This window comes from Coturnix japonica, chromosome 4 (assembly GCF_001577835.2).
Source record: "Coturnix japonica isolate 7356 chromosome 4, Coturnix japonica 2.1, whole genome shotgun sequence".
Lineage (NCBI taxonomy): Eukaryota > Metazoa > Chordata > Aves > Galliformes > Phasianidae > Coturnix > Coturnix japonica.
The window spans coordinates 45,856,712-46,000,890 of record NC_029519.1 but is presented as its reverse complement, the minus strand read 5'-3'; the positions used below and the strand labels follow the sequence as shown (position 1 = coordinate 46,000,890).

The 144,179-nt window shown below is 42.0% G+C and overlaps 2 long non-coding RNA genes across 4 annotated transcripts; one reads left to right on the top strand and one right to left on the bottom strand.

Moving 5' to 3' along the window:
- The first annotated feature begins 39,179 nt into the window (after positions 1-39,179).
- Positions 39,180-125,710, top strand: LOC107313522. 3 transcript variants are annotated; one of them, XR_001555023.2, is made up of 6 exons: positions 39,180-39,233; positions 80,000-80,047; positions 81,298-81,368; positions 122,600-122,720; positions 124,053-124,132; positions 125,253-125,710. It is a non-coding gene; the product is annotated as an uncharacterized LOC107313522 (long non-coding RNA). The 3 variants fall into 3 exon arrangements; XR_001555026.2 differs by lacking the exon at positions 125,253-125,710 and adding an exon at positions 124,412-124,524; XR_001555025.2 differs by lacking the exon at positions 122,600-122,720.
- Positions 120,688-130,279, bottom strand: LOC107313523. Its single transcript, XR_004307144.1, has 7 exons — positions 129,908-130,279; positions 129,543-129,642; positions 128,398-128,706; positions 127,642-127,746; positions 126,354-126,443; positions 123,757-124,918; positions 120,688-121,648 (listed from the first exon to the last, which is right to left on the bottom strand). It is a non-coding gene; the product is annotated as an uncharacterized LOC107313523 (long non-coding RNA).
- Positions 130,280-144,179: the final 13,900 nt, after the last annotated feature.

The window sequence follows — 144,179 nt, the reverse complement described above, 5'->3', positions numbered from 1 at the left end:
CTGAATTTTCAGACATTTCCATTGTTGTTTGGGGAACTTTGGGAGGAACTTTGTTTTGCAGGCAGTAGAAATCATGTGATTGGTTGCAGTCCTCATCCTGCCTGTGACAAATCATGGTGCAAGTAGCCACAGCTTTGCCTTTTCCTGCTGGCTTTTCCCCATGCAGTGCACTAGCATGGTGCTTGATACAGACTGGAGACGTTTGTTTGGCCAGAAAACCTTTGGTGTGTTTGTGGGGTGTATGGGAAATCACAGCTTGAACCTCTGATTAATCAGCTGAGGTAAATGTTGGGTCAGCTGTGGGAGCACAGGTGAGAGTAATTTAGCTGTGCTCCCGGAAGGGGTGGAGCTCGACTCCACCTCCTCTATGACCTCATATAAGGGCTGACCACCACTGAGGCAGCATCTCTTGGAGATTGCTCCCCAGTTGAGACTGCCTCAGCTTTCTGGTCAAGGCATCGACATTGGTGAGTTTTCCTTTGCTAATAACTTTTGAATATCTGCCATTGTCCTTGTTAACATGTTTATATTAGCTACCCTTACAACATCTTTATATTAGCCATCCTTACAGTGGGGTTAGTGTATCTTGAGCTTCATTTGTCCTCAGACAGGAGTCTTTTAGCTCGTGGAAACTGTGTGGCAATTTGCACTTTTCAGGATCAGGCATTACAGTTACAAGGGTGCTGTGGTTCTTTGTACCTCCTGCAGTTTGCCCCAAATCCATGGGTTGCAGCACTGGCCAGCAGAGCTCTGTTGTCACATCCCCTCCCTGTGGCTTCTTGTTGGGAGCCAGTGAGGTTTACAGTTTGTGCTTGCAGATGCTTTTGCTGAGCCCCACCTTTTCTTGGGGATCAAGCTCTCTGCTGCTCTTTCATCTCCACTCCTTTCATCTTCTGCCTCATTTTTGGATGGCGAGGGAAGTACATGGCAGGAGGAGGCTGTGAGGATCAAAGATGCCTTGGAGACCTTGAAGTTGAGGAGCACCAACTAATGCATGAGGCCAGAGGGGTGACGGAGGGTACAGTAGGAAGGTCATGGCCCAAAGGGGAAAAGAGACAAGGTTTTGTTTTTAAGAGGGAGGAGCAATATTGGAGGGATGCATTTTCCTTTTCCTGGGGTTCAAGGGTGTAAGCCCTCTGACCTTCAGCTTTGCTGCATACCAAGTGCTTTCCCTGCTCTAGAAGTGCTGCAAACAAAAAGGAAAACAAAGTGCAAGAGAAGCGAATGGGAATAATTTCAAACATGTAATGTCTGCATTCTCATTATTAAAAGAAAAATAAAACAAATCCTTAAAAAGTTAAAAGAGGTCCCTAGGGGAGCATTGCTAGGAGAGTTAGGCAGGCATCTCCAAGCACAGATTTATTTTTCCTGGTTTCTTGTCAGCACTCCTGGGCTTGAATCTCAGCCCACAGCCAGCTGAGCCCTGGCTGAAGCCTCACCCATACTTTTGGTCCATCAGGGCACTGCTGGAAAGGAGAAAGAGCTCTGGTGATGATTAAAAGGTGGAATTACCATTTTAATAAATATTAGCACCTGCTAGGGGTAGAATACATCTGACATCTGGGTTTTCTTCCCAATACTCTGATAAAATTGTTACGTATTGGGGGAATAGGGCATGGATTGACTCCCACAATTGCATACAACTCCCATACAATTTTTTTTATACGTATATCAAATTCCTTCTTAAAACTCATGAGCTACTCACTCCTGGTCTTGCACAAAGCTTAGAGGCACCCAGGTTTGTAGCACCATTTGCCAGTGTCACTGCACCTGCTGTCAAGGCTCAAATGTGAGCTATCTCCCTCATGCTTGGCCTAAAAACACCAGAAGTTTTTGTCCTCGTATCAAATCCAGACCTGATTAGAGATGGAAATTTTCTAGAGGAGCTATTGATGTTTACCTCACTGACTGTACCCAGCAATTTGCAAGTCACACAGCCATCATTTATTTCTGGAGTTTGGCAGCAAGATAGCAGTCTCTGTAGGAAGACTGATGTATTAACTATTGGCTTGGTGATGGATCACGTTAATAAGAGCCTTACATTCACCACAGCCAAATCCTGACCATCTGTCCCAGCTGTAGTATTTTAGCTCTTGAGATGGGAAAGCATATGTGCAAGTTGCTAGAACCTTCTTTGTTTTAGTTGAAAGCTGAGACAAGAGATCTTGATTTCTTCTCCAGGATTAAAAATAAGGAAGGCTGCTTTTTTTTCTGAATGATCATCTTTCCCGGAGTTCTTTAACAGTCCAACACAAAGACCATGAGTTTAACAGTGTTATGAAGCTGCATGGGTTCTCCTACCTGATGGTCTACATCATCCATTTGGATAGAGATCACCTTGCCTTAGGAGGAAAAGGTAGATGTGTTGGGCTTGCAGTGTTCCATCTAGCTTCTTTCCTTTTGGTTTTGTGACCTTATTAAGTTTTCACAAAAACCTACTTACACTGTTTGAGACCATCTACCGAGCGCTGTCACTTCTTAAAAACAGAGCTCCCATTCTGGATGTGGGAAGTAGCTGACTGGAAAAATGTGTTCTTGAAGAAACAGCATCACTGCAAGTGAGTAGCTAAAAACCCGGCTGGCATTTCTGCTCCAGTCTGTGGGGGCAAAAGGTAGAAGTGAGCAGGAGCTGTGCTCCTCACCTGTGGCTGAACAGTTTTCACATCCCTTATGAGAGTTTTGTAGCTTTGTCCTAGAGCTACCATGTGAGGCTGAAGGTTCAAGAGCTGTGCATAGGAGGCATTGAGAGGCACTCCAAAGTTATAAAATTTGTAGAAATGACAGGAAAAATGTGCTCCCTCTTTCTCTGAGGCTTGTGCAAGTGGTCTCTGCCAAATTACTGATCTGAGGGTTTTGGGGGCTGACTGGCTCTGTTAATAGTAGCAACAAACAGATCTCCTTTCTGTACCAAAACAGTGTTATTCCAAAAACACACAGGCTGTGCAAGTCAAAACCAGCTTAGTGTTGGAGGTTTGGAATGATGCCTGTTGCATTTGGGTGAAAGCAGCCGAGGTCCTTCCCTGCTGTGTGCTGGGCTCTTGCAGGACAAGAGGGCAACAAATAGACAAATTCTGCCTGCCCAGCAATGTGGAAAGGCCCAGACAAGCTGTTTATTTCCCAACACCCAGGGCAGGAGAGAAGAATCTGGCACTTGCCTTAACACCCCACTCCAGGCGTCTCAGCACAAGGCTTTTCCCACAGTTTTCCAGCTCTGTCAAATATATCGTCCTCCCGATGTCCTGTGGAGAAACGCTGCAACTCTCTTTGCATGCAAATTGTTAATGCATTGTGCATGAGAGCCCTAATTAATACTCTGCTGCAGATAACGATTTTACATTATAGCCATTAACCTTGGCATATTTGAAACTAAATGCTGGCTCATTGGGGAGGATTTTGCGTATGTTGCGTAGTGAAATAATGAATTAAGGTTTTGCATACTTTATATATAGATTTTCTTTATTAATTGTATGAGTAATGTTAGGGAAAAGAGGCAAGCAGTAGGCTAGTGGCTACTCCGTTGGTTATAGTGTTAGCCAGGGATTTTGGAGCCTTGCTTTATTTTTGCTTTACCCCAGCTGCCTGCAGGTCATCTATTCACGTGTGTGCAATGGAGGCAGGAGTGCTGCCATCATCACAGGGACGGAGTTGTAAGACCAGATTACATGAAGCAATGATGTTGAAAGCCTGGCTTGTCCAAATGACACAGCTGTGGGGTGGAGACCTTGTTCAGTTGGGAACAGTGAGACCTGGAGGCCAGGTGCCATTTGCTGATGGGTGCGAGTTGACGAGTGCATCTCCTGCTGTGGGGGGAATGTCCAAGGGCTTTGCAGTTCCTCTCAGCTCACCCATTGTCCTGCACACAGTCCTTGAACAGTTTTGAAATGCAGTGGTATCCCAGAGTCCTCAGTTCTGGAAACCTGGCCCTCTCTTACCCAGCAGTTGCTGTGATGTGTAGTGGAAAAAGAATGCTTACAAGGCCGCTTTCTTGAGGAAGAGTTTTGTTTCTGATCCAACTGGCAATAACTCTAACTCTGTGTAAACTATTTTATGGATCTGTATAGTCAACAGATCAATTTTATTATACTTGGCCACTGCAGAAAAACTGTAAACTCCTGCTGTTAGTTGATGTCTGGGAAATATGTTTACAACTTTATTCCTTTCTTTTGGTGGCACCAATTCATTTATTTATTTTTTATCTGATAAAAACTGTGCTGTACTCTCTCCCATGATATTCTATCTTGCAGAACTTTTCCACATGGCCAGCTCCAGCACAACATATTGCACTAATGAGAAAGCATTCACAATTCTAATTAATGACAGGTCTCTTGATTTTCCTGAGCTGGTAAAGGCTCAATTTTCCTTTGTCTTTCCGCTGTTAGGTTTTACCGATTCTAAAGGTATTTTATGTAGTGTTCTTGGAAATATCAGCTTCCAGTGAAGCCTCCAAAGTGACTAAGAAAGCAAGATTTGCTTCAAAATGAGTTAACCCCTTTTAAAATTATACGGGGTGAATTGGAAGGGATAGGAGCAGGTTACTGTTATTAGCAGCCATTGTGGCTGATAGTCTGGCGTGATTCCCTTTGCTGTCTCAGCTTCACCCTGTGATGGAATTCGTGCTGGTAGCTTCCCAAAACATGTCCCTCCTGCTATTTAACTGTGCAAGTATTGGATTAGAGACGGTTTTGGATTATGCAGGGAGTTGGGCTGTGGCAATGAGCTACCCGGGATCTGAATGCTACTTGGCTGGGAGTGAGGGCTTCTCTATGGGACATCAAGCTGTTATCTTTTTGCAAGCTGACACGGACTCTCTGGTAGGGTATATTTGAAGGGAATGCTGAATCAATTTACTTTAAAAGTCCTTTAAAAATAAGCAAGTTTGGAAACATGTTTTTGTGTGATCTAAGCTTCATGTTCCATCAGTGCTAGATGTTTCTAAACCAGATATGAAACTCCCACAGTAATAGATATGGAATAATTTGCCCAAAACAAAAGTCTCACCCCAAACTGGCATACAGAGCAGTGTTGAGGCAGATGTTTTACTGTGAGTACCTGGGGGACAAAGAATGCTCTGGAAACACTCATTATTTACTGGATTATGTTAAAACATACAGCCTCCTGACACATGTCAGCTCTTCCATCTTTTAAGGCATGCTGAACTGACATTTTCCCCCAAAAAACCTAACTGCAGAGCCACAGGCTAGATGAGGTGGAAAGGGACCTCTCCAGTGAGCTTTAGACATGGGCTGCATTTGGGAGCCTTCAAATTGGCAATGGAGGAAAAATGCAAATCATCTTTACCTGAGCAGGAATCAGAGAGGAGCACTCCAGTGGGCCTTGGAGTTGCAAAGTCACTTTTTGGTGTGGATTCTCACCTCAGCTATTGCTGTACCATTTAGGTAACTCTATTATTATCTAGTTTCTCTTGGTTCCTATGCATTTTGCACATTCAGGGTCAAGCCTTCGCTAATGACAGCTCCTTGCATTTCAAGGTGGCCGAATCAGCAGGATGTATGGCACGTATCCACAGAGCTTTAAAAATATCTCTCTGCATGACATATGCTGTTTGTCCCTGAACACTGGGTAGGTTAATTGTTAAAGAAACATTAATAACGTTAACTGATGGTATGGCTTCCCACTGCCTCTGCCCTGGCAATCTCACACTGGCAAATGGATTAATAATCCTATCGGAAATGAATGTCGTTGCTATGCAAGTAACTCCAAACTAGATAATTTAAGAATAGTTTGGATGATTACTAATTAGATCCACTGACACAGGGGAATTTGAATTATTCATGACTGGCTGAAAACAGCGGGTAATTCATTTGTGCACTTCTCTGCAACTAATGTGAAAGTTGTTTATTCCCCCCCCTTACACACACCCAGTTGATCTGCTGAAGATGATCCTTCCTTTCAGTGTTGATCATTTCACCACGGAGGAACACCATGGTGGCAGAGTCAGGAGAAAAAGACTTGAAAGGTTGGCTAGAGGATCTGTTAGTGGACAAGCTGCACTCTGAGAAGTGAGGCTTATTCTTTATTCACTGATTTTATGAGGACTGTCTCACAGCTTCTTCTGTCCCAGCACTGAGCTAAGAGCCCCAGTGAGCAACGATGACTGAGCAAACCAATTTTAGGACCCCTCCTTTTTACCTTATTCCCTAAAAGGACTCTGATTAGTTTAAATGGGGGAAGTGGGGGGTGGGAAGTGATGCTAGAACTGGAGGATAGATAACCTCACACATAAAATTAGCCAGCTTGTTCAGTACCAGGCTCTGCAGACATTATTGCCTTTATTAATTTGTGAGTTTTATTATCTTGATTTTTCATTAAAGTACAATAAGTCAGCCTAACTCATAAAGCAGATAAAGCTAAGCATAATAGTTCACTTAAAATTGATCCATATATGTATCTCACATAAGAAGGCAGCTTCTGCTGGCACACGTGAAGCTATACCCAATTCAAAAATGCTCCACAACCAATGAACAGTTAAAGCAGGGAGCTGTGTTCAGTCTTTCCATCCTGGCTCACCAGTTCATTTCTTGCTCTCATATCTACCAGTTTCCAGCATGGGTCATGTTGGTGTCTTAGATGTGTCTGACAGATGAATTTCTTAGCATTTTCCTCTTACAAAGTCAAAGCCACATTAGAAAGGAGAGATGCTTCAATAGCACATAGTCCCTAGAGGAGCAATGTTAGTGATACAGCAAAGTCATGTCTGAAATGGTACTGGTTTCACACCTGTTGCTGTGGTTGTGCCAGCTTCCCACTCCTCAGCAGGCTCCATGGACCGTCAGCTTCACCCATCTCATGCCAGAGTTTAACCCTGGCAGCCACTGGCTTGGATCACTGTGAGAGGTGATGGCACTGGCAGCAAAAAACAGCATGAAAACAAAAGGAAAAATTCACAAGGAAAAAATTACTACATGGCTTGTGCTTAATGCATGTTTCTATTTCTTCCTCCTGGCAAGGGGAAAGGCTTAATTGGCTATTTCATGCTTCTGTCCCTTTCTCCTTGACCTCAGACCTTGACTGCTGGCATCTCCCCCACATCATTCCACAAATGACAGTAAAAACACCTGATGTGGCAAGTGGGTGCTTTATGAGGAGTGATATGGCATCAATCATAATTAACCCCCATGTCCCTGTAACGGGCTGGGGCAGGCCCCATTGCATCTGGTTTCCTGCTTGAAAATACTTTGGTTTATGTAGGTTTAGCAGAAAACAAGCATAAGACTGATCTCTAGGCAATGGGAGCTGGAAAAAGATGAATTGTCTGTCACTCAGAGAGATGCCCTGGCTGCGGAAACCATCAAGCGCATTCTCAGGGTTTGATTAGTACTGTTTTCCCCCCACCCCACTCTTGGTGTGTTTGGTTTTCAAATCATTTAACAGTCCAGCATCTGCTCTCTCAGCCTTTTGGAGAACACTCTAGAGATGCGCAGCACCTGAGTCCTGCAACCACGCGATTTTACAGCTATTTGTAAAAGCGGGGCTGTTCTCTTAATATTTCTCAAATTAAATGCTACACACTGAGCATTTCTGACTTGGCATCCATATATATATCTTTATACATCTGTGAGCACAAATAAATATTTGCCAAATCAGTGCCAATGGGTTGACACACCACACTAGCACAAGAGGTGCAGTGATTTTGTATCACTGGGCTGTAAAGAACAGGAGATTTGGTGGTGTTTATTGGACCTGGAGGTGGAAGTGGCTTCCTGAGCCACTGGGAAACTGGGATTGGGACTGTTCTTCATGCTGCCGGGATAGTGCTGAGTGATTTTGGTTTCCTTTTCTCCCTGTTTTCCAGCTACACAGCAGTTCCTGCTGGTAGCAGAGATCAGAATCTGTGGTCATGGTGTGGTGCCTGCCACACCATCAAGCACAACTCTTCTGGTTAGCACTTTTGGTGGTACCTGGTGTGTGCCACTTACACCTGGGCCTTTTGGGGCTGTATTTTCCTCCTTCTGTTCCTTAAGCGTTAAATCAGCCCCTCCACCTCCTAATTTTCAGCTGTTGTCTGTTGTTTAATGATTTTTTTAGCCAGCCTTGTCCCTTACAGAATCCCTGTGTTACTATGGTGATGTGAGGACCTGTCAGAGCACTCACTGGTGCTGTGAGGTATACAAAAAAATGAGCTACAGAACCCTACTTAATAACTTGCAGAACAACAAGGAAACTCTTTGTTTCCTCTTCCCTAGTTCCTGAGATGGACATGGAGTCAAGCTGTGGTGGTGAGCAGACCATGCTTCTGGGCATTACGTGATACTCCATAAATGATTAGTGTTCAGTCTATGAAAATGGTGGAGTGAGTACTGCCCAGGAAGTTATACATTTTGGACTCTGGACCTTATTTAAACATAACCAGTCAGAGCACAGATAAGGGAATACAGCGCACTTAGGGATTTAATTCATATTAAATTCAGAGCCTGAGCAACCTTTGAAAACAGCGTACAACTTCAAATCACCTAGGGACCTAAATAATTTCGCTTGTTTTTAAGTCAGAAGCAGAAGCTGTAACCTTATTCTGTTCTCTGGATAGTAACCTTGCTGTGCATAACATATGCAGGTCTCTAAACTGGAATGATATTTTCTAACCTTGCATATCCCTCCGAACTATTGAGATAATTGTGTTCTTCTAATGTGCTGTACTGGCTCAGTGCAGATGGAATTGTTCAGGCATTTTAACAAAATTTCTGCCCACTACAATTGTGTGCTCTCTCTTCCTCCTTCCAAATTGCACTTTGGCTGTATTAAGAGTTAAACTAGTAGCTCTCTTGGACTTGCCATGATAATAAATCTAATAACGTTCTGCTAACAGAGCTAAATACCTCATTTGAGGAAAAATGAAGCAATGTTTTTCCCTGAGCTGTAAAATATGTTGAGTGATTTCATTTCCTTTGTATGGAACATTAGGGCTTGGCATAATCCTTGCTCGCTCCGAAAGAGCATGAAAGTTGTCTCCTGCTCCAGTTGCCTTTCTGCCAGTTACCTGCTGCACACTTGGTGCTGCTTGGCCTATTTCCAGCAATAGCATGTGTAGTTTTCCCTCTTACTAAGGAGAAAAGAAAACAGGTCTGTTCTGGCATTCAGTTGCAGGCTGTAAAATTGAAATTAGCATTCAAGACACAGCCGTCTCTACCTACAAAGGCCACCTGTGCCATTGATGCTTTGCTTTTCAGCCATGTCCCCCAGTCTGCCAAATGGGAGACATGTTATCTGGCCAGGTTCTAAAATGAGGGATGAATGGAATTTGAGTTGAGACTACGAGGTGCCAAAAGATCAGTTTTTTAAAATCTGAATGACTGTCCTTATATCTCTCTCTGGGAGTCTTTACTGTTGATGTAGATAAGCTTTCAGCAGTGTGGAGAAGAGAGAACTTATTTGGGAAGATTGTCAGTTGTTTCTGAATATACCATGCCTAAAGTCCCATAAAAGGAAACATTTTTTTGTGTTGTGGTTTTTTTTTTTCTTTTTTTTGTGAGCTAATGGGGGAGGATGCAAGCAGCATTTTGCATTCCTCAAATATCTTCATCTATGATTTAATTTGTCTTTTTTAAAAAAAAAGGAGAGAAAAGAAAAAAAGCAATTATGAGTTTTTTAGGATTCATCTTCTAGGGTTCACTGTGTAGAACACCCCAAACGAATGCTGGCTTTCATTTCTGCTGCATACAATTCTGTTAGATTGAGCAAACAACTGACCATAAATTTTTTACGTTGTTCATATAAATATACAGATAAAAACAATAGAGAATATAATATTATATGTATCATATAAATAAATATATCTGTATTATTTCATCCTTCTGCTCATGATTTGCAAATCTGTTCTTCACATAACAAATCCTCTTTATCTCTTGGATGCTTTGCAATCTTAAATGGATACCTGTTTATGTATGGATACTGTTTATATTTTCTAGTCCTTAGTTTGGTAGCTTTCATCTGATTCCTGCAAAATCAATTCTAGTTTCATATACTGGACTGCATTCTTTCACTTCTATTGCAAATTGTTATAAGGATAAATATATCCAGACCTCGGCATCTGTGGGTACTCATGCATCTGTTAAAGTTCTCCTAAACTGCTATTTTCACTTCATCCCTCACACTTCAAATACAACTATATCTTTGAGTCAAACAACTTCTGTGCTTCCTGGTTATAATTTACTTTGTTATTTCCTACACATCATGAACTTTTTTTATTTCTCCAAGATGCGTAGAACTTTGTGCATCTATGAGTCTTTTATACTGGTTATAAATGGATTGCCTAAATCTGAAGGACCTAAAATAACAATCTTTAAGCACTGCTAGGCTTTAGCACAGAATGCCTGTAACATGTCCATGGGCAGGTCGGCATTAAGGTGTGACACAGGAGCTGAGAGGTTGAGGTTGTGGTTTTACTATGTGAGGTACTATGTGTTGTATGTTTCCTTAGAAAAGGTGTGGCTGAGTGGCAGGAAGGAAAGCTTCCAATTTGTGCTGATTATAGCAATTGATAATAATAATAAATTGATTCTAATTAGTGTGGGTGCAATCATTTCCTACTTGTAATGAGAGAAGATGCCTAGTTACTTGGATAAACATACTAGAAGCCAAGTGGAAGACCTGTTTGGTTTGCATGTTCACGTCTTGCTGCCTGAAGCAAGGAGATCTGGAAGGTGCTGGCAGGTGACTGAATATGTTACGAGCATTTTGCACTTATTCTTTACCCAAAAGTCTATTGATAAATGTATCTCACCTTAAAATACAGAATACTTGAAATTCATTATTCCCTTGGAAAGAAAATATAATAACATATGCTTTTAAAAAATTTGAATAGTTTCCATAATCAGGAAAGGAATCTGCTGCATTTTCCCTTATCTCTTAGCATTGTTTATAACTCTGTGATACTCTTTTTATCACCTTACCATGATCAAACTATTTAATTTGGAGTAATTCCATAGAAAGCACTGCAGCAAAGATAAAAGCAAGGAGATATAATTTTTTTTTGTAAGAGAAAATACATCTCAAAAAAGATTTTATTTTAATTTTAATTTTCCCAAAGCACAGGATAAGTAATGAAGCTGTTGATAGGTTTTTTTTTTTTTCAGAAGATGGATCTCAATAATAACCTCCCCCCAATGTTTATTATTGCAATAGTCATTAATATTTGTAAGATATGCAGATATTGGTTAAATTATCCCAAATTCTCAGGATACCTTATTTTCAATATGAACTGAAATAAGATAAATGTATAGGTTGCTCCAAAAGCAATACCTCCAGATTCAAAGAGCACAATAACACTATTTGATATGTCCAGTTCTCAGTTACACGACAATTAAAGTCACTATTCAGCTCTGTACAATTTCCTGGTTGTAATCTGCTGGTTGTTGTGGATGAGCTGATGAAGACAGTCTTCATTTCATGGTGACAGCTGTGCACAGCCATCTAGAGCATGGCTTGTCTTTTAGATTGCTGTCATCGGCTGAAACACACTGCCCACTACCTCACTGTGCTCACATCTACTGGTTGGTCTCCATCAATGTTCAGCAAGCATCAGTGAATGTCAGTGGGTGCCGCTGACGTTTCTGTTTTCTCATGGAGGAATTCAGTGCCACCCCTTTGTTCCATACACACTCCCATGCCAGACTGCCCCTCTGCTGCCATCTGTCACACAGCAACAACATATAACAGAATACTGATAGGACAGTTCAGCCTCTACTGCCATATCACCAACATCCGCCTCTGACATTGTGAGCCAACGGATTAGAACAGGAGGTATTACTTCTGGAGCAGCCCTTGCATATATTGAAATATAAGAATTTGCACAAAGCTTATCTCAGTAAGAGCTTTCCAACTTCCTACTTCTTATGTCGGTACTCTTTAGAGAGCAGGTCCTCTACTGTACCCCATAGGACACTATATTTTTTCTTCCCCTGCTACCTGATTGTCCTGTAGCACCATCAGTGGCTTCTCAGCACTGACTGCTCTTATGCAGTTTGTTCCAGCGCAGAAGGTAGTGCCATACCCTAGCTCCCTGTTTTTCTTTATGACACTTTTGGAGTGTCCTGGCCTACCAGGCAATGTCGCAATGGATATAAGAGGGACAAATCTGTTCTGAGGTATTCCTGCAGCTCCTTGTTTCACTTTGTATTTGTCATCCTGATGGGAGCCTGTTTCACAGGGATGAGAAAACACTGATCCACACAATATTTAGGGGTCTCTGATTCCCATTTGAAGTCACTTGGGAGTTAGTTCAGTTCAAGGCCAAAGCAATTTTCCCCCAGAATGTGTGGCAAACCAGGTTGCTGTTAATTTCTTTAAACCTGTTGAAGGGGACTCTGACCTTGCATGAATATCACCTCTTGCTCCTCAGCTGCAGGTTTAAAGAACAGGGGTTTACAGGTTGGAAGAGCTGGGATGTTGCTCATGTATAGACTGCCGAGTTCTGCTGATGGGAATAGGCTCCAATTGACAGTGAATTTTCACACTGTGCAAAAAACAAAACAAAACAAAAAAAACTATCTGAGATTATTTCCCTCAAAATGTGGAGATGAGGAAGCACAGAAAAACTCAGTAATTGCCGAACCCTTCCCTCCCCCCTCTCCTCTCCCCGGAAAAAAACAATATTTCTTGACTCTCTGGTGTCATTCATTTTACATTTTAAACATTGCTTTGCCGTAATAAGCACTGGCAATTTAAAAGCAAACTGGCTCTGCTAGTATCAGTATTTTTATATAACTGCATGAACAAAGAGTTCAGGGCTTGTCTTGTGGCGTTGTACACCCCTTTTCCCTTGTATGCCCTCCAAATGCTGCAAAGCTCTGCTGTACTGCATGTGTCTAAGTCCTGCAGTGATGTTAGCAGCATTCATCAGAAACCACAGTGCTGATATACGTTGCCATTTATGTTTTTTTCTGGGTAGATCACTAAAGTTCAGGCCCATTGATTTTGGCTGGGAGGGTGCAGCGCACCACCTACATTCCCATATTAAACCATCTTGGCTACATCCCACTGCTGTATGTTGCTACAATGTCTTATCTTAGGGCTTTTGCTTCTGTTGACAAGCTGTAATTTAGGTTGACATGCCATAATTCTGTTGTGAGTCCTTTGGTGACGAAGTTATTTTTAAGAGTAATAAGAATCTTTACAAAATATTACAAAAAAGGGGCTTTACAGAAGCTTTGTTACCATGTTCTCAAAATCTTGCCCATTCCTGTCCACTCTGCTCAGTGTGTTTGGACTTCAGCTTCTTGACCTCGTGATGAACCTGAAAGGTTCCGAGACTCCTTCATTATGATGTTCTTCACTGCAGACCTCAAAATGATCGATTTGTCAAAACAACCTTGGTTTGTTTTTCGAAATAATGGTTATCTTTGGACCTACTTTTAGTTGTTGCTGTTACTGTTGTGCTTCTATTTGAATTTTGATATTTTGTTCCAGAATCCTAAGAATCTTAAAAAAGCTGAGATTCTGATGTCTGTTTTCGGGGCCATAAAAAAGAACCCATAACATTTACTTCTGGGAAAATTAAAGATTGACAGCATATCCTCTCCACTGATTGATGTTTCCATGACACATATCATATTCCTCTTTTACCAACACTCTTCTTTAATACAGTCTGTGGATGATACACTGCTTTAAATTATTTATATCGCATACTTCATTCCCCAACACTTGTTAGTTCACTTTGAGGTAGAACCCAGTGAAAGGTCTGGTAAGCTTTTGTGAAAAATCAATAGCTCTGCGATCCAAACTGTAATAATTAAACAAGGGTAATTAAATGATCAAGCAGCTGCTAACAGTCCTTACAAAGTTCCCTTTTGTCTTATGGAGGTGAGGTCATTAATGTGTGCAGTGCTTAAAAGTTGTAGTGAGGTGGCTCTCCCTGGAAAGTGCCCTATGGGGCTGCTGGTGGCTGCAGCCATCTCTGCACAACACGTGGCCTTGCCTAATCTGGATTTGGGCCATTTGACTCATGTGTGCTCTCCTTTGCTGAGCTGATGCAAATTTGTCTGGTTTAAATTAAAAATTTCTATGAATCCACTGTGGCATATAACCACTTACTTTATGAAGACTCTGCAGTGTGCAGGGCTGTGCCCCTTTCCTACAGGCTGCTTTTCTCCATGTGACACTGCTGTCACATCCTTGACACTCATGGCTGTGACACAGGGCACACTGCTGACCAAGTAGCACACACGGACAGGCAATGGGGAAGTGTGGGGGATGCATTACCAGGAGGGATGGCAGCAGAACCGAGAAGTGTATTTCAGGGCTGTTGTGCAGGATCCAACCCTCACTGGGGGCTTGTTGCTGGCTTCAGCTGCTCTCTCTAATTGGGATCACACTGATGGATTGCTAAAATGATGCTCCCAATGGGCCAGAAGGAGTTTTCCTAAGAAAAGCCGGAATCACATCTCTCAGCATGGTAGTCAGGCTGATGCGAAATAAAAGGTATGTTTGTCAGTTTGTGTCACGCTTCCTCCCTCACCTCCTGCTGGGGACCAGGGCTGATATGATTAGAAGCAGCTCAGGCATGCCCTTTGGATCGCCCGCAGCACTATTCGTAGCTTTTTGGTTTCCATTTTTAAAGCTGGGCTTGGTTCCTTCCAGTTCTCCCCTACCGTCACTCTTCTGAAGGTTGCTCAGCCTGCTGAATGCATACGGCTCATGGAGAAATGCTTAAAATAACCCCTGATTTCTGTCTTAGGTCACAAACTGTGGATTGAAAATGTTTAGTGGGAAGTACTTTGGATGTTTAAGCAGCAGATAGCAGTGTTTGCAAATAGTGCATCTAGAAAGCAAAAAACGAAGGTTTCTGTGGGTTTGGGAGCCTGAGAGTTGATGAATAGTTGTGATTACACCAATGGCCAGGAGAGGTGCAAGTCAGAAAGACAAGCACCACAGTGATATTTGCAAATGCGATGCAGTGCCTTGGGCCTGCACATGCTGTTTATGCTGCCCACACCTTCAGTATATGGCATGGCAGGTGGGGAAAATGATGCAATACTTCCTAGACAGATAATGTTTCTGTCCGTGCAATATGTTTAAAATGCCAGGGCAGGCAAAAGGCTCAGTATCTTGGGGTTCAATGGAAATGGTACTCAAGGGCCCTGCTTCTCTGCTCTCCTGTTGGGAATGTGTTTTCCACAAAAAATTATGCTCTTCTTTTCTGCTTTGAAGATGAGAAATTGGAATTTTTTACTGAAAATGGACTTTTATGTGTGTGGGTGTGACCTGTGGTGAGTCCAATTTTCCTCAAGGAATATCTTAGTAGGACATTTTCAACTACCTCCGTTGCCTTGTTTGGGAAACCCAAGCTCTTAGCTCTTTTTCTTTTTCTTTTTTTTTTTCTGGTAGTGAGCACTGCACATATTCTGTTATGAAGCCTTGGCTGGGAAAAACATTTCAGATCCAATTGTGTGTGTGTGATCAACAGTCATTCTGGACTGTGCCACAAGCACTTTGCCATGTTTTACCACCAGTGCTGCATCCAAACTTATTCTGCATTAATTCAAATGCCTTTCTTAAGGCTTTGTGCAGACTGCTCTGGAAATCTCCACAGCATCTGGACCACCATTAACTTTCTTCAGTAGAGTCTATGGCAAAGAGGGAGAATTTGGTCGCCCTATTTCCCTTCAGAAGTTTACTACTTTTGCTGGCAAAGTGTCTGGCTGTGCAGAGTGCCAGCTTTCTTTGGCCTGCAGTAAACTGCTGCGAGCTCATGGTGCAGTGGGCATCTAGTTTAATGCTACTGGGATTATGATAAATGTTGTGTGATACTAAATTAGGTCTGCCAAGGATTGATATGACTTTTATCCCGTTTTTTAAATACACATAAAAGTGTCTTTGCTGTAGAGCTGCTTCCTTTGACAGATTTATGGGTGCATTTGGGAATAATGGTGCCGTATGATGATTATAAAACTATATAAAGCATTCTTTATTGTTCATTACCATTTCTCTATATTAACTCACGATTATCTCCTGATGCATTGCAGTTGCAAAATCCCAGCCATACCATATGAGAGCCTGAACAATCTGATCTCATTTGAACACCAGGCAGTTTGGGAGGCGATAGGCTGTCACTTGTTTTCATGCAGAGACAATGGAGTATCTTCTAACACCAGCTTCCTCAAACACTAGAAATGAGTGGTAGGAAGTTTTTCTGTTGTGGGTGACTTGTATGCAATCCATATTTCAGATATGCTGATGTACCCTCAGACCAGTCAGCTTGGCAGTGGGTACCCTGCTCTGCCCAAACTCCCTCAGGGACCTGAACACTTGCCATAGTCAAAATAATACCCATCCTGCAAGTAGGCTGCATTGGCTCTTGTAAACCCAGCATGCTTCAACAACAAACATGACTGCTAAGTAATCGGTGCTTTTTAGCATGTTGCATTTTGATATAAAGTCTCATCTATCAGAACTGCTTTAGATGGAGCTGAGCTGTTTTGGATACTTAGCCTCAGTGGTGAGAATTAAACAGGTATAAAATCCAGCATCTTCATTTTTTCACGAGACAAGTCCTAGAGATACACAAATAGGTGTCATTGCCTTCAGGAGTCTTGGGATATGGTATAAAGCCACTAGTAGCCTAACTGCTCTTCCTCCAGTTGGTGAGCACATACATGGGAACTGCCCACTGAACATCCAACTCCCATCAGTTAAATATGACAATGTACTGGAATTACCCTTTTGCTGCTCCTGCCTTTTGTTTGCCTATCAGACATCTGGCTCTGAATGCAGTATCAGTTTGATTTTTAGCTGTTTATTTCTCTTTGAGTGACATAACCCCCATCTCAAATGCCTTTCCCCAAAGTGCACGTCTGAGCCTTGTAGCCATGCATGCAATGGCAGTCCGATTGCATTGCGTGTGGCTAGTCGATGATAACATTTTATTGAATTGGTGCATAGATTAAATCCCTCAGCCATGACAATTAAATAGGAAAAAAATGTGTATGCCATTTATAGGGATAATATTTAATCAGAAATAGACAAGAACATGAGTCACCAGCTCAGAAACAAACCCAGTCTTGATATAAATTCAATTGAACTTGTTCCAGCTGTTTGCAGCAAAAAAGTAGCATTTTTCACAGATGCGACAACAGCAAATGAGCCTACTTTAATTTGTCCAAAAGCTGAGCCCTCGGGGCATTTTAAGGACCCTATGTCACCATTTATTGAAGGCTGCTAGGAAAAATGAATTGGCAGCAAAGGCCTGTTACTGACTGCAGAGGTGCTGAGCAATGTGGGGCTTGTAAATAGGCACACAGCAGTTACATCTCGCTGAGACTTGGGCTCACAGATGTGCCTGAAGGACAGCAATAGCTGCCACACTCTGGTCCTGCAGTCTTGGCCGTGGCTGTGCACCCCACCGCGTGGAACTGGAACCGCTGCAGGGGTCTGGTTCTTCAGGTGGAGGCAAAGCTGGAGCTCGTTGCAACAAACCCATTTTCATACAGCACATTCCCATTAGGGACAGCAGAGAGAGCACTGGGCACTCAGCTGCATTTTTGACAGTCAATTAGTATTAATCAAAGCCAAGATAAATTATTAAGAATGGTCAGAACTGAATATTGGAAGGATGTCTGCTGGGACACCAGGAGTCTGGAGATATTCCAGTTGTTTTGAAGTTTGCCATAACTTCTTTGGCAGAGAAAACAAGCTGGATGTTTCATGCTGACAGGTTTAGTTGCACAGTACGACACTCCAGCCTAGCTGGAGACAAAAGCAGGAGGAAGTTTCTCATTGAATCTTTGCTTTTCTCTTCAAGAATTGCAAATGAGCAAGTGCTGGGACCCAATTAGCAGCATCCTTCAGTCCCCAAGATTTCCCCAAAAAAATCAAAGTACATAAATTAATTACTTTTAGATCTGTTCTCTGTGCTCTGCTGCTTCCAAACTTTTGTGATTAAAGTGCCTTGTGGTCCCAAGTACAAAAGTCTAAGTAGAAGGCAATCTTTGTGGTAGCAACCTTAGGACTTTTCCAGTATTAGTATTACGTTAACTTGACAGGGTCATTTGCCCTCATAATCCCATGTTAAGTGAGGTTAATTATCTCATCCTTTCATTCTTCACTAACCTATTTCCTCTCACCTGCCCAAACTGATTTTGGCTGACAGGCCTGTACGTGCTATTCCATTTCACCATTTTAAGACTTGGGTACTATATTCATCTTATTCTGGCCCCATGAGACCTGGCTATATTCCAGGCAGTGCTGAAAAATCAATGCTGATTTTGCTGAGTGCCCCTTGGCCACCTCTTTTTAAAATTCTTGGCTATAAAGTAAGTATGCTACTGTTCTTAATGTGTCTGACTTGAGTAGATGAGCTGGTTCATCCTGGATGGGAAAGAGAAACATTAGTTTCACCTGCCTAGACATTTACCTCAATGAATGGCTCAAGGAAGTTCCAGTGTGGATCAGCTAATGACACCAAAATCAACCACCCTGTTAGAAATGATTTTACATCCTCAAGGAGACCTTGTGCATTCATGTATGCCTCAGTAAAGAAGATACTTACACATTTACTCAGAGGAAATACTCAATCACTGTGTTATACAAGCCAAAGCATGAATGACAATGAACAAACAAGTGATATGTGTGAGTGTATTGAATACAGCAGCACCATTTCTGGGGCAGCAACAAAAATGTGCTATTACTTACCAGCCCTTTCAGTCTTCTACTTGGCAGAGATGCCTTTTCAAAAAGTGCAAGAGGAAAAAGACTAGGGCAATCTAATTTTGTTTTGCATCGAAAAAGGGGGGTTGGGGAAGAAAAAACCTAAGCATTCTTTTAGGAGAGGAAGAAAGAAAAATAATCATCTTGCAAGTGGAGAAGGACCTTAGCTGATTCTCTTTCTGAGGGTAAATCTGCACCCCAAGGTGGGAATGCAGTCTGGGTGAATGTGCCTGAGATCCTTCTGCAGGTGTAGTTCAGGTACTGATGGAATCAATGCAGCAGCAGCAGCATAGAGTGAAGTGCTAAGTAATCTGTTAGACAACAGTATTTAAAGTCATGGGATTTCTAAGCCTTACTGCCATTGTTATATTTTGAAAGAATTAAATCTGAATGTATTATTTGTAATGTTAAGCATGTACATCAAAATATAAATGGTCCTTTTTCAGCTTGGACTGTTTGCATGCCAGCTAGACTTGTGTCCTGACCTTGAAACCCAGGGAAAATGGGTTTCTGTTGTCATCAATCATTCTTCTGCAAATGAACAGGCCCTCCTGAGTGCTAGGACAACAGCAGAAGGGGCAATATTCTCCAGGCTATAAGAGTAGTGACCTGACTTGACAAGCTAACATGTCTGTTGTGGGGGGACAAAATGGAGGACAGATCAGCAGCTGAATGATGCCTCCAATAAGCAAAATAAACCATGGACATACTTTGATAATGCTGGCTCTGGTGAAGATGGAGTTACAAAGTACCCTGGTAACCTGATGTGCAGCAATGAGCTGCCAGTGCTGTTCTTGCGAGGATGTGCAGAGCACTAAACAGGGAACTATCTTTTTCCCTCAGCCTCATAGGTTGCAGCTTAAGGCAAGGTTTTAAGTGATGTCAGCTGTTTGGCATCATGTTGCCTTCTCTGCATCCTTACCATTGGAGTCCCTTGGCCCATGCTCAGAGTCCGTTGCTATGCTCAAAGTGGCAATGGTCTGGAAGGTGACAAACAGGGGAAGGCAATTGTGCACTTTTTATTTTGGCCAGGAAGGCCATAGGGATATACCTTTTCTCAATGACTTTTCTTGATGGCTAGCATGTTTTGTAGTTAACCCAAAACGCAGTAAGGTCTAATCTAAAGGTAATGCTGGAAAACTGAAATCGTATCCCTTCTATGTAAGAAATTTCATTACAGGCTCAATCTTAGCCCAGCTACAGCTTTTCTGCAGCTACTCAAACTGTAAGTATAGCTGTTGTGAAAGAGCAGCTCTGGGCCTTGTTTGAGGGTGAACAATTCATTATTTTCTTCCATAAGGCTAGTAGCAGATTTCAGGGAGTAGAGATGCTTTCTCTAGAAAAAAAGGGAAAAAAGCAACACAAAGCAAAGCAGCAGACAGAGCAACGTAGCTTCCCGACTGAGGGCAGATAGGTCACAGTTAAGACGTCAAAGCAACTTCAGAGATTTATGTTCAAGCCTTTCTACAAGCAACTTTGTGTGTGTCCATGAACAGGTCCTTTAACCTTCTTGTGTTTCAGTGACCTGTTTGTAAACTGTGGATATGCTTGCTTAATTTGGGCTTGCCAGTGGATTTCTCAGTAGGCACTGCTCACGCCCTCAGGCTGTGGGATCTTCAGGAAGTATTAGAGATATATATCCTTTACTTACATGTATCCTGTAAGAGTTTGTACCATACCCTGGACAACGCAGTCCCAGTGCTATCTGTGGGCTCTTTTAAGTGCTGCTGAAGTACACACCTCAGTGAGCAAAACTGAGAGGTAAAACAAAAGGTGATTCACCATTCTTTTTATCCTCTATCTCTATTTTTACCTGTGCTGGGAAGCTGAAGCATGAATTGGCTGGTAGCACATGTGTCTGCATGTATGTGTGTGATAAAATGTTTGCTCATTAAGACCGGGATGTGGTAGCATTGTGGTGGAGTGCTTGTTCATTAGGACCGGGATGTGATGGTGGAATATGGAGGCCACAAGGGTTGCAGAACACTCTAATTTTATGGGTAGATTGTGTACTCTGCGTAGTTACAGGCAAAGCGCGCCCCGATGGATACAAAGTTTCACGAAGGACGAACGTACCGGAACGCGAACACCAAGAGTGGAACGATCACGACCGACCAATTAAAGGACAATACACTCGGGATGGACCTTACAAAAGAAGTTGCAAGGGACGGGAAGGTGCGGCAGTTGGAGGAACGATGATTCCCCTGTCGCCCAGCGCTGAATTGCCTTTTTGTTTTACCCGCTACAATTAATAAAAGTTTCTAATTGGAACATTATCGGCTCATTGCTTGTAAATTGATGACATGTGTGCATGCATATGGAGTATAGTGGTGAATAAGCTGGGAGCTGTTAGATTTCTTGTGTTAGCTGGACAGCCATTACTATCCATAGAAATGTTTGCGTTGGGAAGTACCCAGGCATTCCATAACAGGCTGTGATAAATTCCCAAGCAGGGGGATAAAAATGTGTACTTGCCTGAAAAGTCCATGCATGCTTATGAAATGAACTGTTAGAATAGTCTTTTATCCCTATGTGGAAGATAAAAGCTCTGTTCTTGTTGTTGGAGAAGGCCTGGCTGAAAATGAGGTAGGAGCTTTTTTCTCTTTTTCTGCCTCTGTCTGTGCATGTGAGAGTTGCTATGGTGAACAAAGGGTAGGAAGAACTCTGATTTCTCCCCCACAAAATTGTAATCTCTTTCCTCCTGATAATGCCTGTTTTCTGAGATTTATATATATACATATATATTTAACTGAAATACGTCTGTGCATGCTGACACTCACATGCAAGGCTGCTTTGGGAAGAAGGATTTGTAACATTAAGTGACAGTCTTCTAAAGCCATGAAGTTATCTTTTTGTGAATGGCTCAGCCAGTGACATAGCTATGTTTCCAATTTAAGCAAAGCAATCACAGGAGGAATGAATGACTCAAAAAAGACTTCCGGCTTGTTAGCATTTAAATAACAAAACGGGGGTTTATTGTCCCCCTCACCCAGCAAGATTCGTATGGAGATGCAGCAGAAATTTGTATGAGGAGCTGGAGCTGTCTATTAAATATCTTCATCCACTGCAGACATAAAAAAAAGCAGGGATGCCTCTTCTGTTTAAGATTCTATTTTTTTTTTTGGCTTGCTGTTCGAACATACACAAAGAGAACCATACAATTTCAGTGCAGGATATGTCAGTAAGGACAAAAGCAGGTTTCAGCCTCATGTAAATGCTGTCATAACCAAATTTCAAAATTTCTATTTGAAATGACTTTCTGGTTCATTCTGTATCTTTTCAGACAGTACCATTTAACTAGATAAAGTCAGAATTATCTTTGTTTTCTTAGAATAAAATTCCACCATTGCTTTTATTCTCATAAAAACCTTACCATGCCTGTTTGGTACTTGCAGTTTATTGTTTGGATTCAGTTGTCTGTTACTGAAAGCTTAATGGAGATCTTGAGAAATATGATATCCCTCTGATCTGTCTGAGCTTACTACTTAAAACAGTTTTCTTAGCCTACTCTAGCCTGAAATTAGAGCTGTACCTAAGCATAACTTGTAGTCAAGGTAAAGCCTGATGACTTCTGTTTGTATCCTGCTTCCTTTTACACTTAAGAACAACAGCAGCATGCATCTCTCTTGCTTCTGCAACATTTAAAATTACATTTCCTCAAATTGCATTTTGTCCTTTCAGCATGGGTCTTTGGACAGGTGCTGGTACTAATCTTGTCTCAGTCATAGCCTGAGCATCCTGGGAACAAATCACTGACTGCTAGATGCTGAGGTGTCCACCTGGCAAGGACAGAACCCTTTTGTAAGGTCTGATGTGGGATAAATGCAGCACACAGAAAATTGTGATGACAAAGTCCATAGAAGTGCTCAGCAAGTGAGGCAACTTTCTCATCTTCTCTTGGTATGCCAGGCTCTGCTGTGCCACCTTGAGTCTTAGCAGTCCTTTTGAAATTAGCTTTGACCTTCCAGGTGGCTTGCTTCAATCTAATGAGCATGGCAGCTTCTTTAACGAACATCAGAGCCGAGTGCCGACTCAGCTAATTTGATTGCGTTTTATGCATTAATCAAAACCCTCTCAGTAATCTGACCTTGACTAGGACATAATGAAGTTGAACACTGGTCTGTGCTTCCATCTGATGATATGGTGGGATGCTGCAGTGAAGAAGGTCCTCTGGGCCCCAGTTCTGCCTTCCCAGTGGCACTGCCTGTAGCCTATACTCCTTGCGACCTATTTGTCCTCCACACTGTTCACAAAGGTTCAGTGGCTCTTTCTTCTTCAGTTGTTACTTCATTTCTCATCCTTTCTTTTAGGTAATTAGGTGAAATTCAAACTCTGTGGAATGCAAACATCCCTTGGAAACTGAGAGGGTACATTTATTCAAAGGGAGGGTTGCTTCCTCATTCGTGAAATTAAAAATGGACAAAAGTGGGATGAAAATTGCCTATGTACTAGCAAGGCAGCTGGATAACTTTCATAACATACAAACTCCAGCAAGTACTTTGGAAGACAATGACAGACAGCAATTAATTTAACAATTAGTGAGGTATCGATTCACAACATCTTAAAATTTTTTGTTGCCATTAAACCAACCAATTACTTATCTTGACAGAAGTAATGTTTGGTTCAACATTTCCATTAAGTATACAGCCTCTCCCTTGATCTATCGATCTTCCAGGCCTGGCCCTCAACCATCTCTCACTTGACAAAAAGTGTACAACTGCAGTCCTTCAGCCTTCTCACATCCATCCATCCATATGCTGTACATGGATGCTTTTGGTAGCTTTATCATGGTGGCAGTCAATGTGGACAGCGGTGGAAAGCACAGCACTTTTTTTACAAGACCTCACCAAGGACAGAGACCACCAGGATGCCACATGGACAGCCATGTGTTATTCACATTTAAAAGTCCACCATAAAACATGCTATTGGGAGTGAAGTTGCATATCCAGGTCTTTATCCACACATCCATCTAGAAAATATTCTGGTTATATCTGTATGATCTTGCCTTAATCTACATGCCTAAAATAGATCAGATGCATTACATCGTGGAAGCAGCTGGTTTTGCTTTCTTGGCTATGAAAGGTTCCCTTAGCCCATCTGTGGCTGTTAGCGATGTGGATCTCTGAAGTTAATTGAAATTCTGTCTGTGTCTGCCCTTCTGTCTCATATGTTCTGATCCATGATAGCCAACAGTAGATTTTGGACTTCCAATACTCCTGTTATCATCCATATTGTAATTCCTAACTGAGAGGACGAGGGTAAGTTCAGTGACCTCGCTGTGGCTGAAACCTGAACTGCATCCATCTTCTCAGACTGAATAAATAAGGCTGGTCTCAAAAAAGGCTCAGGAAACCTCAAGCTTTGGCCTTGGGCAGCTGTATTTGGAGCCCCAAAAGCTCCCCTCCTGAGCCAGGGACCTCAGTTTTATTCCCAGGATTGTCTCAGAGCTGATGATTCACCTTCTGCAAACCATTTCTGTAACTTGTTTGTATTTCCCTCCCCTTCGTCTTTGACTTTCTTGTCTGATACTAGAGAGCAACAGTTCTTTTTCGTGCTAACAATGCGGGGCCTTCAGTGTCTGCTGGAGCTGCTGGCTGCTACTGAAATGTAAATATTAATTATAGAAAGCATACATTAAAAATGGTATTAAAGCTGCAGATCGGTCAGACTGAAGGACAAACAGAATGGCTTTGGAGTGTCTTTGGGATGGAGACAAAACTTTTAAATACCTTTGAGAAAAGAGATTGCATCAAAAAGTCCATTTTCCTTTTTAAACAAAACAGTTTCTGCTTTAATTCTAGTTGCCCTTTGTTTCTATTTCTGGAGTAGGGAGGTGACCCTGGCCTCAGAAAATTTCACCAAAAAAGAACATTGTTACATTTCCCTAGGTGAATAGTGTCTGACACATTTCCAACTTAGGAATTCTTTTAAATGTTTTGTTGTTGTTGTTTAAATTTACTTATTTATCTATTTTGTGATTCAAAGCGAATCCTGGTGGTTTTTCTCAATCTTTTCCAACATGGAAATTGTAAAAGCAGTCCCAGATACCAGATCCCTCCTTCAGATAACACTGCTATGTATTCTATGACCTGAGCAAGTTATTGCAGCTTGTCTTTCTGCAGCCATCCCATCATTTCATCTGACATTTCTGTCCATCCTGGCTCTTCTGCCAAGCCCTCCAGCAGCCCCCATGCCTCTCTCCCTGCTGCCCCCTTCTATCCATTGCTATGCCCTGAATTTCTCAGATGCTCAGGATTTACAGCTATCAGTACTGCACATAATACTGTAGTTTCACACTGCTTGGCTCCGTATATGCAGGCAAGGTCCCCACAGTTTGCCTCTGGCCTTTGCTTTCTACCCCATTTTCTTCTCATCCTGCAGTTGGAACCCTTCACTCCCTTCCTGCTCCCAAAAGGCTCTTAACAGCTCAGAAACTACATCTGCAAAGCAGAAGGGCAGCAGTAACTCTATAGCATGCAATGACACAGCTGGCTTCATAGGCTGAGGACAGCTATTGATCTTTAAGCACTCACTGGGTAGTACCACCGAGATCATCAGCACTTCTGCAATTAGCTGCTGATGGGGGTGAGCAAAGATTGGCAGAATGAAACCCGTGACTACTTCTATGCAGATACACAGTTGTTTTATTTTTTTCTCCTTCCAGTGTGGTGATCTTTTCAGCAGAATAATTTTCTGCTGCCTTTGAAGGTCTGCATGTTTTTACTTTTCCGGTTCCTAGTTGGTATTTTGCAGTTGAGCAGCATTCCCAGGGGACAAATTTTAAGGAGGTTTGTGAGAGGAGAAATAGAGATGTCTGAAAACTGACAGAATCCTGGCACACATGGAATTAAAATATTTCGCTTTTGTGGCGGTGCTCTTGTCAACGCAAGACTGACATCCGAGCATAACCTGGAAATTGAGACCTCATTAGGCTTCCCTGAATAGGTGTGATGGGATGTATCTCTTTCAAGCAGAGACTTGAATTTCTCTGTGTGACTGCACGTGGTTTCTGTGTGCCACTGTCTGGTTCATCTACAGGTCCCTCTCTCTACACTTGTACACAGGACTGCGGGTGATGTCATACTGTCATTGCTACCTCACCACGGAGCATTTTCCCCATTGTCCTCACTTTCCTGCTTGAATTAAATTTCAGAATGAATTCCTATTTTGGTCCTGGACCTCTTGAAGAAAAGAAGTGAGATTTCTGCACCATAATGAAAGCAAAAGACTGTCTGTCTGTTTGTTGACAGGGTTTTGTTTTTTTTTTAATGTCCCCTTTCAATTTTGAATTTGTTTATTTTCTGATGATTCTGTGTGCCTCTCTGACTTAAAACAAACAAACAAACAAACAAACATGTTTCACACTCTTGAGATACCCTCATACTATTTGAACTTAGGCCACGATGGGAAAAAGCTAAGCTGCAGCACTATAAGCAGAGAGCAATCGGTGACACTTTTCAAGGTAATAAGGAAAAATAAGCTCAATATTTGCACACAGACAAGGTGTGGAAATTAATGTGAGGTTCCTCATATGAAAAGAAAAGTGTTGCCAAGGGAGTGACGCATACCATGTCAGAGGCAGGATGCCCATACATCGCAGAATCTGATGGTTTGTGCAGTTTTCTGCTGGGATCCTGCTTGCTTGCTCAAATCTGCCTTGAGCTTCCTCTACCGCTGGCCATCTTCTTGGGCACAAAGCAGTTCCACTGTGTGTCCTTCAGAAAAAGGTGGATCCTCCTCTGAGGGATTTAGCATCTTAAATCAGCAGAAACTTAGAGGAGAAGAGGCACAGGAAGCACTGCCATGTCAGCCAGCAGGTCAGCAATGCCACCGGGCACGCAGTTCAGGTCTCATCTCCCCTCCCGTGCTGTCTTCACAGGGCAACAAGGCCACTGATAAAACCAATTTGGAAAATTAAGCTGTTAAATATAAATGTGATTTGGCTTTAATGGCAGTGGAAAGCCAGAGAACAGGTCAGCTCTGAGGGCTACGTACAGCTATGTCTGGAAATAAGCTGTTTCCCCATAACGGAAATGATGGGCAATTGCAAATAGCGAGAAAAGTATCCTTAAATCTTCCAAAATATTGCAGCAAAATCTTGTATGAGCGCACAGAAAGCCTGCTGGCTTGTCTTTTCATGCAGACTGTGCTTTATGCAAATAAAACTAAAAAAAAAGAAGAAAATCACCTCAGAGAGAATGAGCAACGAATGCACACTGAATATAAAAATCCACATGAGTTTTTTTCTGTTTTGGAAGTTAGCAAAGGTCATTGAATCCTTTGAAGATTAATTCCCTTTTTAAAAATCCCAATTCTCTCAGCTGCCATCAAACTGGGTCTTCCCAGTGACCACAGATACAATCTCAGAGCCAAATGCAGTATTGTGCATCTGTCAGAGCTGCAAATCACAGGCCTAGCACAGTGTATCCAAAGCACAGGCACCTCCTCATTGCTTGTTCTTGCTCAGTGTCTGTACTTGCTGCTTGTGTTTGATGGCGTTGGCTCCTTCCCTGTTATATTTAGTAAGAACGGCTCTGAATGAATAGCAGTTTTATTTCCCCTCTGAATAAATGATTGTAAATCCTACCTCTCTTGCCCCAGCACTTTCTCTGGACCAAGTGGTTCATTTGTCTGTAGGAGTCTCTGTTCTACAGAATGAGCCCTTTTCTGCAGAAACTGAAGTGAGGGTCTTTTCCTGCCAGGTGAGCATGCAAACTATCTCCCTCCATGCATATTATTCTCTCTGCTATGCAAAACTGCCTTACAGTATTTCTTGCAACTTGGATGAATGGTGATTGCAAGAAGAGGGTATATCTGGGGGTTAAAAAGTACATCCCCCCCCTAAGTCAGATGGTTTTATTTTCTGCTGACTTTTGTTCCCTTTGAGTATGCTGATTTTCAAGCTTTTCTGCATAGGGTAGAGAGCTGATTGCATTTGAGATTCTTGTGTGATCATGTGAGTCTGAGAGCTGGTGTTTTAAGAAAGACAACAAATACTGTGAGAGTCATGAGAGCAGGGGCAGGCATTGGCTTAGATCTTTTCCCAGTTAAATTGATATAAATTTCCATATGAACAGAGATAAGCCACTGCTCAGAGCTTTCTGGGGTGTATGAGATACTGGATTATGCATCTTGTTTCATTGAGCATTGTCACTTGCAGAGTAAGTAAATTCTGGTCCTTGCCAGGACTCGATAAACCTAAGTTTCTTCATTTATGACTCTCTCACACTCAGTGACAAGGAAGGATTCCCGTGGAGCAAAATCAAAGGACAAAAGAATGGAAAGGTGTACATGTCAAAAAAAGCCACCATTCACTTGAAAAAAGGTGAAGTTACTATCTGCATCTGCAGGTATGCTCTAAAAGAGTGTCACCTCTGTGTTAACTATTGCATATTTTATTTTATTCTGAATTTGTCCAGATTCAGCTAACTCGGCCTCAACTTAGAGCACTTTGCAAAGGCTCAGCCTGCTTATCAGTTCCTCAGGTTCAGTCCACAAAGATTAAAGACCTAAACATGCCAGTCACTTTGAAATATTATGCCAATATATATAGTTGGGAACTTAACAGTAAAATGAGGGAGTGTCTGCTCACTTTGTTTCTCTTCCCGCTGAATTTTATTTCTTCTTGGTTGTGACTTACAAAAATAATTCCATCACCCCTGTAAATTTTATTCATTCTGTGTCCTTAGCCGTGTTCCCTAGCATTTTTTCATGCTTAGATAGCAGGCTGATGATGTGACCTGCATATTTGACATAACATCAATGAAGAAATAATGAATTGAGACCTTCTTTGGTGATAAGGCCCATTTTTTAGGATGGACAATTGGAATGTGTCGGCTCTGATTGCTACATCAGACGACAGCAGGTGCTTTGTCATTTCTCACTTTTATTTTCAGTAACATTCTCTTCTGCTTTATATGATCGTTTGTCTTATGTTGGTAAATTCCCATCTGCAGCCAAAATGAGTTTTCATTGCTGTATCGATGGATGGATATAGTCAGTCTCTGTCCATTTAGTCTTTGTCTACATTTGCTCTCATGTTTTTTTGTTTGTTTTTTTTTTTTTTTTGTGTGTGTGTGTGTTGCAAATTTAGGAGAGGGTTTGTTTACAAAAAATGCCTCTGGCATCATTTTTTATGTATGCCAATTCATCAATACTCTAGAAAGAGTGATGCTACATTTGACAAAAGTGAAAGTGTTTTCATCAGAATAAGAAAGGTGTTCATATGTAATCTCTGGATCTCTAGAGAGTTATGGGTCTCCTCAGCCCGTTTTAAATATCTTAAGAAAGAAAATGTTAGTAAGAACATTTTGATGCAAAATCAATTGGATTTTCCTGAAAGTCAATATTTTCAAGTTGTTGAGTTACAATTATGTAGCATCATTGGGTCTGATTCTTCAAGTATAGAAGCAAGGTAAACTTAAAAAGCTTCTTGGATGCCTTTGGTTCCTGAGTCCAAATCCATATAGCTACCTACAGTAGTATGCAGTGTTTCATGATACTGAGCTCACTGTGAGGAGATGGAATCAGCAGTTACCCATGTCTTTCCATTCCTTTTTCAGGAAGAAAAAGCCAGTGAGAGTACTCAGTAGGGAAGAGTGCTTGTGTACTCAAATGACTGTGTGAGGATGCAATTGCCAGAGGATTTCTGGCACAGCTCCCGGGGCTCTGGATGATTACATAGCAGTCCATCATGGAGCCCAAGAGATCCTGCCTGATGTTGGGGTGTTCCATTCTTAAGTTTTACCCATATAACTCCTTCCAAAATGGCTTTCACCTCCAAGAAGTTGCATATAACAGGTCTGATATGCAAGAGAGTGATATGAGAAAGAAAAATATGGGATCGGTGTCTGCCCTGGAAATGCACAGTCATTTAACTTTTAGTCTATATCACATGTCACAAGTAAATGCCATTTCAGTGTATCAGAGTCAGAATTCTCTTTTGCTCGTATTTATCACTTTTTGAAAACTTTGCTTTCCATTATGCTTTTAAAATGTGGTGTTTAACAGCATTCCTGTAGACTTTAGGCTAACGCCTACAACAACCCTAATACTATTCATGTCCATGCAACTTCTCTTTGCAAGGGTCCATTCCAGGCTACAGCTCTCATTCAGTTCTAAGGTATGAAACTTCAGAGTAATTTTCTTTTCTCACCTATTGATAGTAAACCATGGATAGAGTATCTGGTTACTAACTCTCCAGTAACTACTAAGTGCTGTGATATTAAGTGACCATTCTTTAGGATATTTAATTATCCCCCCAAAGGCTCCAGAGTGTTCCTAATGGATCCTCTGGCTCATGATACACATTGCTATTACTCCCCTTTGCTTCTGGTTCTCATTCTACCAGTATCACAAAATGGCACAGGTCCTGCAAACGGGAGTTTTTACAGCATGATCTCAGGCTACTTCTGTTCCCGCATTTCTGTATTTCACTGATCATGAGTTATTCTAAATAGGTTTCTTCTGGGGGTCCCTTTGCTGTTCATCAAAAACACATGTGCCTTTCCATTCTCCTGTGTCGCGACAAATTTGGTTATCATTTCAAAGGCCTTTTCCCCTGTGTCTGTTTTAGGCGGCTTGACTATTTATCCCAGTACTTACACATATTACCACCCTGCTTCCCTCTGTAGGAAGAGAGAAAATTTGTGCCAATGACATGGTACTGATAAAGACTTCTCTCCTTGGAGTGGCCTGTCTCTTGAGCAAGCATGTCCTTAGGCTTCATAAAAAGAAAAAACAGAGAAAAGGCTGATTTTAATGGCAGCAGACAGGTGTCAGGAAAGCTGCTCATGAAAACCACGTGCCTTTTTCTGAATGACCTTGGGTAAAGACAGCCACTTGTCTTAAAGCTGTTTGATTTTTATTTCATTTTTACATCTGTATGTATTTTAATTGCTGTAGCTTGAAGTACATCTATTCTGATTCCTGGTTACACATTGTGTCTGCTGAAAAATGGGGAAGATAACTTCCTAGGGAATGGCCAGTGTTTCAGACCAACTGCTCTGTTAAAGTCTTGGCTGCCAGCTGTATTTCAGAGCTGCACTGTTGCTTTTTATAAGCCGTGGAATACAGTTTGTAAGAGCAATCATCTTCCCAAATTGGTCATTACCAAAGTTAATGACCTGTTTATTAGAACATCAACCTTGGCTTTGCCTCATGCTGTTAATTAACAAATCTGTCATTAACTGCTGGTAGCTGTGAATTTGTGCATGTGTGGGTTTCAGGGGAAGAGGATAGGGTTGCTTTACTAGCTAAGGCATATTTAAGGTGGTATCTCTACATACTGGCAAGATCACATTCTTAGGCAGTTCTCAAGTGCAGCATCATTCCCACAGAGTTTGTGAATTTGATTGATCCCTTTTGGGACCTGCTTTGTTTTCTGTTTTAAACAGATTTTGTACCAGTTTATGCAGGTTTTCATATATTCCCTAGTCTCCATGCAATGAGCTCAGCAAATGGCAGTGTTGTGCTGACATCCATCTGTGGCGTGGGATTTTGACACCTTTCCTCATATTTCTCTCAGATTTCTCCCAGTTGAAGAAGCCCAGGGTTTAAGTTTCTCCAGCTAAAATCCTTCTTCAGTCACACTCCATCCTATTCTTCCCTTATAGTCCTTACTCTGAACCCCTCCATTGCTTGTTCCTGCCCCTCCTTAGTGGTGGTTTGGCATTCTATGTGCCATTTCTACTCACTATTGCAATTTCTTCACCTGAACCCAACCCATGCTTGAGTCCTAATGCTGCGATCACACACAGGGAGGAGGGATGGAGAAACTCCCAGGGGAGATGAGTGCATCTGGAAACTGCACAGGGGCCTTTGTGGCTGTCCAGCATATGCGAGTGCAAACCATAGTGCCTCTTTCCCATAAAAAAGTAGTCTTTCATGGAGCATGTCTTAGTATTACATTACTAAGAAAAAACAAATGTTTTTGATACTTTCAGAGTGTGATTTGCAGTTACCATGTACTGGGAAGTACACTCAGAAGGCAGAAGAGGAAAACTCAGATGAAAGAAATTGTTTATGATCAAAACATTGCCCTGCAACAAAATTATCTGTTTTGCAGAAGGTGCCCATAACTAATTAGCTATTTGTTATTTTCAAGAAAAAATGCAGTCTATAATGGCAAAGTCTGGCATAACATCTGTCTCCTTAGATAGGTTTTGAAAACCATAATTCAGGTGAGAATTACAGGTTTTATCTGCCTTTGTTGGGGATAAATGTATTTTGCCACTCCTCTCAGCCTTGAGTGCTAATTACACTGTCATACAATGCCCTGGATTGATGAGGTTTAAAAACACCTTCACCCATTTTGGGCCCATCCTCAGCTCTGCAGTAGCTGTTCCTGTTTGTGTTACCGTTGTAGGTGGAGGTACCAACTAGGAGTAACTTAACTACAAAGAGGCCTTTGGGTAATATTTGGCATAAGCCAAGTGACACAGAAACTGTTCAAAGGTGTTTACAGTCCAGGGGCATGTTTTGTTAGGTGACTGAGCTGGTCTCATAATTATTTGCCCTACAGAAAGATCACCTCTTTTCCTTTGCCCTCTCTAGCTCCTGTCCATACTATTCCCTGCTCAACATCACATTTATTGCAGGCCCTTCTGATCCAGTGGTCAGTTCACCTCACTGACCCACCATCAAAATGGCTGTATTTTCCACTGTTGTTTTTTGTTTGTTTTGTTTGTTTGTTAATTTTGTGCAAAGATTAAACAGCATTGATTTGAGGAGAGTCTAACAAGTGCCCACCCTGAATGCAGAGGATGGAGCAGATGGAGCAAGTGTGGGCAAGTGCATGGCACAGGAAAGACAAATGAACATGAAGGGGATCTGGTGGTGGCAGTGAATTATTGAGGTGGCTCAAGTGCATGGTTGACTCCACCTTGCCCCCCAAGAAGGCAGTTTGTGCATTAACAAGAGCCTGTAGCAAAGCCCCCACTAATAGTGAACTTTCATAAAAAATAATGAACTCATAGCTTATCGAGCAAATAACCAATTTTAAATCTGGGAGGGATCTGGTCACCTCGTAACAGGGCTAATTAATGTATCTCAGACTCAGTTTTCTTTAAATAATGAGGCAAGCTGGTATCCAAATACATCTGAATTTGTATGAAAATGGAGAGCTCCTGAGTACAATTAAAAATCCCCACCTTTGGGCTCTTTTGGCTGAAGGTAGATAGCCTTTTCAAGGTCAGAGAGAAAGTAAACCTTCCTCAGTGCTGCTCTGAGCAGGGCATCTCACCTCTCTGTCAGAGATGAAGGGGGGTGACACAGAGGTTACCTCACAAGTTGCTGCTACTTACAGATTCTGCCTGTAAGGATCATCAGTGCTTGAAGCATAATGTTTTCTATGTAGAATCACTGAACAGTTATTCTCCTTCATTAGGTGTTTTCACCTTGCACTGGATTAGCCAGGAACTGAACTCTTTGCTCCCTCACACCAATCCTCTCCATGGGATCTGCAGACTTTCATTTTCTTTTTTTTTTTTTTTTCCTAGGGGCATTACTGTTTTAAAATGTGCCCATATTTGAACAGTTGACAAAGAAAGGAGAAGAGGAATGGCTTGTTGGGACCAAGGTGTTTCATCCTACTTGGAGGAATATAAGGCACAATAAAGTGAAAAGTTTAAGAGTTGCACAGGTGAAACCTTGGCCCCAGAGCTCACTCAGCTGGCAAAAGATAGGCTCTTTGCTCTCCATCAACTCATGCTCCACTCTCAGCTTATATCTAGAAAAGCAAAATAAATAGGACATTTTGGAACAGCTATTATACTTTTGAAATGCACCACTGAATGAACATATTTTAAATAATAACAAATAATAATAAACAAAGCACAGAATACCCTAATTGCCAAGTCAAAGAGGGAAGACGGTAGCAAAAGACTCAAATCTTGTTCCCATGTCTGAACAACTTATGGAGAAGAACCTTCTCCTATTATTCAACCTGACTCTCCCTTGACAGTTCCATGTCGAGCTTAGTTTTATCCCTTTCCCTCTTCAAATGTAGTTTAAAGCTCTATCAATCAGCTCTGCTAGCTCCTGTGCAAAAATCCTTTTCCTCCTCTGAGAAAGGTGCATCTCATCAGGTGCCAGCAGGCCTGGTGTTGTGTAGATGTGTTTTTGAGTGTGAAGTCATTGGTATGTTGTACATTCTTGGTACTCTACTACCTAATCAGAGTCACGGCTTCTTCAGTGTCCCACTGTGTTATCTCATATAAACAGCTAAATTAGAGAAGCTATCAAAACTACTTGCAGCTTTGGCTGGCCATTGGAGCCTCCATATAAATGGGAGGAAAATAATTAGCAAATATACATATGATTCTTCAATTTGTGGGAAAAACTTCTGCCTGTCACATTCAGTGTTCAGTGTGTTGATTATAATGAGGCTGCTTACTGAACATGCTCAAAGCAAGAAGGGGGGCAGAATGGAGCTGGAAGTTTTGTGTTTTCAGTAAATCATTTCTTTAAAACAGCAGTCTACTTACCAGCTAAAGACCTTCTCATCTTAAGTGTAACTGGCATTGTCAACAAATTCTGCGTCTTTTCACTTGATTGATCATGGACTTTAAAGAAGTGGTTATTTCCCTGATAAATGAGATATCATATGCGTTCATCTATTACAGAACTTCTGTGGATAATTAATCACTGCCACCAGTTCATTACAGCTCTTAAGGGTACATGTGAATATTCTCTATGTTAACAGAACAAAAACTCCAGGTGAAGGTTAATTTTACTTTTAAGATCAAAGTGACGTTGCAGAAGAGGTCGGACACTGGCTTTTAGATTTGGTACCTGTATCATGGGATTTCTTATGAGATCCTTGCCTGTACTGACAGGCCAAGATTGTGATCAAATGGCATAGGGAACAGTTGTGCTGAAATCAGAGGAACTATTGCTATCAGAGATGCAAATGTCTGTGGGTACAACCAGCTGAGAAAATGCCCTGGTTTGTCCCTGCAGAGCATAGCTCAAGGCTCAGAGCAGACCAATGTGTCAAACACACTGGAACCCACAGGTGAACTGTCACTGGACCTCAGCAGTCAACAATACTAATCATCATCCTATGCCTATGGTTGACCACAATAATAAATGCTCACTCTAGGAGAGGCTGGCATCATTCTACTAGATGCCAGCCAGTGCCCATGTGTTTGCGTTGTTTCCTTCCAAAGGGTTGTCTTTTAAAGTGTAAGATCAGCTTTGGCTTACAGAGCTGTTGGTGAAGATTATCAAGAAATTTTCTCTCTCTGCCAGCAGTAGACACATCAGATAGGCTAAAATCTCTCACCTGAGTGTGTAGGTCTCTGGGAAGTCATGGACCTCACACCTTGCTAACTGATGCCGTTCATCTTGATGTATTACCTCCTACTGAATTCCCTCTTTCAAAGCCTTTGGGGGAAAAAAAAAAGCAGATAAGTGGTGAAAGATCTTTCATTTCTCACACAGTTCACTCACTGGTTTGTAGAAATACTTGCAGGGTGTCTTGAGTCATGCTAGGCTTCTGTTTCCCCAGAAGAAGTCTTGGAGGGACCAGTAGAAACAACCAAATGTGTTTACAAAAAGAATTTTTAATTATCTTTAAGAGGCTTTGCTTGCAGGGTCTGATTGAGATGTGGTAGTAAGAAATGCAAGAGAAAAAGAAGCAACAACATAAAACATTCAGGATAGTGTTCCAACAGGATAGTTTTCAAAAAAGAAGCACTCTTGGTTTTGCTGATTCTCTGGATTTCTGAGCAGAATTAGAACAGTATGTGTGGTATCAGAGCTCTCTGGAGGGTAACAGTTCTGGAGAAGGTGTGTATTTTTAGAACCATATTCCCAAATTGTAACAAAGATCAGAGCCGTCTTATTTTGAAGACAGCGTGTTCAAGTTTTTTGGTTTCAGATTGTCTCAGAAGGAACAAAAATGTTCTAGACTGGGGGAAAACGCCATTGCTCCCCCAGTCTTTTCAGCAAAAATTGTTGAAATTTATGCTTTTAGGCATAGGCAAAGAAAATGACTGAAGAGCAGGACATTTAGGATAACTTGTCGTTGTCCTGCCAATAGTGATAGCTCTTACACCAGTAAAACAAGGAAAAGCTCTGCAAGAACTTCCGCTTGTAGTTGCTTCTCAGGAGAGCCCAGTACAGACAGTTTATGTCTTGATCAAGTGAAAGATCTCATACTTAATTTGACACTAATAATAATCACATCTTTAAACAAGAAGCCTACCCTGCAAGATAGACTTAAAGCGCTGAATACTCTCTCTTTGAACTTGCTAAGAAATTCAGACCCATGTATTTTCATAGGGAGCCCATTCACAGAACAGAAAGGGCACCTGGAAATCTTGGGAGAAAAAGGAAGATTTTGGCGTCACTGCAGACAAAGCCAGAGGAGCAAAGCTTAGAGCTGCAAGAAAGAAGAAACAATGCAGGCAGCTCTGTTGGCCAATGATATACTGAAAGCCCTGTAGACTTGGATTTATCTGAAGGCTGCTAGGGAATATGAACCCATACACTTGAAAGAAGCTGCCTTTCAAACACAAAACAAAGCCCAGGCAGCCCTGTGAAAGGAAGGAATAAAAGCAGCTTGATGTGCTCTGGTGGTGAAATTAAAAAGCAGACATATATAAAAGCCAATAAGCAAACTGTGCAAGTCAAGAAATATGATGTGCCCTGTATTCTTTTATTAGTTTATTACTTGCAGATTACACAATATTTGACATTGATGCTTGAAAAGCCTCCCGCCGTTTAACAGTACTCTGCAATAAAATGCTATAATCTGTTAGTGTACCACACTGCCTCTATAACCGAGAATTTGTAGGGGAATATTTCTCTTTAGTCTGTCTGTCACTTTGTTTAAAAAAAGAAATGACAATTTGTCTCATGCCTCTTTTTCTAGATTAGAGTCCCCCAGCTCTGCTTGCTGCTCCCTGAGAGCTCTCTGGCTGAGTTTTCCTCATGCTTGGCCTTTCCTCAGAGACTGCAGAGGGGATAGGAAGAATACACAGAAAATTGCAGCAGAGGAACTCAAGCAGCAGTAGGTGGGGGAAACATTAATATTTTCCACTTTTTGGGAAAGCAGTGCTGCAGTAGAAGACAAAGGGCCTTATGGGCAAGAGGAAAGGCTACGCTGTATGGGATTGGGGTCCAGCTAAAAGGTGCCAAGGGAAAGCAATGTATTTCATGCAACAGGTTGGAAAATGTGATCCCTTGGAAATCATTTGAGTTGGCAAAAGACAAATGGAACAGATCCAGATCTTAGAAATGTTACCTGGTGAAAGTCTTGACATAGCTTAGGCTGGAGAGAAGGCTACATTCAAAAACAAGGGTCAAATGAAGAAGAAAACTTTCTTGTCCTTTGCTAAATACATGACCTGGATGCAGAACTGCAAGGAATCCTGGGGAACGTCAGCTCATATACAGTGCTCAGAGGTAGTGGACTAAAGCACCTGAATAAGCAACAATGGCAGGAGAGGAACTCTGGCCCCAGTGCTCAGAGTAGCACACTTGTTTTTCCACCACAGCACTGCTATAAGCAAACCCTGACAATGCATTTATTTAATACTTCAATAGTTATAGCAGTAGCTGTTGGAATTAATTATGATTAGTTTAATTATAGGTATAAACCAGGTCTTTTTCAAAGTGAATTATAGTTTCCTTCAACAGTATGTGGTGGTTAAGCACTGGTAATTAGGGGTTTGAATGAGGGCTTGACAGTGCATTTTCCCATAATTGAAATTCCTCTGCAAATACCATAGTGTTTGCAATCCAACACACAGCCATAAGCTTAGTCTGTGGGTTTTTTGTGTTTTTTTTTTTAATAGCAATATATAAGGTAGGTTACCATGAAGGGCTGCCTTATATCAATCTCCTGCTGAATCCCTAAAATATCTAATAACTCATTACTGTGTTCATCTGTATGGTCCAGTGTTAATAAGATAGTTTGAGAGAGAACTGTGCTGTGGGTCTGACACCCAAACATTGACTTTGTTTGCATGGGAAGGGCAGAGGATTCACATTTGGCTCTAAGTCTCTGGCTCTGACACTCCTGCGGGCTGCTGGCAGAACTTTTGTTAGAGAAATCCAGTTTTTTTCACAGAAGGTACATTTGTGAGCTGGGCATTGCCTGGATTTGGCTCTTAGGATCTCCTGCTGGCCTAGCTCCTCAAAAGCCATACATCAGTTTAAAGATATTCAAGAGCATTTAGAGTGGTGGAAGGGATGTTTCTTTTATGTATCTTGGCTTTCTCGTGATCTACATTACTTCCCAGTGGTTAAAAAGCCAAATTTGTCGGATAGTAAAATACTGGGGAACCACTGATATTTTCATACTTCCAGCTGAAGTAAGCCTCAACTTTCACAACTTCAGAGAACCCAGGCACCAAATAATGACATCTCATCCATTTCTTCAGAGCAAGAGTAGTGACCCATGAATGCTGCTCCTTTGAGCTGAACCCAGCCAGGCTGCTCTGGCACTTTGGTCTGGCTGCATGGTGGTTTTAATGAGATATTAGCTATTTAATCCCACTAAAAAGAAAATACTGTAGTCAGTCACTAGCTCTCCATGTGGTTTTCATTTGGAGAAATAATAATCTGTTGGAATGCTTTTAGAGAAAACAGAAATATTTTCTTCTGCACTATGGCAGTTCTAAAGCACAAACTCATCTCAGCACGCAGTGGTGGTGAAGTGCCAAGGGCTGGTGGTCACAGCATCAGCTTCTGGGGAATGCTTCTTCTAGCTGTAATTATGTCCATCCATCCAGATGGTTTTCAGTGGCTTTTAAATCCTATGGGAAAACAAGCTGTTTAAGGAGCTATGTGTTTGCACAGAGTGAGTCCACCTACAATTTCCAGGTATCTCCTGTTATAAGTTTAAGGATAATCCTCCATGCTAGATCATCTAGAGTATCACAACGGGAGCTGGGTATCAGTGATAAGACAAGAGGGATTGGTCTTAAACACAGGGGAGGTTTAGATTAGATATTAGGAGGAAATTTTTCACTCAGAGGGTGCTGATGCACTGGAACAGGTTGCCCAAGGAGGTTGTGGATGCCCCATCCCTGGAGGCATTCAAGGCCAGGCTGGATGTGGCTCTGGGCAGCCTGGTCTGGTGGTAGGTGACCCTGCACATAGCAGAGGGTTGAAACTCAATGATCATTGTGGTCCTTTTCAACCCAGGCCATTCTATCATTCTGTGATCAGTGGGAGCCTAATGGCCAGGGGCTTTGGTTTCTCCTGCTTCCATGCAACTGGGGAAGCACACCACCAACTGAACAACCCACAGAATGTAAGGGTTTCACACACCCCACTTAGTCAGATTCATACCACGTTAAGCAATCTGTTGTGTCAAAATAGAAATTTATTTCCTATGTATGGGAACTATTGAGTCATGGCCTGAACCACTGATTGATTGCCTGAGGAAAGGACTGAGTCAGCTATGGGAGCACAGGTGAAGGTAATTCAGCTGTGTGATGGAAGGGGGTGGAGCCTGGCTCCTAGACCCCATTTAAGGGCTGGCTGCCACTGGTAAAAGGTTTCTTTTTTGGAGACACCTCTTCTGTAGAGTCTTTTCTGCAAACCTAGATCTTTGTATACAGGTGAGCATTCCTTCTCTGTTTGTTTCTTTTCCCATTTTCACTATTATGATTGTTCTCGCTGCAACAGCAACTGTAATGCATGGGCTAAAAAGGTACTAGTATAGATGACTGAGCAAGGAAGAATGATGCTGTTCAGTTCTATGCAAATGTAATGTCATCTAGATGGGAATAGAAAGGTGTGGTGTGATCACAGGTGAGGCAGCAAATGCTGGTCCCTTCACATATTTTCTCCAGACCTTACTCTCCTCCACAGAGGGAGGACAAGTTTTCATATTGAATTTGCAGTCTTTTGTCGGGTTGTCGTAACCTTAACGTTATTTAAATGTAATTTTTTAGTCTATGAATTTGAATTATCCATGGATTCGATTCATTACCAACACATGCCTAGTAGCCAGTTTCTAAATTATGTTGCTGCTGACTTGAATTATTATAAATAAGACCGTGCCAAATGTCGATTGATTATTCAGAAGTAATCAATAGAGAGAGAGAGAAAAGATGGCTTTGGTTGACTAACAGCAAATGATTTTTATTCCACAGTCCTGAAATTTAGACTGAGGCAGTAAGTCAGGCTGTACTCCAATCCCCCTAAAAACAGATACAAAAGAAAAGCAGTGGTGGCCTCCTTACTATTAAGAACCAACAAGCACAAATGTCCCAGCTAAAGCACTGCAGCTGGTGAGCCTCCATATTCACCTTGTTCCTAGACTAATCTAGGGGGGAGGTTGTCCCAGGCTTTGCTCTCTTCACAGAGATCCCATGCAAGTTCCCATTACCTTGCCATCTTTAGAACAAGTAGTGACTAGAAATGCAATCATTTAATTTCTTCCTGAGTTTTATACAACTGGGAGAAAACATGATATTGCTGTGACAGATTTGTGATGTTGCCATCTCTGTATCATGGCATGTGCTGCTTTCCTGAAAAATCTGTTGGAGTCTTGCAGCTGCAGGGTTCCCTGTAATTGCACAGGAATCCAGGGCTCGAAACAAGCAAATAAATAAAACACTTGGTTTTAGATACTGTAGCTTCAAAGGAGACTTTTAAAAATAGAAAACTAAAAGCCAAATTTAAAAGAATCCTTGATGAACTCTTAAAAAAAAAAAAAAAAAAAGGTACTTGGCCAGTGCAGTCTTTAAATAAAGCCTCCCTGTGGGGAAACACTATAGAGGTTTTTTAGTTTCTTAGCAGGCAAGCACAAAAGCCAGGGTCTGAAGAAGCACTGCCAATCTCCTGAGATTTTTAACACCATGTGTTTTTCCTGTCCTAAATCATATCACTGTTTTGAAGTCAGAGGTAGAAATGCCTTTTGTTTTTTAAACAAATATTGAGAGCTAGGTTGCAAATTTTTGGCTTGGGCCCACTTTGGGTTGCTGCAGGTGGCATTGTCTGCAGGTGCTGTAAATCCCAGTGTCAGGTGGGTGAGGTGCTGGGGTGATCAGTGGCAGTGGGCACAGCTGTGTGGCTCAGGGTGCCTGGTACTGAGAGGAAGCTGGGACAGGGGCTGTGCAGTGGGGGGGATGAGATGTGGGCTCTGCAGGAATGTTTTGGAGGAGGGTGGGAGGTGCATGTAATCATCTACATGTTAGCAGGATAGGGCAAGCAGCTGATACAGTAGCTCATTTTCCCCCTGCTTTGCTCTACTATGGGATGTGAGAGGTGGCTCTATGAACAAGTCTGGAGCCGGATTTTGTTGTATTTTTGTTGTGTGAGGCACAGAGGTGCAGAGCTGGGATGGGGGTGGAGAAGTCACTGAGGTTTTACAGCGTTGTTTTCCTTTCTGTACCACAGCTCCCGTGCTGTGTGGAGTTGTTCTTCCCCCCATGCCCTGAGTACCACTCCTCATCAGAAAGACTGTCTGGGTGCCCTCTGCCTCTGTTCTGGCACCATTCCATGCTGCCATAGCTTTAGGTTGTGCCTTTAAGCACAAAACTGTCATATAAGCAGTCCTGGGGAAGTGGTGAGGTCTAAGCCTCTTTCTGCCTGGTCAGACTGTGCATTTGCACAGCAAACCTGATGCAGGTGGCATAGCATGGCCAGGCTGAATTCCCATAAGAAAAGTAATACCCCTAGACAGGAATAGGGGTAATGGGATGAAACTTCAGCATAGGAAGTTCTGCACAAATGTGCAGAAGAACTTCTTTATGATGAGGGTGATGGAGCACTGGAACAGGCTGCCAAGGAAGGTGGTGGAGTCTCCTTTTCTGGAGATATTCAAGACCCGCCTGGACGCCTACCTGTGTGACGTGGTGTAGGGAGCCTGCTTTGGCAGGGGGTTGGACTCGATGCTCTGGAGGTCCCTTCTGAAAAGGACTCTTTGCACTTCACGTCTTGTGGAAGGTATTGAGAGGAAGTGCTGGTTGATGCAGCTTTCATTTTGGCAACAGTTTGAACTCCTGTGAACGTGTAGGAATTCAGTGACACCCCTTTGCTCATAAACACTTCCATGTCAGACGCTGTTTTGTCAGGCTGCCCATCTGCTGCCATCTGTCACACGGCAACATGGAATGGGATATTGGTGGAAAGGTTCAGCCTTTGCTTCTGTACCACCAACATCTGACTCTGACATTGTGGGCCAACATAGTAAAATAGGAGACACTACTTTTGGAGCACTCCCATAAAATATATAATATAGTTAAACTATATAAGTAGCAAAATGCTTTAAATCTTAAGGTGTTTTTTTTTTTTAAATCAAAAGATAAAAAGGAGATAAACAAAATAGTAAAATAGTGGTATATCTCACCAAAGTTTTGTGAAGCTGATGCCTGAGTCTGGCTCAGTGATAGTGGCTGCAGCTCTCTATCAGCTCTGAAGGTATTTGTGAGAGATTTTTGATGCAATTTTACTCTTCCTGTGCTTCACTTTGGAGAACAATTGTTCACGAATGTCCATGCTGCTAAGAGTTATGACATGAATAAGGTGTGACTGTGAAGTAAGGGATACTTCTCTCTGGTGAGAGGTCTGGTAGAGGGATGTGATCAGATAATTCTTTGAGTTGAATGTCCAGTTGCAACTCTGTATGTTCCATTTGAAAGTATGCAGATTGTGTATTTATGCTGACTGAAAATTAAGTCACAAATATACTAAAAAAAATCCTGATTTTTTTGGTGATCTTGAAACCTGTGCAAAGATTTCTTTATCAAAATGGAAAGCATGGCTCCTTTTTTCTGTTCACAGGCCAGTGTTTGCCCAATGTATCAAAATGCATAAACTTATTTGCTGTAACTTGAGTTATTACAGCATGGCAGTCCTGTCTGGGCAGGAGAGTTGGAGCTTGATGATCCTTGAGGTCCCTTCCAACCCAAGCTTATGATCCCCACTGTGAAATAATGAACCTGTTGTTTATTGCGTTATCTCCACATACAAAGAGCTTATTTGATAGGTGGATATGTTTTATACTGAATGCTGACAGGTGTCTCATGCTAGACACCACCAGAGTGACAAAACACAAAACATTCCAGACATGCTGCGCACACACACACACTTGTGGTGCAAAGGTCTGCCAATATTGAAGCAATTCAATCTGTGAAGTAAGTTGGAACAGGCATGCTTAGCATCTAAGAGATTCATTTCTGTAGTGTTGCGTACAGCCCCAGAAACTTTCTATGCAGGAGGTAAGTTTAAAAAAAAAAAACAAAACAAAAACACAAGAATTAATTGCTTTGCTTGAAGTATGGTGGAATAACTCAAGAGAACCAAGCTTTTAAATGTGACATAAATCAATGGGAGCCCGAAGTTGGGATTTTCTGCGAGCAAGAAACAATCAATGAGCTCAGAAGCCTTGTTTTCAATAAGCACCTTACCTCAAACTCTTAGAATAGCATCTATGGAAAAACTAATGGTTTGGTCTTTTAAAATTATTTATTTATTGTCTTTCTCTCTCCTATGCTTTCATTGAGAGCCCTGTAATGTGGATGTTTCTAGAATGACTGCCTACTGATTATTCTGTATTGATGCTTCATGGAGTGTTGGTTTAAAGCAGCAAAAGATGATGAAATTAACTTTGGCTTGCAGGGAAAACCTGCAGCTCTTTGTTCTTTGCTTGCTAGTCCCACAGTGTGAGCAGTCACTTCATTTCAAACGAGTTAGTTGACTAAGAATATGGTACTGGTGCAGGCTGGGCACCTCTCTTGCAGCAGCATTCTGGGTCCTGCACAGGGAGTGCACGGATTTCATAGAGAAGATCATTTTGAGATGTATCTGGATGCAATGTGGCAGTGTGAGTGTCCTTGTGCTCCTCCATGGCTGCTTGGAGGGGGTCTGTAATACAGAGGCCCCTCTAAAGACTGCAGATTCCCAATTCTGGCTTCGTTTTCCTTGTTTGTATTGAATGCAAGAAGCACTGACAGTTAAAGTACATACCCTCTGCTTTAGGTAGCACAGGAAAGTCCTACGTACAAGGGATAAAGTTAAAATCATGCCATTGTGGCTGCTTGCTGGACACTGACAATGGAGAATTCACCACATCATCTTTCTTGTGCAGTCTGATGTTTACAGGTAGTCATTGCCCATAGCGGGAAGCTGGGCTGCCTGGTATTACGGCAATTTGTTAATGGCTTCGTTTGGTTGTCACTGGTGAACTAATTTATGGAGGCTGTAATTAGTGATGATGGGTCTGCAGGTGGAAAACAGTAAGTGGTGACATTACTTAGTGACTTCAGGAGGGATTTGGGATGTCCAGCAGCCACCTGCTACATAAAAGGGTATAATGAAAACAAGTGGCAAAAAACCCACAAACAAAAGTAGTGTACTGATGCACACAACCCTCTGCCTGTAAGAAAAGAAATAATCTGGGAAGATGAGTGGAAAATGAGGGCCTTCTGAGCAATGGATGACTGGATTTAGGATGTTATTTCCCAAGCAGAAAGATGTGATGTAGATCAAATAACTTCCCAGGGGTGCCTGTGTTTGTTTTTCCCCTAGGGGCTGCTGCTTGATTTCCACAAATGCAGGCTCTGCCAGGAAATGTGTGCCTTGCCAGGCTGAGCTGAAACATGCTGCTGCTATGACCTGGTTTGTATGCCCCTAATGAAGAAATGAGGTGTGTGAGGGGAAAGTCAGAGATTAGTCTGGCTGAAAGTGGGCCTTAATAAAATGATTGCTTGTTCCATAATTTGGACTTCATGATCATTATGGGTCCTTTTCAGCATGGGATATTCTATGATTCTGAGGGTCACTGTTTTCATTTGATGTGTGCCTGTGTTGTAGCCTGTATGCTGTGGCTGGTTTCATTGGAAAATGGCATTCCTGGGGGAGAGGAGGAAATGCTCAGCTAGTGGCAAAAACAGGGGCAGGATGGCCCTGTGCTCCTAGGTGCTCCACAGAACATTCCTCATAAGGACAAATTTACTCGTGTTTGCTGAGTTAGGTCTGTGTGACACAACATATCACAGCCACTGCACTGGGCCTGTTATGAGCTGTTGGTTGTGCTGCTGTGCAACTGAGAGAAAGGTTAAAGGAAGAAATGGAATGGAACAGTGATTACAACCATTGCCCTCAAGTGTGGAGTTTTTTCAGCTTACAGAAGGCTGCTAGGTTGGTCAGTCAGGACTTGCTGGTGAGGCTGTGCTGCTGTCCTAGTAAAACACTGAGGTATCTCTATTGCAACTCTAAAGCTTGAGAGGCACATCTGTTGCCTCCCACTGCTGGGCTGGTGGATGGTGATGCCTAAGTTGGCCCTGCACTCACAAGTTTGCTGACTTTCCTTTCCTTGCTTTTTTTTTTTTTTCCCCCCATAAAGCTCCATTCCCTGGACTAGCGTCGTTAAGACTAAAATTGCTTTTCTGTTCAATTAAAGAAATACCTTTTAAGTAAAAGCGGTAGAATAGAATGAAATAACTATGTCAGTCTTTTCAGATTAATTAAGTGGAATTTCTGAGCTACCCCCAAAGTTCAAAATCAATTGAATATGGGAAGTTTCTCTTCCCATATTCTCTTTCAATGCCTCTTTTGTCCTAGTTGCAGGGTGACAATAATATTTTTTGATTAAATATTGAAATGAAACTCTGATTCCTTAAATTGAATTTCATACTAAGTTTTCTTACAGAAGTATGAAAAGCCACTTCTTTGATCAGTCACTGTCTATAATGCTGTTCACCACACAAGTCAAACCAAGAAAACTCATTTGTCTGCAGATTTTCCTATGTGCAAGTCTTTTACTTGTATCTTGAAGAAATAATTCAGCAATATTAAGAGAAGTCCCCAGCTGGTACTATTGTCAGAACCTGGGATTCAAGTATAAGTGTGGGAATCTAATACTGTCAGTGGATCCCAAACCTGATTTAAACCATGGAAATCATGCTTAGCAAGGATTTGATACATTTAATCATGCATTCACTAATATTACATCTGTGTGTGGCTGCCCTGGCTGTCTGAGAGCTGCCAGTTCTTATAAGTCAAGCAGTGCATGGAGTAACCACAAAATGGAGCAAAACCCAAAATGCTAAGCAAAGGAGTGACACTGATCTCTTGCAAAAAGCCACCTGAGGAGGGAGGAGGGTGGCTTACACACTGGCATTGCAGCATCTGCTTCCTGTCAGGGAGTGAGAGCGAGCACAGCACAGGCGTAATCGGTTTAGTATTCCCCTTGGGTTGTTATAAACAAAATCAATATGTACTAATGACTGCAGCAATAAATTTCATCATACTTCATACAGTAGCATTCTGCACTTACCCAGTTGTCGGTGTGACAGAGAGTAATAGAGTTTACCATTTTAAAGTTGTAAATTAGTATGAAAATGCTGAGCCTCATGGTAAAATACATTTGTGGATGATTTTAAGCTCAGGAAATATTGGTAATACTTTCACTAAGCATACTATTAAAATAAATAAATAGTATTTATTGCTTGGTTTCCCAGCTGCAGCTGGGTGAAGAAGTCTAGCATGCATGTTTATCATGCTACTTGTGGTTTCATAATATTTATCTAAAATTGATTCTCAAAGAAGCTGTCTGAGAAGCTTATTTTTTTCCCCACATATCTGTTCAAAAACAATCTTCCTCCAGAATAGATTTCTGAGTAAAATCTTGATTTTTAGTGCTGGCTGGTTTAGGAGCCCCTCTTCTGTTGAGAGATTTCTTATGCCCCCACCTCTCCCTGTTTTTTTTTTTTCCCCTGGTATGCTGGTAGATAAACTTTTTGAAGTTGGATTAAATGTTTCAGTCCCAAATAAACCACTTGAGATTCTTTGCTCATATTATATTCTAAACTTGAACACTCAATGCTTCTATCTGAATTGAAATGAAACATTGAAATTACAAGTGTCTCCTACAAAGTATAAATGAAGGGTTTTTTGTTTGTTACACAGATATTATTTTTCCCTCAATTTTCCAGACCCACAAAGAAACAGAAAATGCAGGTTGTTTGAATTATACCCTTATTATTACAGTTCTTCCACCCAAGAGAACCCCCTGAGGAGTCAGTTTTGGATAACTCTTAATTGCATTTGCAATCACTTTCACAAATTTTGCTAAGCTGTGTGCCACGTGGGTCATCCAAAGGGGTTCTCAATCTGCAGGTGTGGGTAATGGCTCCAGCAAGGTTCTTCATAGAACATGGAAGAATGAATCCTTATTTTTCAAAGCTCAAGCTGCATTTTTATATATTTTTTAATTTTAAAAACACTGCAGGTTGTGATCCAGTTATGTCTTCATAGCTGTGTTTCACCATTGAGATTCATAGGTCCAGTGGATCCCTCTGGTTGGAGGCATCTTCCTGAAACTTGCTGATGTCCTGGGAGTTGACTGCATGTAAATAGTGGGGGCTTTCCATGCCTGGGAGTAAACAAGAACCACTCCCCAGGCTTGCTTTTCCACAGTAATAATTTCTCATTGATCTGGAAATAAAGCAAGCTTCCAGAAGCCACAGTCCAAGTGTGTATTATAGCTGAAAATAAATCAAACCTGTCATGGTATTGGCAAAGATCAAACCTTCCCTGCTGACTTGATTTCTGTGCAGTATGGCAGTGCAGTGCTTGGCCAAAGAAGGCAGGAGTGAGTGCGAATTAATTCTTCATCAGCTCCATCTTTGTGTAGCAAGGGGTGGGAAGTCCTAGCATGTTGCAGTACTTCTTGGCCAATCCTTTGCTGGTGTTGGTCACTGCAAAGCCAGACTTGCGCTACCCAGCTGCTGCTGGCTTGCACCTGCAGAGAGGTCCTTTGTGTGTTTCCTCTACGTACAAGATAAAAGGAGAGATCCTGATGTCCCTTGCAGCAAGGACCCCTTTGGTGCCCAGTGGTGGTACCTTTTGGATTGGAGTCCAGTCTGGGCTGGAGATGGGCAGTCATGAGGTTAACACTGAGTAGAGCTGGCAGCATCATGTTTAGTGGGTCACTATGAATGCTGTGAGCAGCTGAAGGGCTGGCATCTGGGCTGCAGGAGCCAGGTATGAGGTTTTCAAATGAAATTCACTGCTGTCTGTAGGTGAGCATTCTGTGGCTCAGCTGCACAGCTCAACCATGTGTCTCATGAAGAAGTACCTCTTTTGGTCTGTTCTTGAACCTTATACTTTTTGGCTTTGCTTGATGATCTTGAGTTTTTTGCATTAGAAAATGCTCAGATGTTGCTCCTACTCTCTTCTCCATGCTGCTCTTGATTTTATAGATGACTACCATAACATATTTTCCAGGTCAGAGCCATTTGGTGTTTAAGTCTTTCTGTGCAGAAGCCATTTCACTCCTCTAATCATTCTTGCTGTTATTTATACCTTTCCAGCTCTGCTTTAGTTTTTTGCTATCTCTGTTTGCAGTATTCAAGGCACCATGGATTTGTATGGTGATACCAGGATGTTTCCTGCTTTGTTTTCCAGCACAATCAAACAGGGAGGACTGTGGGATTAAGTAAAACGGTGCTCCTTTGCATTTCCATCTTTATCCCATTCAAAGTTGCTTGACAAGATGCTGCTGTGTTACTGTTGATTGTCTCAAGGCTGTCTGCAAAAAACTAGTGTAATATCATAACTCATCTATATATGTGTATAGCATTACATCCCGCAAAACAATAAACTGCATTTGCATTAGGATATGAAGCTGCTAGCAATGCCTATGTTAATTTTCCATGGCTTATTAAGAAAATCATAACAATGCACGCTATTTATGCAGGATGTATTCAGAGATTTATCTCCTTAGTAATGTATTAAATTAGAATGGTGACATTAGAGACATAGATTAATGTATTAGCATTTCTACTGTAGCTTAGGATCAGGATTATATCACAAAAGGAATTAGTTTTGTGGTCTCTTCATAGATCCGTTTTCAGTGCTGTCCTTCACCAGCTCAGTGTCAATCACAGTCACCCAATATATTCATGTTGGTGTCGCTTTTCTTCTTGTTGCACTCTTCACTGTAAAAAATGAGACACTGCGAATTCAAATGCTTTGCAGGATCTCAAAAAAAAAAAAAACTTGTTTACCACTTTAGTCTCTGTTTCAAGGAGTTGCACTGGCAGTAGTTCATGTTTCTTCCACATCTGTTGCAATAATCCCAATGGTGACTTTGTAGGATATTGCAAAGGCTGCATCCTCTGTCTTTGACTGTGGTTCACTGAGTACATGTGGGAAGAAAAAAACCATCTTACTTCTGGAGCAATTATTGGAGCAACTGGCCTGTCATATTTGATCCTTACCTGTGATATCAGTAAGTCAGACAACGAACAACTGAACTTTCAATGAGTGTCCCCTGGTGTTGTAAAATAAAGCTGGGAGGAACTTACCCTGTGTACTTTTTGGGCTAGTTGGGAGATGCTCTGCAGCATACATACTTTGAGGTTACCTCCTTTCTGACTCGTTGCTAGAAAACCAGGAGATGTTTTCCCTCAGCAAAGGTCCTGATACTTTTTTGTGGTTTTGATGTAAGGAGTGCTTTGGAATGTACTGTGTGAGTGCTCTTTCTGGTGAGGATTGCAGTTTTCTTTGCATATGCCAGGGCTGCAGGTGAATTCTGCTCCTGTGAGAAGCAGTAAGAGAAACTCAGATGTCTCTCTCTAGTTGTCCCTTTGAGGACAGCATCCTCCAAAAATTAGTCTGAGATCAGAGAAACCTCCACAGCTGCTGTTCATTTGGTTACCACGTGGGTAAAATTGTCTGTTTACTACTGTTGCGAGAAAAAACTGAAATTGCTCATTTCCATCGCTGAAGTGCTGCTCCTCAGAGAACTGGCTTTTCTTCAGTACCAGCTGAACTCTGCCAAGTGCCCTTCTCCTTTCCTCTGAATGCTCCCTAGAGAGACTGAGCAAGTCTGGTGGGCTGACCTGAGGGCCAGAAAGCTCTCCTAGGCTTTTCTACCTCACAGTGGGTTTTCTGTCATTTTCTGGATGCCTCAGCTGTCCTGCATACAAAAATATTGAGACAGTGACTGTCCTTTGCAGTGTTTACCCTGTGTGGACAGCAGTGCTGCCCATCTGCTACCCATGGAGCCTACATGGCAAAGATAGTAAGTGTGCATGAGATTATAGCTTTTTTTTTTTTTTTTCTTCACACAATAAAAATGGTGGCAGTGTCAAAGGACCTGATTGGAGCAGGAGATGAATGATTTGGCTATAAAGCTCTGTGGCATTTTCTGTGCTTTGTAATCCCAAAGCAATTTTTGAATGTTTAAATTACAGGAGGAGTGAATGAATATCTGGGGTATCAGTAGGAATTTTCTCCCCTCTGTCTGTTTTCCAGTAGCCATGTGTGATTAAACGGGATTGACAGTATGGAAAATTTCAGAACCCCTTCTTCACAAGAAGAAATATCTAGTAGGAAAATGTTCTTGATCATCCAGTGTATTATTATACATCATTTAATATTCCTGTGGTGTTTCACTCACAACAGAGTTTTGCTTTCAGGGGAAATCTATAAGGATATGAAAAATGAGTAAGTAATCAGTAAATATTGTTGTGTGTGCTGAAAATTATTAGTATCTATTTCAGATTTCAAGATGGAGCTCCTCCCTGCTTTGTTGCTGTTGCTTTTTAAGGAGAGCTGCAAGTTAAAAATGTTAATTCCTGGGCTGACATTCTTCAGTTGTGAATATACATGTACAGCTTTTTCCTGCCTTTAGAATTTCAGCATCTGTCATTTCTAAAACTGTCATGTTTAAAAAGAAATTCAACAAAGTCCTCCAACACCTCAAGGTTTCCTGGAATTTTTCAGTATTGCAGAGATGCCAGCCTCATTTCCATAGTAATGCAGTTTAGAGGTTGCAAAATAACTCAGTGAGCAAGCTGTGTGTTTGCTTGTGCTAACTCTTGTTTCTAGGTCTTGATGAAGGCAGTCACTACACCACAGACTGTGCTCCAGCATATCCACAAACTTGCTGATGTTGAGGTTGTCGATTGTGTCAGGTACCATGGTTTGGTCAGTCCGAGGAGACCTATTTGTCACTTGCACAGGGGAAGTTGGACTTGAAGCAAGCAAGATAGCATTGAATTCTCATTTGTAGAGTTTTAGAGCTCATTTGCCCTGAGCACTTCACCCTTGTGGTGCCTACAGAGGTTTTCAGGAGTCCTTTAGGCTTGTCTATGCTGCTTTCTTCTCTGCTGCTGTGGAGCAGTGCCATTTTCCTGGATGCAGATGGGTGTCAGTGACACACAAAGAGATGAAGAGAAGGAAATGAAGCCTTCAGAGCTTCGGAGGACTGGGACCTTGATGGGAAAGGGTATATGTTGCTGCAGTAATTTTGGCAATACTGTGTGAAGCATTGCTTTTAATATTACTTGGTGTAGCAGGAGACTTTAAACTGGGAGCAGGTATTTGGAGCTTTCCCATGGTGCTGCAGCATTCAGTCTTTGCTCTCTGCCTCAGGCTAATCCTTTGGAAAAGTTAGAGATGAAAATTATTCAACCATTCCTAGAAACAAAGCTCAGTAAAGTAGGAGGACTTTTTTTTTTGGTTTTTTTTTTCCCCTTTATTTTTTTCCTTTTTGGCAAACCCAAGTATATCGTGGGATTTTTTTCTTTTTTTTTTAAATCAGTGAAAACTTTGAACTCTCACTTGTGCCTGTCATTTCATCTCTCTTTGGTAAGATGAGATGGCCTTAAGGTGAGCGGGGATGTTTCTTGTAGTCATTCTATGTTTCTTCTCACAGGAAGCACTGCTGGTTTCTGTGCAAAGGGATTTTGGGCTCAGGGCCTACTGTCTAAAAAAAGATGCTGAAAATGAGCAGTAGAAACACGAAAGGGCATTTTTTTTTGTTAAATGTCCTTGGTGCAGAGATGAGCATTGTGCGACAGTATGTGCCCATTACATGGTAGCTTAGTGTAAGTGACGTTCTTGTCCTCATGTATCAATGTTGTAGGGCCCTGTCTCATGTGGTCACTGATATTTGACATAATTCTCACTTATTTCCAAGCTCTGTGATGTATTTCTGAACACGCAGCAACTATTCAGGTGCTTTTTCCAACCCAAACAGTCAAGTGAAGGTGCTGCAGGCAGCACTGCAAAGCCACGTTTCATCACCCAGAGCAAGCCCAGCATCCTGCCAACTGCAAGAGCAGTTTGTAGGTTAATTCATGGCTTCATAGGATAATTTCAGCTTGTTTTGTAATCACCCAGCTAGCAAAGGAGCTGCCTGCTGCTGCCCTGCAAGCTGGGGTGTGCTAGGGGTGGACATGCTGCACAGTAACTGACAGCCTGGGATACTGCCCTGGTTGTGCTCTTTTCTGTAGTCAGATGAGATGACAGTTAGAAGCCAAGCAGCTAATGTTGACTCTCTTTTTTTCCTTTTTTCTTCTTTTTTTTTCTTTTCTCCCCCCCCCCCCCATGTTTTTTCTGCTTGCCTTGAAAAATACATGGCTTTGTTCCCATACGCCTCAAAGTATTCAAACATGATAGAGACACTCTTCTGGAAGATCTGTCAACTTTGCATCTGTGTAAATTACCACTGGTTTCACTGCTTATCTATTTTGGCTAAATTTCTCAGATTTTTAAGAGTACATAATTGACTAGAGTCGGTTTGCAATTTAAATGATACTTGCTCTAATTTGAATATCAGTGCACTCATGTGGATTTATTTAGCATGTGTGAAACGATGATCAAGCCAACATGTGAAGCAGTTTAACCACTTTCTGCTGAAGGTTTATCTGATCTGCACTGGTTCGAGTCTGTCTTTTATTTCTTTTGCATCTGAAAAGTTTGTAGATCAAAAATGCCAATTTATACTTGTCTATATTTTTCCTATATTCCAGGAAGGCTTCTGGTTCAATGTAAAGGGAGAGAACCAGGAAAAACTATGTGTTTATTTACCTATGTATTTGATAGTGCTGATATTTGATAAAGCAAGTCCAGGTTTTTAAAGTTAACTCCTGGTTTCTGGATGCCTAATGCAGGATCCCAGAGCAAGGCCTGATCTGAGCATGAGCCCCCAAGTTAGAGTCCTCTGGGTCAGTGTCTGTTTTTAAGGATTCTGCATTGCCAATTAATTGCCATATTTCAGCACTTAGGTGTTTCTCAGGTCCTAAGTCCATCTCACAATGACTCGGTAACACTGGTGAAGGCAGCACAGAAAGATGGTCAAGAATGACAGGAGCAAAACAGGCTGAACTGTAATCAAGTTTATGAAGGAATCTTTGATTTTCTTGCCTATCCAGAAATGGACTGAGCTTCTTATGCAGCTTGCATCTTTATTTCATTTAGTGTAACAAATGTTGACCTTTGGTGCCACATAGTTTAAGGGCACAAGCACAGGTCTTGCTGGTGAAGCGGGGCAAGCAAGCAAAGCAGATTGATTGACTCCATTGGCTGCTTGTGTGATCTTCTGAATGGGAAGCTGTTGTCTATTTGAACCCTTGGATAGTGTAAGATCATAAAAACCTCAGGCTCAGAGTTTATTTAGGATGGGTTTCTGATACAGACATAAACAACGTGTGGATCACACAAGTCAAATATGCCAGGTTTTTCTTCCTGAAGAGGCTGATGATGAGCTCAGATAATGTCAGGGCTCTTGTGTGTCATGTGCACGTGGGGAGTGATTAAAACCACAGAAAAGCCTGGGAAAGCTCTGATCTAAAGCAGTGTTTCTGTGGCAGCAGGCAGAGAAGTCAGTGCAAAGTTTTCTTGCCTTGCAGCTTCAAGATACACAAGGAGTTTACCATGCCTAGGGGACCTCTGAGCATAATGTTTATTTCTGGGGCCTCAGCAGTGCCTGATGCTCATCAGTAGGCAAACTTCATTGTTAAAGCAAGGAACCTCTTTCAGGCTTCTGGTTCTGACCTTTTGAGTTAGGATGAATAAAAGTCAGGTTAATGAAATGCGCTGCTCCAGTAGCAAATTGAGAAACAACTTGTCTGCTGCTCGGAAAAACAGTAAATACCACCAAGACTTATGGAGAACTCTGGTGTGACCCCAGTTGTGTGTGTCCTCTGTATGTAAGACACTGCATTTCTGTGGGGAAGAAGACACTGCTTAGCTTTAGTGAAACTCACAGCTCCTTCTGTTTCCCAGTGGCAGACAGTGTTAGTCATAAAGACTGTGATTTGCTTACTAAGATACACGGTCCATTTAGCACTTCTGCCCTTACCGCTGGCAATCCTAAAGTGCAGTCAGGAGAACTGTATTTGATACAGCATGATGAAGAACAGCATAAATCTGCAGTGTGAAGCACTCTGTGTGAGTTAGTCTAGCCACCAGTCATCTGTCCACAGAAGAGCATCCAGAAGAGTTGGCTATCTAATAGAAGCACCTTGGAGCTGGCACTGAACCCATAATGTGCTTGGGTACCTGTTTGAATCTCCTGGGATCATTTAAGTGTTTGTGCTTTAAACCAAACTCTTGCAAGCAGTGTTTTTTGTTTAAGCTCAGAATATTCATATAAAGTAGATATAAAATTGGCAAGGCACTATAAAGGTAGTACTGTACTAAAGATCCAATTTGTTTTCAAGAACAGTTGTTATTTGTGGGATTGTTCTGTGCCAGTACTAAGGAACTGTCTCTGCAGCCCTGTGAGGAGCTGCTCTTTGCTCCAGCAGGCCCCAGCAGTTATGAACCCCACAGCTGATGGCTGCCCTGTGCTAACCTGGAGGTTTTGGAGTGCTTTTGTGGCCATTTAATGCTTTCTCTGTTGCTTGTGGGGATGAAATCCCCTTAGAGGAATGCATACTGTCTTACTGGGATGTGACACCAGTTATTTTCAAGGTGGCACAGAAGGCTCCTGCCCTTAAAGTGTCCCAGTGCTTTAGGTTCAGGTGTTTTGTGTCTAAGACCAGGAAGTGAATTTCTTTGTCAAGCTTGAGCTCCAGAGAGGCTCTCTCCAATCCAGATGGGATATATATGGGATGGAAGGAAGAATTCAGGGGGAGAATTTCAGTTTTCTTTCACTTTGTGACATACCATTGCCCTCCTAAATTCCCTAAATGGAAAAGAAATGCTAAGGAAAGACTCGTTTTAAAAACAAATCTGGTAATTTTCTTGCTAACTTTACTTTCTCTGGCCATGTTCAGTTTAAAATAGACCTCTAGTGTCATTAGAAATGCTTTGGGCCTTGACTTCTGGCTTCTAGTTGCCATCAGGAAAAGCAGCATTATCCCATGGCTTCTTTGTTGCTTCTATTGACCCCAAATAAAAGCATCATTCCTGCTGCAGCATCTTCAGTGACACTGCATGCCCAGGCAGCTGCACTGAATCCAACCCTGTGTCTCCCTCCAGCCTCAGCTACTTGGAGAAATCCTGGTGATGAATAAAACACTGGAGATAAAATTTCATAGTGGATGACTCCTTCTCAGGGCCATTAGTGAGCCTGAAAAATCAGACTTTATAATACAAAGCAATCTTCCACCTGAACTGCAGGACAGCTACTCTAGCTCCACAATATGTTATTTAAAGCCTGTTTTATAATAGAATTTGGTATGGCAGTATGTATAATTTATAATATATTAAAACCCATTTCATAATGTATTTTAATCTCCAGTGATGAATAGCTGGGACAGTTTTGCAGGTTCTGTAATATCACTATGGCAACATCCTTTTTAAGAAAAGTAGGACAATTGAGAGATATCAAGGACTGGTCAAGAAAAGAATAATGGCACTTGTCAATTTGCATTCTTTCTGATAGTTTATTTTCTTCTTGGAAATGGTATCTATTCTGATACTTTTGCATGTGTTTTCAGGAAATCACTTGAGACATTACCGAAATGTTGCATCTCCTTTAACCTTTGAGGTCTCAACTTTGAAAAGATTTGGTTTCCATTGCAGAGCTAAATGACTTAGCCCATCTACAAAGATGATTAGAATTCAGCAGCTATTGGTGGACTGGAAAAATAGCTTCCATAAGATTTCCAATGTTTTTGAAAATAAAAATATTACTTTGAGTCTAACCTTAATTTAGAAAAATGGAGTTTGTCGTCTTGGCCATTTTTGAAAATCAAGCTGCTTGCTTTGAAGCCTATGGATTGAGACTAATCCTCTAAATTGCAATTATTCTCTTTCTTAATGGTAGTTAGTTAAGTATACTCAGCACTCACTAAGAAGCTTCATTTAGTTATCCATTCTAAGTGGTGGTAGGGTCCCTTCAAGATGTCAGTACGGTAGCTCAGTTCAAAAAACCTTATGACTTGATCACTGTTTGCTTATCTGGTGATGTGCAAATTATCCATGGGAAACTGATAATTTTGGGCATATTCCCAAACTCAGGCAAGCTCCTTCCTGAAAAGCTGACTTTTTGAAGGCTCTATATCTGAAGACCAAACACTAGCAGTACATCAATTTGCTTGTTGAAATAAAAATATAGGTAATTATTCCTAGACTCATTCTTTCACGTATTGAGAGAACAGTTTTCAAGGATTAAAATTTATGGCTGTAAATGGTTTACTTTCTGATTTATGTTGTTTAGCCACTGAGGGGCTCTTCTGTCAAATACATATAGCTGCAGACATGAGTTGCTGGTCAATGAGGGAGACAGTGCTGAATGTAGAGCTGTGCAGGAGTTCACTTGCATCTGTGCTTCCTGCTTGGTTTTCCCAAATACCTCAAGCCTCTGCCATTCCAAGTCAATTCAACAAATAATTCATCACTCTCTTAAGGTACAGCTTCTGCTTTGTGATCCCCTATGCCACTTATTTCCTTCAGTCTCTGAATTCTTCTTTTCCAACTGGGCCTACCCCTTGCCATCAGAGGTCTAACACTCAGTGCCCACCTCTACTTTCTGTGGAGCAGCTCAGTGTTTGACTTTTTTTCGACTGAGAGTTAAAGCTTCTCCAGTGAATCCAGCCAGGCTTCAGCTGGTGGCAGATCATACAAACCAAGGTTGTAGAAACCACAGCAGCTGATACGAGGTGGGACTGAAGGTAAAATTCACCTAAAATGTCTATAAGCTGGGGACATCTGGGCATTCATTTTCTTTTTCTGTTTGTCCCAAAGCAGACTACAGGTGTTGACCTTTATCTCATGAAACCATCTGCTTACTCAGGGTTTTGCTTGAGGGGTAACAGCAAATGAATTTCTGCCTATAGGGCAAATTTCGGGATGTATCCATTACTGTGCCACTGACATTTGCCAGCTGATTCTTGTGTTTTCAAAGTAATTTTGTTCATGTGCCCAGGGAAATTAACAGTGAACTGTTAACAGGATTTTAAAAGCAATTCTGGAATAAAATTTCTTTTAACTCATCCTATTTAAGTCATTGCTTGCATGGAACCACTGATTACGGAAGAGCAGGAATCCTCCTGAGGAAGAATAACAGTGAACTTGATGAGTTCCTGTTGTGACCTTTTTTTTTTTGTTTTTAATGTTTTCTCACTATAGAAAGCTTAATGCCATGGGCGCCTTATCTGTAACACTGGATCACAGTCTACTAATAAGGGTAGGATTTCATTTTCCAAGTTACATGGTTGTTAAATGTGTAGCCCAAATCCAGTTAACTGTGAAGATATATAAACAGCGAGACTAAAACTTACTCATCTTCTAGTAACAGAAAAGCTTCCATAGCAGTGGGAGTGGTGACACATATATCCAGCTCTACACTGGGGCTGGTGCTTATACTGCAGCTACATGCCATTATCTGTAAGATAAGACAGGTTTATTATGGAAGTACTTGAAAATTGACTTATTGGGTCTCTTAGTGAGCAAGTTTGATGCATGCAGGCTTCTCTCCCTTTCAGATCCCAAAGTGTTGGTGCTGATGGGCTTTCTTAAATGGTTTTGCTCTCTTCTCACTCTTATGTTTGAGAATTAAAACCAGCTGAGAGCAGCATCATGTATGGCATTTTCTTGTTCTATATGGTAGATGAGTACTTTTGCATTCCAGGACCACTGGACCCGTTCATAACTGCAACCTTTAAAGTTTATGAACTGTGAAATTAGGTGACTAATAGACAGGTGAATCATTAGGCAGAGTGCCATAAAGGCTGCGTTCAGAGGCCTCCTTGTTCCCACTTCTTGCATCTCCCTGTAGATAAACACATTAATTTCAGCATAGAGGAAGGAAAAACAACTTCAAAAACTGCATGGTACTGAGATCCCACTTAATTGCAGAGGAATGGGATTTTAATATTTCCCAGGATGTAGTGAATGCCTACTGTATTGTCTAGTTACCTTCTCTGCACATCATCCCTTGTGCCACACAGTAGGAATTTTTACTGTTTTCTTCATTTTTATAATTATTTAAGTGGGTGGAAACCTCTGCAGTCTTTGTCTGCTGGAGAATTTTGTTTTGCTTTTCCAGATTGTGTCCTGAGCAAAGCGATCAGAGCAAGCAATGAGCAAGGAACTGATTATTTTCAAATCCTCCTGCCACAGGAATACTGTGATAATAAAATCCACCCAGGTGTTTTGAAAAGGTTCCGTGTTCTCTTTCAGGGAGATTAACTACCACTCATATGAACAACACTGTTGCCTGACTTGTTTATGTCTCAGCAATGCCATCAAAATATTGACTTGCTCCACCCCTTTGTAGGAAGAGAAGTGTTAAGCAGTTCTGGGGAAAAGAAAACAAGACAGAAGTGAAACTAGCCCAACTGATGGCACTTAGTTTCTTGCTGGAATGAAAGCTCCATGAGTGTTTTTGGGGTGGGGACTCTGGGGGCATCACATTTCAGTTCTGCATGTGATCCAGGATCACTGAAGTGAAGAGAGGAGATCAGATCTCTCCAACTTGTGTTTTCACAGGTTATATTTGTCACATGTACAATAGGAACTATGGCCAAGCTGTACATCTTGGTTAATTAAAAGGAGCATCCACTTAATATAATATAAAGCACAGTATAAAGGGTATTTCCTTTGTATAGTAGGCTGAATGAAATAATATATAGTCTATTGACCTAAGTTCCTGTGTTCCTATTGAATAACCGTCAGAGAGCAGGCTCCTTGATGTCGTGCATATCCCCTTGAGACAACATAAAAAATAAATATTGTAAGCTTGTATGGAAGCAGGTGAATCCAAAAGAGCAGAATAGGTTCTATATATTCCCAGAGTACAAGCTGTAAGTAGTAACAGATGAATCCAAGCAGTGATTATAAAGCCCAGAGCTGGTTCTCAAGCTACTTAGTCTTTAGGGCCTGGGTGTAAAACTGTGTCCAATAGGCTTGGTTTCATTTCATTTCTTCATAGACTTAGGGAAGATGGATGAAAAAGTACTGATGTTGTTAAGAATGCCTAATAGGAGTGAAATCAAAATAATACACTTGAATGGTGAAACCATGAATGAATTAGGTAGATCCTTTAGCTACATGCAGTCAGAGCATTCTCATCAGGCTGTCATATACTCTGTTAATTTTCTTTGCATAACAAATATTTCAGTACTTTCCCCCTTCTTCCCTCCATGGACCCTAAAATCCCATGTAGGCAGCTGCAAGGAAGGTTGGATCCCCTGCTGATACTTCAGGGTTTCTTTGAGTTCCCATGCAATGTCCTGGTGGTCTTGAAGCATTTTATTCCAGGTCCTGAGGCAATCTGTGGCCACCTGAAACAGGGAAGGGAACCTGACAGTTATTATTACACATATACTAAACATAAGGATCAGAGGCTGAGCAGCAAAGTGGAGATCAGCTTGAGCAAGGTGCACAGACTAAAAGCTTTTGGAGTGAACAGCAGAGGTCAGGACTACAGAGAAGTTTATTTGCAAGCTTCTCTGTCTAGATGCTTAATATAATTATTTTCTGTGTTTCTTCTGCTGTACTCAATGTACAGCTGAAAAGAGTACCTGAGCCATTTTAGACAACACAGAGGAGTGCAGGATGCTACCTTGGTAGTCTGCTGTATTTTCTGTTCTGATGCTGGAAACCATCATCTTTTGCTCTTGAAACAAAATGTTTCCAAAGCTGTCTAGCTTTGGGGTTCCACTTTAATCCTACGTGCTAATGTGCTAGTTTACCATATTAAGGCAGATTAGCTGAAAATAACTTGGCGCATCAGGATTTTCCACTCTTCTTAGGCTTTATAATCTCTTTGCTTTGGACGATGTTTATTACATACTGAGATAATAGGTTTAGTGCTTTTATGACCTCTGTAACATGTTCTTTTTGTGCTTCCACTCAAAACTACTCTTGCTTAGCTAACCTTTCAGCTGGTAATCAGTACAGCACAATTACCCTGGGCATACTGGCAGCCATTTCGAGGACTCTCTTGGGCTGAGTCCTGCTTCAAATCTGCTGCAAACAAAACAGGCAGTTGAGCTTATTAATTTTGGCTTATTATTTTCTTTCCTTGCAATTGCAACCAGTTGAGAGCCTTGCCCCTGGGCTCCCTCCTAGCTGGGTGCTCTGTATCATGTTTGGGGGGCTTTCCAGCTGATGCTGACAGAGACCCTGCTTGAGTGCTGAGGTGCTTAAGGAACCTGAAGCCCTCATAGAGGGCTCCTAAAGGATCTCAACCAAAGTGGGTTGTGTAGGGAGGATGGTTTGTCTTTATTTTTGGTTGCTAAAACACCAGATTTTTTTTTCCATGCATATGACTGCTTAGTTTTGCATAGCTCAGTAATCTCTTAAATTGGCTGGCCAGATGTCCCCAGGGCTCTTGGAAGCTGGAGGTGGTAAACTTCAGAGGTCTGCACACAGTTTGCTCATTTAAATGCTGTGTGTTCACAGATTCCTGGGGCCTTTCTTCTACTCACCGTCAGTAGCCTTTCTAGCTCTTTGAGTCTGTTAATGCTGATGGTAGTTTTGTTGGTTGTTTTTCCTCACTCTTCCCCGTGCCTTCCCCAGGATGTTTTTCACAGCCTGCCTTATTTCCTTCTCCTCTGCATAGGAGACCTGAAGTCAGGCAGTCACAGCCAGCATTTTTGTTTTTGGCAGAGTTTTGCTTGCCCTGTGGGTTGGAGCTCAGTGAGAGCCCAGTGAGACAGTTGGGGATGGTGATCAGTGCTGTTGTGCCCTGCACTGGGGCTGGCTGTGGTTTAGACCCTGTTTTCCTAAATACCTCTCATGCCAGTCTAACTAAGGGCAATTCCCTGTTCTCCTTGTGAAAGCACTTTTGGAGAGGAATCTTTACTTGTGTCTTTGATAGAGAGCGGGAGTGAAGAGGAGGGAATCAGTCTTACATAGGGCAATTAATTCTATGGTTGACAGTGAGCCTGTACGTTCCTTATTCTAACTTTCTCTCCTCTGAAGTTGAATAGAATGGAGATCGTCAAAGCTCGTAGCTCCAGATCCAACGCCACCTTTAACAATGCCATCAATGGAAAAACAGAAACATTACCATTGTCTGTCTTCACAGAAGTAAAACATGGCATAAGAGGCAGTTTACATCTTCTCTCTGGTGTTTGTGCAAGGATTTGTTCCCCTCTTTTGTAGTTTGCTTCTGTTTGGGAAATAATGAGGGCTTCTGCCTTCCATGTGTCTTTTATTAGGGAACAGTGTTCTTCAGCAGACTTGTTAAAATAACGGATTGCCTCAGATGGGTAATTATGTCCAAACATTTCTTGCTGTCCAGCAGAAGGAAAGCTTTCTGACATGACATGGATAAGAGATGTAATGGTACAATAATAGTCCTTGGCACCCTTTAGGACATATACAAAAATGCTGCTTTGGTCCCACCAAACCAAGATGAATGATCTGATTTGGTCAGCTGGGTGGTACAGCCAGTTTGGCTGTTGGGAGGGGTAAGTTTCGGATTGGGAGGATGACAGCAATTCACTGGGTTTGCAGAAGTCGCTGCAGAACATGTAAGGCACGTTGCCAGTGGGCTGGATGTAAATGGATAAGGGAGGAAAAAAGAAATCTCTCACGTAGGCCAGCATGATTGAGGGAGAAAAGAACTTGGGCTCACCAAGCCCTTCAAGCTATGCTGTCAAAGGAATGTATGTTCTGGTTAATCCATCACTTCTGATGACAGGTTGCATATGGTGAACTGCTTGAAATGTGCTTCCTTTGTCCAAATTCTCACTTCTTAAAGATTGGCTTTGAAAACTGTTTTAGCAATAGGAGACATTGCTTCTGTTGTTAAAAAATGTATAAAGCACAAGTGTGTGGAACACATGTTTCTAGCTTAATAGAATTCAGCTTTTTTTAAATAGCCTGGGTCAGAATTGAGAACAAAATTGGTGGTTCTGATTGAGTCTGACTCTTTGTGAGTTTAGTGCTCAGGCACAGACCAGATACTAGGAGCTGCTATACACTCAGTCCTTTGGACATCCTTGGGACTGGCAATATTGCCAAGCACTTAAAGCATGGCTATGTAGTCACTTTACTGAACAAGTATTTTTTGGGTCATCATGTGTGTTGTGGCTGGCACCCAGATAAATTATATGAGATCCAGTTTAATTAAAATTGAGTCTTGTTTTCAGATAGGAAGTAGTAGTAGATAACCACAGCCAGATGACACAGTAAGATGTGCATGAACCAAGTGCTTTGAAAAATTCTATGTGGAGGTTTGAAGGTGTTTTTGAAGGATTTTCAGTTTACCTGACTGCTTCAGGTAGCATTGAAGACAAGGTCTTTTGAACTTGCTGAGGTTGGATGAGCCTATGATATATGAGACTTCAGAGAAAAAACCTGTAGCTTCTGGAGACTGATCCATTTGTCTGTGTACATGTGTAGGTGCCTTACTATGTACCTTAGTTCAGCTGAGCCACAGTCCCTATCTGGAATCTGTGTATGCTACTTGAATGCAAATAAAAACAGGTGCCCCTTTATAGGTTTTATTTTAAGTTGCTGAAATTACTCACCTGGATAACATTAGAGATCAAAGCTGTGAGCAAGTGCATGTATGACCAGGGACCTAGTGTTTGATGGGAGCTTATGAGCTGTAAGGAACATCTGCTCTTGGTAGGTAGCAATTTCTTTTCTATATTGAGTTGGGTTAGCATAGTATGGAATGGTTTTCCTTCTTCCTTTCATCTCCTTGGTATTTTTTTTCCTGCCTGTTCAGGTTTCATGTGGATTGAATAGTAGTGATGAAAGAATAGTAGGCAAATGTGTACAGAAGCAATTTAGGTTTGTATGGTGACAGATGCCATTAAGAGAAATTCTGTAGCTTTCTTTTCAAAAATATAACTAAAATGCTCTGATGTGCAAGGTCTGGGCAAGATCATAAGGTGCTCTGTCTGAAGGATCATTTAGCTGCCCTACCATACACACATGGCCTGACTGACCTGCTGGCATGGCCAGTGTGGAAAAACTCTTTCTTTTCCAGAAATGAGCCTCTGATGTTTCCATAGTGTTAACATGAGTAAGTTCCTGGACTTTGGGGCTGCAAGGTAAACCTTTCAGGCATGGACTGAGAGTAAGGGGTGTCTCTCACAGTAAACTCCCCTGCACTATGTACACTACACATGCTCCACATCTCCTTGGCATGTTAAGAACCGGGGAGTTATGGGATAGGCTGCAAAACAATGTTGAGAGAAGATGAGGCAGGAGAAAGCTGCTTTGAGTTGGTGGATGACATGCTTCTGCACAGATCATTTCACTGTCTAGTAAATAAGGATTGAGATATCGCCAAAGCTTCTGAATGTGACCCCAGCAACCGTGATCGCAGAACAGGAAAGGGATCTCAGTAGCTGTTAAAAGAATTTACTGGGAAATAACCCAACTGCTGCTGGAAGATAAGGGTGTGTAAGAAATTCTCCTGTGAATAAAGGCTGAGGTAGCTGGTCTTGTTCAGCTTGGAGAAGAGAAGGCTCTGGGAAGACCTCATTGCAGCCTTCCAGTACTTAAAGGGGGCTTATGAACAGGACAGAGACTTACTTATATGTGTGCGTGTATGTGTGTGTGTGTGTGTATATATATATATATGAGACTGGTATAAATAAACTGATTATATATATATATTTTCATGTGGTCTGACAGTGGTAGAACATGGGGGAATGGCTTTAAACTAAAAGAGAGGAGATTTGTTAGATGTTAGGAGGAAACTCTTTATATAGAGAGTGGTGAAGCTTTGGCACAATCTGCACAGAATGCTGTGGATGCTCCATCCCTGGAGGCACTCAAGGCCAGGTTGAATGAGGCACTGGGCAGCCTGATCTGGTGGGTGGCAGCCAGCCCACAGAACTAGATGGGCTTTTAAGTCCTTTCCAAACTATGCTATTCTATGCAAGGAGTAAGAAGCACTTACTCTGACAACTGCATTTAGTTCCCATCCTGCACAGTCCCACGTGCAAAGATAAGAAACCGCTGTTTTTAAAGACGTTGCTGACAGTCCTTGCCAGGAAGAGCCGGATTGATTTGTTACTGGCACCTTAGTATTTTTGATCAATAGCTTCATAAATGGGAGTTAATACTCTGCCAACTACTACTATTTTTTTTCCCACTTTATTTTAATCAATTATTTTTGTTGTATAAAAAAAAAGGTAATATAAATATTTGAGGATTAAAATAACTTTCTCAGCCTAGTAATTTGGATTTATGTCACTTCAAAAGCAGTTTCCTTTGAGGAACAGGAACACCAGATTAAAGCTTTATTCCAGACAGGTAATTAAAAGGCTAAATCCCATGTACAGCATTACAACTCTAATATGGATAGAAGAGGATTGCTCATTAGTGTCCATTGGGATTTCTATTATGACTCTGGGAACAGATAGCCACCCGTCTCGTTATGAATCCTATTACAGCAAAGACTGGACTGCAAGGCACACCATGTCACAGTTCTCCACTTGTCTGACTTTAAGCAAATGTTGCTTTGAGCAGAGGAACTGTATTCAGATATTTCTCATGCTAGGCAAATGGTTGTGTGGATGTGCCTGAATAAGCACAAAAGACATTCCTATCTGCTGCAGGGCCTTTCCTCCTACTTGCAGATCAAGTTCATCACGTAGATTTAGTGGAGGAAGACTATACTACTATAGTTTGTACATATAGTTTGTTATGGCTAATGGAGCAGGGGTGCACTACCTGATTCCTTATTTTTCCATATGAGTCAGAAAGGAAAGCTAACTACTGGTGGACTCTTGCCTGTGTCTAATGTTTTGGAGGTGAGGAGAATCTGTTCTTCCTCTTTTTGTTTGCTTCATCTTGGGGAGTCTCACTGACTCTGTTTTACAGAATCACCACCATGTCCCTGTGAGGCAGTGTTTCCTCTAACTTGAGAAATATGGCTTCGTCTTTGTTTTGGATGGCACGCTGGGTTTTGAAGGTGAAACCAGGTTAGAAACAGCTTTTTGTTCTCAGGAGAGATTTAAAAAATGATATGTTCCTAGTTAGGATAGAGAGACAACAAAAGTACTGGATTGTATCTATTAAGGATGTCATTCCTAAACACTTAGACAATCTTAGGTGGGTTTTCTTTTTGTTGGTTTGCTTTAACAATTTAAATAAAAACAAAGTCTAAAGGGAAAGACATTAAATTTTTCTAATGAAAACTAATTTTTGGATATTTATGAAGAAGTTTCTTTTCTCGGAAATGATTTTGTTCCTAATAAACAGTCTGAAAAGATAAGCAGACTTTTACGTAAAATTTCCAGCCCAAAGGAGTTTTTGACAGTAGTAGACAGAATCCTCTCCACCTCTAGTTTGCAATATTCAAACTGTAGTGATATAAGGGCTAAGCAGTTATTGTTCTTGCCTTGGTACTGATGAGCCCACCAGCAACAACTTTTTATCACACGAAGTCCAATTGTGTGATACAGATACAAATTAGCCTGAAGTCTATGACAAGCTGGGATGCTTTATTCTATGTTCACTTAAACTGGAAGTGCACCTTTGCATCCAGGGAAAAAAAAAAGTCAGAGAAACAGAAGAACAGCAGTAAAAGCAGTGCTCAGAGTAAATGCATTCTGCCTTCGTATCACCATCCCTTTGAGCACAGCAAACTCTTTTTAATCTATTCCTTTCTGAAAGGATTCAAGTCCCAGCCTTTCTACCTAGTCTTGCCAGATCAATTGCAGCTGTTCCCCATCTGTGCCTGTGCACTAATAGGAAAGACCTGCTAGCTTTCCCCCTGGTGGCAACAGGGGCAGGCTCTGCCTATAATAAATCCTTATAAATAAGAACTAATTAATTTGTTGCATAAAACACAGGAACTTAACATCTACTTATCCAAAGCAACTTTTTAAAAATCTAAATTTGTTTTGACCCGTGATGTTGGTGCTACATATCACTGCAGTATGTGAGTATAGATATTCTTACATGGATTGTTCAAGTCTCGTCAGTTGAGTTGAGAGCTCTGTGGTTTGGGTCTGTCTATAGGCATTGGATTTCAAGGCAGGTTAACTTCAGTAACTGTATTTGACCATGTTCTCAAAGACTGTTAATAATACTTTACAAGTAGTCACTTTTTTTGGAAAAGCTGATGAGAATCCAGTAAAATTTGTCATTTGAGAAAATCTCAGGTTTTCTTTTTTTCCCCTGGGACTTGGACCAATTAGGCATCCAGATCTTTAGACTCTTTCAAGCCAGTTTATCAATAGGAAAGCTGCTCTTCATCAGCTTGAACCGATTCATATTGGACTCTGTCTTGCAGGAGAACAGAGGGCTCCAGTCTGATAAGGCTGGGATAGGATGGCATTGCGTGCCAGTATGTCTGGAATATATCAGTGCAGGTTATGAATGGCATTGGGATGCAGCTATTTGAGGCTATTTCTGCTGTCTGCTTTTTGTGTTTTTAGGGTGGCTAGTCAGTGAGCTTGTAATAAAAGCCAAATCTAAGCACTCTCAAGCTCTGTTCTCATATATAAAAATCCATCACATAAAAAAAAAAAAGAAAAAAAAAAAAAGCCCAATCTCCTCTCTATTTCTGTGTTATTTATTGCTCCTTGTGCCCTCAATTCCCTGAGAAACCAAGTATAGCTCATGCACAAAATGATAGCACTCCATAAGCTTATAAAAATGGAAACACACTGTGTTCCAAGCAAGCATGTTGCGGTAGCAGGTGAAGAGAAAGCTTAAGGAATGACATTCTGAGTCAAAGGTGCCTTAACGTTCTGAGTGTTTTGTTAATTGGAGATTTTATGGAGCCAACTGATGAATTTTCAAAGTCACTATGTTCTGAAGAGTTTGAAAATTTGCAGCAATGAGGACTGCTTCTGTCCTGAATAATTACAGCTGTAGTTATTGTGGCTTGCATCCGTTGTGCAACAAAGGTGTCATGTGTGCTAGGTCTTCATTTCAACAGGAGCAAGGCCTTTGGACATGCTGTGCATTGCCCCCACCTGAGCAACTTGGCTTCTGAACACAGAAAGCAACTTTTCAATGCTGATCATCTCAGGTCTGAAAAGGTCCTTAGAAACTCACCATGTGAAATGACTGTAGGAAAAGGTCACGTCAGAATAACCAAGTGACTCTCTAGCTTCCCCTTGTCTCCCTCCTGTGTTTATCAGGTCATTTGAAGCCATCTGTCTACTTAGTTGTCAGTGTATCGACTCATTGCTATTAAGAACCATTAATATTGTAAGAGCCATACGCTGCGTCTGTAGCCCAGCTAATTATAAGAGACAAAACTAGTGCCTTGCGTAAGTACTGCACTTTGGGGGGAATAAGCCCCAATGGCCTGCACTGATACTGTAACTTAAAAGTCAAGCAGTGGAATAAAGCAAAAAAACCAAACCAGTAAAGCATTGATATGGCTGTTGTGGATACAGTCAACTAAACTGACCCCCCAAAAGAGCTTTGAATTACAAAATGAAAATACTCTGTGGTCAAATTTGATTCTGATTCTCTTAGAAAATTCTGTGCCCTTTTGGAAGTAGAGATGGTCCTGCAGGTGAGGTCTGGTTGGAGTTACATCCCTTCTTGTTCTCCCCAAGAATTAAAGAGGACTGGGGCCTGCTGGCAGGGGCATTTGCTACATGGCCAGCCCTGACTGGATGCACAGCCCAAGCCTGAGGAGGTACTCTGAGGACAAAGCGACTCTGCACTGTCCTGGAGGTGAGCAAGTTGAGTCCCCATGGTCTACCTTGCTTATGAAAAGGCCGGGTCTGCCCTTCAGGCAGGAAGTCAAGGACTGCAGGAAGCGTTGACTGTTTGGTCTGTAATTAAAAGAAAGGTACTTACAAGAACCTATTCATATCCTTTATGATCTCCCCTGGGATCGTTTAACTGACTAATTTGGACAGCCCAGACAACAAATGAGGACTTGGTCTCCTCTCTTTCTACATCTCTGTAAACATAATCCCTGATTGATTGGCCTCTAATACATCAGACCTAAATGAAAAATTAATTAGATTGGCTACAACCCCGAAGTGAGCACTTTACCACTTTGTTGTTTTGTCCATTTGATCCTTTCTTCTTTGATTTATGGGCAAAGGAGAAAGGGGAGAGGGGAAAAATAAAAAGGAGGAAAAAGAGGTTTGTACTGGACATCACAGGGAGTCAGATGGCTTTACTGAAAGCTGAGCTCTTCTTAGCCGTGAGTGCAATGAGCGGCAGATCCCGAGCGTGTGCCATGAAGGTGGAAAGTTCAGAGGGAGCATATGCTTTCCCCCCAAATCGTGTCTTAAGTGAAGATTTAGATTTTAGCAATCTGAGTTTCCACTGCTCTTGAGATGGGATGAAGTGGTATTATTCTGCCCTGCCTGCAGGGAGGCCCTGAGGATGTGAGAAGAGGGCTTCCTCCTGTCTGCCCTCCACTGAAAGACCCAGGTGGGGCATGAAAAAGCAGGAAATAGGACAGAGATTTGTTTTGAACTGCCCACTTCTCCTGAGGGTGGAGTAAATCAATTTATTTTTGTTGGGGCTCTCCTCATCTCCCTGTGCTGGCTCTTCTGTTGCAGCCAAAGCTCTACTCAGGGAGTAGAGTACTCTGGGAGGTTCCCATGGCTCCTGTCTCTTGGCTTGCATATCAATTCCTTTTGATTCATTTTTCTTTCTGAAATTATGAGACTAGTGATACTGGTTTGCTTTTGAAAAGACCAATAAAAGTGTGTGGCAGGGGTCAGGGTTGCTGGTTTTCACAAGGAGTGCTGGAGGCTGTGAGAGCTGGCCGATATGATTTCAGGTTGCCTTGGAAAAATCTTATGAGTTTGTTGAATAGCGCATCGTCTGAACAGTAGCCAAACACGCAATAGCCACTGTGCTTAATAATCTCAAAGGGTGAAGTATACCTCAAGGTGAAAAATAAATAAACTGTTTCCTAGGTTTGTAAAGCATTGTAGCATTCAGAGCAGAACTGAATGACTTGCTTAAAATAAAAGCCAATGCGGTGAAGACTGGAAATAAAAAATCTGAGCTCAACAAGTCCAAGGGTGGAGAGCAAGCAAACAGCGTATTGTTAATCACAGGCGAATTTTGCCAAAGCCCAAGGCCCAGAAAGGCAGTCAGAAAGTAGAAGTATATTAAAAACAAAACAGTCTTTTGGCCTAGAGGAAATAATGGGACGCTAAAGGGAGGCACTGCTGAAATGAGAAACTACTTCTGCAATCTAAAGAGTTATTAAAAGCAAGGGCAGAAATTAAACTGAATTCCAGAGAGCAGTTATATGGTTGTGTTTATAAATGGATGCCTTAGTCTGGTTTAATCTTGAAACAGAAAATGCTCAAGCCAAGTTTGAAAAATGGATCTTTTCTTTTTTTGTAAATAGTTTAGGAAATCCAATAGAAAATCCTCCTTTGAAAGAAGTGATTCTATATAGGCAGTGATGGCCAATTTCAGGAAAGCTTTTAATCGCAAAATTAAAATTCTTATGATGTTCTAAGGCTCTGCCACTTCCAGAAAGTACTTCTGACACAGGAGATTCTTAGCACACTTGGGCTGGATTCTTGGTTTCCTGCTCAGAAGCTGTTTACTTTGTGAGCCACCCCACACTCATTCTTCCTGTCTCCCTACTTGATTTTGCAGGATTCAGCCCTCATGTCAGCACTGAAAACTCTTGTGCATGATTTAGAGGCAGAATCTGTGCATGTATGGCTTGTGCACAGCTTTTTAAAACAGAATTTAAACAAGGCTTAGTTGTTCTGAGTGCACCTGACTTCATGCGGATGTGAGGATGAGGAAATTCAGGTTTTTTTTCCAATTCCAGGTCAAAACCTCCAGGGGGAGGCTGGGCAGAGCAGGGACTTCTACCATTATTTCCTTACACTGATTAATTAGGAGGCTGCTGCCAGCCCAGGAGGCTCTACCTTGCATCTTGTAGCAAAAGCTTTCAAAAGAACTCTCCTTTTTTTTTTTTTCATGCTGTAAGAGTGCATTTTGGGAGCATGGTGTTTTTCGCCAAGTGAAGCTGCAGGTTTTTTTGCCAGCTGGGGTGCCTTGCATGCCAGCCTCACTCACAAGACAAGCTGGTAAATCCTCAACAAACTTCAAGTGGCACTAATGTGTGTGGGGCTGGTTTGTGCGCATGGGATGGGGGTCTGCTTTAACATGCGCAAACTGAGAGCGTGTGTATCCAGTAGTATGCATTAGACACTTTACTGCAAATCCCTAATTTGACATGTGAATAGCTTATGGTTTGGTGCAAAGTTAAAAGCCTGAGGTTTCCAGTCCTCAAAGCTGATATCCTGACCTCAGCACAGTCACACAATGCTGTGTTTAATGGCTCTGCATCCTATAATCCTGCAGGATGTAGCCTTGCTTGTACTTCTACTCTTATTCTGCCTGTGGTGAGAGCAACATGCTACAATCAGGCACTTGAACTGATCATTGCACAGCTTCTCACCTGGGAATTTGTGCCTTACAGTGCTGTGATGAATTTTGCTGGCACAATTGCAGGTTTCCTCCCCTACTTTGTTACACCAATGGCAATCTTTGAGAGTTATAAATGAGATTGGAGTGGGGAAAAAGAGGGTGTTTGGCAGAACTTATTTTCATGTTTAACAAAGATGACACCTTACCTACATTATCAGTGTTGTCCAGATGGTCACAAGAGCACAAGGGCAGTAAATGTGGGCATTCCTATGTTATTTCCTTATTACAGGTTTCAGATTCATATCCACCTGATTTTTCTTGAAAGGCTTCCCTTCTATGGTTCACCTGTTCCAGGGAAGGTGTACCTGGACACTTCTGTGGCAGAACTAAGTGACAGCTTCCCCTTTTTTTGAACCAGAAAGGGTATGAACCATTCAGTTTTCTTCCCTTTGCACCACTCATCAGCTTCTTAAAACCCTCATCAGCTGCTGGCCTAACTATTCTTGTCATTTTGTGATTAATTCAGCACAGTTGCTGGTCTTTTTCTACCAAAATAACACAGGTGATGATATTTGGGAGCAGTGCAGAGACCCCAGCTAACAATAGCCGTGATTCCTGCTCAGATGGTGCAAACTCTTAAAACTGTGTGTTGGCTGAGTCAATGCAACCTACTATGTGAAACTCAAAAAGTGAATAGTTGAGCACCTTTAATTTTGAGAGAATCATAGGCTATTCTGAGTTGGAAGCCACCACCATTTTAATCTTTCTCAAATTCTTATTTTCTTTAAGCTTTCATTTTCTGCAGATTATTTTTGGTGGAAAATATTTTTCCATCATCTTTTTTCTTAGTCTTGGGTGCTTGATCCTATTTCTGGAGCCAAGTACAGGTAGGGAGAAGAAACTGTGCTACAGTGTTTAAATAACTTTAAGGGTCTATCACTGAGACCTCTTTATTAGTTTTTGGACACTATCAAATGAAGCCATTAGCTTCTGAAACAGATTAAAATGAAAAACCTGTGAAGTTAGAAAATTGTCTTGGAGCTCTATCTTCATGAAAATGGAATGGCTTGGGTTATTTTCTTCCTTTTTACAAACAGCAAAATGACATGTTGAAACTTTAGCCTGTTTAGATCAATGTCTGAGAACACAGGGTGAAATATTATCCCTCTTATTCTCAGTGGCAAAGTCCCCACTGATTTCAGTGGAGTTATGATAAATCCTCATGGAAAATGACATCTTGCACTAAAGCATACTCAACTTTTTATTTATTTATTTAAGTTATATATCTCATGTGCCACATATGCTATGCTTCCTACCATCTCACAGAGTCACTTTTCTTGAGAAGAGCAGGTCTGGTAATCCTTTAAAGAGCTGGCAGCTCTTTAAGGGACACCCTGTCGAGAGTGCAATGGCTCTCCGTCCCCCAGCAAAAGAAATTGAGCTGGGGAGGCAGGTGACTGTAGTGGCTGTTCAAGGATCTGCAGCTTAAACTGAGGAAAAAGAGGGAAATGTATAGAAAGTGAAGCAGGGTTGTATAGCCTTTTCAACCCAGGCCATTCTATGATTCTTTGTGTCATTTAGTTGTAAGCTTTTTGAGGCATTTCGCTGGGAGCGATAGGCATAGTCAAATGCTTGTAATGAAGTATGTTTTGGGGTAGGTTCAGGGGTGCCTGGGATGACAGTCAATTATATGAACCCTGCATCTTGCAAATACTTTCATGATTTTTAGTGCATCTACTAAGCAGTACAAGATGCATTAACAATTTCTTCACAGACATCTTGGAGATATGTTGGTGTCTGGAGTCCATGTTCAAATAGTAATAAAAGGGCTGGTTATTCAGCTGGTATTCCTGTTAATATTATTAAATCCATTTTTGAGCTGATGGTGTGCTGCTTGCTGAATGAAGTGGCTGCTTAGGAAGTCCATACTTGGGTTAGGGCACAAATGAAGATAGGATTGCATTAGTGGTGACAACTTTCAACGGGAATGTTTTTCTTTCCTATTAGCCTCAACACAGCCAAGTATATCTGGATGCCTGCCTGTTGTGTGGGTCAATACTATATGTAAGAGATGGAGGGCTGTTTCTGTAGGGGAAAATGTCCTCAGCCTCCCAATCTGGGCTACTTTGAGTCTTCAGAAGAGCACAGCAGCTGCCACATCAAGTATCAGAGGCTGCGGGTACACAGTAGAAACCTCCACAGTAACCTCTGATGGGAATGAAGTTCATTTAGGATTCCCTCTCTGACTGGTGTGGAGCTGGTTCTAAGATCTGTGCCTTTAACTACAAAACTTTCTGACTTGCACGTTGATCAGATTATTTCAAGCCTGTAAATAGCTTTTATGGCACAGCTTGGTCACTTTACTGATTCCAGGCTTCCATCTCATTTCTATCTTAGTTTATTTTATTACGGAGAATGATACAGCCCAGAGGGTTTTCCTTCATATCAAAGTGGCCAATACTTTGCTCGTAAAATGTGGTCTATATCTGATGGAAATGCATTCAGCCTACAAGAAAAATATTCCAAAGGCGGTATCAACATTACAGATCTGTCATTGGCCTGGAATTGGGTAGGATCCAATCCTGCAAACATCTTTATGAGCAGTTTACTTCAGGTTACAAAAATCCTCTCAGTATCAATGAAACTGCTTTAATGTAACGCACTTAAAGAGTTTTCAGTATGGGATTTAAGGCTTTCATTCAGCATAGCACTTGAGCATATGCTTAAAATTAAGAATGGGCTTATGTTCAAAATGAAGCACATGGTTTGGCAATGAAAAACAGGATCCCTTTCAGTCACTGTCCTGTATCAGAGGCCTTGCCCCCAGCTCAGGCCTTATGCCTGTGCTTTGCTGCCTGCCTGGAGTCCGCCTGCATTTAATGAGGCTGCTGGCAAGTGAGTTCTCCAGCTTGAGTCACAAAAATCGGAATCAAAGCTTGTAATTTGCAATTAAAAACTGCTGACAGTTATGGCAAGGGGACAAATAAGTGCATTAACTTATTAATGTTCATCTCATGAGTTTCATTCATTTTGTGCAGTAATGATGCACTTTGATATGCTGTGTTTCTGGTCAGTGCCTGATCTGCTGCTTTGAAATGGATTAGGGTCTTGTGTCCTGGCTCCCTTACCCTGCTAGGGTCTTTACCCTGCAGTCCTGTCTTGTATTGCTGAGGATAATTTCTTAATATGAAGAGCTGAATTAGCAGACTGATCTGCCAGTCAGACATCCTCTAATCTCAGGCTAGTGTATTCTTAGCTCTCTTGTTTTGCTTTTCTTGAAAATAAGAAATTGGGAGTACTGGTTTTGTAAAATGAAGTAATTCTGCCTTCTGCAGAAGCTGGTTGTGGCAGGAGGGAAAATAATCACTGAGGGTCTGTGAAGGTTTAATCTACACAGTGTTCCACTTAATTTTGATATTTTTTGTCTGTTTTAAAAATGCTTAAATAATATCCCATCGCTTTCAGACAAGACTTTTTAACCTTTAAAGAAATCAATTGCCTTGACCTGTTGTTCATCATTTGCAATACTTGGAAGGATCTCGCATGGATAATTTTTGAAATTGTTGCCACGATGTCCAAAAATTAATACTCTTATCACTTGTCCTGTGTTGGTGACTTTTGTTCCTGGGTCAGAGGCACTATCCCATGATTTTCTGTTTCTAGACAGGAAACTGTTTTGGAGTGTAAACACATTGTTTAGGGTCTGTTGGAGAAGCAGGGCAGAAATGGGAAGCCATTTCTCACAGGATGCATGATGGATGTTTTCTTTCCATCTTTGGTTGTATGCAGGAAAACATACCTCAAATCTGAGAGTAACACTCTCTTCATCCTGCCACTTGTTTTGACTCCAACACATCACAGGTTGCCATCAGGTGATGCTCAGCATCTCACCATTCTTGATCTGTTTTTTTGGAGTGTGAACTGAAGTAGCACAGCCATCTCACCTAGTTCCAGGCAAGGTGATGCAGCAAGGAGAGGTGTCCAATAGTTTAAGCCCACAGCTCAGGATGCTCAGAATTTGGGTGAGGGTAAAAGCAGCCAGTCTGAGCTTGTTGCCAGTTTCTTACTGGCATGCCTGGAAGAACTAACATCCAAACAAGTGCAAATCCTGAGTGTGATCACTGATCTGAGATGTCATGCTTGCTTAGTGCCTAGGAAGAAGGGAATATAGCACTAGCAACAACTGTGACACAGTCACTGAGTACTTCAGCTTGAGAGATTTTTCCAGTGGTAATTAACATATTTAACTTATTTCTAAAGATTTACAAACATGAAATGCCACTAAGCATTCCATTCCATGAATGTCAAAGAGGCTGATATAACTTTGGAAGCATATATTTCATCCATCATAACACTCTTGTCACTTAAATGGCACTCAATCCACTTAAAATTACAGCGATTATGGAAGGAACATCAAGTTTCATCAGCAGTGATTACACTGTGATTATCGCACACGCGCTTCTCAGGGCATCTTTTGCTCTTATGCAACCGCCAGTTTGCAAATATGTGTTGGGGAATAGCATTTGGGGCTTGGAAGATAAACTTGACGTTTCCATCCCATCAGAGTCAGTCCTTTTAGCATGTTAATTTGTACTTTGGCAGAGAAAGTTTAACTCTTAAGAGTGTCTTGGAGTGGGAAAGAAATTAAAGTGTCAGTGAAGACCTGCTCTACCTGCAGGGGACTTCAGTAGTTAAACTAAGTGGAGGGAGGTTATGGTTGTTGCCTTGAGGTCTTTTCTTGACTTTCCCTTGTCAATCCACTGAGACCAACTAGAGGTAGCCAACTACCTTTGGCAGGCAAAGGGATGGAGATCTACTGAAGTCTGCTTGTGGCAGAAAACAGGAGAAGCAAATCTGTTCTTTTCCATGATGACACCCTTTTTCCTATGCCTGCCTTAATTAAAAATGTAGGACTCTGTTTCTCTGGGAAGATATTAGTAGAGAGAGCTGAAAATAGAAAGCCCCATCTAGACTCATGTAGCCATCAGGGGAAAAATTCCTGCTGGTGCCACAGACCATTAGATAGTAAGAGAAAGTGATAGAATTGGAAATAAGAAGATCCAATCTGATGTGTGATTCCCATGAAATCAGTAATAAAAATAAAGCACAAAAATATGCAGGGATTTGGTTTGTTTGTTTATTACTGTAGCATTAGGAGCCAAATTTCCAAGAGGACTCAGCTCCCTGCAGTTCTTACTGAGGAGAGCAGCTGAGCTCTTTCAAAAGTGGGAATTTCAAGAAGTATCCACATTTGACAAATATCTAATCTCAGACCAGTTGGGTTTTCCTTTAGTACTTAGCAGGCACTTGGAGAAGCAGGAATTGTCTCTGAAAAAGTAGGAAGAGAGCACAAAGTATTGGCTTGGCAGCAGCGCAGGTGAGAGACATTGAGGCAGGTAGTAAGTCCCTCTTAGTATTGATCCAGGTTCAACGTGGAGATGGCTGAGCCATTCTAACCTGGTGAAACAGCATAATCATGAACAACAAGTTAAAAAATATCTGAATTTGTGCCGTGAAGAAAAGCTGATTTCTGCTGGCCATCCTCAAGAATTAGCACCAGCAGTATCTCTGCCCTGCATATGGCAGTGTCATACATTGTCATGAGCCACAAAGTGTGCATGTGTTTTGAATTAGCCCAGGACACAACATCTCTGTTGGAGTTCAACATTTATGTCTTCTGTTGTACTCTTAGATGCATCTCTGCTGCTTGCTAAGAGTGTTTGCAGGCAGGAAAGGAGAAATGGAGGAACTGGTATTTCTTCTGTCTCCAGGCATCCCCTTCTTGTTATCTTTTGTGTCCTTTCATTGTAGAGAAGCTCACACTATTTTTTCTGTGCTGTTAATGATATTTATAAACATTTATAAACATGTGTCTTTGCTTTGTTGCTTACCTTTTTACACGACTTATAAATACCCAGTTTTGGAAAATGGATAGCCTAGTAAGTAGGATGCATTTAATTCTGTGCCTTCACAGTTGTTAATAGTGGAAATTTCAGTGTTACAAGTTACCAATAATTAATTTTTCTCCTCTAGCTTCTGTCACGATTTACATGAAACCCATTGTGAGAAAGGGAGGGAAGTTAGTCCGCACTTCCCCTCCTCCTCTTGGCCTTCCGTGATTCTGTCCAGATAGAAACATAAAAAGCAAGCAACCCAAATTTCTATTCTTCAGTCTTTTGAAAGCAGAAAGTTCTTAGAATTTATTTAGAAGTATTTTGAGTTAATAGAAATTCTGTGCATCCTGTCAAAAGTGACATTTTCTTGGATGGAAATTGATTTATTTATTTTCTTTGAAACTTCACATTTCATGAGGATGACTTTTTGAGTCAGAAAATTTTTACCAGCTCCTCTGAAGACTTGGTCATGAGGAAACCATCAAAATGTATGGGGGGAAATTTCATAAATGACAAGAAGTGAAGCAACGCTTATGCAATGGAGCAGGAAATGAGTGCTGGCATCTGAAGCTTCTGCTGCACCTTAACGCATCCAAGGATTATTGTGCTGTTTTACTACCCCAAGTTTGAAAGTAGCCCAAACCTTTCCCAAGAGATAAAGTTAAAAATACTAGTTTTTTTTTAATTCTTTTTAGCTGCTTCAGTTCTGTTTGGTTTATCTTAAATTCTGTCTCTGTATACAGCACTGGAGGAGTTTGTGTTGTCTGCAGTGGGGAAAAAGCATTTCTTGCTGTGAAAGTCAGTCTGAAATACTGAAAGTCTGGTGACTGGAACTTCAAAACTTTTCCTCTGAGTGGTTGTGTGGTTTTTGGTAAATGAGGGAACTCCAACCATATTCTGGATCCTAGTCTGGATGACCATTCAACTTCTTCAACTTGCATGCCTCACGAGATCACCTTCTGCAGCTTGAAATCCTGTTGGCAATACTGTCTGATGGTTAGAACATGCTGGCAGCTAAGCACATCTTTTTCGAAGATGGCCACTACATTTGAAAAAAATATGTTTTTAGGTGCAAATGCCCTTTATGAAAATAGATTTTGAAGCTAAGAACATTTGCTGAAAGTCCAACTGGATGTATATGAGAGTGTCTTTGAAAGAAAAAATATTCGATAGGCAGGTGCCTATAGTATAACATAAATGCCGGCAAAGGCATTGATAAGCATCTTATCTCTTGGGGGAATATGAGAGTCAGTTCCTCTGTAGCCCATGGAACCTGGAAAGATTAGCAAGGGACAGAGATTATATTGTTCCATCAGACTAATATCTTTATTGAGTTTTCTGTTTTCTAGTTCCCTGTAGAGCTATATCAGTCTTGTTTTCATGTTCAGTGTTGGACAGAGTTTTGCAGGTCTCACATTGTGGCTCACGATTGAGGGAACAGTGGCTTCATGAGTTTTCTCGCTCAGATTTAAGTTGTAGTGTGAGCAACTGCTGGTGCAGTTTGTCTCAGCCTTAATTGTACATGTTTCCACAGAAAACAGAGGGCCTTCAGGCTGATACGTTTTTTCTCATGGCTTAAATATGTAAGTGAAATTAAAACAGAAAGGCTTTCTCAATCATCAAGGGCATGTGTTTAAAAAGATAATATATCTGTTTAAATATGTTTGGGGAAAGTCATGTTGCAACTTAACTGTATTTCAGAAATCAGAGGCAGTGCTTCTTGTTCCATAGTTTAAGAAAAATGATATGCTGAAGACAGGTGCAATCGTTGCTTTCCCAATCTACATTCATTATATCCCTATTCGTCTCTACTGCAGAGGTCTGCTGGAAATGAGCACCTTTCCTGTTAGAAGCCATCATTGCTTTCTGACTAAGGTTATTTATAATGGAGATGGATCCAGCCATATTTAAGTTAACACTGGTTTGAAAAGCCATCCTTGAAATTTTCTGTGAGCTGAGCTGAAGTTGTTGGCCCTCTCAACTTCTGTTTTGCTACATCTAACACAGGAAGTTAGTTTCTTCTCCTAAACTGAGCTGGCCACCAGCTTTGTCATTCATGTAGCCCAGGTTTGTACCTGTTCTCCTCTCCTGCCTGTTTGTTTTTACCTTCCAGACAGGTTCATCCCTCTCTATTGAAATCCGCTGCTTTCTGTCTTCTTAGCTGCTTTCAGTCCCTCTGGTAGTCTTCATTTTCTGAATTTTGTGTATTTCCCTTGTGGCGTTATAACCAGTGCTTTATTGAAGTTTGAATAGACTCCAATCCTGAATGCCCTTTATCTAAAAAATGAGATATCTTTTTAGAGAAAACTGCCAACTAATTCTTGTATGATCTCTCTTTGGTAAGCTCGTGCTATGGTTTTTATTATTCTTGTATTTGTCAGCCTTATATTGTTCTTCCCTTAAAAAGTTGTTCCTTTGCTGACAAATTAACATTTTGTAATTGCCTCCAATTCACCCTTCTTCCTCACTTTCATACTTTGTAGATTGATATTTTTCACTCTTATGACACTACTGGGACTTACTAGATTTAATAAAAATCTTTTCTGTTAGCACAGTGGTCTCGTGAGATTTGTGTAAAAAATAAAAAGGTTCCCAAGCTTAGAAACAAATCTCTCCATTTCCGTCTGCTACTGGATGATATCCTTCTTGCTCTTTGGCACTCAGATGTCTGTAGGTGAGGTCAGTTAATTCGTGCTCATTTCCTTTTTGGGTCTGGAAGGACTTCTATTCACTGAGACCAGACAAAGGATGTGTGCTTTGGGGAAGAAAAAAGGATTTCCCCAGGAAAGACCAAGGTGTCTTTGCACTGTAGTGGGCTCCATTCCTCAAGCAGGGGGAAAACTAAAGCAAGTTCCTTATTGCTGCCAGCGTGGCCAACATTGCCAAGGTTCACAGGGATGCAGACTTCTGAATTGGCAGATATTTGTTGGCCTTGAGGAGTGTTCTGTGCTGAAAATTAATGCTTTTATGAGCAGGCATGAGATCTTCGCATTTGTTGATGCTTTTGGGAGGAACTGTGGGACACCACACTGGGTTTTCACTGTTGTTTATAATCATGTTTCACTGTTATCTAAAGTGAACAAGATGCCATTTTATTTGGTGCTGTACAATCATACTTGGATGATTACTACTCTGGGGAATTTTTGGGCTGAGAGGAGTTAGTGGAAGATAGGATTTATGGCTATTGCACAGTGATGGGGAGCAGAAAGTATCTTGCCAAAGGTAGGCCTGCAGCCCTTCCTGGGACCTAAATCAATACAGAGCCCAGTAACCATGACTTTCTGTTCAGTACTCAGACTTATCTATAGCAAAACTTGTATTTAATTCTGCGTCCCTTTATCCTTTTTCACATTCATGATTTTAAATCTCCATAAATTAGCTCATGTCAGTAAAAATTAATGTGAGTTAATTTTCTTCCCTGCTTTTGCAAATTGAGTTTGCCCCCTGTGAGCATCTTTAAATGATCACATACTGTCTCTCTGACTTGTTCTGTCAGAAACTGAAGTCCAGTGATGTGGGGTCATGTCCAAAAGTGATAATAGGCTTTTAATATGGAGAAAGGTTTTGAAAATCCATCCTGCAGAAAATGAGTGCACAGGAAGCAGCACAGTTCAATTGTGTGTCTTAGTGGCTTCCTTATTTCAGTGTGGGTGTGAGAAGAAAGTTTCAGAAGGTGAATATGGGATACAGTGGTAGAGATTGGCAGGCAGTATTTAATGAGGATTGATCCTAGTACCTGACTTCTTTAAAGTGTTCAGTAAATCCCACTATTAGGTCATGCAAGCACAGAAAAATTACAGTGGGATTGATAATGTCAACTGGGAATAGGAAATATAATTTGGTTAAGATGTAAGGCCGAGAGCACAAAAGGTGTAGATGAAAGAGGACTGTGCAAAACCACATTGTGCAGAAATATCAAGCTTAGTGATGGCAAAGGTGCTCATCGAATAAATGTGCTGTTTTGGTTTTGTTTCTTGCAGGATCACCAGAATGTGATCTGGATTTTGTGACTGGAGTTTGCAGAAGAGGTGAGTATTATAAAGCTCCTAAATCCATGTCTGGGCACCTAGATATATGGCATCCTGCAGCACCCTGAGGGCTTTGATAATACTTGCAGGCATCACTGCCTACTCATTAGAGCCAGCAAAACAGGCTACTGCAGACTGGAAAGCACAGAGATGCTTAGTTCTCCAGGCTGTTTGGTTTTGCCTTTCTTTTTTGGACAAGGAATAGTGTTCTGTTAGCTTTGTGATGATCACTGGAAAACCACATTGCATCTTCTCCATGAGTTGATGAGCCATGCCCCTCAGACAGCCCAAGAAAACAGCACAGGCAGTAAATAATTTAAGGATTTTACGGTATTTTCTTCATCCTGCTTTCAAAAATAACAGAATATTTTTGCCTTGGGAAATGTGGATTTTGTGCTAATTTATGTAAAGGAATGTTTTTGCCAGGTTTTGTTGGAAGAAAAACAGTGTGATATCAAACATTTTTTATTTTTTAACTGTTTGAGTAGTTTTTGCTGTTTGAGTGGCTTTTGCTGATTGTGCTTAGATAAGAGCTCGTTGGGTTTTATTTATTTATTTTGTGGTATTTTTTCACTGCAATGTAGTGATTTATCAAAACAACTTTTTTTATTGTTGTTTTTGGCAAAAATGTGTTGGTTTGATTCAGTGTTCACTGCAAAGTTTCCTCCGGAGGAGGATGGATGTCAGATGAAATGAAAACCTGTGACCCCCGTTACACTCCAGAGCAATTCAACAGCCCTGCTTTTGGGGCACGTGTAGTTCAGACTGCCTGACTGTTGGTGCCAAAAAAAGTTTACTAGATTTAGCGTACTTCTCTTTTTCTCTTATGTACACTGTCACTTTTTAGTTTTCTCTTGTTTTTATCTCTTCCTCAAACCTTGTTTTCTACCCTAGGACTCTGGCCTGGGCTTTTCTCCAGAAAAATCCCTTTTCCAAATCCTCCTTTGACCTGTTATCTCTTAAGCAGAAACAAGACTTTAAGGCAGGCCATTACTCTTGGTAGAGAAAGAAAATAGTTGTTTTCTGGTCATTCTTACTGAAAAGTCCTATTCATGGCAGAAGTCAGTAAGGCTCTTCATAAATTGCCTTTGGTGAGGCACTCAGTGAGATCTAGGGATTGTACCCACTCAAGAGAAAGCTAAAAAACACATGATCCTGGGGCATACGTACTTCATGTTTACTTCACTGGAGAAGGAGCTACCAGATACTAATAGTTTGTTTTTTTCTTTTTGTTTTCTTTTTCTTTTCAGTTTTCAGAAACTCAATAACAAGAGCTACAAGCTACAAACTGAATCTTAGAGGAGTTCAACGTGAAGACGAGGTATGTTTTTCTTGCATTTTTATTTTTTTATAGGCATACGTTAATCATCAGGTCGGTCTCCCAGAGGATGCAGTGGATATTTATGAACTTCAAATCTTTAAATACAGACAAATTACTACTATGAAAATAGCTAGGCCTACATATGTGCAAGTTTTAAGGCAGAATGAGGAAATTGCTGGATGAGGTCTCCTGTCTGGGATAGAGATGAAATGAGGAGTTAATTTGTAAGTGTCGCAGTAGCCCTAAACTGTGAGTCTCTCAGTCTGCCGTTAGATTTAAGTACTACTAATGAAATTTTATGGATGCCTCTTGTACTTGATTGAGTGAATGCTTATTTTTTGTGCTGTGCTGAGGAGTCTAAGCTGGCCTTTCTTGAAGTCTACCCATAACGATAAAAACTGCAAAATGTGCTCCTGCAAGTTAATGTATTTTGCATGGTTAGTTTGCCTTAATTTATCTGATTGATTTTTTTGTTTGTTTCTTTGCTTTTGTTTTGTTTGGATCTGGTTTAAGTACCAGGTGTTTCACTTGTAATTGAAACATTTTGTTCTCATATTTAGATATAAGTGTGCTGTAGCACAATTACTCTTAGGCAGTGCCTGTATCCTTGCTTACACAGATGTAGTGCTGCTTCCTTGTGTTATTCCATGCAATACAAAATGCATCCCCACTGCTGTGACTATAGGGAGGGAGCACCCAGGTGCACTGTCCCGTCTTCACAAAACAAGCCACTGATTTTTGACTGTCATGCTGATGCTCAGGTAGAATGTGCTGGGAGCAGATGTGAACTGGTGAAACAAGAATTCGTGCCATCCAGTTGGGGTGGATGACTGGGCTTCCCTTACTTGCGGTGGAGCTGTAAGTTGGCACATTGGTGCCAGCAGTCCAGTCTCTTGCACTCTGCGTGTTGCATAGGAGATGGCCTTTTGATGAAAGTAGAAATCAGATCGCTGTTCTCTAAAAGGGAGTCTTTTTTATTAGCTTTACTCACCTAGCTATCAGCCTTTAGCAAAACATCTTTCCCATGTGTCTGCTGTTCCCTGTGAAGCTGCCTGTCCCTGTTATCCACTTGAGTCATACAGTGGGGCTATTTCTGACCAATCCCTGCCTGGACTCAACTGCTGCGTATAAATCCTGAATGCTTAGCTTTGCTTGTCAAGGCTTTGCTTGATTCCCAGTGCGTTACTGTTCACATTCCTCATCTACCCACAGCACACAAACCATCTTGCTAATCTTGATTTGTGCAGACGGCAGGTGGGCTTTAAAGATGAAGCTAAGCATAATTACTGGAGATATCTGCATGGAGGGAAGGAGGGCTTGCAAATGGAGGAGCTCTTATGTAAGCTCATCCTAAAATAGGAGCTTTGTGTTAGCAGCAGAAGACAAGCACTTGGGTCCTTTTTGTATCTAGTGGGAAGCCATCCATGCCATAGATAAGGAGAAAAAGTAACTTTAAAAGATGGAACTAAAACCAGCATCTTTAAGCTGCTTCTCAAATGAAAGTGAATTCTTGTGTCATGCACTTTTTTGTTTTCCTGTCAAAATGCAACATAAAGTTAGCACAGTGATTCCGTCAGCTTCATGGAGGACTTGGAAGCATCTATCCCCTGTTCTCCCCCTGCTGTTTACTTCCAGAGTCAAGAAATATTTTTATTTCTGTCTCTACTTAATGAGCAAACTAGCACCAGGGAGGTGCAAAAACACAGCAGCACTTTGCCCATAACTTTTGTCGCCACACCAAGTAACAAGATTTGAGCTCTGGCTTACCCCTGAGTCTGGACTTCACGTCACATTCATTTGCAGCATGCCTCCTGCTCACTCAGGGCAACACAGTTGCCCAGGACAATGAACTGCTCAGCCTATTCATGATTTGTAGGTTGCGAATCTCAGAAGAAGGAGAAACAGCTTGACTTAGCCCCACAGGCGTTACAAAAGCTGGTAGTGAATGTTCTGCTCTCGTGGGATAATAGCACCCCTGCTTCTTGGCACTCATACAGCCTCCCTTTCTGTCCCTGACTTGCAATCCTGGCCTTGACCCAAGTCCAACAAATGGACATCTCCAGCTGCTCTTTAGCTACCCCATGAGTGGCAGCTCCCATGACAGTCATCCAGCAGGAAGGACTTGCAGGGAGCCAACTTTGCTGGGGTGTTTCAGGCATGTAGCTGTGTGGAGAGCCAGGTTGCTCTCCTGCTTACCAATCACATGCTGAAAACAAGGAATAGTGTTTTGGAGATCCTCAAGGTCATAGGAAATCACAAGTACTAGGCTGTGATAGCGAAAGGCAGCAAATGGGGAGCAAAGAAAGGAAGTATCTCAAATAGGATCACTGATGACCACAAAGTATGTGTGTGTGGTAAGTTCTCATAAATCTCAAATTCTGAGTTCCCCAAAAGGTCACATCTTTGGAAGGAGAAGCTTTACGTAATTACTGAGTGGCAATTAAAGTCACTAAGTGTATGAATTCCTTTCTGCGGAGAGGACATACTAGGTATCATTTGTTTGTATCCAAAATTAATTGGTTATATCTGGGTTTTTAAATGGAGTTACCCACAACCAACGTAACCACTCTGAAATAAGGACTGCAACTGAATTCAGGGAGATCAATCTGATAATCTGCACCTTTGAATGTTAAACCAAGCCACGGAGACAAGACGAATTAGGGATTAGGTGTGTAATATCAGTAAACTGACTTGAATAGTTTGTCCTGTCTGCATGATGTATGACTTGTTGTTTGTTTTAATCACACAATTTATAAGAATCTATTATACGGTGAAGCAGCATGACTTGATACCGTGGCTCAGATTAAATGTTCAGTTGAGCTCTGTTAAGTACTTAAGATAGGGTAGAAACAAGGTTTTTCACTGGTATATTTCTAGTACATTTTTATTAATAACTTCTGATGAAAGGATAAGTTCAGACAGTGCAGTTAAAGAGGAAAAGAAAAGCAATGGTATTGTTTACGCTAGCTATTGTAATGCATCTAGAATCAGAAAAGCTAGGATAGCAAGGAAATGGTTGGTGCTGGGTCAGTGTTTGTTTTTTAAGGAAAACCTGTCAGAAGCCTTTAATAATTAAATGTGGTCAGAAGTTACATTTACGTAGCTTGAACTGGTTCTTTTGTTGCTTTTGATGCTGCTGACTGTCTGCTTCTTTGAATAACGCTTCTATCTACATTTCATTTTGGTCTTAAAATACTCCAAGTTCTGAAGACAAGCCAACTCTTCATATTGCAAGGAGCCCTGAAGGCAATCTTCTCATTTATCCAATTTATGCACTCTTTTCTTTTGCCACATATCTATAAAGGTCTCAATGAAGTACCAGTCTGCACACAGCTCTGCTGAAGCTGAGCTTCACTTCAGCCTGCCTGCTTAGTGTCCACTTTCTTGAATTTTGTCCAGAATTTCTTTCAGGAGCAACTAAGTGATTAAATTAGAAGTTGTTTGGAGGCCACTGAATTACCAGAAACATTAACTGGTTCAGGAAATCCCTTTGGCTAAAGGCAGGTAGAGGGTGTGCTTGGGAAAAGATTGTTCAGTATTCATCCTATCCATTGTGTGTTCAGAGTGTTTGCTTATGGATGCCATTGGAGACAGAGGACAGGGTCAGATGGACCCTTATCAATGTTATATTCCTACAGTAATACTTAAGCATATACACCAAAGATTTAGGTCTGTGTATGGTTATTCTGCTGGCTTATCTGCTTTCCACCACTCATAGCCATCTGTTACAGCGTAGTAACGTTCTCTTGACCTAATGAGGCTGCTGGATGGCAAGGAGGAGGCATACACCCCCTGAGCATGGGTTACTTCATCCCCAGGGCTGTTGGGGTAGCTCATTGAAGTGGGATGGACCAGGCAAGATACAACCCTGAAGGGAGAGCCATCATCAGCTGGTACACTGGTGTCTGAGAGTGCTGGTTTCTGCTAAAAAGGTTCTGTTCTGAAATTTTATTTTCTGCACACAGTTAAAGAGGAATGTTTGAATATTCAGATGGTGCATTTTGCTGTGTAAGGCAGTTGGCAAATGCATGTGCTAAACACCATTTTGATTTGATTTAAATTTTAAAATGGCTGTTAAGCAGTCACTGCTGCTGTATGAAGATGATTTTTGTTAACTACAAATTGTCTGTGCTCAGACAAACAGTTAGCTGTCCAGAAAATCTGGATTTAGAGTATGTATTTTTCACTTCTGTGCTGTGACAGTTTACTTAGTCCATTGCATTCTTTCCAATTATCTGAGCCACCCTCAGGCCTTTTAAAATAAGTAAGAGTTTAGGATTTGCTGACTCCCTCAGAAAAGTTTGGCCATTTTCAATTTTTTGCTGTCAAATAAGAGCCTTAATCTCAAATGGCATTTAAGCTGCAGTTGTTTGGGGGCCAATAATATGATTAAAATCATCATTCTAATTTACACTGTCATTACAGTTAATACTATTTCATTCTTCTAGTATGTGCACTTTGCACACTTGGTTTGTATGAAGCTCCCCAAGCTTCTGCATAGGCTTGGTTTTGTGTGAAACCCAATATCTTCACAATGAAGGTTGTTTTCTTTCTTGTGCAATGTACTTGGTCTTACGTCTTTCTTCTTTACTATTGTGAAAACTCACATCTTGCAAGAAGATTTTAAATTAGAACCAGCCACTGCTAATTTTATCAGGAAATAGGAGAGAAATCAAATCAGAATGGCTGCTGTGAGCAGGTTGTAGACAGAAATGTCCATGGCATTTCTCTGTTAATAATATCAGTAGGGTGCTCTACACTGGCTCCAAAAACAGCTGTGTGTTTTGGTTTTGTTTGTGTGGTTATTCACATTACTACATTCTTTTTTTGTATTCCTTTATAATACCACGATTACTTTTCTTGTAGATCCTTAGGGAACTTTTGGATTTTGAGAGAGTGAGATTTTCACAAGGTGCCTGATTTCCTCTGATCATGTGAACCTAGTGTCATACCATAAATTATCCTTCCCAATCTATCAATGGCAAACATTGATTCCAACTGTGAGGGCATGTGCTGCTTATACAAATGTCTGACACTGGATGCAAGCCACCTTTTTTCCATGTTAATTGAAGATGGATAGTGATGACTTGAGCTCAACAAATGGGTATGTTTGTCATGTTGTTAAAACTCAATCTGTCTGACACTAGAAATGTTTTTCAGCTCTTTAAAATGAAAGGGAAACTGTCAGCTTGAAAATCACGTGTCTAACAGAGCTGTCGCCTTTTCTTTTTCATAATCCTTCCCAAATAAGAGCTCAAAGGCTGTAGCTGAGGAAAAAAAAGTCTAAAAAATGCACTTCTTATGGAGATGTAGTAAATGTTCAGGTTGAGACAGTGGTGGGCCACATTCCTGAGCCATGACCCAACCCTGCTGCATCCTGCCTAGGAGCATCCATATGGCAGGCAGCTACATCTTCATGTGGTAGCAGTGCCTGCTTATGACAATCCCTTGGGGAAGGACAAAGGCTGGATTTTGAGGCTACATGGTATATAAATGTCTATAAAGTGAGAGGATCCACATGGGAGATACTGCATTCACTGCATTAAGACGTGGTCTCAATGTTGTTTGTCTCTTGTTTACCTGCTATGACAAGAAGCTATTTACTTGTGTTGCCCTGAATGTTAGTAAGTTGTTTCTGGTTTGCTTCTCCTTGCAGTACTACAGGGAATTTTCTACAACCCAAAGAGATACAAGCTCAACATTCACTAGTAGCCACCAGTGAGCTATGAAGAGTCAGCAATTATTCTGAAAATAATTTGTAAAACATTGATCTGTATTTTCCCCGACTTCTATCTCCATTGGTGCTGACAGAGGAAAATCCCCTGTGCAATCAATGCTAAGCAATAGATTTATGCACGATGTCTGTCTGCTCTCGGCTACTTTTGTTTGGCCATATCTTCTTTTAGAAGGCACATCAGCCCTTTACAGACACAACAGTTTATGCACTCTGTGCACTCTGATGTATGGGTTCATTTATAGCTTGATAGGAAAAAACAGCATTATTTCTCCTATGCTTATCCATCCCTTCCAAGCAGAATGGTTCTTTAAATCAAGTGAACACATTTAGAAATACCTTAAGCTGTGATATTTTAACGTCCGTATTCATTACCTGTACCGCCATTCAGTAAATAGCAAAGGTGTTCCCAATTCACACCAGAGCTACCCTCTGTCTGTGTTAGGCTGAGATGTGAAGTCTGCAGGAAGAGATGCCAAGAGAAGTGTCTGAGCCAGTGTAAGTTGCTGTAAGCCTGCTTACTTTGAGAAGGTGCTTTGATTTATGCTAGGCATGGCTCCTGCCCTCGCTTCCCATTTAGGTTAATGGTATTTGTGCATCCGGCTTCCCCAATGTACCATGAGGAAAATTGGCCATATGAAGATTAACACTAGCGCGATGATAATATCCACTGGTTGTTACAATAGATCTGTTTATCAATACACTCTAGACACATTCAATATCTTTGTGTTTCATAAAGAATTACTGTAAGCTGCTGTTCTGTTTATCCCCTTATTGCATTTTCACAGTGCATTATAGGAATGATAAAATTCCATGAGCCATAACTCCTAATGGCATAGATGATCAATTTGACTTCTAATTTGAATGTAAAAGCACATACGTGGTGTACTCCTTGGCTTGTTTAGAATAATAGTCCTGCTCTTCTTTGTGGTAATGGTGGGACATTAGTGGTAATGATTAGAAGTAATGGCTTTTAACAATAATTTATTTCTAGGCATGTAAATATCTGATTCATTGGTCTCACAGCTGATGCAAAAAATATCATATAGGCATGTAAGAATGTACATCTTTCAAGACATCTATAATTCAGAGCATCCCTGAGATGCTCTTTTTAAAGCATGGGAAGTTGTAGACAAAGAGGTGAACTTGACTGTGTCTGATCTGCTGGTTCCAAGTGAACTGTGGCAGTCTGCATGATGACTACTTGCACATCTCCCACAGAGAATTTAAGGAATTAGTGTTCTAAGTCGAGCTTCACTTTCTGTAAGACCTCCTGCACTCCTCGTGACATTGTTACAGTCCTGGAGTGTTAGGAGGTGAATTTTTCTCCATCTTAAACTTTTCATGGAAAAGCTGTTGGGAGGCTGATGGGCCACTTGGGTGCTGGAATCTCTCTGGAACAAAAGAAGTAGGGTTTGACTTCCTCCTGACAAACTAAAGCAGATGGTACAAGTCATGCTCAGGCCTTCCAGCAACTCCTCGAAAGCACTTAGAAGTAAATCTACCATTTGAAATCTATTGTCTATTTAAATCTATTTAATTTACAATTAACAAGACACCTCTTGCTCTCTCAACTTAATTAAGGAGCTACTGACTCTTAGTGAGATTGAAATGCAATGAGTAAGATAACCTAGTTAGAGTATAATTAAGGGAATTTACATACGTAATAAACATGATATTGCTGCCTTCTAACATAAAAGTACCCTGAACTGATGCTCATTTAAAAGAAAAAACAAAAAAACCCCAGCCTATATTAAAATTAGGATTCAGATATTTAATTAGCATAATGCAAAATAACAATGACGAATTAATTGTATGTAATATCCTTTAAGTAACCATTGAAAGCATAACACACCAAATGGCTTTTGTGTGATCTGTCAGCAAGCCAGGTTTTAACCTCTGCATCTTGGATTAACCCCTTCAGGGCTGCTGCTGCTTTTTTTGTACGGTGATTAAAAGAATAAAATAAAAACAGTCTCTGTGTTTAAACACTTGCTTGACCTTGGGTCAAAAACAAATTGTTAATTTTCCTAGATTCTGAAGGGAGCAGGAAATAGGGGAAAAACAATTGCTCTTTGCTAGTAGCAGGTACTTATTTCATCCAGAATGTTAGAAAACTAGCAAGTTTAGCTGCCTAGGCTTATACTAAAAAACTTTATATTCTTAGTAATTAATAGGATTTTGATGTCAGTGTTAGCAGGTGTGCCTTCTATTTGTGTTAGGATGAGCAACACATCACTTTGGATTCATTTATTTATTTTTGAGAGGGGAAAACAACAGTGGTAAGAGAATATTTGACATGGAGGTGAGTCTGCAAAGCATCTGCTTGGACAGTGTGGTAACTCTGTATGGGCTTTTGGTCTTGCCTCAGTTTGCAAAAATCCCTAAAGCACCGCAGTTGATTTCTTGTTGCTTATCTTCTCTTCATGCTAGTGGATTTCTACCTGTCTGCTTGGTCAGTAGTGTATGAAAGTATGCTCCTGGAGCTCCTTCACCATCTCAAGTAGTAATTCACTCCTAAACAGTGTATGTGCTTTGCTGGAGGTAAAGCACACTCCATTTATTGTGTATAGGAACAACCAAGAGAAAGATATTTTACAGTAAACAAAGTGTTTCTGAAGGCCAGACTTTCAGGGTATGCTGCTGCTGTGAAGGAGAGGATCATATAGTCTGAGCTTAGATCGTATTTGTCTTTCTTGTGTGTACCTAAAAGGAGTACCTTGGAGATGTGTTTTTTTCTGAAAATAGAAATGGGATCACTGTTGATAGAGGTACCTGCAAAATTGTTTGTATACTACATGGTCTGTCTAGTGCCACCTTAGCAATCTACACATTCTTTGGATACTTGGTATTACTCTGCTTTTGAGAATTTGCCCAAATCTGTTGTCTTTTCATTTTCCCACCTTCAACACAGAAGTCCTTTTATTCAAAGGAATTAACTTCTTCACATACAGCTTAAGGTGATGGGTTGGAAACAGTGGTGAGAGTATCCTACAGCCTCTGCACTTTTCCCACTGTTAAGTTGGGGCCGAAGGTAGCACAGCACATGCCAGTGACGGTGGCAGCCAGGGCTGTAGCATTAGCGACAGAAAGGCAGACGCTTTCTGATGGAAAACAAAAAAGCCTCCTCCACAAATCACATTAAGCCCTTCTTTGCATTTTGAGAGGCAGTATGTGCTTTTTCACCTGCCACGGCTGTCATCTGGTGTGTGCTGTCTCTAAGCAAGACAGTGTCTGCAAATTCATGATCTGTGCTTCTGCTCCCACACAGAGCATTACAGCCTGCAGATCCATCTCCATTCTCCAAAAAGCTCTCACCTTGCTTGCTGGCCACACAGCACACAGGCCTGGCCTGCAGGGTTCATGGACTCTTTCCCAAGAAGGTTCTTAGTGTGCATCTGCTAGTAGGGATTTCAGAGATGTCCAGTTTTGAAGTTAGTTCATCGTTGAGGGTGTGTGTGGGGGGGAGCTATTATTTTTACTTAATTTTGAACTAAATGCATAACATTTCTATTTCTATTCTAAGCTCTGTTCAGATGGTAATTCATATGTTTCTGTGCATCATCACCTAAAAAGAACACATGCTTCATTGTTGTATTCAAGCCAACAATCTTGGCTGGCCATCTCATTTTAATTGGAGGCTGAAGTGCCTTTGAATTGAAGCGGGTATTTAGAAATTATCAAGACCGAAGCGCCAAGGCTTCTGCTGGTGCTGTGACACTGCTTCGCTGGATGTGGGACTTGGAATGTGTTCACATGCCTCATAGCAATGTAACGCAAGATGACAGATTAATTAAATATTGGAGTTGGGCCAAGCAGAAGACATGGTGGCCCAGCAGGTGCCCCATTCCCCATGTGATAAATCATGTTTGTTCATGCACTCACAAACTCATTAGGCTCAACCTGAGTTATCTGCTACAAAGCAGTATTTGGGTGAGCTCGTGTACAAAAGGCTTTTGCAGGTAATGGCACTGCAGTCTGACAGGTCAGAGGCTGCAAAAATGGAAAGGGTTAATCTAGAAAGGTGCTTAATAGTGACAAAACCCAACAAGAGGTGTCCTGGGCTTGCTTGCTTCTGCAAAGCTATGCCTGTTTGGTTCAGGGATGCCACCAGAAAGGACTTTTTTTCCATGGTGCTTTTGTCAGAAATGTTTCCATGTTTTCAGAAAAGGATTGGAGGTACTGCTTGGATGCTCTTTCCCCTCTCTGCCATGCTGCTGGAGGATTTTGGTATTCCATACTCAAGCTTAGAGTTTGGGTCTGCTTTTCTTCCTCCTCCACTTTTGTCATGGAGACTGCAACGAACAGTGTCAACAGAAGACACATTACTGGGGGGAGAAAAATAATTTATACATTTAGGGGGAAAAAAAAAAAAAAAAAAAAAGGAGAAGAAGAAGAAAGAACATTGTTCCTCCAGTCTTTGATGTTTATTTAGTGACTGCGTATCAATTATCTGTTTGAACAGGTTTCATTACAGAAAGTGCAAAACCCCTGAGCCTGTTTTAAAATATGCTAATCCTTACTCAGGCAGGAAATGGAAAAGACTCATTTACAGTTTAATTTCTAATCCATGTGGCTTGACATGTTGTATGCTGGAACATAAATAGAGAAGCTGAAGTGGAGAGGACAGCTCTCTCACAATAAACAGGTGCTGCAGCTTTGTGTTTGCTGCTTACCCGCTCTGATCATATGTCAAAGCACGAGCTGCGAAATGTCGAGCACAAACTCTGTTGAAATCGTTCATTCTGGGCTTTTCCTTTTGATGGATAACATACGGCTCAGAGGTTGTAAATCAGCACTGATGAGGAGGGAATGAGGAAAGCAATAAGGAGCTGATGTGGTAAGCACCGACACAAAGAGCTCTTGGAGCCCATGTTTTTGGCTTCAGGTAGCGCTGGAGGAAGGAGCGGCTGCCCTTGGGCAGCTCCTGGGAGGGGACTCTCCCCATTTTGAGGTGCACAGAAATTTTGAGACATGTCTGAGACACTGAAAAGCTTAACTCCAGGGAAAAGGCGATACATTGCTCTTGCACAAGGGCAGCTTTCATCAAACTGGACCAGCAGGCAGGCCCAGGAACATCTGGAAAATGCACATTTCCTACTCAGGTCCCTTTGGTAGCTGCAAATGTTTGGGTATAAAAGAATTCTTCCTTTTTCTTATTTTTGTTTTCCTTTCTTCACACAAGAGCCCACACCTAACTTTTTCCTTATAATAGCAATTTGCAACATTTGTAACTTTAATGGGTCCCATTAAATGGGCTAAGGTTAACTGTATGAGTTTCAATAGGGCCAAGTGTCGAGTTCTGCATTTTGGTCACAACCCCGGGCAACCCTACAGGCTTGGGGAGAAGTGGTTGGAAAGCTGCTCGATGGAAAGGGACCTTGGTGTGCTGATGGACAGTTGGCTGAATATGAGCCGGCAGTGTGTCCAAGAAGGCCAATGGCATCCTGGCTTGTATCAGGAATGGTGTGGTGAGCAGGACTAGGGAAGTCATCCTTCCCCTATACTTGGCGTTGGTGTGTCCTCACCTTGAGTACTGTGTTCAGCTTTGGGCACCTCAGTACAGACAGGACATTGAGGTGCTGGAGCAGGTCCAAAGAATGGCAACAAGGCTTGTGAAGGGCTTGGAGAATATACTCTATGAGGAGAGACTGAAGAAACTGGGGCTGTTTAGTATGGGGAAGAGGAGGCTGAGGGGAGACCTTATTGCTCTCTTCCAGCATCTGAAGGGTAATTACAGTTGAGAGTGGGGTTGCTCTCCTAGGTGACAGGATGAGGGGAAATGGCCTCAAGTTGTGGCAGGGTAAGTTTAGGCTGGATATCAGGAAAAACTTCTTTACAGAAAGGGTAGTTAAGCACTGGAATAGGCTCCCCAGGGAGGTGTTTGAGTCACCATCCCTGGATGCATTTAAAAACCATTTGGATGTGGTGCTCTGGGGCATGATTTAGCAGAGCATTGCTATATGGTCAGGTTGTGGTTGGACTTGATGATCTTTAAGGTCTTTTTCAACCTGTGTGAGTGATTCAATGATTCTGTGATTCTAATTGATCCATCTAATGGAATATTTATTGGTGGGAGATAACCAGGGCTTCCATTACAATGTGCAGTGTGATTCTGGATGAAACAAATAATAATCCAAACACCTTCAGACCCAGGTTGTGGGCTCTTCCCCTTTGAGACAGATGGAAAGAAGGTGGAGGTGACAAACCTGGAAAACTTTACAGAAGTGCAAGTATGGTTCCCTCTTGAAATACCTGGCTCTGAAAACACTTGAATACCCAGAGGGGAAGGTGTGTTGGAGCCCAGTAAGGAAGTCTAGCTGTGGTCCTGGGCCCAAAGGGTATGCAAAAAGGAGCACTGTTTTTGCAGGTCTGGTGCCAACGTATCTCCCACGCGGGAACAAGAACATTTGAGGGAATGGGATGTGGTATATTTGATGTAGAGCAGCAGAGTTTAATTATGGACAAGAACCAAATTGATATTCATAGGGTGATAAATAAATAATGTGTATGCACTTGCAGGGAAGGACAAGAACATTTTTCTGAAGCGGAAGAAATAAAATCAGCAAAACAGAAATTAAAAACAGATCTATTTAGCAGAGCTCCTGGTTACATGACAAATACATCAGTCTGTAGGCTCAATACTTCTATTTCTTAAGTAGTCATTTGTGTCTGGCCTGAGAAGGTGTGAGATGGACAGGGGTTACATTTGTTATCCTCTGATCTCTGCTCTGAGATTTCCAGCTAATGTTTAACTCTATGGAGTTAAATGAACCTTGGCAGCAGCGAAGAGTTAAAAGGATAAGAGGATACCTAAGAAGTTGTTTTCATGGTGATGGAAGCAGAGAGGAAAGTGAGGTGGGATTTTTCCTGGTTGGCTGAGCTGGATGGGCAAACCAGTACACAGCTGTTCAGGAGGAGACAGTTACATATGAGATTCACTGCAGCAGCACAGTAGCTGCCACTGCACATCTTTTAAATAGCTGGTGCTTGTGACAAAGGTCCCCTCTGAAATGTGCATCTTTCTTTAACAGAAATCTCACCTTGCACATACAGCTGGATATTTCTTTTGCATGCTGCTGCATTCATGAGCTTGAAAATGAAATCATCCCAAGTGAGAAAATGAACAGCAGCAGCAGAGATGTTGTACAGATGTTGTACTCTCAATTCAATTCTTTAAGCTTTACTTTTGAATTTAGGGAGGAGTAGATTTGGGGGGTTGCCTCATAATAATACATTGTGCTACAAGTGTTGCGTTAAATATTGAGAGAACTGTCAAAGACTGACAAAAAAGAGCAGGTGGGATGCATCAGGGTCTCAGGTGGCATGTAAATGTACCCTGAACACCTTCCTGTTTTTCAATACTGCTTATTCCCAGCAATGCCTGGACAGACAGTATTTTACTATGAAGCAGAATACATGCACAGAGCAGCATCTATTTTTGGAAATAAAGTGAGGGAAACCATCCTTGCCTGAACCTGATTATTGCATATGTATATATAAAAATATGTATGTAAATATAAATGTATATCTGCAAGGGAAGAGGAGTCTTAGGACATTGATGCTACATGGAGGTGACAGCAGCCATGTGCTTGGCGTAACTGAAGCCCAACAGGATGAGGCGGCTCCTTTTGCTTTTCCTGTGCTTTCCTTGGCCTCTTTGCAGAGCCACTGCTGTCCCAGCAACTGTGGGAGGCCTGAAAATGCTGTGTTGGCAGAGAAGGGTTTGAGAAGTATGAAAAAAATCACTTCTAATTAATTTTCTTCTTGTTTAGAGAAAGCACAGAGAATGTAGCGTGGAAGAACAAAATCCGAAACAAATTGCTAACTGTAGTAATAATAATTTTTCTCTTGCTTATACACTTTTTTTTTTAAAAAAAAAAAAAAAGCTTGGCTGCTGTATCTATACAAATGTCCTTTAGCAAGAATTTAAAAGAACAGGCAAAAGCATGCTAGATACATTGTTTGAATTTCAAGGGATCTAGGAGATTTTCCCATTTTCCAGGAGGTGTCACCAGTACTTTAAATCCTTCATTTTCTGTGATGGAGATTTCTGCAGAAACCATTCTTTGGAAATACATAAAAGGAAGACTACAGCGCTAAGGAGATGGGAAATGTTGGGTTCTGTCTGCATCCATCATTTGTAACTGGCTAGGATTGCAAGCCTTCAGGCACTGTACATTTCGGTAGGGTCTCCTGCTGCTGGGCTTTTGGCTGATGTGTGCTGCACTGTGTTAGGCTCATGACGGGCTCTGGAGATCCTGCACGTCATGGGACTTAGCAGCCTCCAAATCCTTCCAAACCCCAACTTTTGTGACCATAAAGCAAATTTTTGCTCAGGTCCTCAGAGAAGCCTTCAAATATGTTGCAGTGCTAGTCAATCAAAAGGCAATTTAAAATGATTGATATATATGTATTAAAAACATTGTGGTAGTATGTTCTTAGGATTGGAAATACTATTTTGTGGTTGATGGGAGAAAAAGTTGTATGAATACAACTGTTTTATCATCCACACTTGATTTCTGTAGAAGAGGTAGGAAAAATGTGGTCTGGGGCATAAGCTGGCAGAGCTCAGTTGGCTTTGCATTGGCTTTGCCAAGGCACTTGGCTACAGAAACCAGGAAAACAGGCACAAGCACGGATAGGGTACTTTTCACCTGAGGATCAAAACACAAACAGAAAAGCCCATTGAATCACCATGGCATGTGTCTGCAAGGGAAGTGTTGCTGGAGGTGGCAGTTAGTTTTGCTATCATGCATCTCTTTGCTGTAATAAAGGTAAAAAGAGCGATGTGCAGCCCTCATATGGCACAACTGGGAGAATAGAATGCTGTCCTTTGCATCCTGCTGCTGGTGAAGGCAGCAGCATTACTGAAAGACACAGGTGGTAATATGGGGGTGTTGCCAGCCTGAGTGTTTTCAGTCTGTTTTTACATGGCTAATTGGTAAAGATAGAGGATAATGAGTGGAATAAAAGCTTGAAAACATTTCATTTTGGAGCTCACTGTGAGGAAGCCACAAAAGCATACACAGGCACTGTGAGGAGATGGGACTTCTGTCTTCCAAAATCCGGCAGAGCCCTATAAAAACCAGTCAGGCAGACAGGCAGAAAGAATTAGAGTCAATTCACTTTTGAAGATGAATACTGTTGGGTTGACAGTAGGCAGTTCCACTCACGAGGGTCTGCTTTGGGGCTATCTCATCTAACTCTTCTGTGTGCTTGTAGATAACATCAAAAAGTACTGAAAGTACTGGTGCATGATTTTTCACCTTGTAATAATTAAATGCTGGGACACTTGGTAAGTGCTAGGGAGAGCTCAGAATGGTGCACAGCAAGTACTGAACTAAGAAAGCATGCACTGGTGTAACATATGTTTTCACAATCTTTCATACTGACTTCTGGCAGGGCGTTTTATTAAATGATCTTTTTAAATAGGTTGGTTGGATAAGTACAATCAAAAAGTCTGCTGATGAGTTAGATCAGTTTAAAAAAAAAAAAAAAGCACTGCAAAGTAATGGCTGGAGTGGGCTTGGAAGTGGAAAAGAAGAAAAATCTATTACATAGGATTGTGTGGGATGGAAAGATCTCCAGAGATTTGCTGCCCTATGTCTTTCCCTGTGCTAGCAGGTTACTTGGCTGTGGTTTAGAAGTCTGATCTTAACTGTTTCTTTCCTGGTGTAATTTTAACCACTACAGCACAGATGTTGATGTGATTGTGTCTAAGCAGATAAGAAACGGCTCTCGGGAGAGACTTGATCTTCTTGCCTGTCAGTATAAGATCAGGAAGTGTCATTTTCTAGACCCAGTTGTGCTACTAAACTTAAGACACCTTATGGTGGAGAGCAAGCTTGGTGGAAAGCAAGTGTTCAAGACAGTCCCTGGATCTGGTGTGTGACTGGGGAGGTGATCTTTCCCCTAGGGGAATGATTACTCCTCTGTAGTGCAGCTGCATCTTAAGTACTGTATTCAGTTTTGGGCCCCTCGCTACAAGAAAGACTAGGAGATCTGGAGAATGTCTGGAGAAGGATTTGTGAGGGGAGCACATCTTACTGGGGAGCAGCTGAGGGAGCTGGGGTTGCTCAGTCTGGAGAAGAAGAGGTTCAGGGAGATCTTATGGCTCTATACAACTGCCTGACAGGAGATTGTGAGGTGGGAGTCCATCTCTGCTCCCAGGGAGCAGTGATAGGATGAGAGGGAATGGCCTCAAGTTGTGCCACAGGAGGTTTAGGTTGGGTGTTAGGAAAAATTTCTTCTCAGAAAGAGTGGTGATGAAGTGGCACAGTCTGCCCAGGGAGGTGGTGCAGTCACCATCCCTGGAGTTGTTCAAGAAGAGGGAAGATGTTGCACTGAGGGACATGGTCAGTGAGCATGGTAGGGATGGGTTGATGATTGGACTGGGTAAACTTAGAGGTCTTTATGATCTTTACGATTCTAAGTAGGCAGTGGATTTGAGAAATGCTGATTGTGTTGGCACAGCACTAGCAGGAGCCTAGTGAAACCAAATCCAACTCTCTCCCCATGTGGGTTTTGTGGTGTTGTATAAGGAGTGAGTGCTCTCCTTCAGCAAAGACGTTGGTAAGGGCTCATTTTCCTCCCACCAGTAGTTTGCAAGAAACTTGCAGGATGAGCAGAATGGAAAGGACAAATTGCTTGAAATTAGGCAGTGGGCTTAAAACTTTATCACTGTATGTGCGTGAGCTCTTTCCCAAAAAACTCATAGTCATGAAGCAGCAGCCTCTCCACTGAGTTGGAACCTGAAAGGAGGAGGAGGAAAAGGCAAATAAAACTTAGTGTTAAAACATATGTTGAAGAGTTCATGAGGGCAAGCAGAATAACTGTAAAGGCAGGGGAGCAGCAGGGTTTGAGAGACATGGCAGGAGAGAGCTGAACTAGGTTTCATGCTGGAACTGATGCCCATCTCTCATCCTGGCAGCCTTTAATCCTTCTTGGCCCTGCCACTTGTCTGGGGAGTTAGAGAAGAAAAAGGAGGCTTTTCTTCTTCTTCTTTTTTTTTTTTTCTTCTTTTTTTTAACTTTTTTTTTTTTTTTTTTTTTCCTGTGCTGAGTGTCTGTTCTGGCTGCTGGGCTCCGGTGCGCCTGCGTGTTGCGCTCCCTGAGCCATGCTTAATGTGTCCCTGGGAAACCCAGCCCTCTGCCCGCTGGGACTGAATTTCAAGGCATATCCCTATTAGCTTATTTTGATGTTTTTATCTTTCCATGATCGGGAACCATTCACTGCAGCCAAAACAGACACTTTCCCGACGGCGTTGAGTGAATTTTTAGCTCTCCTCTGAGGAGTGGGCTTCAATAAAAGATGAGGCTGCTCACCACGCTGACTGGCTGCAGCGCTGAAACATCTCCGGCGGCTCCTGCCTCTCGCTGTAAGTTTACACTCGTATGAACATCAGCTTGGCTGCTCCGTGTTGCTGTAAGTGGAGGTTTGCACGCAAACATGGCCTCCACAAAAGCCACCTCGGGCAAAAGCACTTCCCACACCAGCAAAAGGCCATGCTCTGCAGGGTCTCCAGTGGGTAACGCTGCTGGCGGTGCAGCCGTGCTTCATGTTTTAGTCATGTGGTTTGGGAGTCTCTTCCCTCCCAGCAGGGCTGCTTCACCGCACAGGCAGCAGATCTCTGGTTGCTCACAGTTTGCACCAAGGGGCATGTTGCACAGACAAGTTTGGCTCAAGTGTTAGAGTTCATTGGGGTTGATATGTGCAAGCCCTGATTTCTGAAGGAATGCCCAATGGCCCTGGCCTGGCCCCCAGTGGGCTCAGGCAGAGATAGATTTGAAAAGGGCATAGCAGAAAAGTGGAGATAAAAAAAGCTCATGGCAGCAAAATCAGATGAAGTTAGTGGAAGTACACTCCCAAGTCATTTCAGTACTGATGCACTCAAAATAAGGGGTAATTAAATCTATGCCTCTCTTAGTTTTTCTTATGCATTCCACATCTGCTTGCTGGGAATTTGAAAAAAAAGAGTTGAGATTCTGACATGCTGGAGCAGGACCAAAGGAGAAATGCAGGAAATTCAGGGAGAGTTGAGACCTGGGAATTTTAGCAGGATACAGAAGCCACAGGAGAGAAAAGTGATGCCCGTGGCAAAGAGGATGAAGCCAGTAACTAAGGGGAGATGATTAGTTTTACACTATATTTGCAGGAGGACTGACTTTGAAGGCATTTATTCGGCTGAATATTTCATTTTCCTTTAGCAGCTTATCCTTTCGCGGCTGTCTGCACTGCATCAAAGCATACGGGGACATATTGTTGCTGGAAATGGAAGTTGGTAGAGAGGAAAGTTTTCAAAAGGAAGTAGCTTCTTGGAGTCCCGGGACCCACCGGGTTTCAGGAAAGCTCATTCAGATGCTTTTGAAACAAGTACGAGATTGTCTCCTCCCGTCATTATCACGGAGTCCCTAGCAAGTAGCTGAGATTTCTGTAATTCGTAGATCAACGATGACAGCTTCTCTTCAGTGTGGGGTTCGTTTTCACACTGGCTTCAGGGTGGATATTTCTTTACCCCCATCTTACGAGAGGATTGTTGATAATTGTGTCAGAAGAGACAGCAAATATTGCCCGTTGTTGTGCATTGGCGTGCTGCTTAACGCTGCTCACTGCAGCCGTGGGTAACTGTAGATTGAAACGATGGTGCTTTGCAGGAAAAAGCCAGAGCAGCACTGAACACAGCAGTGTTATTTATGACCATGTTTGCTTCTGTTTTCAAAGTTCTCCTTCATAAAGTCAACAGTTGGCATTAAAAACTATCTGAAAATATCAGAGTGAAGTGTGTAAGGAAAAAACAATAACTTCTAGCAGCACATTTTCATTAGCTTGGAACTAAAAAAGTAGGCTGCAAAATAGTGGAATGTTTCTTTGAAGCTATTTTTTTTTTTAAACCTTTCTATCAATGTTTTCTCAAGCAATTTAATCAGGCAAAAGCTTACTTTATCATTTGTCTTTTTTTTTTGATTCCTACTGTGGTTTCTGACATTTTGGGAAATAGCTCATTTAAAGTGTTGGAAAGAAAGTGGTGTCAGTTATTTATCGGGTTTTATGCCACGACTTGGGAAAACTGATCTTGATCCGCTTTTGCCAGCAGAGACTTCATCAAAGGAATGAACGAGCATTTTTCAACAGTGCCCTTAAGTGAAAAGAGCAAAACCTTCCCGTTACTTTTTCCACTCGGCATACTTTAAAAATATTAATTGGATTGTTAATTATATTGGTAGATCCAGAGCTGTTTTAAATGCCATAGCCCAGTGAGTTAATATTTGCTCGTAATAGCAGTATTTAAAAAGTGCTCCATTGCACGGTTATTTCTCATAGACTGCTCTCCAAATCCCGTAACTGCAACAGGAGCCGAGAGCTCCTCAGAGCACGATGTTCTGATGGGAGGTGTGGAGGGCAAAGCCACCGAAGGGCAATTATTTCGTTTTGAGTGCTTTCTGAACAAAACCGTCCCAACGGGAAGCTCGGTGGGATGTGAGGAGGATCGATGTTTGGGGTCTAGAGGGGCAAGCACTGCTGCCAAATATTTCTGTGCACCGTTAATCCCTCTGGGAATGCTCATGGGCTTAAAATGAGGTGCCCGCTTGAGTACCTTCTCCTGTCAGAGACAGAGCCCAGGCGTAATGATGATGTTGGTAGCAAATGCAGCAAGGAAAGGGTTTGGCACCCCGCCGCTCTTGTGTTACTGGTGTAGGCATGTAATTTTTAAGACTTCCTCCACCCCCTTGCATCCCCCTCTATTAAATCTTGGGATGTTTTCATTCTGGTGTACGGGGCAGTTTTTAAATGCGGGAAAAAATACATCCAGCATCCCCTTCTCCTCCGTGCTTGCTGATTAGAACTGGAGAGACTCAAGAAATTCTCACAAAAGGCTGATTAAAAAGTCGGGGGAAATGAGTGGTCCTTCAAATGGTGCTCCTCATCTGCTGCTGCCCGCGCTGAGCCGCTGTCTTTGAACGCTTTTCTGGGGGCTCACTGAACCTGCTGCTTGTTGTGAGGAGATCCTTGGAGAGGGTCGAGGCATTTTTATAAGACTCAGTCCAGTGTCTCTGTGTTTAACGTGAACAAATACTTTACAGCTTTGCTTTGACAGCTCTGAATAAATACAGCTCTGGTGTCCCCACACAGAAAGAGTTAGTGGTGTTTCAGCAGGAGAATAAAAGTAGTAGGCTTTTTTTTTTCAAGACCTTTATAACCAATAACCTCTTTGAGTTTTGTATTTTAAATGGTTTATGTCTTGTATTGTGCGCAGACTGGGGTAAAATGTACACTCACTGTGTTTTGTGGGCACATCAAATTTAACTTTTTCTGAGCAAAACAAAACCGGCAAGCACTTAAAGCTCACATGCTTCCCTCTTCTCAGAGTTTCCACTTCAGAATGAAAACAGCATTATGGGCAGACAACGGGCTGTGCTTTGCAATGGGAATAGAGAACGAGAATGTTTTTGTTCGGGCAAAAAGAGGTTAAAAAGTACCAGATTGTGGCGTAATTACCAAATTACGGCATCTAATTTGTAGGTTTAACTTGCTAATTATGTGTGATACATGGGTGGCTAAGGGTGAATACCAAGCATTAGAAGCCTTCCTTTTGTCTTTGTAAATTTGTTTTGATTAGGAGGAGGAAGAGGGAGAAATCTGGCTTCGCCACATGTGGCTGCGCCTCGTTCTCCGGTGCCAGGCAGAATGAATGGCAAATGCTCAGCGTTGCAGTGATTTGTTCTTATTAATAAGAACAGAGGGCATGGTAGCCCTGTGCACTTAGGGGACTGTAGCTGCCTCTAACCTACATACATACACTTTTTCAAGAAAAACTCTGGCAATGAAGACCGGCACCCCGAAGCTTTCGTTTCCCAGGGCTGTCAGGAGTGCTAGTGCTGATATTCAGGACATGTTTGTGTGTACACGCCAGCCCTGTCTGCTCACAGCCACTCACATTTTATTCTCCCCTTTATAAATAACTGTCACTGTTTTCTAGTCAGTATTAAGCAAGATTATTTTCCTTGTCAAAAATGGATGCTGTTACATTCATCTTGAATCAGGGAGTACACTGTTCTCCTCTGCACATGATCAGTAGTGTTAATATTCTTGCCGCTGAGATCTGGGGACTGGAGCAAAATGCAAATGGCCACGGAGGAGATGGCTGCTTGTGAACCTCACAGCAAGGAGGAGCGAAATGACCTACATTTTGCAAGAGCAAACCTGGTCACTAATGAATGACAAGAGCACACGGTAATTCCTGCCTCTGTAGGTGTGTGTTCACTGTGCCCTTGCCTGTAGCCAAACCATCATCTGTCTTGAAATCATCCCGAGGTATTAAACAGCTTTCTAGAAAAGCTGCTTCACCCATGCAGCAGATGAATTAGAGCTAACTCTTCTCAGATTGTAGCCGTGGACTTGCAAAATTCAGACAATATTGGCAAAAAAAACCAAAACCAAAACAAAACAAAAAAAACCCTAAAAAACTGAGGCATTGGTTTTCCTGCTCAGGCAAATGTAAACATTTTAGTTGTTAAAGGAGATGTTTCTCTGCAGCTCGTAGCTGTGTTTTAATTTCAAACAAAACCAAAGCAAAATACAAACCAAAACCAACCCAAACCTGGCAACTGTTTTCATTTGAATTTCAATTTTAAGAACTTGCAGCCATTCGAGGGGGGGTTGCAGCCTACGCTGATTAATCATTAGCAGCAGCACAATGCACTCAAATAAAACCTCTTCAAATCAATAGCAATCCTGATGCAAGACAGATTTAAAGGGCTGTACATTTCACCAGAGAACCGTATTTTGCCGTGCAGATAAGGGAAACTGTTATACTAAGCTTAGCTGTATTAATGATAATAATTAAATATGGAATTAAATACATTCTGCCACGCATAAGAGATATTGCAGCAGCAACACCTTCATTAGTATGAGATGTAGAAATGTGTTGCCAGGAGGTTGTGAATTCAGTATTTCGTTTGCTGGGCTGATTCCACTCTTATTCTTCCTCCCATAAATTCATACTCTTAAAGGAAACTGGTTATGACGGTATTTATTGTTGCTACAAACAGGAGCCGCAGGCCATATTGTTGTACCTTGGAAATTAGAGCAGCTCATAGTTTAGAGTACACGTGGGAGGACTGATATTGCAATTATGGGACATTTCAGTCATTCTGAGCAATCTTTATTTCAGGGAACTGTATCCGTCCTCAAAAGCTAGATAAATAAATATGTATCGTTTTGGAGAATGTGCGTTCTGAAACAGAAGAAGAACTGAAATTAAAATGTCATAGCTAGACAGGCAAATGCGTGGTTTTTAGCCTTCTCTTGTAATTGCGGAACTGTTCTTGTAATAGCAGATGCACTTTTTCAGTTCTGTTTACTTTCTGCTTGGGCTGACGGTTGGAGTTAGAAATCCTTGGGTCACTGATAGCCTCACTGTCATGAAACCCTGTGGCTGGTGTCCTGCACAGCAGGTGGATGGGACAGGTATTTCAGAGAAAGGGGAAGCACAGAGCCCTGGAAGCAGATAAGCCACGGTGATCCAATGGAGCAGTCTGGCTCCCTGGGCAATGCAGTTTTCCTTGACCAGTGCTGATTTACCCTTGCAAGAGGCATTCTCATGAGGGGGGTGCACCCTTCAGGGACTCCTCTCATGTCTTATGCAGAGAAATGAGAACCATCTCCCAGATATTGTTAGTGAAGTGAGGGGGAAAGCTGCACTTCCAACACACATTGTAATTTATTTTTCCTCACTTTTACCTTGTGTGGCTCAGCATGAGTGGGACATGTTTGATTCAGTCCTAATTATTTTTTTTATATATTTTAAATCTCAGATGTTGAGGCAATTTACATTAATTAAACTTCAGTTGGCTTTAAAATTGTCATGTATCAATTTCAGCAGCATTTATAGAGAACAAGATAGATGATTTAAATTACACGCCATATGGGGCAATGCTAGGGACATTTGCTATCGTGTTAATTGCTTAAAGCTACGTTTTCTATCCCCCTTCTGAGTGAAAGACATTTGCTCTCATGCTTACTGAATTAAACAAAAGGGTTTCCTGCTCAAATGGAGTATGTACAGATTTCTGCCTCTGCTGCTTTTTGGCGGTGCCACATCTTGCTGCTGCAGCAGTCACATTCATTTCTGCGAGCTGCAGGTAGCAATGTGCAGGTCTGTGATGAGCTTTGCTGAAGCGGCACCAAATGTGCTGCTGGGAAAGGGATGTGAGTAGGAACCAGCATGCCCTCAGGGTGGCTGTACAAGTACATACAGGTGATGGGTACCACAGCTCTTCTGGGCTTTCCAGGGTGAGCCACAAGGCAACACAGGGTTTCCTAAAGTTTGTGAGCGATGTTTCTGAATGAGGCTGCTGATTCTAAGTGCTTTTATTTGGGGAAAATCAGTTTTAAATGCATTCCCTTCACAAGGAACATGGACTGAACAGCATTTTCCAGAGAAATTTTGGACTGGAGGCCCTCTTCCAAGTGAAACATTGTGCTGTTCCCCATTTCTCCAAAAACATTCACATCCTTCTAAGGTGCAGAGGAAGGCTGGTGAGAGGGCAGGTAATCAACCCACTGAGCAGAGCTTTCCTGCTTGGAGATCTCTCCAGGTGAGCGCTCAAAGACTGAACGGGCTGAAAGCAGAGCTCTTGGTCTCATTCTGTATCTGTGCTGGGCAGAAGCTGCTGCAAACAGCCCTCAAAATATCAGCACAAATCAATTTCCACTTCCAGACCAAGAAACATTCGAAGGTTCCTCCTCAGCCAGCTTCCAAAAAGTGGGGAAGTAAGACCTCGGAAGCTGTTAAGGATGTGCCACACAGCTGTGTACTGTGTTTGGTAATAAATTTCTGCTTCTGTCTGGTGCTTCCCGCTTGGCAATATTGCGATGGGATTCTCCCATATTAATATTTTAAATGAATAAATAAATATCTGATGAGGCGCTGTGCATCTCTGCTATCTTTTCATAAATCCTGCGGAAGGTAAAAAGAGAATTAAAGATAAGATTAAAACTGCCTGTGTGATGTATGTCTGCGGTGTGCGGTAAACTCTCAAGGCATTTATGCTGCACCGCATACACTGCAAGTTACATCCATTTAAAAGAGAGCGTGTGTGTTTGTATCTTTGTAAATGTAGACATATCCATAAAGAACATGCAGGGAGGGTCCTGATTTTCTACTGTATTTCTAATGGGAAACTAACAATGCTGTCTGTAAAGCAGTTGTGTTTCATAAAAGCTATAGAAACGTGTTATTGCTTGATTTTGCTTTGAATCCTTATTAGGAAATAAGCCAGGTGTATTGGGGTTGGAATTCTTTCGTTACCTTCTGGAGAAATGTAATTCATTTTTTCCCTCTGGCTCTGCATTGCAGAGCCTGGTTCTGGCAGGAGAGGATGCTGAGCCCTTTGGTCACTGCTAGCATGCAGTGCTGGGAAGTGAAAGGCTGTGGAGTGAAGCTGCCTAATCATCATTAATATAAGTGGAATTCCCAAGAGCCTGTCAGAAATTGTGCTGTGCTTCAGTGCAGATATTAGTATTATTTGCAGTATTATAACTGTGTCATCCTGCTCTTAGCATAGATCACACCTGCCTTGCCAAATTTGTTCCTAGAATCAAGTCCCTGGTTCCTGTGGGACTGCACATGAGTATTCCACATTGGCACAAATTCCCCTAAACCGAGAACGAGGCTTGCATGGGCCATGCTAGGGCACCTTCCTCACCTCTTGGTCACGCTGGAAACAGGGTATGAAGGCCAGTTCTGCACTATCCAAGCTGTTAATTTCTCTGGAGTACTATGCCACTATTTCCACTTCCTAGGGAGGGTCAGGACTTCAGTGGATATCCTCTGCATGTCAAGACCTTTCCTGATCTAAGTTGGCTGTGAAGTGATGAAACTGTTTTTGATCTGAAAGTGAAATGCATGAATGCATGGAGAAAATCCATCTGTCTTTCCCAGTTGTAGAGCACCCCATGAGTTTGTAGGGAATTGGTGAGGTGTGATGGCTGATGAGGATCCCATAAAGGCATAACATTCCTGCATTTGTATACTAATAGGGAGGTGAACATCCCTATGTACTCAGTGCTGCTGAGGTCACATCTTGAGTATTGTGTTCAGTTGTGGGCCCCTCACAACAAGAAAGACATTGAGGCCATGGAGTTTGTCCAGAGAAGGGCAACAGAGCTATGAGGGGTTTGGAGCACAAATCTGATGGGGAGCAGCTGAGGGAGCTGGGGTTGCTCAGTCTGGAGAAGAAGAGGCTCAGGGGAGACCTTGTGGCTCTGTACAACTGCCTGAAAGGAGGCTGTGGTGTGATGGGGGGTCTGCCTCTGCTCCCAGGTAACAGTGATAGGACCAGAGGGAATGGCCTGAAGTTGCACCACTGGAGGTTCAGGTTGGGTGTTAGGAAACATTTCTTCTCAGAAAGAGCAGTGATGCAGCAGCACAGGCTGCCCAGAGAGGTGGTGCAGTCACCATCCCTGAGGGTGTTCAAGAAGAGGGAAGATGTTGCACTGAGGGACATGGTCAGTGGGGATGGGTTGATTATCAATTGGACTGGGTGAACTTAGAGATCTTTTCCGGCCTTAATGATGCCATGATTCTGTGATTGCTGTCACATCAGCTGTGCACGCAACATTCCTGAGGTTTCTTCTAGGGAATTCTGTATTGATATGTGTTACTTGCTGCATACACCCAACATGGAACTTTGTTCAGTATTTCTAAAAAGCAAAGGTTTGTACTGATGGGAAATGTACAGTTGACAAACAAATTGCAGTTGGGAACAGCAGCATTATTTTCACCAGGAGAACTCTTATTAGTGATAAACTGTGACACTGGCTCATTTTTCAAAGTGCTTCTCTCTGAAACTTTATTAACTCCCTGCTGCATGCCTCAGTCATTTCTCAGCACAAGCTGAGAAGCTTTCTGTCAGACTGTTGGAGGAGCCTGGCCACATTTTGGCCATGTCTTTCCTGTGCCCTTCAGGTTCCAGCCCACAGAGAGCTCCTGGCTGAGCCACACAGCCCTGAAGCCAGCAGCTCCCACACAGACATTGCAAGGAGGTGCAGGAGGAGGTCACTGCCTTGCAGCTTCCCAGACGTTTTCTTCCCTCTGGTTCCATGTTTGTGTGCTGCATTCCTGGTTACCTGCATTCATCAGCTCTGCTGTTGTAATAGGCTATTGCCTGCACGCTAATAACCTCCTGTTCTTTAATGCTCTCTTTCTATTTAATTAATCTATTTATGATAATAGTATGTCTCATTTTGCGCTTTCACTCTAGAGGGTGTGTTTGTATTATCCCGCTGTATAGCACTGACTGGCCCTATTATCAGTTATCATTAAAGGCAGCGGCCTGGCCTGCCAATAATTTTTCAATTAATTGCTTAGTGGTTGCTTTTTCTCTGCTTTCAGTTCTTTTTTTTTTTTTTGCCAGTGACTATGAGGTCTTTAAGCTCTCTGCCTGAAGTTATTTTTATTTATTTTTTTAATGTAGCAGCTGTGTTTGCTGTACATCAGTGGATCACAGCTCACCATGTGGGCACCCCAGGTGCTGGCTGTGCTTAACCCCTTGCAGGCCCTTGTAGGGCACACGCTGGCCTACGTTATGGGAAACAAATACTGATGGGTTATTGGACTTTAATGTTGTCATGTAGTGTCTGAGAAAGGGTCTGCCACATTCAAGTACTAGGAATGAATGTATAGGCTGCCCAAATGACAAAAGTCACAGTCTTGTATAAGCCCGCATTAAAAATAATAATAATAATAAAAGGAGCATATCAAGGAAATACTGAATAAGATTTACAGCACAAGCAGGCTGAAGATACGATCCTTTGCTAGGTTCCTGAGGTGAGGTCTCTACGAGGCCTCTGAATGGCACAGCAGCAAGCTGCTTTGCATCTCCTTTTGGTGCTTGGCCAGCAGGGCAGCCTCCCTCTTCACACGCAGCTGTAGAAACCCTGGGCCAGCAGTGAAGCAGTGGCAAAGACAGACCCAATAAGCAGAGGTAATGACCTAATGTTGTATCAGGGGATGTTCAGGTTGGGTGTTAGGAAAATTTTATTCTCAGAAAGAGTGGTGATGCATTGGCACAGGCTGCCCAGGGAGGTGGTGCAGTCACTGTCCCTGAAGGTTTTCAAATGCCATGGAGATGTGGCACAGAGGGACATGGTCAGTGGGCATGGTGGGGGATGGGTTGATGGTTGGACTGGAGGATCTTAGAGATTTTTTCCAGCCTTAATGATTCTATAGATCCACCCCAGACAGTACAGCAACCCAAAGCCAGGTCAGTTTGTGGGAACCTTGCCAGCACTTGGGATTGTTATCCCGCTGTCTGTGCTGGCTGCCACTGTGCTCTTTAGGACTCCTTGTTAGAACTCCCCTTGCAAGAGGGGAGCTGTTTGTACATAGGGTTCCTATAAACATTGGCACCACAGAACAGCAATAGACCACCAAGAACGGATATTGGGAAGGCTCTTGTGAAATAACGAGGTGATACATAGTAGAAATGTTCAGATGTTTTTATTGTTGTTTATAAGCACTTCATTATAGGCTTGACCTGCTTACCTTGAATCATTTTTTCAGCCGCATGGCTACTTATTTTCTTCCTGATCTCCCAAGTGTTTTATTTTTGAGCAGATGCTTTTCAGGATCGTACTCATGCCAAGTTTTGTCTTATGCTCTTTATCGGTACAACAACATGAAATATTTAATAAGAAGTTATCACTGTGGCCAATATGAAAGATTAAATAGGCCTGTCGGCCCCAGTTCCTGAGGAGGAAACCTAGTATTCTGAGTCAAAAGAAACAGCATCAAATACACAGATATGAAGTCAGATGCCAAAGGCAGGGCAGGAGGAACAGAGCTATGTTTGATTCTGAATTGTTTCTGTGTTTGAATCTAAGTCAGTCTTATCCTGCGGAAGAGAGGAAACAATAGCAAACTGGTGGTCACCCAGTTGGCTTTGCTCTGCTTTTATCCCAGCTCCTTGTGTCTCTGCCTTTACCTCTGCCCGTATAACTTGCTGGCTTTTACCTCATGCTCTCCTGGTGCTCTGCCCAAGTGGTTTAAATCTTTTTGGGCTTTTGCTGTTGTGCAAGGAGTTGCTGAAACCGCCTCCTCCAAAGAGTGTTTATCGGGGAAAGCCACTTCCCGGTATGTCTGCTGGAAGCCCCCGGGGGATGACGGCTGGAGATGGCTCACGTGGTATTGGTATGTCTAGACGGGAAAGCTGAGGCTTCCTGACAGCCCTGTCAGGGCCAGGTGCCAGTGTGTGCCCCTTTTCCTGGGAGTCGTGCTCTCTGGTGCAGACATCAGCATTTCCTGGTAGTTTGTGGAGTTTCTGTGATGGCTGCCCCACTAGAAATTCTGCTTCTTCCCAGTGTAGCTAATGCAATCAGTGTGTGCTGGGTATCGGTGCTTGTTTCCTGCATGTGATGGCTCTTTAATTCTTGTAAGAACGTGTATGTGACAGGCGGAGGTGATCTCAGGGGGGACAGATAATCCTTGCAGTGTGATAAAACACCTCATTTTTTTTTTCATTTTGCTATCCATATGAGTCATAGAAAGGCCGGAAAAAAAGGATATTTCATTTCTTACACACACGCTCCAGTGTACAGCTTGTACTGGGAAGACTCTCTGATCACCCGCTTAGCTGCTGCCTGTCAGCATCTTTGATGTTCTCCTCTGTGTGCCAACAGACCCATAGAGATGGTGGAGTTACTGTCTCTGAAGGTGTTAAATAACTGTGGAGATGTACAAAGGCAGATGTGGAGATGGACAAGGGCAGTGGGCATGGTGGGGATGGGGTAGAGCTCGGACTGGATGATCTGAGAGATCATTTTCCAACTGTAGTGATTCTGTGATCCTATGAAGCAGTGCTGCCAACATGACTTTCTGCAGTGAGAAACTAAGGCTGATCCAAGTCTGCATGGGAAAGGTGTAGGTGCTTTGGGTTTCTTCTTCGGTTCCTTCTGGTTAGGAAATTACAGTCCCTGTCAGGGAGGAAAGGCCCTGGCACTAATCAGCCCTACACAGCCCAGCCTGACGTGCAGCCATCGGCCTGAGATACTGCAGGCAATAGAGACCCCACAATTATGTCTTCTGCTTTCCAGAGCTGCGAAGTCTCTGAGCAGATAAGAAGCTAAATTCATTGAGTAAATTATTCCACTGTAAATTATTCTCTCAACTCTACTGATTAGTTCTTACCTTGGAGCATACTTCCTGCCTGCCTGCCTGAAGAAAAGATAAAATATTGAATTATACAGTTCACTTCACAGCACTATGCATTCCTAATCTTATAGGGATATAGGGGAAGATCTTCAGATGATGCAAATCAGTATGAATGGACAAAATCAGGTTCTCTCCCGAGCACAGCTCTGCTTCTGAACTCAGACCGAAGTCGCTTTACACGAGCACAGGGGTTAGCCCCTTATCCCCTTATCCTCACGGCAGAGACTTGGTTTGCTTGTTTTTTGTTTGGTTGGTTTTTTTTGGCTGTTGTAGGATTTTCAGTAATTTCATTGATTTTACAAAGGAAAACCCTGCTGTCCTCTCTAGCGACCTCCAAGTGGAGTTTGGGATTTATTTTCAAAGGGTGAATAAACATTAGTTCCTTTTAAAAAGTTTTGGCTGTCCCCAGGAATATCAGATCTGCTAAAGGTGAGACTGCTGGTTTTGATCTGATTTAATAATGCAAAACTTGAACAGTAGCAACAGATGTTATTAGATCCAACCTCACGCTATCTGTCCGTCAAAACATTATGAAGTCCTGGAATGATTAATAATGTTACTGTAATAGCCAGGAGGCAGGGAGTAGCTGCTGCTTCTAGAGCACTATTGTGGCCACATGCTGGCAGCGAGCTGCCTGTTTGCAGTAGGCAGAGGATGTGTGCAAGTAAGCTCACTTCTCACTGCTGGTGCTTCTCAGGCTGCAGAACAACTTCCCTGTTGGTTTTTCTTTTGCCAGTGGGGTTTGTGTCCCACAAACTCCCTGTCCATTCTCTGATAACAGCTATTATTCTGTCTTAGTTGCAACGAATGACTGTGTCTATCTGAAATGCACACATACCCTCCTCTCTTCCTTACTTTTAATCTCAGATGTGAAGTGACACCCCCCCGAGGAAGCCCATCCCACAGAGAACACAGATGCTCTAGCTTTTACTCTGATGAAGCACTGAAACGCTGCTGGTTTAGGATGAACCATTTTTGCTCGATGAGCAGGTGTTTCCATTAGGAATATATTGTGAACCATCAGCACTCCGGGTGCTGCCATGGTCAGGGTGATATCTGCAGTCATATTCAGTGGAAGGAGAGCATCTGTAGCAGTTGCAGTTCATGGTTTCCTGACCCCATTGCACAGTTTACCCTCTCCGCTTTCCTCAGCGCAGAAGGATAGGTACCCCAAACATGCTGCCAGAAGCACTGTTTTATGTATTTGTGTGGGGTAAGGGCTACAGTGAACAAGAGCTGCAGGCTGGAATCAGCTCATTAGGTGACAGCTGTCTGATGGCATTGGTCAGTATCCCACACTGGTGGGCAAATCCAAGGTGATGTTTGTGGGGTGCAAAAAAAGGTATCTGAAATCAATCCCTACACAGCTCAGTATCTGCTTCATTCTGCAGAGGTCCTTGAGCTCATTCAGTACAAGGTCTCATTCCTCCCACCCTAATGGTAATAGAGACCTCTTGGACTGAATCACAGGAAACTGGCAGGTCTTTTGGAGTTGGTCCCAGCTTTTTTCTCCTGTACGACAACTGTCTGATTCAGTGGTGGCCAGATGAGACAAATCCTGCTGCTACTACTGTCTTGGAGATGATTCTGTATGCAATGTGCTGAAGCTTCTCATCTGCTGGTGGTTAGTGTGAAGCACCTTGAAGGATCATGAGTAACCTCAGCAATGTGAGCTGTAAATAGATAAGCATTTTTCATTATATGAACATTACGTTTCCTGGGACCATGGCTTCCAGCCTGTAGAGAAAAGTGCTGGGTTGGGTTTTGATTTCAGACATTCTCAGATCAGAGACCAATTAGTGCAGGACAGAGCGTGAGTCTTTTATTTATTTATTTTTTTTTTTGCAGTGCATATGTACAGGTGTTGCAGGCTCTGAAACTGCTTTCAGCATCTGCACACCCCTCAGGGTATTGCATCGTTTGGACATGGAATGCGTGGGGCTTTGCAGCCACACAGTCTCTCTGCATTTAGTATGTTTAGCAGGCTGTTTTTCCTGAAATAAGGTGTGCTTTTTACCATCTGCCTTCCTTCAGCACACACAGCTGCAGTGTTTGGTATTTATATGGGCCAGGGAGGCTGCAGTCATGCCACAATGTCCCACCAAAGACCCAGACCCTGAGCATCCAGTAATCCTCTTACCAAAGTTAATATCCCCTGTGCTTCCATGATAAGCAAGAGTGAATAGAAATTCTCGGTCTGCTCTATATCTTAAAGTTCAGGAGATAAATTAACATACATGTTTAATAAGCTATATTTAAATAATAACAGCATTGTTTTTAACTAGAAAAACTTCTGTGCTATTTTTCTGCTATAATGGTATCTCCGTTTACCTCTGCTGTACAAACTTCCCATGGAATCAGACATCCTTTGATGCTAATTCACAAATGCTCCGTAAATTCCCACCAGTTCTAATCCCTTAGCCACCCATTCTCTGTAAATGTCTTAATGCCTTCAGCCAGGCCTATTAGCACTGGAAACATGGGTCTCTTTGGCCCCTGGCTCTATTAAAAGGAAGCAAGCTGAGGCCTATTTATAGGATAATCTTGCCAGCCACCTAATCCTCTTTCAGTGGGGGTTTATTTCCTGTCGGTTTTGTTTTACCTCTTAAATCAGTGCACTCCTGCCTTGGCCCTGACACCTGTGCTGCTGACCCCATTGCACCATTTGGGCTTTCTGATCAGACAGGCATCCATCTTGGCAGGGCAGAAGCAGTGCGTCTTAGTTCTTACTCATCCTCCAACACAAATGCAGCCTTTCCTTCTACTCCCTTCTGTACTTTCCACTGGCTTTAAGCTTGTACGGTGGATGCCTAATTGTTAGAGTTCACGCTGCATTTTGTAAGCAGCTCTTGTTTTAGAAATGGAAATGAAATGATGTGGTGTTCATGTTTTTCATTTGAACAAATGGAAGATCAGCTTTGACACCAATTTAGACGCTGCTGGTTGAAAACAAGTAGTTTCAAATTAAGAAGTCAAAGCTGTTCTGTAAAAATCAGCCTTCCCTTCTGGATGTAAAGCAAACAAACAGATAAACCAGGCTGCTGCACTATGTGCTGAAGTACATAGCTTTTATTTTGTAAAAAAATATCGTTATGCTCAGTCAAGACAGCAATCTGTAAGTGCTTACAGCTTGCACTGGCAGACTCTTTAATGCCTGGTGCTGATTAGTCAGCACTGATTGCCTCTACTTTTAAGGAAGAAAGTCCTCTCCTATACACAGGTTTGGGATAACTCCTTGATTTCAGGGGTGGAAGGGACAATTGACTTGCTTTTTCTGTCCTTTTAATCACATGCCGTTGTACTTTTCTTATTTGTTACTCTCCTTCACAGTTTTGTGAAGTGGTTAATTTCTCTTAACTAAAGAAGCCCTGTGTTCGAAGCAGGTATTCCCTGGCTTCAGCATCCAGATATTTCCTATTTCTTTGCTGGTACTCAATTCTCTTAGAGATTCTTATGAAACACTGTCAGACAACTGCACAACAGCCGTTGTACCACAGTAATGTGGCACTCATTACAAACACAACTGGTATCATGTAATTTTTATTTGGACTATAATGTTTAGTTGGACTTGATGGTCTTCAAGTTTTTTTCCAACCTGGGTAATTCTATGATTATTGGGTTTCTCCGTTGTTAGGAAAGCTTTGTTTTAGCACAAGTTAGGATAAGCACAGTAATGCTGATTGTTTAAAGAACTCATTGCTGTTAAAGCCACACTGGCTGGTCACTGCAGATCTCAGTTTCACTGAGCTGTAGGTAGCAGTCCCATAAAACCAAAATGCAGGGAAGAGAGGTAAGGATGTTACCTCTCCACTCCTTATTTTGCTGGTGATTATGTTGTATTTACATTGCATATGGTGGGTTTGGGGTGCAAGGGAATGGGTATGAATTTGGTAACACAGCTGCATTTTCTATCTGTCATAGCCTCCAATGTAGCCTGTCCAGATCCCTGCAAAGGCAGAGCCCTCTCTCCCTTCCCTTCATCTAAAACCTTGACCTCTGAAGTTGGTAGAGGAAACCTCAATCCACAGGCTGTGTCCTGCAACAGTGGGACTTATGATCCAACAGGATCTGTAATCCCTACATCTAATCCATGGGTTTTGAGTTGATCATGAAAGGCTGCCAGGCTTGCTGAAACTGCCGTACTGCTCTGGTTTGATGTGTTTGGATGGAACATGGACAGGTTTTGAAATGAAAATTTTCCTGAATTTCAGTGTGATTTGTGTACTGAATTCTCTGTGGGTCATTGGAAACATAGCAGCTTGCTGCAGACGAATACATGTGTATCATAAACACATCTTGCTTAGGGAATTAGGAGTTGCTGTGATGGGAGTGTTTAACCATCTGATAAATCAAGCAAGTTTCAAACTTCAGCACTTCACTAGATTGATGTTCATTAACAAATGCACATTGCCAATGGTTTGCGCTTAACCACTATCAATCACTATCTCTGCAAACAACTAGTCTTAAACAATCTTTCTCAAAAATTAGCAGTGCACGTAGAATGCCATGAGGCTGAAGTTGCTGCTCCTGGAGTTCTGCAGGGCTTGGGTCCTTGTTGTGGGGAGGGAACACAGAACAGCAGCACGCAGCGTTTTCCTGCATTTGTTTGGGTTTTTTTTGCTATTCCCCCCAAAATGAATGAATGAGAATCTCACCTCCTCCCGGAAGTAGTTCATTATTTTTATAATCCAGGTCTCCAATCTTCTCTTTTGCTGTTCCATATAATTTAGGCACTCTTGCTCAGCTGCGTTGCAGAGTCTTACTGCGTTGCTGGCTGTTACTGTTAGTGGTGATATGGTACAAACTGCATGCACGCAGCCTGGGTTAGACTGTTCTACTTTTATGTTTGGGTTTAAGGCATACTGATATTGATTACACTCTCCTTGGTGTTTCTGTACTTTATGCATCCAGAAGGCTCTGTCTTGGCTGCCTTTAGGAGGAATTGGTGTGAACAACCTTTTGTTGCCATGTCAGAGTGCATCCTGCAGTAGATGCGTGTTTCCTGTTGGTTACCCGAGGTGGGGAAGTTGACACCTCCCAAAGGGCAATTCAGCCCACCCATGTAAGATGGATTAGGGTAGGATGTGCCTTGCACTGAATTCCTCTGAAAATCTAAAGGTCTTGTTTGTAGAGCCATGTTTCATACATGAGCATCTCAGCGAGACAGGGAGCCTGTGCAGCCCTTTGTGGAGCTCAGGCTGCCTGCAGGATGCAATGAAGCTGTCACTGCAGAACCCACCAGGTTAGGCGAACACACAGCCGCTCTCCTGAAGCATGACACAGTTTTAAAGGAAAGCTGATACTTTTGAAGGCTCTTGAATTTTGCCAGCTCTGTCAGACTGCAAACAGCTAACATTTTCACCTTTGTCAAACTAGATTTAATGTATCTGGGAAAATAGGCAATCTGATAATGCATTGCTACTATTGACTTAGAGGAAGGAGCGGGAGGCTCACTCTGCTCACATAGATCTCCCGGGGAACTCAATATTTGACTACAGAAGCTGTGAGTCCTTTTATCCAGGCACACTTGATTTTAGAGGTGATATGCAGAGCACCGGCCTTGCTAACAGCTAGACTTCAGAGAATTTCCCATGGCTGTCACACTACTGTGTGAGTCTGAAATAAGGCCTGGGTAGCCAGGGACTGAAACACCAGCCACCCAGCTTCTGTCCCCTCCTTGGAAGTGTCCACTCTGCCGTATCACAGAGGTACCCGGCTCCTGCCAGTGCCTCACACAACAGTAGCAGTGATTCCTCTGTTGCTCAAGACTTCCCCGGTAAGGTTCAGAAAATAAACAGAGGGCTGATGTGAAGTTTAGTGACAAAAATTATTAGTCTAAAACTGATCAGAGCCTGCAAGTATTCTCCAGGTATCTTTTTTTTGTTTTTTAACCAGAATACAATGCTGATGCTCTTTGTCACGAAGCAGAAACATGCAGCAACGCTGTGGGGCTGTGTCAGTACACTGGATAGGCCTTTGTGAAGTGTTCTCCTGAGAGCTGCTTTCTGAGGAAAAAGTCTGAGCCTGCATGAATAAATGATGTGCTGATAAGTTTGTCCAGCAATACTGGCTCTGCATAAAGCAACCTTAGGTGGTTACAGTCCCTCATGGGTCTGTTGATGCCCAGGGCAGAGCAACAAGTGTTTCTTCCACTCTGCTAGCAGAAGTACACAGTGCTGAAAGCCACAATGAGAATGAAGTGTGGGCAAGATAGCGCACAAATGTCAGGAGGAGTGCACGTTCTTCTTTCAGGTGCTACCAGCAGCTGCACTGTGGTGCTGCTCCAGTGCAGAGCACTGATGGGGAGATGGCTGCCAGCTGTAGTGTGTCCTCTGTGTACCAAAGCAGAATTGCTTTCCCAAAAATGGATTGTGTGTCATTCATCATCCTTCTGTGGCACACAGTCTTTGTTAGGCAACGTTCTGACAAGTCATGTCCTCCACCCTGGGCTCTTGTGGAGCTTTTCACACACCATTTCAGGGCAAATTGGTCAATCCCAGCACTGTCACTTGTTGTATGGTAGTATCTGGTGTAATGAGGGGCTCAAATTACCTGGATCTTGAGGCTTGTAGCCAAGCTATTAATAAAATCTCAGGCCATCAAATGGCTTTGGACATGGGCTTTGCCACTGTCCTTTCTGAAATGCAGCCAGAGAATCACATTGGCTGATTCTTCCAAATTGCTTGCCAATACAATACAGCAGTTGAGCACATTTCCCATTAAAGGCAGCTACTTTATAGAACAATGTTTAAGTTGCTGGCCTAAATTATCCCTTAATTAGGTCATTTTTCCTAATTGATTAAAAATAGGATTTCAAATTAAAACAGAAAGATTGAGTAACATCACACAGATGATATTATCCAAATGTGAAAGGGAAAAAAAAATCATCAAAAAGAAAGAATCATTATATTGAATTGCAGATCAGCTGTAGATAAGACGTTTGGGATTGTTCTCCAGAAAATCTATTCTTTTCCGTCTTTGAAATTAGGGCAAAGATGCAATCAAATAAAAAAAGTTTAAAGCCCAGAAGGAAGAAAGAAGAAAGAAAAAAAAAAAAAAAAAAAAAAGCCATTACAACACAGCTGATCAAATACAAAGTCATTATTACACATCATTCACAGTACGGTGGTACCTAGAGACCTAGGGCCACAGCCCAGCAGGTGTTGTGCAGGGACAAATGAGCCCCGTCCCAGAGGACTTGCAACTGCAGTCAACAAGGCAGGTGATGAGACCAAAACTAGAGAGCAGGAGTTAGCTTCCAAAGCCTGCGAGCTGTGTTGAAGGTAACTCTAGAAATAGGGCCCACACAGGTCTGTGGGCTACCAGAGACAGCTCCAGTACAGACATTCGGTGATGGGAATACAGTGAAATGCAATGCTTGAATACGTATTTTACTCTCATCTGCAGTAATGTAATGTCTGCCAGCATCACAAACAACTAGAGCAAGAAAGCTCAGATCTCTGCTGAGGCTATTTGGAGACAGTTTTCAGGACAGGCTGTTTTTTTGTGTGATTGTTCAATGGTTGTTGGTTTTGTTTTGGATTTGCTTTGTATTTTGGTGAAAGAGAATAAACCCAGGCAGAACGAGGACAACAGATAAAGCCTAACACAGGTATACTGATTTTTTTTTTTTTACAGTAGGCAATTTAGGGATGTCGGCACTAAAGGATATTGACTTCAGTGAAGGTCTGTCAAATACCTGATTCTCTGGCTTCCCTTTCACCATTCTGATCTGAATGGAGAAGCTAGTCCCTACTTCAAGTCCATTTCTGACAATTTTGATAATGTTTCACTGAATAATTTCCTTAGGAGAGCAGAAGTGCAGGCTGTGTGCTCCCATTTTCCTTCTTCTCTGAGCAGCTCTCTCCCAGCTCTGTCTTCTGTTCGTACCCAGCAGGGAACCCATGTAGGCGTTTGTTTTCATGTCTGGATGAGCACTCCATCCCTGCCACACTTGTGATTTGGCTGAAGTCTCAAACTGTGTATCAAAATTGGGCGTCCATCTGCTCCCATCCCCTTAAACTTGCTGTCTTCTTTTCGGTCTGATCTGATCTCTGTTTTCACCCTAAATGTTGTATGGCACCATACTGGATGGCTTTCTGCTGTCACTTGTAGCTGGTTGTGCTTTAACCACAAATGCACCTGGTAACACCCCAGAGTTTGGCTCAGACTTACCACCTTCACTCTTATATGAGCAGTCAACACCCAGGCAAGGAAGAAGATAAAGGCAGGATAAGTGTACAACAATATCTTTGCAGCTTCTAGTGAAGCCTCATCTTGGACGCTCTCCAAGGTGGTTGAAGCATCGTTCTTTCCTACCCTAGTCCTTGATCTCTTGTCCTGTATGAGTTGTACAACTACATATTGCATCCATACAAATTTTGGGTACACACAGCACAGAGTGCCTCAGTGCGCACAGCATGTGTTCTTGGTCTGTTGTTTCCAGTCCTCATGTTGAGCATTTAACATACTAGCTTCTGATTCCTGTATTGCAAGGGTCAGCAAGTCATAACCAGTTTATTCCTCTACTCTGTGCCACCTAAGATCTTTTTCCATGTAACGTCTTCTGTAATTCCTTTACCGTGGTACAGAAGCCCCATCTGTAACTCCTCCTGGACAGAAAGCAGCTGTTTCCTTCAGTTGATCTTGTTATCCACATCTGAATCCTTTCCAGTCATTCTTGGATCCTTTGTGAGACCAGGACAGTAGATGGCATTTAGGGTGCACTGGCATGAGACGTTTTTGCAGTGGTGCAGAAGTATCTCCTGTTCTGTTTTCTTTTTAGCTCTAATTTGTTGACTTTTTAGATCAACTCCGACATGCCTCTTTCTTAGGAAAGTTTATCTGATTTAGTGTACCACTGAGCATGCACAATTACTGCAATTTTTATCTATGTTTTGTTTTGCATTTATTGACCTTGAACTTTATCTGGCAGTTTCTGGCAGATCTTTCTGCAGCTATTTACAGTGAACTTCCAGCTTTAAAACCTTGAGTAATGCGGGAATGTAGACAAACCGCTATCTTTGTTATGCATGACACCTTATCAGTAAATGATCTCAACAGGTTGCCCCAAATCAGCTTTGGAGGAACACTAGCAGTAACCTGCCCCTGTTAATTCCTGCTTCTTTTTTTTTCTATTATTAATTTTTATCAGTGGTCTATTTTGTTTATTAGCATGATTGCTCAGTTTTTGAGCTGGCTGCTTTGACTACCCAGGAAGGTCACTCCTACCCATGTACCCATCTATTCTTACACACTATGGGGCATAAGAGTCCCTTTCACTTCCAGGTCTGGACTCACAGACCAGCTTCACCCAAGACTGAAAGTGGGGTATTCCCACAGCCAGGCAGGAGCTCAGCTCAGCACCAGCTTAAAGTGGGCTGTTGTCTATGCCAGGCTTAGCCCTATGGGTGGGACACAGCTCCATCTGTCTGTGAGCCCTGAATTCCTCTCAGCTCATGTCACTGCTTTCTTCTTGCTGTGTTCTAGCCATTGATGACTTCATTTCTTTAGGCACTAACAGATGTCTCTAAGTTTGCAAGTCTTAAACATGTGTATTCCTTTCATCCCCCAAGCAGCAACCAAGCACTGATCAGAAAGAGGGAGTACAAAGTTCTTGAGGTTCTGTGAGTTGTTCCATAATCCTTAAACAGTGTTGGCATCTTAATAAGATCTTTATTGCAAGTGTCTCTGTTAATTTGGATATTCTTATATATTTAACTTTCACTGTGAGCTGTCTTTGCTGGAATATTTGTAGTCCAGCTGTGCAAGGGGGAGGTTCAGGTTGGGTACTAGGAAAAACTTCTCAGTAAGAGTGGTGATGCAGTGGCACAGGCTGCCCAGGGAGGAGGTGGAGTCACCATCCCTTGGGGTATTAAAGAGCTGTGTGGATGCGGCATTGAGGAGCATGGTGGAGATGGGTTGGTGGTTGGACTGGATGATCTTAGAGGCCTTTTCTAACCTTAGTGATTCTATGAAGTGAGAGGAAGAAAGTTGTAATAGTCTGTAGTGCCTTGTAATCCGTTAACAGTCAAGAAGGAAGAAGATGGAGAACACAACTGTGAGTTTGCTTGCTGCTGGAGGGGTTAAAAACAGTTTAATCCAGAAATACAGAGAATTACTCAATTCTCATAATCTTTTCAGTTTTTCTTTGAGGCAGTTGTACAAAGTTTGTGGCTTCTGGGAGCACAGTCAGAGCAGTCTGGAAGTATGGCAGTTTCTCATGCAGAAATTTGCTAAATAATAATTCAGTGATTGTAGTATCTGGGAAGGAGAAAAGCACACATCTCATTCTGCATTTTTGAGCAGGAATTCCCAAATGCTGAGTTTTGCAAACTTTGTTACGTATTTACAATACTGTCATCCCCGCGTTTGTGGTAAATCAGTTATGAAAGCTGTTTTATAGAGGGATGATGCCCCCCTTCTTAGTCATTTACATGTTCAGTATGACTCACAGTCCTGTACCAGCAACCAGTTCTCCTTTTCTTTCATGACACCTTCTATTTACTTCCAATACTCCAGCCTATGGTAAAAAGTGTGTTATTGCTTTATCTATCACCTGTGGCTTTCTGTTGTGGTAGATGGGTATCATACACCACAGCACTGATCCTTTCCCTGTCAAAAGTCTGTTGTCTTGGCCCAGCTGGCTGATCCCACAGCAGACTGAAAAAAGCCAAGCACATGGGGGTGCATTGGTATCATTTTGTCTCTTTTCCCAGAGATAAAATAAATTCAGTAGACATTTTGACTGGCCCCAAATCATGCCATTTAGAAAACTGCTTGAATTTCAAGCCACTCCAAAAATAATTGACTTATATTTATAGAATTCCTTTCGTCACAAAGGACTCCATATGCTTTTCAGAAAGATATTTCCATTCAAGCTACTGCTGAAACGCAACCTCTGCTTAACTGCAATATTAGTTTACAGCATGAGGCAGGAAAAAAGGTTACCTGAAATACAGCCATTTTCACTCAAAATTATCCCTTTTAGGAGTCAAAAACTATGAAAATCCGTATGATTCTGAGCATGAAATTGGGCCAATTATATGACATTTAGGAGGAGTATTAACATTTCTCATTCTGAGAGCTATAAGTACTTTCAAATGTCTCCCATGACATCTTTAATTCATTTTCATGCCCTGAGATTTCTGTCACCCGAAATGTATTTTTACTCTATTTGTTGTAGCTATTCAGGAAGCTTTACACTGACTTAAAAGCAACTTACTTTATAGCATCAGAAGCTCCTTAGTTGTGGGTTAATGTGAACTTGGTAGGACAGGTTAGGGTTTGTTAAATTCTGTAGTGTTGGATACTGTGTCTGAACCTACCTGTCTTAAAAAGAAAACCGAGTTTCAGTATGGTGAAGTATTCATTTTTCACTGTCATTTTCTTAGGAGTGGATTGGAAATAATAGACTATTAGTGACTGTCAAGATTATTCATTTTACTTACAGGTCTTTACGTCTGTTTACACTGAAAGTAAGCTCACAGTATGCACAATGTTAGTTGCTAGTGCAAAATATCATCATGAGATCATTTTTGACAGTGATTCTGTGGGTGCTGACTTACACGATGTCCTCATTTCTGTTTTAACAACCTGATTGGGCTGCAAATGAGGGTGGAATCTGGTCTAGTGAATCATGTACATTTACTTTTATTTAGCGCTCTCTCCAAATCTTTTCCTACCTGCTTGATAATTGGATTGAAATTATCTTTAATTACATTGTCTGGGGCTTTGTAATATCAGCCCCTACCCAACTGTACTGTATTTTTGGGTGCCCACTTAAGATTCTATGAGGTGAGCAGGGCTGAAGGGCAAAATCCAGAAAGCTGCATCGCTGCAGTCTCAGAGTCATTAATTTTGTGCAATGATAACTTTGTACTCAGAGAGCAATATTCATTATAGGCAAGAAGGGAAGCATGCGAGTCCTTAATTAACAGTAGGATATCATCAGCATAAAGTAATAGTTTAATGTTCTACAGAATCAGTGTTATAGCCTTTTAGACTGTTGGTTTTTCCATTTTAGACAAGGCCAACACAAGATTGTAATTGTCTGGATGCCATTACCCAGCTCTCATTACTCTCCAGGCAGTAGCGCGCCACCCTGTTTCCTATGATTGACCCATATGATTGTTCAAGTATGCAAACTGCCCAGGCTCCCCAGGGACCTCCATTTCCATCATGTACATAAATAGTAACTGACTTATTTTTTTCCCATGATCCAACCCAACAGACAGTTTGCGACTGGGTTTGTAAAAAGAACATGTTTTATTTTCATCTTAGGATATGCTACACTATGGAAGCATTAGCAGAAAGCTATCTAGAATGCCTGGACTTACCCCCAGTCCCACTTTACCATAGGAACCTGAGCATACAGCAGCTCCTCTCCACTGTGCGTGCACAGGTAAGAAGCTGAATTTATGTCCATGCCTGTCCACAACAGAAGGAGGTGAAGTAGCAGCTGCTACTCTAACTCCTTTGGGGGAACCTAGGTACCAGAGTACTGCTTCAGTTCAATGGCTGAGTTCTTTTTGCGGGCAAAGATGGGTTTTGACTTCAGTTATTTTAGTTGGGAGCAGCATCTCTAGAGAAGGGGATAACTTTCCTCAGTGAGGCCAGCCCTGGTGGCAGCCCCCCAGACAAAGTAGACAAGTGGTGTCCTTGCTGGTACTACCCTAATAATAGCTAAATGGATTCACTTTTGAAATATGGTCTGTTTAACAAACTTGAGAGCCTAAAACTGAGGCTTAGAAGCTCCAAGACATTGCCAATGAGAACAAGTGAGACCCACTTGCTAGGGGAATCCGCAGGGCATTTTTGTCCTTGCACAATTCACTTAGACTTACAGAGCAAGCAGCCACTCAGCTCAGAGCCTGCCTCACTAGCCACTGATGCCCTTAAAGGCACTGTCTTAGAGCCTCCTCTAAGGGCTATTAAGGAACTGTCCCTCCCTCTGCTGTGTCATAAATACCTGTGCTGCTGCTTCATTCCTTCTTGTATCCTTCCCTGTTGTTTTACTCCACAGGCCAGAACTGAGGCATCTAGAAAACTTTTATCTGCTTGGCAGTACAAGGAGCGCTATTCCAGTGGTGTTAAAAGAGACAAGAGTTAAACATTTAGTATTTTTTGAAAATTGGCAATTAATATCGCACTTCCCAGGGGGGACTGACCACTCTGGCTGTTCCTGCACAGCTGGGGCCTTGAATTAGCCCGGACTGCTGGAATTACTCTATGAAAGCAAGACTGTGCAATTGCCAGTCCCTCAGCCTTACAGATAAGGGCTGGGATTCCAAGGCTTAGTTTCAGAGAGGCTCAGGAAAGACAGAAAGATGTTTCAAGGTTAAAATATGTGTTGTGTGTGTCAGTGTGGAAGGGAGATAGATAATTCCCTGAAGACTAATTCTGTGTGAAGGTAAGCACTAATTTTGGAAATGCCATACCTCTGCTCTGTGGGAGCATCTAACACTTGCAGTTCTTCAGGTGCACTCCAGACTGTGCTTCAGGAAGTGAAATGACATTGAATCCCTCCTTTCCCTTCAGTCTCCTGAAAGTAATGCCTTCAAGAGAGCACTTCACTAATGCAAAAGTTCCTGTGAATATAAACGTTAGATTGCACATTTCTTCTGTTGCATTCAGGGAAGATTTACAGTAGGATAGTGAGAGTTAATGTGTCAGACAAGACTAAATGTGCCTCTTTGTGCTGAACTGCATGGGTTTCTTTTTTTCTTTTTCCTAGGCTGAGAAGTCTCTTCAGGAATCTCTCCACTGGATTTGGCCAACCCGTGTCCCTTAGTTTTTCACTGAAGCAGACTTAAGGTATGGCTGTTATTCTCTTTAATAACAAAAGCCAGACGCTAAAAAAGTAGAACAAGTAGTCTCTTGGTGCCATTTAGTAGACTAGGCCATAGGGAATTGCTTAAAATAGAGCTTTTGTTCCTCATTTAAATCAAGGCAGTCTGTTATCTATCCACTGTAGTTCATATAAGCATTTGTGAATGCTTTGATTCAGAGGAGGAGTTTTTTTGTTGGGTTTTTTTTTTTTTTTCTGAGACTACTCTGTCTTAAGTAAATCCTATTTATTTATTTTTTTTTCAGGAACAAACCGCTAGAGCATATTGATATAATGAAGTATTGCTTTCAGTCTCTGTGAGCTCCACCATGAGGAAAATACATTATGATTAGAAAGCATATTTATTCTTGACTCTGCCCAAACCGTTTCTTCTCACGCTTGTATAATGAAGACTGGAGAACTAAACATTCCACCTAGAACTAAAACTGTGTGGAACATTTATCCTGGCCCTTAGGAAGGACTGAATGTCTTCAAATAAACTGACAGTTAACAAACAAATGTTAGGACCACCTGCAGTGATTCGCACCTACAGTCTCAGCAGCTGAGGTGTGGGGATGGCTCCTCTGCAAATATAGCTGCCTGCATACAGAGCCAAATGTGAGCAAAAAGCAGAACTGTTCCTGCCTGTGTCAGGCTTCCTGGAGAGCCCTCACAGGCAGCTGGATTAGTCCCAGTGACAATCATTTGGTGTCCAACAGAAAGCAGTAATTCAGCTCCTATTTAGTGATGTGCTCCAGGTCAGTGGCTTTGTCCTGCAAGTAAAAGGTACAGGAGAGCTGACTTACTTATGCAGAAAAGGCATAATGCAAAAACCTACTGAGATGATAAAAAAATTTGCATTTTCTCCAGCAGAGCCTGGTTAGACCTGGGGTGAACTTGCATCTCATGCAGAGCTCACACTGCAGGGCACAGTTAGCTTTGTCCAAGATTGCGCTGCCAGCTTGGCTTGCTTGTTTCTGTTATGTTTTGTTTTAAATCCAGGCTAGAACTCTTATGAAGCCTTGACTGCAGGACTGCTTCTTCAGCTCTTTCACCACCATCCTTTTGGTGAAGCCAATTCTGTTTTTCTGTTTTTTTTTTCCATAGGCTAGACACTTAATAGATACATCTGTTATTTGGAATTCAGATGTTTGCAGATATAGGAGTGGGATTTACAGCTGCAAAAGAGAGCAAGTTTTAAAAGACACCTAAACCACCTTTTGTGGATCCTGCCGTTTATGAACACCCAAACGCATACCTACTCACTTGGACAAAGGCAACATATCCAAAAGCAAATTGAATGGATTGCACTGCCTGCTTTTAGGAAAAGAATGCATTTATTCTTCATACAAAATTGAAATTTTCTCTCTGTTTAGTTATGAAACATCAATTTAAACTTTATAACATATTCACATATTTACATAAGCAGCTTCAGACCTCTCTTGTTTGAATAAATGTTCACCTTTGCTGACATGACAAGACAGTGGGCTGCAATACAGGCCAGAGGAGCTATATTTAAATTCCTGGGGTGGGGAGGAAGTGCAATCGATGAATCACTTGGAAACTTTAGTCCCAAGCTGGAATGTGACACTTCTATTAACAAAGCTGCATCTTTGTCATGTGTGGAGGATGAGAGCGCGCTTATACCATCCGACAGTTATTTGTCAGCTTAGGGAATGTTTATTTATACAAAAATTAAGTGGGGAAGAGTCAATGAGTCTTGTCCTTGTGACCACCTCCTACAAAATGTCCTGGATAATGGCAGCATCCCCACAGTCACTCAAACACAGGCTACACAGTGTGCCTGCTCACACGTGTTGAAGTAGAGTGAACACGTGCAGGGGGTGGTAAGCTGTATTCTGAAAGCACTGCATCCATGCCTTGCAGCTCTCTAGCTCCTGTAAATCACTGGCACAACATTTTCACGTTCAGAATGCTCCAAGACATTAGCAAATGAATGAATCAAAAATGTTCTCAGGAAAAGCAATAAGTATACCCACACAGTCACAATGGGAATTTGATCATGGCCAGTACAGTGATGTGTTTGAATCAAAGTGGAGAGATTTTCTTTCCAAAAGGGATCCATTTCTTAACAAAGCAACACTCTCACAGACATTTTGTGAATACTCTTACAACAACCATGATTAATAAATACAGCTGGATGCTAGTGGGGTAGTAGGCTAGAAATCAGGACAAGTGGAATCTTACCTTTGTTCCTCTGACATAATCATGAGACACATCATCCAGAGCTGTCAATTCTGGATAGCCAGCTTGCGAAGTAGTGCATGATCCTGAGGACTGGAAGGAACAGAAAACAGCTGTGCGTAAGGTGAGACACAGAAAACACCCTACACCACTGGCCAGTTTTGGTCTATTTAACATTTGCCAGCTTGTATACTTATTTTCTGAATTGTAATGATTTCTTGTAAAGCATTCTGAGGCTGCAAAATGGAGATAGCTATTAAAGAGACTTCTTTATTTTTTATTATTTTTTTTGACTGTCATTTTCTATTTCTGCTGCTCTGGTGTCTGATTACATTGGAGACATGGGAATATACAAAAGGCACAGGCTTATTGTGGTGTGTTGTTTACAAGGTTATCCTTGCACGTGTTCGCTCGCTTGCTCGCTCCCACATACAGTCACACTCCCATTACTGTTTCCATTTCCAAGGCAAGGAGATGTGCTGCTTTATGGGCCATCTGTCAGGCAGCACCGGGGCGTTGTATATTGATGCCATGTTTGTAGCTATCTCTTATTTGAAACAAAGTTCAGTTCAAAGCACTTCCAAGTATAGGAAGGGGAGAAAAAAGATGTTAATGTGTTTAGATTACATTAAAGTTTTAAGATTAACTAAAAGAAAGAGTGAAAAAAAGTCTGCTAATGGGTAGAGCTCAGTGGAAAGGCATTATTATATTACTACTAATGCACATAAAGCATCTCCTATTAAAAAGGGATGGCAGTTTTACCTCCTATTAAATATATCAAAGCTGTACTTCAATTACAAATCCTTTCATATGCATGTTTTAACAAATATGTCTTTGATAATAGAGTGCAGCAGTAGCTTTTTAAATGCTAAACAAGATCCCTACAATACAGCTCTCAGATAGAAAAGTACTAGAAGAAGGAAGGTCTATTTGACAGGGAAGGAAGGGATGCATTTCAATATTTTCATTGCCTTTTGTAGCTCACGAGACAGTTTATAAACCATTCCAGTGAGCATAGCAGGACATTGATAAAATAGCACAACCTGCGAAGACTATACTGAAGTTGTTTGGCAAGCTGCTGTTGTTTTTCCACATTGTTATCTTGGAAAACAAGCTGTGTCCTAATAACGCTAGTAACAACAAAAATAAAAGCAGACCACGGTTGGCTGAGCCCTGCCTTGGAAAACGTAAAATCTCAACTAGCCCCAAAAAAACCTAAGGAGAGAAGAAATCCCTACACCCAGAGGAGGCTTCGAGGTGACAACGTGTGGTCCTGACCTCATGGACTTACCTAGTGAGCGTCTCTTCCACAAAACACCAAATAAATCTTGATGTTGTCCAGGAAAACCCAGCAAGCGAATTGGTGTTCTGCATGAGCAGTCTGGCACTGTGTGACCTATGGGGAATAACAGCATTAGAAGGGTCAAAGCAACCCAAAGAGGGATCCAGCATGCCCTTGAATTTAAGCTAAGAAGTCCTTTCTAGCCTTGCAAATGGTTACGAGGGCTGGGTAGAGCACTGCAGAGGGTCTCCAAGGCCCTCTGTATAAAGGCCTCTGCCTATTGCATCATTTTTTCATATCTGGTCCCAGTAACAGAGTGTTAGCACAGCAAAACTGAGCCTTTGAGACACCAGAGTTCAGCTCCCTGTTTCTAATTGTGCCTGCCTCCTGGCCTTAGAATTCTGCAAAACCCAAGCTCTGTTCCCACTCAGGGTGAACTGGAGTCACAATATTAATCAGATCGGGCAGCAGGCTGCCACAAGCCAGGCTCCATTTTCACGGATCACATATTTCTGACATCTGGCATGGGAATGCGCGCATGCCTATGGAAATGTGTATGAACCCACAACTAGCTTTCTCAGTTTTCTGATGAATCAATTAAATAGAGGTTCATAAATCTTAAAAAAAAAAAAAAAGGAAAAAGATTTGATCATAATAAAGAACAGCAATAAATTCTGCTTAGCCTTTTCTCCCTCTGGATTTTCTTTTTTTCTTATGGAGATATAGAAGTTGTAGAGATTTAGTGAAATTTAGTCACTTACTTACCTAGGAAATAATTATGAGCAATAGCACTGTAATGTTGTAAGTCCAGCGTCTACAGTGGTAGGCAGTAGGGTTGTCCTTCTGCTCATAGCACCGGGCCTTGCCTTGCTTTGCCTGTCCCCAGCTGCCCTTCATGGCTATGAGTTGTACTTGCTTGGGTCTCTGAGGAGCGAGAAGGGTGGTTTGTGACATCTCCTCATTGGCAAAGCAGAAAGGAAAGCTGGAGGTCGGTCATCTCCTCCTTTCTCTCAGATCAGCACAAGGGTCTCCACTGTAGTAGAAGTCAGTACATGCAGAGAAACCATACCAGGACTGCAATAAGATCACAATATTTCAAAATAGAGGGATAGAGCCAGAGAAAGAGGCTGTTGTTCCTGATTGCTACCCTGCTTGAAACTCCAGGGAAAATGAAATCTCACGGTACTATGTGAGCCATACGCACCACTTCTAAGACAATCAGGCTTTACGAGACAGATTCTGTCCACCTTGGCGTTCAGGAAAGTTGTCACCCAAAGGAAATGCAACCTCTCTTTGTCTCCTTGCCAACTCCTCTGGGTAATATAGATCAGTATCACACCATAGAAGTCAATATTACAGATTCCAGCTGGCTAAATTGGCTTCAATCCACTGAGTCAATGAATCAGATGCTCAGCAGGTGATATACAGTGTTTGACTTGCCTAAGCAATCATTATGTCCAGAGACTCAGAGATCTATTCTGGAGTCTAAGCAAACAAGATAAAATGTGTTCCTCCCCTGGCCTCATATATATCATTTCACATTTAAAAGATTTCTTGAGTTGGAGGAATCAGCATTACTTCCAGCAGCTCCTGGTTTTGAAAACTGAGAGTACTTAATAGTTATGTTTATTTGTGCTGATTTTTTTTCTCTTTTTCCAGCTGCCTCTATTAGCACAAAGGCTAAATGAAAATTCAAATCACTATGGTGATTAGCTGCAAATATTGCTTTTTGCAATGGGTTTGGTGTCCCAAGCAAACAAAGGACCATTCTTCAATGTGCTGCAGACAGCACAATTGTGTACCTCACAGATGTCTCAGTGCAATCAGCTTCTCATTACTGGACTAAACAGAACTTTTGATGGAGCTGAGAGAATCGAGTGACCTGGGGCGGGAAGCAAAGGTTCCCTTACCTGGCACACTGTATTTCCTCCCCCGCAGGCATATTGATTACTGAGAGGCTGTTTGCTGAATGAGGTCCTACTCAGCATGAATGTAGCTGGAACGAGTCCTCTATAATTAAAGAAAGGAAAGGAATAAATGATCTGTCTAACACCTTACAGTTATTATCCTATAACTTTGTAACCCATAGCTAGGTTCTGTTTCTGCAGATTTTCTCTGCAGAGATTGGGGGAAAAAAAACCAACAAACCCACAGCTGAAAGCTTACAAATTATGATGCATGGAAGGAAGGGTTTGTTTCTTGAGCTGATGCTGAGAAAACAATGCTGTCTCCTGAAGTGGGAGCTAAGGCATCTTGCATTAAATGTGAAACCTACCTCTAAGATCATTGCAGCTGAGGTAACCACAAGCTCCTCCAGAACTGAAGCAAGCCTGCAGAATAGGGAAGAATCAAAGTCTGTGGTGCTTCAGCACATCTTTATGTGCTTGCTAGGCTGGAGGTGGAATTTTTAAGGTATGGTGTTGGAATACTAAAAGAAGAAAGAAAACTTGTATGAAGAACGGGAATATTGCATAGCTTCAAGATAAACTAACATAAGTAATGGCAAATTACAAAGCAAGGAAGTATTTTAAAAAGCCAGAGCAATAGTAGGGAGATTTCTAAATACATTGCCATGGACTGCAAACACCATGGCTGAAGATAAACTTCTACTCTAATGTGCCATGAGTAGCCAGAGGACAAAGAGAGATGAAAGGAGGTAAAGCAAGAGTAACACATGCAAGTACACCACAGCACCTGCTAGTAATATGCCATGCCACTAAAAGTCTAAACAAAATAAGAGAAGCAAGAAAGACAGAGCTTTTCACAGGGATTCCCAGCTGCTCCCAAGAAATGGACTTGGAGCTGGTCTCTGTTCCCAGAGAAATAATCAAGAAAGGCAGAGCCTGTTCCCAATGTTGTCAGTGCACTGCTGTGTTGCTCTGCATATTGTTACTTCTTTCTTGCCTCAGTTTCCCCACTAGCTGTCTGTACTGACTGTGTAAAGAAGAACATGATCAAATCTATAAATAAAGCACAGGAATGATCAGACTGGACACAGTACAGGACAGCAGGCCAGTCTCTGCCTGTGACTGGGCCCAGAGAAGCATTATGAGGGTCCCACTCATAATAAAATTTCTTAATATTAATGCAAATTCTGGCAACCAAACAGATACTTCAATATGTGAGAAAATGGTGGCTACAATAAAGACCTTCTCAATGCTTCAAGGTCTAAGCAGTCTCCCAAACACCTTTTTCTAACACCGCCTTGTCTCATAGCCCCAAACAGTAAGGAAGTTAAAAAGAAAAGACATGATCAATAATTAAAAGGCTGGAAATGAACAAATGGAATGAATTGCTCCAAGAAGGGTGAGGAGAGAAACCTGAGAAATATCATCTATCTTTATCTCTCAATCTGGCAGAGGATTTACAAACCATCTTTAAAAAGAGAGATTCTGAGGTTACATATTCACTGCTTCAGGTTTCTGAGCGATGCCAGGTTTTTTATTTTAGTTTTTTTCTTTTTACATTATGCTTCCTCATTTTATGACACTTCTCAGACTTGAATCATTCACAGCAGATGGCTCCATGAATACTGGATATTTCCATAAATAATGACAGATTTCCCTTCAGTCTCCCCACCTCCCTCCACTCCACATGCCCAAATCTTTTGTGTGCTAGCTGCAGATACACATTCAAATTCCAGTCAGCAAACAAGCCTATCTAGTGCCATTGTCATTCCTGCAAGCCCAGTAGAATCAGTAAAACAATGAACTTATCATCCCATTTGATTCAAGAGCATTTTTTCCAAGCAATCCTTAGATAGAAGGGAGATGCTACGCAGCATTTAATGAAATTGAATACTTTTAACACTGGAGAGCCACACAGAAAGCATCCGAGTGCTCTGCAGCAGTGGGAAATGCCAAAGATAACTGGTGAGCAGAGATCAGCCGCACAGCGATGGCAAGGCAACACTCAGGACCTCTGAGCACCTTTGCCACCAAGGAAGCTCTGAGAAGTTACAGCGGGTGAGGAATTGGCCCCAAATTTAGCTGTGGAAATCCTGCTTGCACAAGAGGGTCTGCTAACAAAACAAGGAGCCTCACAAAAAGAAAGGAGTGCAAAAACCTTTGCTGTTGGGTCGCGGTATTTGTTTGATCTACCTGCAGTAAATGATGTGTGATGCTACTGTCTTACAGAGATAAAAGCAAGGTGGCTTTTAATTCGGGACATTAAGAGAAAATATTAAAAACTTCTTATCAGAGCAATAATTTATGGCTAACTTCAAGTGCTCATAATCTGCCATCTATATACATTTCTATCAAATGACCCTGTAAATAATTAATAGATCTAATTCTGTCAGTGTTGCCAGGGCAGGTTTCCCTGCAGAAGGTTAATGCAATGATTTAATTCTTTATTTATGTGATTAGCAGCCCCAATCAGGCTGTTTTAATGAGGTCGCGGGCAGCGGATTATCTCAGCCAACTTGCCTGGCAGGAGCTTCAAGCGCCCCGTTCTTGTGGTACATGGTACACTTTCTGTCCATCTGCCCCAGGGGAAAACACTGGCAGCTACTGGGGGCAGAGCTGGGGTCCCAGTGGGGCAGAGAATGCTATTTACCCCTTTCCTTGTTGCCCGACTCATAGCTGCATAGCCCAAGTAAAACATAGAAACATAGGGATTCTTAAAGCACATCGGCCTGAAGATTTATCTGTGCCTGTCCAGAAGAGCAAAGACAGGAATGCCACTATGAGGAGACATGGGATAATATGTCACCAGCAGTGCCTTAGGCTCATCTGTAAAACTTAGTGTTTGGATTAAATCCAAATGATGATCCTCCCTATGTCAACAAGAGAACCTGGCAGTTATTAGATTCTTCATGCTCTACACCCGGGAAGGAGCTGATACAAGTGCTGCTTTCTCAAGATCTCATAAATCTGCATTTCTGTGTACACAAAAGCTTGACACAAGCAAAGAAAACAGAACTAGAGTGCATTTCTTTCATTCCTTCTGTCATTTTTTTCTTTCATTTTTTTACCATACCAAGTCCAGCAGAGAAAAGAGATCTCTCTGCAGGCTGCTTATGGAATTAAGGGCCCAGCTGAATTCAGATTCATTGGGCCTCCCGGGATCACTGTAACCCCACACCCAGTGGAGCGGCCTTATTCCTTGTGATGAGGGCTATCAAGAAACCCTCTACTGTGGGCCACGTTGGCATCAGTGGGTTTGGTAGCAGTATGGGAGCAACAGGAGGGCCCCACCTGCCTGGCTGGGAAGTGGCAAAGTCTCAGTGTTCCTTCATTCACAGCCTCCATTCACACTGGCTGAGAAGAGCAGAGGAAACAGCTTGGATGTTTCTTTTCTTTCCTCTACTTTTCCTCTGTCAAAGGCATCTTTCCATCTTTCCAGCTCTCTACTGACCTGTTTTTTGTTTGCTTTTCTGCCTTTTTTATTATTTTTTTTTTTTTTTTAGTTATCGAATCTTGTTTCCCCTGCCAAACTGCCTCCAGCTCCTGTTCTGTTTATTATACCCAGCACAGAATGGAATGAAAAGGAACGAATCTTGGAAGAGAAACAAAAGCCTGCAATAAGCTGTATTCTCAATTACCCCGTAGCATGCAGGCTGGGAACAAGAGGAGTTGCCACGCTGACACATACAGCTGAAAATTGGGTTTGCTAGGTACAGCCATGTTAAAGGCAGCCTTTCACTGCCTTCCTCCCAGGCTGCCACTGTGCTGTGCCCTTCGCGAGCGCTCCACCACTTATTGGCACAGGTATAAAAGCATCCCTTGGACAAGAGACAGCTCAGGTAAGCTCTAGAGAAATCAAAGCAGGAAAAGCGGATAAAAGGCAGCGGTATTTCTGTCACTAACTCACAGATGGGTTATTCTCTCTAACAGTTTCCACCTTGGCAAGCTCCAGGTCACTAAAACAACATCCAGAACAATGAATTAAAGATACCGAAAAAGATTATACAGAATGCAGCATTCTCACAGAAATGTAGAAACTCCCCACACTTCTGTGCATTGGTTAATCTCGGGCCTCCATCGGGCTGAGCACTTTGTGCCTCACTCACAGTTGCTGATTTTCAGCTCTAAGTCCTGCTGAAAACAGACTGTCAGATCCAGGAACCTCTGCAGGGCACAGTCCAGCGATGTGCTTCAGTTCAGGGATAACTGAGCAGGGCTGGATAACGCACAGACACTCTCTCTGTGCACAACAGTTCCCCTGTTACCCTGCCAGGGAACATCAGCCATTTGTTTCAATGCATTACTCCTTTCTATCATTTTTAAAACAAACTATGGAGGTAACTGTGATATTTTCCCTGAATGGGCAAACAAAGGAGGGAAGCGCCGAGCCCACCAGCACTGCCTGCTCAAGATGTGCATCACTGCAGGACTCTGCAGAGAGTCTCCCCGAGTCTGTACTGAGGCGGTGTCTCATACAGAGCCACATCCTCCTTGTTCTTGTGCAGCAGAAGCTTCAGGGACTCGGGGGAGTAATAGGGAGGGAGCAGAGCAACCAGCAGCAGGCAGTGCACACACAGCCTCACCTGCAGCAGTGGGTAGTGAGCCAGCCGGCTCACTTTGGGAGGTGGGGGAGGAGACAGGTGAGATCTGCTCAGTGTGTGGAGGACAGCTTTCTGAGGGTTGGTTTTCCTTTCTTTTTTTTATGGAAGAGTTTGTCTTCTGGCAGTTTTCTCTTGGTTTTTGTTTTTAATTGACAAACAAAACCCCTCTGAAGGTCTCTTAACCCCTTCAGATCTCTTTGATTCTTTTTTCCTTTTCCCCTAGAAGAACTAATCCAGAAGACAGAGACTGATGAGCCCCCCTTGTCCCATAGCTGCCACCAATTCCTAGGGCGCATTGCCCTTGCCCTGTCGCATTTTTACAAGCATTGTTTGCAAAGCGCTGTTCTCTCTGATGAGTCTTAAGACATCTGTCTGTATCCCTGAAGTTTCCCTCTTCGATTTTGCATCCTGATTCTCTTAAAAACAATCCTCATCTGCAGGCAGCTCCAGCTGCCCATTATTTTCATTTCTGGACCTGTTCTCAGCAACGTGCTCACTTCTGTGCCTGTCTTTGTAGAGACATATCTCTGCGGAGCAGTGTACTCTGAAGGACAAAGCAAACCTCTCCTGGATCCCCTCCCAGGCTAGCATGCGGAGAGGGGCAGGAGAGGAGCTGCTTTGCACTTGGGAGACACCCTAATTCTCCTGTGACCCTGGATCCTATGGCACTACAGACATTTCTCAGAGGAGCCATCGCAAAAAAGAAACACCCCAGACAGCTCAGTGTGCCTGTGCTGGGCACACAATCACACCTGGACCTGTAAAACACCTGATGCTCACATAACACTGGGCAGCCAGAAGCCAGGGGCTCAAATTCAGTTGTGTGCAAGGCTGAGCATGGCAGAAGCAGAGCAACAAGCACCTTTGGCCCAACAGATTAAAAACACACACCATTACAACACAGACAGCAACACTGTGCTATTCCAAGCTACAGGGAGGTGGGCAATGCCAAGGCAGGACTTTGGTCACCACCACCCCAAGGACAGGGCCAGATCAGAAGGAAACTTTCCAGGCACCTTCTCACCTTCCAGCATGTCATCCTGATGGGATCTCTGTGCAGTCCCTCCTTCCACTTGGCACAACACACTTTCATTCACTATATCCCAGATTTTAGGGGCTAAGGAGGAGGAAAAGGGCTTACGCTGAATGTTACTACCCTATTTTCTTCTGTACCAATCTGATTTACCCATCTTGAGGGCAATAGCGATGGCTTGATGTCTTAGGGAACGCACAACTCACATACTTGCCATAAATTATGGATAGCACATTACACAGTACTTAAATATTAAGTACCTGAAGAAGTAAAAGAAAATGGAAACAAAATATAATTAAGGGACTGACCTGTTTAAGTAGTGCAGAAGGTAAAGAATAGTTCAACTTTGTTCTACTTCCCATTTGGTCACAGCTCCCAAACGAAAACCCTGAGATGTTACTCCAGCCACACTTAACACTAGTAGTAAAAAAAAAGGGCTGCCTTGCCCAGCACCCTGCATCTCACTGTACAGCAAGCAGCACAGATGCCCAGATGCCTGTAAGACCACATAAAACCAGGATGAACTCATGGAAGAAAATTCTTCCAGGCTAATTTTTACCTCGGACACTTCACAGACCCAAGAGCAACATCTTTATGTTTTAATCATTCTTGATGTATGCTTTTTCATCCTTGAATTTTCGGAGTGCTTTCTGAAGCTGTGTAACTTCTGCTGTAACAGTAACATACCACACGTGTGTGTGCGTGTGCGAGACAAGGAAGATCTCAACCTTGGCATATTTAATTTCTTTTGAATTCATTTCCTTCTAGCTTTATTAGACATGATTCCTATCACATCTTTGCCTGCAAAACAGTCTGCAGAACATTTTTTTACCAGTCACTTTCTCCAGGCTGCGTATGGATTTACAGACTTGTATCAAATCTCTCCCTTTCAGCTATCTCTTTGCCAGGGTGACAAGTCCTAATCTACTCAGGTGTTCCCTTTACAAAAGCCACTGTGCACTCAGATTGCTTTGGTCATCCTGCTCCATGTCTCCTTCACATCTGATGTGTTTACTGAGGGGGCAGGGCACCGTGTGCTAGTCACAATGGATGTACAGCTTGGATTTAGAAAGTAGCATAATTATGGCTTCTACTTAGTTTATTCTGTTCCTAGCATTCAATTTGATGAGTTTTTGACCACTGCTGAAAGCCCTGAACTCACAGTCACTTCAACTTATCCACCAATATTCGAAAAAACCGCTGTTCCTGAGTGATAAAATATTGGGACAGTTTCTTCCTATTTACATCCCTTTCTGTTTATCTGCACTGAATTTCACCTGCACTTTCCTTACCTGGCTCTCAATTTGAGATGATCATTTTGCAACTGACTCATTTCCCTGAAAGAATTGAGCTCATCATCCAACTTCTGACTGCAGCCCTGCTTCTGCTTCTCCACCTTGTTTGTGAGCCTATCAAACACCACAGCCAGTGCACAGATCCCCACAGAACCAGACCTGTGACTCTCCTCCACAGTGAAAACTTCAACCTTTTATTTCTACCTCCTACTTCCCAATTTTAATCAATTTTCTGAAGCACCTCACTGTCACTGCATGGCACCTGCATTCCTTAACAGCCCTTTGATGCTTTTTATAAATCCAAGTAAGTTATATCACCAGTCTGCCCCATTCACTCCTCCAGTCCTACTCGACGGATTAGTATATCAGGATTTTCATTGCAAACCCCCAGATGGTTCTTTCTCACTGTTATTTATTGATGTTCCCACTCATTCCATTATTATTACAGCTTTTGCCAATGTATTTATTGCAAATACTAGGTTTAGCACTGTGGAGCTCTGGGAACCTCACAGGAAACACTTGAAAAAGGATGTTAAACTGGTGTTTGTCTTCCGGTACCAGGACATAAGCCAGGAGTGCACATGGGAGGTCGCACTTGCCCTACTTCATCAACCTGCCAGGAGAGATCCCACTGTGGGATCTTCCACAGCAAACTCACTTTTCTTAACACTCCTTCTGCATAGTTACTGCTTACTGGCCCTACAGACCCCAGCAAGCTTCCTGTTTCTCATGTGTTTGAAACAGGATTTACTAGGGATTTTTGGTGCTTTCCTTAAGCTTCTTCAACTCTTTTGGCATTTCTTAATGCATTTTTTCCCTATCATCTGCCTGGGTTTACAAACCTTTCTACTTTTCTCATTTGTCAGACCCACGCTATCTGAAGGATGTATTCTTGCTTTTAGTAATATACTTTTCCTGCTGTTTAGCCATCCTAGTTTCCTCCTTCTTTTTTTTTTTTTTTTTTCCCCTGCAAGGTGATTTCTTTTGATAAATAAGATGTGTTTAGGATTCCATCACCATCTTTAAATTGTCTCCATGTTACACAGTTGGACTTAACTATTTTAGCTTTTTCTAGCTTCTCCCTTGTAAAATCAAATGTGACAGCAGTGGATGTTTTAGCTTTCCTTGCATCTGCAGGAATGCTTAATCTTCCTGCGCTGTGGTCCCTGCATCAGAATGGACCTTTGGCTATGATGTTATAAACTAAGCACAATCCACTGGCCCGGCTAATAGAAGTTGCTCTTGTGGCTTCCTTGCCTGCTGCTCATGAAGTGGTCACTGATGGTCTCAAAGAACAGACTTGACATTGGGCCTTGGTATGACATTTACCCAAGCTACAAAGGGGTCATGGAAATTGTTTATCTTTATTGTGTTTGCTGCCCTCAGAAGCACTCTGATCTCTCTCAAAATGTCACAGTCACTGTCTCACTGTTACCATTCTGGTTAGTCAATGGATAATTTAGTCCTAATGCAGTATGTTTCCTATTTAAGTGTAAAACTTGAGTTGCTGACAGGGCTGTTCTATTGATCTGATTTGATTTCAAACTTTAACACTAAGCACCATCTACCACCGCTGCTTGACTCCATCTTTCATGAATATTGTGTTGTTTGGTCTTAGAGTGCCCCATGACCTCCTGCTTCCCTCCTGGAACCTTTCAGTAGGTCTGCTAAGTCAATACCGTGGCTTATAGCTATTTCTTAGGCATTTATGCAGAATCACATGACCCACTGCTCTGGTTTCTGACTTCTCTGCAGCTTGCTTAAATGGCACATGGTTGGCATCAATGGTTGTTTTTCTTTCTTAATTGATTGCTTCTGATACCTGCCCTGACCTTGAATTTAAAGACACAGAAGTGTTACTGCAAGTGTTTCATCTCAGAAGACATCTGCCTTCTGTAAGAAACTAGTTCTGACTTAGATCCTTAAGCTAGCTGAGATTTTTATTTATTTATTTATTTATTTAATCTGTAGGCTCAGTCCAGTTTTGAGAAAGCCTGTGCAATAATTCCTGGTGACATCAGGAAAGCTGCATCTTGCACATGCCCTTACTAGTGCAGATAACATCTTAAAATCTTCACTCATGTCCTTTTCAACAAGAAGAGGTAAAGAGCAGAGCTCTTACTAAACCACTCTGTTTCTATTGAAGATCTCTATATACTCATACAGTATCTCAGGTGCCCACTGATAATAAACTTGTATCACACAGCCAGATCTAAAAGAGCACTATCAAGTGACATTTGGGCTGTGAAGCCTTAATTTAGGCACCACAATGATCAGAGTGTTTTAATATTATAATAACTGATAAATAGACTATGTGTCAGACATTTCATTCCCTTTTAATCAAAACTCCTAGTCTACTAAATTAATCACCCCCTTGGGGTACAGTAGCAGATTTCCAATTTAGTCATAGAGCATCATTAATAATGAAAAGTTCTGGAGGCAAATTCTTCTACTCGTGTTCTTTTGTATGATCCAGCAGGTTTAAAGAGACAAGACGGAGAACACGGAAGACATTGACACCTTCCAGCAATCCAAATAAATAAACATCATTTTTGATGTCAGTCCTTTAATGACTGTCCTCCTCCTTGAATATTAAGAATATCATCACAAAACCTAGAAAGCCAGCCAGAATAGTTGTGATTTTACTAAATGGTGTTAACAAAACCAAAGCTAAAAAAGCATGAGAAATGGAGAGGAATGATGCACTTTGAATAGCTCTTCTATTGTGGCACTGTATGTTTGGTTTCATTAAACTGTCTAATTTCAGAATATAGGTGTTTCTGAACAAGCTTTCTTCACCTGGTGTGCTTTCATTTTTCTTCAGTAAAGTAATTCAGTAAGTAAACTAGGTAAGATTGCAGGTGACACTAAGGTGGCAGGAAGTGTCAATCTGCCTGGGAGTAGTAGGCATTTCAGAGAGATCTGGACAGGCTGGGCTGAGGCCAATGGGATGAAGTTCAACAGCACCAACTGCAGGGTCCTACATTTTGACCACAAGAACCCCAGGCAACGCTACATGCTTGGGGCAGAGTGGCTGGAAGACTGTGTGGAAGAAATTGACCTGGGAGTGTTGGTCAATGCTCAGCTGAACGTGAGCCAACAGTGTGCCCAGGTGGCCAAGATGACCAACAGTATCCTGGCTTCTATCAAAAATAATGTTGTCAGCAGGAGCAGGGAGGTGATCATCCCTCTGTACTCAGCTCTTTTCCAACCTTAATGCTATTACAATTCTAACTTTTTCAGAAAAACATCTTCTGTTCTGCTGAGTTTTAAACTTATTTCTGTGTAAAGAATAAACTTATTCTCTACCCACTAAGAAACGTGCTTCATTTTCTGCTCAAGAGGTCTCCAACTACAGATACAAGTTCTTGACCTACTTGGTGATGGTGGTATTTGGGAAGAATAATAACATGAGGCGGCAACACTCATTTCACACCATTGTTCCCTTTCCATCCCCATTTGAATTCTTTTATGCAAAAAGAATGGCAGGCTGCCTGAGCCAGTGAAACCTTCAAAGGACACAGGTCAGGCTACATTTTTATCTGTCCATTTGCTTCTCCCTATCTGCTCTGATATGTGCACAGGCACCTGGGAGTAAGTCGGAGTAGCTCCCCTTTGCCATGCCCACCATTCCCCATACCTTTACCCTTTGGCACTTCTACCAGAATCAACAAAGTGAACGTGGTTTTAGGTAGCCACCATCTACCTTGGATTTATAAGTTGATAGTCTGCCAACACTCTGTTGTTTGCAGTATATACTGGGCTGTTAGAATGCCAAAAAGTAATACAGGTTCACCTCACACACTTGGATGTCAACCAGAGTAAATACACTGCTTATTCAGACAGACACAGCTACAAATGTTAACACAGCAAGTTATCTCCATATCTCTGCACCTAAACTGTCTGCGTTCAGAGATCATCTCATCCTAATGGTGATTTCTGATGATCTCTTCTTAATGTTATGCTCCGTGAGCAATGGGCAGGCCTGTTCTCCCTAAGGAGGAGTGCTCCATCTAGAAACAAAGAGCTGATTTGAGGATTTCCTTCTGTTCCTGGGGCTTTGAGGAGTTTCTTTAGGTGCATGAAGTTATCAAGTAAAACCCTCTAGCAAATCACTCTGGTGCACTGACAGCCCATCCTGCTCCTCTCCCTCCCCCACTGGAAGAGCCATAAAAGACCAAGGCCAGAGACCACTGCTGAACTCACAAGCAGGAAGGATTTACAGCCAACAGTAACTCCTGACCTCATCAAACTCCACTCTGGGCCATTTATCACTCCTCTGTTGGAAAGAAAAAGCATCAAAGTGGAGAGGAATCAGGAGAGAAAGAAAGGAGGGAGTCTGAATGACAGTCACTTTACCTTCACTAAAAGGTACAGAAACCCCCCCCAGCAATACAGGTAAGTGCCTAAATGCCCTTGAACTCCAGTGTCTGAGGAAAAATCCCCAGTCATTAAGTGAAATGGATTTTAAACAAATGCTGAAATTTATCAAACAGCTGAGAACCTCTTGTCTCTGAAGCTCTACAATCTCATTGCCATGGCAATGTGATAACCTACAGACACATAGGTGAGAAGATAGCTGGAACTATGGTGCTCCAGCACCAGAGTTGCTAGCAAACAGGACAATCAGACAACGTGTGCAGCTAGGGTGTCTCAGGGTGGGCAGAAAATAGCTGAGTGTCTGCACTGGACTCACCACAGACTCTCCTGCTGGTGCAGTGAAAAATTATAAGGATAATCAGTGAGAGTTGGACCACGTCCTGTGAGAGACAGAACAGAAAGATCTTGAAACAGGAGCTTGAGGGAACTCGAGTTTTCTGATCATCTGGGCCTTTTACTCAAACAAATATTGCCCAGAGGAACGTTTCTTAGCATCTGCCCCACCACCAATGTACACCCTGCTTTCTCTCCTTCTACTCTGTATTTTTGAAAATCATACACAGAGCCAGGTAACAAAAGGTTCTTTCAGGGCAGTAACAGAAGTCCCTGAACACAGGGGGTAGGGAAGAACAAAGGCACAATGCCCTTTCTTCTGCCTGTGCTACTGAATTTCAGGTCTTCCCAAGGATGCGTCTGGGTGCCTCAGAAGCAAAGAAGCCTAAACTACTTCTGAAAATCCTAGCTTTATGTTTTATCAAAACAATCTGAAGCCGAGATGCACCTGCATTCTGCCTGAAGGAAATGGCACTGAGAAGAGGATCACAGGAGCCTTATCAGCCTTCCGAAACACACAGATCTGCCTAATTAAGACAGCTGGGGAAACAGCAGCCATTTATACAACAGGAGATAGAGAGCTGTTCTGCATCTCAGCTGTCCCATTCTCTTCAGATCAGTAATTTCTGGGGAAGCAAAAGGTGATGCTAAGGTGGGAACCGCCTGACATTAGCTGTGAAATCACAAGTTCTCAAAGGATCCCAAAAGGTTGAGGGCAGGCAACACAATTTCTGTTTCTAAACTGAATCACTCAGTGCCGTAAGTGAAATAAAGACCAATGCAATGCTGAGATGGCCACAGCAAATTCATGTGTTGCAGCAAGAGGCAAGAAATGTGAAGATTACGGCGTGGAATAAAGAACAATGTAAAAGAAAGACAAAAATAAGCCACCAAGAGCAAGGAGTACTTGCAAAAACACTAAAAAAAAGCTGCTGTTTACAGGAGAAAAGTAACATGTAAGCACATTAAATGTCAAAGAGATTTCTGACATCTATATATAAAAACATCTACTAAACACAGGCTCAATTATGTGTAAAGTACTCAAGGTACTCGGTACCTCTTCTGATTAAGATAATAGGGATTTTTATATATAAATAATCCAATGTTTGTTAATAAGGCGAAATCTCTTTCTATGGACTTGCAGCCTATGGAAACATAACACATCTCTTGCTCTGCTATTCCTGCTTAACAAACTTACTTGACTTAAACTTTGTCTATCCTTATTCATCAAGCTTTTACTTAACAATTTCTGTCCATTCCATCCCCTAGTGCTATCATATGCTACTCCTATCTTATCCTCAGCATTACTTTTAAGTGTAATAAACAATAATGATTAAATGCCCTACAACAGCCAACACTTCATTTGGTCCTCTGAAGTCAAAGAGCACATGTGAGTGGGACAAAAAAGCCTTGTTTTTCTTTGTGAAAAGATTCATTTGGCTATGAAAACAAAGTAGAAACAAAAAATCAGCCCTAAGCCTGAAAGCTGACCTTTGGAAGGTGTCCATTGGGAAATGCAGTTTGTGCTTCCCAGCTGCTGGCTCTCTCCCATGAGTTGAGTGAGGCCACATCCTCAGTGCCCAGCACAGCCCTGGCTCTGGGGAGGAGAACCCAGCATGAGGCAGGGGCTGAGGGGCACGGTGGGCACAGCTGGGCTTCTTGAGAACCACTTAGATTGTAAGGAAAAGCAAGACTGAGGCTACAGAGCTACAGCATCCAGAAAACATCAACATTAACCAAATTTTCTGGGAAAAACCAGACAACAACAAAGACAAAGAATCCCCACACTCTTTCCCTGAAATATGTTATTTACTTAAAAAATAAAGGTATTTTCCATCAAAAGTCAGCAATGGCTGGCTGCGCAGTAATTCTAGCACCAGACAAATTACAACATTCCTCACTACAGCTTTCCAACCCAGTAGACCTACAAGGAACTGCACAATCAGAATTTTAAATGCCCTGGGAACTGAGTTAATACCAGATGGTACCCAGCTATATTCATCATTATAATTTCCTAATATTATATTAACATTTACTGGTTTAGCACTTGAATCATCTAGCACGACACTGCTAAAATGTATGTCCTGAACTCAGTTCTGTGCAGAACGGTTTCAACTCTCTCTCCTTGGCTGTCATTCCTTCAAGTTTTTAATAATCTTGATCTTTCAACATTTTATGGCCTTACAAAAAGCGCAGGCTTCTACATGTAATATTATTTTGTCTGTTCAGTTACAGTCACAGGAGCAGATCAATCTGCTGTTGCTTCTGCCTTTTTAATAGCATCTAGGTTTTTAATAATATCAATATGAAAATGTTTCTTTCTTTTAAATTGAGTAAAACATGGCGCATGAATAGACCGTGCATTTCTGCATGGGTGAATGATCAGAGCCACCAATTTGCTTGTGCTGTTACCCTTCCTGACAATGCAATAGAAAACAATTTTGGATATCTCTTCTTATCCAACTTCAGGTTATTTTCTACTAGAGATGCTTTAAATTATACTTGGTTGTAAAGATTTACAGTCATTATTCTTACAGGTGTTGTTTTTTAAAGTCACATAACACCCCTTTCAAACTTTGCTGGTGCACGTTTGGAAGAATTCTACATTTTATTCAGTTTTGGCAATAAAAAACAAAGCCGTTCAAAGCTTGAGCAGCTATAAACCAACCACCACTGTCCCAAGGAATGAGCCCTTCTCCAAAGCAGAAAAATAAAACAAAGATGCTTGCCAAGCAGCATGTCTCGGCTTCCCAGTGACTAGCACAGTATTTTGAACAGTGAATCTGTTTCCTTTTCACTGCAATATGAAATAAATAACTTGCAGATAAACATCTCATATGACAGTTCTTGTGAGGGTACCGGTTTGGCAAGGTTGTGAGCCAGTCCTGCCAACCCCAGCTAGAGCATTATAGGGCTTCTGTTCTCATTGGAAACATCACAGTTCCTCCTTCAATCATCCTTCTGCCTTTCTTTGCCTTTCATCATCCCCTGCACTAAC